This window comes from Mangifera indica, chromosome 20 (assembly GCF_011075055.1).
Source record: "Mangifera indica cultivar Alphonso chromosome 20, CATAS_Mindica_2.1, whole genome shotgun sequence".
Classification (NCBI taxonomy): Eukaryota; Viridiplantae; Streptophyta; class Magnoliopsida; order Sapindales; family Anacardiaceae; genus Mangifera; species Mangifera indica.
Window position 1 is genome coordinate 7,801,351 of NC_058156.1, and position 138,286 is coordinate 7,939,636.

At 31.5% G+C, this 138,286-nt stretch overlaps 10 protein-coding genes across 15 annotated transcripts; 3 read left to right on the plus strand and 7 right to left on the minus strand.

The window, feature by feature from the left end:
* Nucleotides 1-7,186: 7,186 nt before the first annotated feature.
* Nucleotides 7,187-10,487, plus strand: LOC123204022 (methylsterol monooxygenase 1-1-like). The gene is made up of 5 exons (XM_044620548.1): nucleotides 7,187-7,737; nucleotides 7,891-8,213; nucleotides 9,360-9,507; nucleotides 9,599-9,631; nucleotides 10,052-10,487. The coding sequence occupies exons 1-5, from the start codon at nucleotides 7,408-7,410 to the stop codon at nucleotides 10,118-10,120; spliced, it is 903 nt and encodes a 300-aa protein (XP_044476483.1). The 5' UTR covers nucleotides 7,187-7,407; the 3' UTR covers nucleotides 10,121-10,487.
* A 10,470-nt stretch (nucleotides 10,488-20,957) lies between these two features.
* LOC123203985 lies at nucleotides 20,958-25,309 on the minus strand. 2 transcript variants are annotated; one of them, XM_044620495.1, is made up of 9 exons: nucleotides 25,029-25,309; nucleotides 24,345-24,436; nucleotides 24,104-24,250; nucleotides 23,914-24,011; nucleotides 22,781-22,853; nucleotides 22,492-22,552; nucleotides 22,305-22,390; nucleotides 22,126-22,215; nucleotides 20,958-21,255 (listed from the first exon to the last, which is right to left on the minus strand). In XM_044620495.1, the coding sequence occupies exons 1-9, from the start codon at nucleotides 25,135-25,137 to the stop codon at nucleotides 21,193-21,195; spliced, it is 819 nt and encodes a 272-aa protein (XP_044476430.1). In that variant the 5' UTR covers nucleotides 25,138-25,309; the 3' UTR covers nucleotides 20,958-21,192. The 2 variants fall into 2 exon arrangements, with proteins under 2 accessions (XP_044476430.1, XP_044476431.1); XM_044620496.1 differs by lacking the exon at nucleotides 25,029-25,309 and having other exon boundaries at nucleotides 24,345-24,455.
* A 757-nt stretch (nucleotides 25,310-26,066) lies between these two features.
* On the minus strand, nucleotides 26,067-30,058 carry LOC123204530 (hsp70-Hsp90 organizing protein 3-like). Its single transcript, XM_044621243.1, has 7 exons — nucleotides 29,041-30,058; nucleotides 28,203-28,491; nucleotides 27,678-27,763; nucleotides 26,882-27,105; nucleotides 26,708-26,774; nucleotides 26,558-26,617; nucleotides 26,067-26,449 (listed from the first exon to the last, which is right to left on the minus strand). The coding sequence occupies exons 1-7, from the start codon at nucleotides 29,935-29,937 to the stop codon at nucleotides 26,336-26,338; spliced, it is 1,737 nt and encodes a 578-aa protein (XP_044477178.1). The 5' UTR covers nucleotides 29,938-30,058; the 3' UTR covers nucleotides 26,067-26,335.
* A 9,164-nt stretch (nucleotides 30,059-39,222) lies between these two features.
* On the minus strand, nucleotides 39,223-49,332 carry LOC123204441 (ubiquitin carboxyl-terminal hydrolase MINDY-1). 4 transcript variants are annotated; one of them, XM_044621094.1, is made up of 13 exons: nucleotides 49,227-49,332; nucleotides 48,893-49,133; nucleotides 46,768-46,886; nucleotides 46,584-46,696; nucleotides 46,418-46,505; nucleotides 44,597-45,659; nucleotides 44,420-44,474; nucleotides 44,225-44,306; nucleotides 44,008-44,088; nucleotides 40,768-40,872; nucleotides 40,625-40,674; nucleotides 40,035-40,152; nucleotides 39,223-39,491 (listed from the first exon to the last, which is right to left on the minus strand). In XM_044621094.1, exons 2-13 carry the CDS (start codon nucleotides 49,035-49,037, stop codon nucleotides 39,408-39,410), a joined length of 2,103 nt encoding a protein of 700 aa, XP_044477029.1. In that variant the 5' UTR covers nucleotides 49,038-49,133; nucleotides 49,227-49,332; the 3' UTR covers nucleotides 39,223-39,407. The 4 variants fall into 4 exon arrangements, with proteins under 4 accessions (XP_044477029.1, XP_044477030.1, XP_044477031.1 ...); XM_044621095.1 differs by lacking the exon at nucleotides 49,227-49,332 and having other exon boundaries at nucleotides 46,584-46,690; nucleotides 48,893-49,220; XM_044621096.1 differs by lacking the exon at nucleotides 49,227-49,332 and having other exon boundaries at nucleotides 40,043-40,152; nucleotides 48,893-49,220.
* An 8,904-nt stretch (nucleotides 49,333-58,236) lies between these two features.
* On the plus strand, nucleotides 58,237-60,262 carry LOC123204860 (bifunctional dTDP-4-dehydrorhamnose 3,5-epimerase/dTDP-4-dehydrorhamnose reductase). The gene is made up of 2 exons (XM_044621665.1): nucleotides 58,237-58,811; nucleotides 59,323-60,262. The coding sequence occupies exons 1-2, from the start codon at nucleotides 58,359-58,361 to the stop codon at nucleotides 59,767-59,769; spliced, it is 900 nt and encodes a 299-aa protein (XP_044477600.1). The 5' UTR covers nucleotides 58,237-58,358; the 3' UTR covers nucleotides 59,770-60,262.
* Nucleotides 60,263-70,153: 9,891 nt separating this feature from the next.
* LOC123204609 (cucumisin-like) lies at nucleotides 70,154-73,463 on the minus strand. The gene is made up of 8 exons (XM_044621369.1): nucleotides 73,317-73,463; nucleotides 73,075-73,215; nucleotides 72,631-72,730; nucleotides 72,018-72,531; nucleotides 71,606-71,928; nucleotides 71,380-71,491; nucleotides 71,081-71,294; nucleotides 70,154-70,996 (listed from the first exon to the last, which is right to left on the minus strand). The coding sequence occupies exons 2-8, from the start codon at nucleotides 73,211-73,213 to the stop codon at nucleotides 70,362-70,364; spliced, it is 2,037 nt and encodes a 678-aa protein (XP_044477304.1). The 5' UTR covers nucleotides 73,214-73,215; nucleotides 73,317-73,463; the 3' UTR covers nucleotides 70,154-70,361.
* Nucleotides 73,464-77,148: 3,685 nt separating this feature from the next.
* On the minus strand, nucleotides 77,149-82,177 carry LOC123204611 (hydroxymethylglutaryl-CoA synthase-like). The gene is made up of 12 exons (XM_044621371.1): nucleotides 81,795-82,177; nucleotides 80,990-81,096; nucleotides 80,680-80,812; nucleotides 79,992-80,135; nucleotides 79,623-79,781; nucleotides 79,029-79,102; nucleotides 78,849-78,924; nucleotides 78,668-78,723; nucleotides 78,458-78,545; nucleotides 77,878-78,018; nucleotides 77,649-77,798; nucleotides 77,149-77,459 (listed from the first exon to the last, which is right to left on the minus strand). Exons 1-12 carry the CDS (start codon nucleotides 81,855-81,857, stop codon nucleotides 77,253-77,255), a joined length of 1,398 nt encoding a protein of 465 aa, XP_044477306.1. The 5' UTR covers nucleotides 81,858-82,177; the 3' UTR covers nucleotides 77,149-77,252.
* A 13,691-nt stretch (nucleotides 82,178-95,868) lies between these two features.
* Nucleotides 95,869-98,647, minus strand: LOC123204212 (molybdenum cofactor sulfurase-like). 2 transcript variants are annotated; one of them, XM_044620805.1, is made up of 2 exons: nucleotides 97,445-98,647; nucleotides 95,869-97,330 (listed from the first exon to the last, which is right to left on the minus strand). In XM_044620805.1, exons 1-2 carry the CDS (start codon nucleotides 97,760-97,762, stop codon nucleotides 96,020-96,022), a joined length of 1,629 nt encoding a protein of 542 aa, XP_044476740.1. In that variant the 5' UTR covers nucleotides 97,763-98,647; the 3' UTR covers nucleotides 95,869-96,019. The 2 variants fall into 2 exon arrangements, with proteins under 2 accessions (XP_044476740.1, XP_044476739.1); XM_044620804.1 differs by having other exon boundaries at nucleotides 95,869-98,647.
* Nucleotides 98,648-114,903: 16,256 nt separating this feature from the next.
* LOC123204474 (SPX domain-containing membrane protein At4g22990-like) lies at nucleotides 114,904-122,770 on the minus strand. The gene is made up of 12 exons (XM_044621144.1): nucleotides 122,570-122,770; nucleotides 122,342-122,403; nucleotides 121,072-121,130; nucleotides 120,406-120,526; nucleotides 119,515-119,826; nucleotides 119,042-119,146; nucleotides 118,491-118,945; nucleotides 117,879-118,180; nucleotides 116,664-116,848; nucleotides 115,680-115,870; nucleotides 115,437-115,570; nucleotides 114,904-115,316 (listed from the first exon to the last, which is right to left on the minus strand). The coding sequence occupies exons 3-12, from the start codon at nucleotides 121,122-121,124 to the stop codon at nucleotides 115,078-115,080; spliced, it is 2,097 nt and encodes a 698-aa protein (XP_044477079.1). The 5' UTR covers nucleotides 121,125-121,130; nucleotides 122,342-122,403; nucleotides 122,570-122,770; the 3' UTR covers nucleotides 114,904-115,077.
* A 2,724-nt stretch (nucleotides 122,771-125,494) lies between these two features.
* Nucleotides 125,495-126,444, plus strand: LOC123204286. The gene is made up of 2 exons (XM_044620897.1): nucleotides 125,495-125,738; nucleotides 125,879-126,444. The coding sequence occupies exons 1-2, from the start codon at nucleotides 125,495-125,497 to the stop codon at nucleotides 126,442-126,444; spliced, it is 810 nt and encodes a 269-aa protein (XP_044476832.1).
* Nucleotides 126,445-138,286: the final 11,842 nt, after the last annotated feature.

Sequence of the window (138,286 nt, forward strand, 5' to 3'; positions counted from 1 at the left end):
CTCGAAAAATCATTCAGAAATCGTGAAAATACGAATCGATATATCCTAAAATGGTGAATATCGAAAAAACGGAACTGAAATTCGAATTCTAAACGTTGAAATACCTTAAAGTGACGATATTTGAAAAATCGTTCGGAGATCATGAAAATATGATTCGATATATCCTGAAATGGTGAAATTCGAAAAAACAGAGTTACAATTCGAATTCGATACATTGAAATACCTCAAAGTGACAATACTCAGAAATTCATTCGGAAATCGTGAAAATACGAATCGATATAACCTAAAATGGTGAAATCCGAAAAAACGGAAATGAAATTCGAATTCTATACGTTGAAATACTTTAAAGTGATGATACTTGGAAAATCATTCGGATATCGTGAAAATACGAATCGATATAACCTAAAATGGTGAAATCCAAAAAAACGGAACTGAAATTCGAATTCGGAAAAACGAAACTGAAATAACGTCGTTACATCGTAATTTGTGTCAAAAAACACCAAAATTTGAAAACTCGAATTTGAAATTTGAAAAAACATATAGAAAAACCTAAAACAGAAAAAACGGTTATAAAATTCGAAAACTACACGATCAGAAACCGTGGATGAGAAAAATCTCAATTTAACCCCTAATGAAAATTCTTTAATTAAAAAGGTCCAATGTTATATCAAAAATTTCCATAAAACCCCCTTTGTTGTAATAAATCTCATCCAGCTCTCCAAGATTTTAAAAAACCCAATTTACCCCCCAACTAAGTTTGAAAAGGAGTTGCCGTGGGAAATTTCGTTCTGCCGTGGTAAACTCCGTTCCCACGGCAGACTGCCGATCTAAGTTTCAGCCAATTTCGGCCAATTTTTGGTCGTTTTGACCTCCGATTTTTGCATAAATCAAATCTACACATTGTATAACATAAAAACCCTCAATCAATTCAACAAAAACAACCAAAAATCCAAACATTTTAAGCAATATTCAAAGCGTAAACCCTAGAATTTCAAACCCAAAATTCTCAATCAAATCTCAATTATATCAGCAATAAATTGATCCAAACAAAATTACGGGAGATATACTAACCTTCTTTGCCATTTGCGGTTGCCGGGAAGCTTCAAAATCGACGGAAATGACCTTCGCCGTGGGATTGACGTGGGAGGAGGAAACTTTTGCGATTTTTCGTGGAAATGCACAGTGAAATTAGAACCTGCCGTGGGAAATTTTGCTTTGTATATAAAGGGGGCAGTTTCGTAATTTCGCTTTTCCCACGACAACGTGCGAAATTTCAAAAAAACCCGACGTGGGCTAAGGATTTCCCCGACACCCCAATGTTTTAAAAAAGCCAGTTTACCCCCCCACAACCCATTGTTCATTCAACTGCCGTGGGAGAATTCGTCCTGCCGTGGGAAATTTCGTTCCCACGGCAGACTGCCGATCCATTCGGCAGCCAATTTCGGCCAATTTTTGGTCGTTTCAACCTCCGATTTTCACATAAATCAAATCTACATATTGTATAACATAAAACTCCTCAATCAATTCAACAAAAAGAACCAAAAATTGAAACATTTTAAGCATTATTCAAACCGTAAACCCTAAAATTTCAAACCCAAAATTCTCAATCAAATCGCAATAATATGAGCAATAACTTGATCCAAACAAGATTACGGGAGATGTGATAACATTATTTTCCATTTTCGGTTGTCGGAAAGCAAGAAAATCGGCGGAAATGACGTTCGCCATGGGATTGCCGTGGGATGTGGAAAAAATTCGAATTTTCTTTGAATTGCACAGTGAAAATTTGCTGTGTTTATATATGGGGGCAGTTTCGTCATTTCACAAAACCTGGGCATTTTTGCTTAAAGCTGAATTTTTTGGGTAATTTCGCTTAGACCCCTTTAATTTTGCCTAGTTTTTAAAATTTCCCAAAAAAAAAATTCTTTTAGCATTAGGCCAAAAGACTTGTTCCCCAGCATGGCAAACGTTTGATATAATTCTAATTCATACTCGTCAACTTTCAAAAACCTAAAATCTCATTAGGAGTTAAATTCTACTAAAATTATTAATTAGTATTAAAGGTAAAATTATTATTTTAATAATAATATTAAAAAATATGTAATTTTATCTCATTCCTCCCCCCAAAATTTGAAAACTAACAATTTTATATTTACCTAAACATTTCTAGCTTTGAAATGTGACTATTCCCCCCTGTCTAGGTTTTTTTGCTCCCCTCTCCGGCCACCACCCATCTTCGATGACTTCCTCCTTTTACCTCTATTCGGCCAGCCATTCCTCACTATCAAAATGGTTGATTGGCGCATGGTGCAATGAAGAGACCAAGATCTCTCGGTCACACGATGACGCAACAAAGAGACCAAGATCTCTTGATCGCACGATGATGTGACGAAGAGACTAAGATCTATTCATTCTACAATGAAGCAACAAAGAGACCCAAATCTCTTCGTCGCATGACAAAGCTTTGAAGAGATCTCGATCTCTTCATCGCAGCATGCGCCAACAACCATTTTGATGGTGAGAGACGACTGGTCAAGCTAAGGAAAAATGAGGAATTCGTCGGAGACCCATGGTGGCCTGAGAGGGGAGAAAAGAAAACCCTAGGTGTGGAGAAAATAGTCACTTTTAAAAATTAAAAATGTTTAGGGAAGAGTAAAGTTGTTAGTTTTTAATTTTTTGGAAGGGGCAAAAAGAGATAAAATTATATATTTTTTAATATTATTGTTGAAATAATGATTTTACATTTAATCCTGACTAAAAATTTTAACAAAATTTGACTCGTGAATGAGATTTTGGGTTTTTGAAAGTTGGCTTGAATGAGTTTGGAATTACTTCAAACCTTGGGTGGGAAAAAGTCTTTTGGCCTTAATGTTGCAATGAATTTAACAAAAATCTATATAAGAATTTCTATCAGATCCCCTGATATATGAGCTCAACCAATTTGCCAAAGATGGTTAACGAGAGCACTATTAAGAATAGCAGGAAACATTAATAATGATAAAATTACAATGAATTATATATTTTTCTAAAACCAACACAAGCACTCTGCATATGTCATACTTCAATGGTTGAATTCACTCATTTTCACAGCCACTGTAGAAACCTACAAACTGTTATAGTAGGGTAGAATTATTAGGCAATTTCTCCAATAAATTAAATTTATGACAAGAAAAAAAAAAAAGGATCTTAGTGTAACAAAGACAACTATCCGAAGATGACTCGCTTATGGCTATGTTTTCACGTTAGCAGGAAGAGTTATTCTGCAAAAATGTCAAATAGAAACTTATAGCTTCTTCTGACATGGAAACAGAATTGGATGCTTGTATTGAGGCGGCAAAACTAGGAATATGGTTGTGAAACTTCATCACAAAGGCCAATAAAAATTAATTGTAATAATAAAACCATTGAATTGTATTCCAAAAACAATAGGAGTCTATCAAAGTAAAAACCTATTGACATTAAATTTCTTCTTGTTAAAGAGAGAATTAATTGAACATATTAGTACAAGGGTTTAGCCACCTGATGTGTTTCATAAGCATATGCCTTGTGTCAATGGCAGACCTGCAGTATAGTGAGGGTAGGTCTGAGCCCACCTCAAAATTGAAAAACAATAAAAAAAGAAAGAAGGGTCGACCCTCATTTTTTTTTTTTTTTGAATTATTTTATGGTTCAAACATTCTCCGAAATCCTTATTCCCTCTAATACTTAATTCACTTCTCCTCTACAAATTTAAATTCTTTCTTCTTAAAACCTAGTTTCAAAACTCATGTTGTTTTATTTTTTATTTCACGAATATTATTTTCATCATAAAATTTGTGTAGCACATTCTTAAATTGATGCGTGATTTATGTATATACTGATTGTCAAATATATACAAGTTGTTTACAATTGTGTTTTATAGTTGATTATTTTATTTGTCTCTTCAAAATACACAAGTTATATTCAAAATAAAAATTAAATTTTGGATATATATTTTCATCTAAAAAAGATATATGGGTTTTTTGACAAAGTATCCGAGTTATATTCAAAATAGGAAATAAAATTTTGGATATACAAAATTACCCAAATTTTCATACAATTCATAATGAAAATATTATTGAATGTTTTCAAAATATACAAAAGTGTAAAATCATGTTATATTGAAGAACTTTAGATATACTATTGTAACTTGTTTTCTTTATTAATAATTGATATTTAGACATTGAAATCTTCAAGTATAACATTCTAACTTGATTTTCTAATCAACACGCAAAGGACATGTTAATTTTTAATCTAAATAATTGAGTTTTGATTTTTACTATTGGATTTACAGTTATACAACCTAAATTTTAATTATTTCTATGGGAATGCAACTCTAAATATATTTTAGGATTGTGACTATTGTAAATTTTTTTTATTATATTAGATTAAAGTGACTTTTCTTTTTTGCACTCTTCACATAATGAGGTTTTCCATATAAAAATTTACTTGTGTTATCATATTTTTTCTTTTCAATTTCTTGATATTGTATTTTTTTTTTTTTTAACTTAAAAGATTTCACCAATTAATAGACGAACAATAACAAAGTTGAGAGACCCCCTTCTATTATTGTATGGGTGTGATTTATCCTGATGATATGTTTGCATAGTGAGAGTTTATACAATGATGTTTTATTTGACATATTTTGTTTATCTATTTTTCGTATTATTTTTTGGAAAACTCTAAAATAAAGTTTTGCATAAGTTTTGAAAATTTTTTTAACTCATTTTGAATTATAAATATGACTTATTGGAATTAAGAATAATAAGGGATCACATTATATTAAATTTTCAACTATATTTGATTAATGTCATTGAAAGTGTTAATGTCTGTGATCATTGTTTTGATTTGTTGTGACAAATTTGGAGAATAATTTTTTTAATTCTATTTTGATATTATTGATGAATCGGATTGTTGAGAAACGTTTTCCATAAAGACAACTAAAGCTTGAGCTCATAAAGTTAGTAATGTGTACTTGTTAGTCGACACATGTGGTCCAAGTAAGAGAGTGTTAGAAATATTTGTTTTTTATATATAGACATGTCAATGAATCGAGCTAGACTGGGCCTTAGGCCCACATAGTATTGAGCCTTCAAGGGTCGGTAGCCTATGGATTTTTTAAGGCTTAAGGCTCGACCCTATATATAGGGTCGAGTCGGGCCTTAATAGGGCAGCCTATTTAAACAATTTTTTAAAATTTTTATTAAAAATTTTTAATACAAATTATTTTTCAATTATTAAAACGGAGGATAGTATCCTAAACATTTTATTTATAATCTCTTAATTGTGGCAAAAGAATATCATGGTCACATGCTTAAAAATATTATAAGTTTATAAAATAATACAAATAAATTAATTTACATACTGTATAATTACAAATATAGATAAAATATATATAGCATATCATTTATCTACTCGTCCTTAACATCCAAATTTCTGAATTCATTTGATATTGAATTCATTTGTAATCTTTTATAATGATAAAACTGAAATAAAAATAAAATTATAAATACAAAAAATTATTATTTGTAAATTCAGACAATTTCTAAAAGAGAGTTGATGAGAGAAAATGAGATTGAAAATATAATGAAAGAATTGAGATTGAGATATTTATAAATAAAATTATTGAGATTGAGAGATTTGTAAATAAAATTAGAAATAAAAAATATTTGGATTGATTATATAAAAAAATTAAAAAAATAAAACAACCCAACCAAAGGAAGGCTACTACCACAATGTCAGATCGACCTTAATATTGGACTTCAGAGGCTTAACCCAATTGACATGTCTATTTATATAATACCTTTGTATCAATAACGATATATATTGCCTATTATCAATGTTTTGAGTAATATCTTTAAAACTCATTTTTTTATGATCACATAGTATAATAAAATTATTGGGTCTTAAACACATCTCATTAATATTATTTTAGTATACATTTTATAACTCATATAAACCATATTTATTATATTTTATTATTTATAATGACAGAATATACATTATAAATAGATTGAGGAATTCAGTTTAAACCCAATTTTTATTTACATCTTTATTTATATGTCATTAATGAGGTTGTGAGAGGAAATTTATAATAATATTATTATTTCTTTTTATATGTTTGACAGTAGTGAAGAAATAATTATTAAATCATTGTTGTCAACTCATCAACTATAGAGGTACAATTAATTAGGTGACTCAATGTTCACTACGCTTTCATAAATATATTTTTTTTTTATTGATATGACGTGGAATCTTGATATAGTGAATTTAAGTCACAATAAGAAAATTCGAACCAGAGATATCTATTTTTATAAATGTAATTACAAAACTATCCCCTACTTTTGTCGTATAAATGTGAGATCACACGTAGGCAAATGGATATCATTTTCATATCGAACATAATTACTCTGCAAAATTTCTCGACGACAGTCAATAACACTAGATATAGATTTTCAAATTATAAGTGGGGCCACTTTAAAATCTCTCTCTTTATGGGAAATTTTTAACAGCAACATCCACAAATATGTGTCTCATTAAACATTGATAAAGAATATTTAGGTGAAATAATAATATTATATATATTAATTTTAAATACATAATTATATATATATTTATATGTGTTATTATATAATTACGTATTATTTTATTTTTAATTTAAAATTATTTAATCATATAATAATACACATAATTTATTGTTAGGTGAAAATATTATTTTTCACTTCAAATGATAACTTAACTGACAAAAAAATAGGTTTCATATATAAGAAACTATAGATTGAAGTCTCTTATGATGATATATCAAGATCAAACTTTTAATTTATCTAATTTAGTGTAATATGATGCTCCGACTCAGGTGGGGGTTTTTTGTTATAAAAAAAATATTATTTTTGAGTGAATTTAAATTAGAAATTAAATAACATCCAATTAAATAGTAAAATATCACTATTTATATATAAATTTGCAGTATTTTTTATATAATTTTATTAATTAAAGTTATTAAAAAATATTATAATATTTTTCACAAAAAATCCGTATATAAATGTATACAACTTTTCTAAAAATTTACTATGTATAAAAAATTGGTAAGAAGTCTGAAACTGATGAAACTTAAAATTAACCTTTATTTGAAAAAAAAAAGCCATATAAAAACCAGAGCAAGCACTAAAATATGGTATAAGAAGATGACGACGTAGGCATCACTAAACGAGCATTCAATTTGTCTGGTTTCTTATGGTTTCGAAGTTCCCTTCCCGCATATTTTAACGCACAAATATCTCTTGCCAGCGCACCACTTAACCAAGTTGAACGGCTTGTTTTGGTCCCCTGCCGTCACTCTATCTTTTCACCACGCGCCACCATTACTGTCCGATCTTCGGCACAACTGAAATGCTGCCCTACTCAACTCTCGAAGAAGCCACCACGGCTCTGGGTCGGAACCTGACGTTTGCGGAGACTTTATGGTTCAATTACTCGGCTCAAAAATCGGATTACTATCTCTACTGCCACAACATTCTGTTTCTATTTGTGATCTTTTCTGTTGTGCCTCTTCCCACGGTGCTGATTGAACTACTGGGATCTAGTAATTTTGATAAGTACAAGATTCAGCCTAAAGTTAGGCTCTCTTTTTCTGAGATGTTTCGGTGTTACAAGGATGTTATGCGCATGTTTTTTCTTGTTGTTGGCCCGCTTCAGCTCGTGTCTTATCCCGCCATCAAGGTGATTTTCCTTCTGGGTTCTGTTTTTTTTTTTTTCTTTCATTTTCACTGAAATTTTGGATAAATCATGTGAGACTTAGTGTGCAGTTATTGTGAATTTATGAATTGTATTATAAGATTTTGTTGTGTTGATAAGGTTTGTGTGTTTATGCAGATGGTTGGGATTAGAATTGGGTTGCCATTGCCATCGGGGTGGGAGATTTTCGTGCAATTGGCAGTGTACTTTGTGGTGGAGGATTATACAAATTATTGGATCCATAGATTTCTCCATGCGAAATGGGGTTATGAGAAAATCCACCGTGTTCACCATGAATACTCTGCTCCAATTTCATATGCTGCGCCATATGCGCATTGGGCTGAGGTTTTGATACTTGGGATTCCATCTTTTCTGGGTCCGGCAATTGTTCCTGGCCACATGATTACTTTCTGGTTGTGGATTGCTTTGCGGCAGATTGAGGCCATTGAGACTCATAGTGGGTATGTGTGCATGTTCTTTTTCTTTTCTTTTTTTTCTTTAGTTAAATGTGACTAAATGATGTCAACTTTAGAATTTACTTACGGCCTTGTCTTTTTAGTGGAATTCTTCGGAAAGTGACTTAAAGATGTCACTAATGTCTTTTCTTTTGTTAATGAGGGCGAGGATTAGTATGGTGCCTTCTCCTTTTCAATATTACAGTTCCTTTTTTTTTTTTTAAATTGTTTCTCTTTGTTTATAATTGCACAATTTGATTAATCTCTGAAATTTGGGCAAAAGGGACGATTCATATAAAGCCACAGTTTGTATCAATTGCTGGCTCATGTTTATAAGTTATTTTAGCATGAACTGCTTGCTTTGCTGTTTGGGTGATTATTATTATCCCGACTTTGTTGGCAAGTCCTTAAATTGGCAAAAGGTGGTTTCTTTTTTCTTTCTTTCTGTTTTTTTTTTTTTTTTTTTTTGGTTCTTTCTTGCTCATGTTTGCATGCCATTTAATGATTTTTTTAATCCACGAATGACATTTTTAAAGATTTCATTATTGGTTAGATTATATGAACTATAACATTTCAGTTGATGGATATCAAAGAACTTGAAGTTTGGCTACTTAGTGAGCTGAAGTATGCTGCTAATTTATTTCTTTTGGTCGTTATGTTCAACATTATGCACTCCAATTTTTGTTCTTCTTTAGAGCATTGTCCGCACTTCCGTTGTCATGCTGCTGCATATGCTTTCTGATCATCATTGGACTATAAAAGTAGGCTTGTTAATATTATGAAAAGATAACTAATTTCTACAAACTAATTAAAGTGGCTACTTGACGCATCTTTGAAATGGAAAAGAAACTCAAGTTTTCCTTGTATACGGAATTTCAACTAAAAGGCCTAAAGAGCTTCTTTGACCTTTTGCAGAAATCATGCTGCTAAATAAATTCCTACACATAATTATTTGATATTAATGACCTACTTATATTTAGCTGTTCATTGTTATGATGGTTTTGTACCATTCTCCAAAGATGCTTATCTGCAGAACTTTTTTTTGTATCATTTATGGGCTGAAGCTTCTGGTTTCACTTGTTGCTTTGTTCTATCATTGTTGTCTTATGCAATTGCCGGACAGGTTGTCATAATTTGTTTGTTCTTATGCAGGTATGACTTCCCCTGGACTCCTACAAAGTACATTCCATTTTATGGTGGTGCAGAGTACCATGACTATCATCATTTCGTGGGAGGACAAAGCCAGAGCAACTTTGCTTCTGTTTTCACCTATTGCGATTTCATTTATGGAACTGATAAGGTAATTACCGATTGTCTGTAATATGCTTTCGGCAAATAATTTCAACTGATAGAATGGTTCTGAAATTTATTGGTTTTTTTTTTTTTTGAAGGGCTATCGCTATCAAAAGAAGGTCCTTAGCAAGGTAACTGTTTCTTTTCATTTAATAATTTATTATCCTCCTATGGTATCTTGGTCGTGTATACTTTTGTCTTCAACATATGAATAACTGTTACTATTTGTTAATATAGGTAAATGAAAATGTGATAAAAGGTAGTAAAAGCAATTGATTTTAACATTAAGTTAAAAGAGGATAGATATGTTTAGAGAGATTGGACACTTGTTTGCACCTCTTATGAATTGGATAGATCCTAGAATCAGACATTTTTTATACATCTAGAACTTCTTGTCCATTTTGATTCATGGCCACTAATCTCCCTATTGACCACAAATGCTCCATATTGGGTTCCATTTTATCTTTAGTTATAACACACTGTTGTGTATCAGGTATATCCTTCATGTCCTGGTTCTTTTCTTGCTAATTTTTCTTCTTGATCCGATTCAGATGAAAGAGGAGTTAAGAGGAATTGGTGAACAGAATGGAGGGTATTATCAAGATCTTAAATTGGAGTAATCTTCTGATTGCTAAATCCTTGTTGGGATTCATATTTCTTGCCGGTGACTGCTCCTGGAAATCTCTGATTTCAAGTAGACATTTCTTTGCCATTCTGGTAAAATAGAAGTGTTTAACTTGGGATTGTGATTTTGTGAAGATTGAGGCGAGCTTTATTCTTGATTGTCAAGGTCTAGAATTTTGGACATTATGGTCAAGTAAGGATATATAAACTGAAACTATAGCTCGTTTTTTTAATCTTGATATAAGTATTAGCTTAGCATTGAAACATATGCCAATGTTAGTGGACAATTTGAATTTGATGTTTCCAATCAAGACTTTCGTGTTAATTGGTTGAAATATAAAAGAAAATCAAATTGACAAATAAGGACTAGCGAGTTATGTACACAAAGATAAACAAACAAAAATGGAGATAAAATTCCGTTGTATTGCATTCAACTGAATACAAATGTTTGGAATAAATAAAATAACATAAGACAAGTCTTTATCATATTTTTGAAATTTTGATTTATTTGATACAATGATTGTGGATTTAGTTATTGTGTTTCGGGTTTATTTATGTAGCAAACACAGATGGATATCTAGTTACAAAAATAAAATAACATACGTATGAGATCCAAATACATACGTATCCACTAAGATAATAAACTATAGAATTTGTCTTACTCTATTGTCTTGTAACTGGAGGAATATCCAGGAGATTTTGTAAAGATTTTTTAGGCATCAACTTTCATGTTTCTTGGTAGTTAGGATCAAGCCTCTAGGTGAAGAATTAGTCCTATATGAATTTGGATTTAGGCTGAATGCGACATTTTTGGCAACGGGTGTGAAAAAAATAGCGTAATGCATATACTAAAATATTTTATTCAAAATTCTGTGTGGGTAACAAAATAGTTTATTTTGGATTGAAATTTTTTTTTTTTTTAAATTGGTTTACGAGTTCGGTTGCAATTTGGGTTATTTTAAAATTTGACCAAACTGTAAACTTTTTTAAAATTTGTTAATAGTATCTTTCACAGGGCCCTTTCTCATATCAAAATTTGGAGTATGTTAAAGATAAAGCAAACCCAGAGAGTCACGTCCCCATCTTTCATCTTTCTTTTTTTGTCTTTTAAATTCTACAAATTTCAACTTTACCCTAAGCTCACCCTGTTTAGTTAAATAGGATAGCAAAAGCAAAGCTAAGGAAAGGATCACCTCCTCTTGATAGCCTATAAAAAGAGTTGATCAATTGCAAAATAGTATTTCAGTTCTCTGTTTGTCCTACTTTTACCGAGCTTATAGTTAGAAAATGATATTTGCGGGCTATTATTTTAGAAATTTTTTGAACAAGTAAATATTTATTTTTTTCTATATAAAAATGATTATAGTTTTATCTTATTCTAAACAAAATCAAGCATCCACACTTCTTGAGTCTTCAAGAGCTGAAATAGTGAAATCTAATACACTCATTGACATTTTTGTCCTAATTCTTGCTAGCGACTCCTCCCTCCGATGATAAAAAAACCTCCATCTTAAGTGTAAAAGATGGTGCAAATGTGTCAATTGAACAAATAAATGCAACAAAATTTTTTAAAAAAAAATTCAAATATGCAATCCCTAACCATAATTCAGTTGTATGAATTGACTTATAATATGAAATCAGAGAAGGATAAATCATATATCAGTGTTTGTGGCTTCTCCTCTTCGAGATCTCCCCACGAATGAGACTTCCGCAATCCTTCCAAAGTAGAAAGACTACCGCGTGTCCACATGGGGTGGCAAGATCATCACTATTCAAGAAATAAAGAGGGGCCAAAGGACTTACTCTCAGCGAAAGTATCATGCATTCTCAAGTTTTCACCCTTTAATTTTAAAAATCTCAAACACCTACTCATAAACAATTAAAGTTAACAGAATTTTAACCCCTTAAAATTTAATTTTTTTTTCTCTTCATACCCTAAAAACTAATAGTTTGCCCTATAGATTAAGTTTTAAAAAATAATATTTTCTCCCAGGTTTATTTTCAATCTTCGACGCCATCACCAGCAACAAAGAGTCCCCAATGCATCATTATGCTCTGACAATCTCTCTCCCCTCCTCTAGAACGTTGACCAACAAAGATCTTGTCTGAGAAGACCAAAAGCTTTGTTCTCTTCATCTTCTCAGACAATATCTTCGTCGATCGACATTCCAAATGAAGGGAGAGAGACCGTCAGAGCATGATGATACGTCGGAGACTCTTCGTCACTTGTGATGGCCTAGATTTGACTCCGGAGATTGAAAACTAAACCCTGGAAGGGAAATGTCATTTTTTAAAACTTGATCTAGAAGGCAAACTTTTAGTTTTTTGGGTTTAAGGGGAAAAGGAGATTAAATTTTATTTTATTTTTAATATTACAGATGAAATGATGATTTTACCTTTGAAACTAACAGACTTAACCTCTCATGAATGGGTGTTTGAGATTTTCATAATTAAGGGGGGATATTTGGGAAAACAGGATACTTTGGGTGGGAATAAGTCCTTTGGCCAATAAAGAAGTGATAAAGAACTCAAGGTAGTTTTAGCAACCCTATGATTAGATTGTTTGAAATTATAGAGAATTTCCAAAGAGAAAAATTATGAAACTGTAGAGTAAAATGAACAATTATGGCTAGGTGAAATATTGTTTTAATTTACATTTCTGGTAAAGTAAGCGTTCCAAATTATGGAACAACCATTTGCCAATGTAGCCCTAGTCAACCTTTTGCCCATTGCTTAGAACGGACATTCCATAATATTAGAATAGGACAACACAAACTATGGATAATCATTCTCTTATGTGAAAATAGTAGTCTCTCTCGTACATCAACTCCAATCTCATTACGCAACTTCTAAATCATGACAGTCAATCCCTATTATGTGTGACTTATAGGTCCTTCATCGTGTTGATGATAAATAAAATCATGACCAATCTACAATTTGTTAGTTTTTTAATCACAAGCCAAGAGTGGTCTCTAGTAATAGTAAGACATTATCACCATTTAAAGATGAAGAGTTTGTGGAAGATGTTAACTTGTCATAAGTATAATTATTATGCAATCAAATTCTCTTATCATCCCAACATATCATCAGAAGATTTGTCATTATCTATTGATGGAGTTATTCAATATTACGATATCCTTATTGTATTATGTATACCCTTTGTTACAATAATACTTTAGCTATAGAGATTTCTATAATAACCACCCATATGTCCATATGGGGGTCTCATTATCAAGATATACATTAATTCCTTCATTATGGTAAAGGCATTCGATTTATGCATAAGTACATATGTAAAACAAAATGAAAAAAATGTCATTTTATTAATACATAAATATGATACATCTATTACAAAAGTGTACAATATGAATACAATATCCTCAAAATGATTGACTTTAAAGCATTAACTCCGGCGATAAACTCTTTTGGAATACCGACGATGAAGCATGACGCATGCACACTCCATCAACTCTTCAATCTGTTAAAGGTATGCACTAGAATCCTTTCTAATTTTGATGGATTTCCCGTATTGAATTTCACTTATTATTCAAGGTCTTGCTTGGAGTCTTGAGAAGGTTGTTTGAAAATTTTGTTCATTTGTTTCTCTTTGGCTTCTAGGATTGCATATTCTTGATTGAAAAGGTTGCTTTTTTTAATTTGAGGTGGTGCTTTTAGATATGAGGGTTTATTGATTAATGTTTTGTTTTTCCATAGCCTTTTTTGTGACATTTTAGTTAGAATTGTGATAATAATTGAGCAGGAATTTTGTATTTTGAATAACACATTACTTTATTCACATATGTCTCCCTTTAATATGATACAATTCAGCCTCCCTTGGAAAAATTAATTTGGAGGATTAATTTATCTATGATTGATATTCACGTTGTTTGTGAAAAATGTTGTTGTGATAGAATACTTTGGAAGAAAGCTTAATAGGTTTCATTAATTGAGAAATGAGTGTGTTTGTTTGTTTTTTATTTAAATTTGTTATTAGAAAATGTTAGTAGTATATGAATTCCATTTAAGATCATGCTCCGTGGCCGTTAAAATTTTGTTATAGAATACTTGGGATGAAAGATTGGTACTTGTGGTTTCATCAAGTGGAAACTGAATTCACTTTAGTGTTTCCTTATCACTTACCTGATGGTGCTTCAATTTCAGTGGGGAAAGCTGCTTCAAAGGACATATTTAGTTGAAGTTTTAATAAAAATTATCTTATTTGATGGTGGCACAAGATATATTTCTCCCGTATCCGGAGCAATGAATCTTTTGTTAATTCATCATAGATTCACTATACTTTTTGACATAGCTAACTACTGTATTGATAACCTTCAAAAAAGACTACATTAAACTAAATCAGTTGGTATATGAAACGTTATGGTGATCTCAAATTTAAAGATCACATGTATTATTGTCCATTAAAGGATTGACATACAATCATATGGAATCCTTTTAGCAGGTTAGTCTGATGGACATGCAATCAACATACACATATATATTATACCAAGTTAACACCAATACCCTTGACACATGAGATCTGTTGCTATCTTTCAATATGACATTCAATATTATGATAGTATTTTCATGTTATATGTGTTATTGGTCAAAATAATACTAAGGTTACGAACATTTTTAGATTTGCCACCATACATGCTCAGAGGGTTCTTGCGATCAAATTATCATGAAATTACACAAATAACCTTAAATGATTGGTTCTAGAATGCATACTCCAACACAACCTACCAAGATATATAAGAAATCATCATGAAGACTACTCCCTACATCTTCTTGTTCTACATAAGCTTTAAACTTCGAACTTCCATATTCCATCAAATTCAAATAAAAATGGCTAAAGCCACCTCTTGAAGCAAAAAACTCTATGGAAAATTTGCAGTCCAAGCTTCTCATTTTATAAGAAAAAAAGCATCTATCATGAACATTTGATTTGCTCATGAACATATGCTAACTAACCTGTGATGCAACCAATGCACATCCAATCGTATTCAACAAGGAAGGTGGAGCTATAAGATGGATACACCACACAAAATGTACGAGATCATGATAGTGCCAACTTGCATAATCTAGAAAGATACGATGAGATCTCCATGTAAAGAAGATTCTTGAAGTTTTTAAAGTCTGCCTCGCATTCCAAGAACTAAAGGGAAAATTTTGTGTAATCAAACTAATCACTTTGAATCATCCCTTGAAGTATAACTAGATGTAACGCCTAACAAATGGTGACCAAGTAATCTCTAGCCCAAGCTTATAATGGGTTGAACTCTCAAACATCATGACAAGTGACAAGATGATAACAAATCTACAACATATCAAAAAGAAAGTTCTCTAGCAATTGTCAAAGGAGGGACTCAACCAGATTCTATAATACAACTTCTTCACAATGGTCTTCCAATAAGATATTAACTTCCTTTAAGCAAAGATGTTGTCAATATAGGCATAACTCTCTCCCATTTAAATTCAAATCATAGGTTAAGGCCCTAAATTAGAGGAGTTTCAAATGTACTTTTTTCTTAAAAAAGTCTTGTATATATGGAGGAAAGAAAGGGAAGAAAACTAATAGAATACTATACACAACACATATCATTTTGTTTTATTATTGTATTATACTCAATCTAATGAGAACAACATGGACATATGTTTTCTAATCCTTAGGCCAAAACCACATAAAAACTCCTTTGTCCAATCTATTTATTTTACCTATCTCAATTCATCTCCTCACACACCTATAGCAAATTTATCTTAGTCTTTTTTAAAATCTAACCTTTGCTATCATAGTATATCTTATGCAAAACTCTAAATTATATACATCAGTTTGTGTCGAGAAGTCGCATCAACACATGAAATTATCATTTGATTTAACATTAACATGCACACAAACTCATTAATTTACCAAACTTTGTAACCTTTTGTGCCCACAAGATAGCCTAAAAAGATTGCTTTTAAAACCTTAGGATTAAGTTTGCCTGAATTTACATGCACATATATCAAACAACCAAAATGTCTCAAATCATTTAGTTTAAGTGGCCTTTTAGACCACATTTCCATAGGTTTTTTAAAATTCAAAGCAGACAAGGGGGATTTATTAATCAAATGACAAGTTGTGAAGACAACTTTTGTCTAAAATCTTTAAGTCTAGCATAAGCTAACATACATCTTACCTTATTTAAAACTGTTTTATTCATTCTTTCAAGCCATTTTGTTGTAGAGTGTCAATACATATTCCATGCCTTAGAATTCCAACTTATTTACAAACAATTTATTATAAAACTCAAGTGCATTACCAGTTTTCAAAACTTTAATCCTTTTATTTATTTGATTTTCAGCCAAAGTTTTCCATTCTTTAAAAGATTCAAAAGCTTGATTTTTTTTTTAGAATATAAACTCATACTCTTTTAGAAAAATCATCAACAAAAGTTAAAAAATGATGAGCATTAGAAAGAGAATTAAATGCCTTAGAGGACCCTTATAAGTCCAAATGTATGTAGTCCAAAATTTGTTTCGATCTATGTGTGGCAGTAACAGATTTTAATCTTTGTAATTTGCTTAACACACAATTCTCACAAAAATCTAATGTACCAATTCTTTTAGAATTTATTAGATTTTGTTTACATAGGTGTTGTAATCCTATTAGACTTATATGACCTAGTCTTTTATACCATATAGGTGTTGTAATCCTATTAGACTTATATAACCTAGTCTTTTATACCATAAAAGTGTTTCATCAATTTTATCAAAATTTGTGGTCATATTATCCCCTACAACAAACCCTTCTAAAATGTACAATCCAATAACCAGTCTAGCTTTCATTACAATTAATGCACCTGTCGTTATTTTTAAAGTTCCATTTTCATACTTGTATATATACCCACTAGAGTCTCATAAACCTAGTGAAATAAGATTTCTCTTAAGTTTTAACACTAACCCAACATCTCCTAAAATCTTAACAAAATTATTAGACATTCTTAATTTTATTGAACCAATACTAGTTACATCACATGACTCATCATTATGCATTAGGACCTTTCCCCCTTTTTACCTGTTTCAAGTCTAGAAACCAATCTCTTCTAGGTGTCATGTGAAGACTACAGCCTAAGTCCATTACCTACTCATTTATAGATATTCCCTTAGTCAACACTAACACTTTTGTATCATCATAACCATTAAATAAATTCATAGTATTAGTGTTAGAATTTAATTTCCTTCTTTCAAGATAGTGTTTTTTCATATGCCCATTTTTATGACAGTGCCAACAAACCCTTTTGGTTTTAGATTTTGACCTAAATTTTCTTTTATCTTTTGGATTTGACTTCTTTGTAGTTTTGCCTCTAGCTTGTAATCCTTCACCTATGGTTTTCTTTTCAATCTTAATTTCTAAATCCTTTGATCTTAGGGCTCCTAGAACATCATCTAAAGATAATGAATCCCTACCGTACTTGATTGTAGCTCTAACATCTCTAAAGGTTTTAAGAAGTGAGTTTTATATAATTATAACCTAATTTTCATCTAAAATCTTTTTTTCGATATTAGCTAGATTAATAGCTATTTTATTAAACTCATCCAAGTTTTCTTTAAGACTCTTACTAGGATCCATTTTAAAACAAAGAACCTGTTTCTTCAAGTAAATTTTACAAGTTAAGGATTTATTCATGTAAAGAGACTCAAGTTTTAACCACAATTTAGCATTAGTATTTTTCTCATCAACTTGTCTAAGGACATTATCAGAAAAATGAAGTATTAAAAGGCTATATGCAATTTATAATACCTCAACGTTATCAACATCAAACATTTCAAAAGGCAAAGCTTTTGCACCATCGAGTGCTTTATCACATTTCTGATGAACTAACACTGCTTTCATCTTTTTCCTCTACATATTGAAATCAATCTTGCCATTAAACGGTTCTATGTCAATTCTTGTATGTCATATAGTGGTTGAATTGTTCTTTCTACAAAATAAGCAAAGAAGAACTAGCAATACCAAGAAATAGTACAAACCAATACAAAGAAGAACCAAAATAACATATTCGTGTGTCTTTAACATTCTTTATACAAATCGGTAAACCAATAGAACAAAATTGACACAAACCGAACAAGAACAATTAAGAATATTACATACTGGTACAGGTAAGTGGCTTTGATACCACTTATTGAAATTTTAGCCCAAGATTTATCAAGATAAATGCAAGAAACAAAAAATATAGTATTTATTTTGTTCGGATTTCTCAAATGAAATCTTACATCCAAGGTAGAGATATTCGTCTAGTCAATCCACTAAATCAAAGTCCAAGTACAAACAGCATACAAACATTCATCCGAGATTACAAAATTAATATGTAATTAACCTACTTGGTAAACAACTTATCAAAAGAAGTATCAAATTCTCACCAAATGAATGAGACTCAATAGACCAACAGTAACTAAAGGAGAAAAGTGAGATTTTATATACTAGGTCAAAAAAATCCTAGTCACGCAATGACTTGAATGCCCTTGACTAATTCACAGAATTACAACACTGTCACATATGCGAAAAAAGACCCATATACCACTTGACTGTTTGAGACACACTTAGCACATGTAAGCAATGGTCCCATCAATTAGTGTAGCACTAACCAAAGTTTGAACATTACCCATATGGGATAGTGAGTGACCTTGCAAGAAAACCCAGAACTTAATATTTGGTAATGGCCAAAGGACTATTTTCCACCCAAACTATGTTGAATTCTCAAAGTTCCCCCCATTAACTATGGAAATACCGTTTACCTACCCATGAACAGTTAAAATTAACGGTAGTAAGGGCAAAATCGTTATTTTATATTTAATATTAAAAATAAATTTAAATATGATTTCATTCCCCACCTAAATTTAAAAAACTAACTTTTCTCCCCTAAGCCAAGTTTGAAAAGATCACATTTTCCCCTCAAGGTTTAGTTTCCAAATCCTTTCACTTTTTCCGACACTATCGCCTGTTGTCTCTCCCTCCCAATGGTTTCTCTTCCACCGATGGCCCGCCTCAACTCCACCCCAACCCATCCGGTGCCGAGAGACGTTGTCTGGAAAGATGATCGTCTTCGTCATCTGGGAAGACGATTTCTCTTCCTAGATGATATTTCTCGACACCAGATGGGTTGGGATAGAGTTGAGGAGGGTCGTCGGTGGAAGAGAAACCGTCAGGAGAAAGAGACAGCCGGCAATAGCACCGGAGAAAGTGAACGGGTTTTGAAACTAAACCCTAGGGGGGAAATGCGATCTTTTCAAACTTAGTTTAGGGAAAAAATGTTAGTTTTTAAACTTTTAGGGGGGAAAATGAGATTAAATTTTTAGAGATTAGGGTTCCGTTAAATTTAACCGGTCATGGGTGGATAAACTGTATTTTCATAGTTAATAGGGGGAACTTTGAAAATTCAGCATAGTTTGGGTGGGAAATAGTCCTTTGGCCTTTGGTAATGGCAAATTCTGCCATTTCGGGCAAGTAAAGATGGGAGAAAAAGACCAAGTAGTTTTGCCATGTCGTTTTGCATGAGGGCTGGTAGACAAACGTGATATTAATGGTATGAACGTGAGTGATATGGGAATTGTTTGTATAATATTTAAAAGGTTGTTGCCTATCTTCAACGAGTAAAGAAAATGTTCTTTTATCTCCATTTTTCTCATAATAAAATTATACATAAAAATAAATTACGCAAATTTGTCAATACAAATTAAGGTGGTAGTTTGTGATTGGTGATATAATTATTGTTTTTTCACTATAAAATCACCCAATCAAATATTACTACCTCAATTTGTGTAGACTTACTCTATTCCCTAAGAGCTTTTTTCTTCTCTCTTTATTTATTCCTTGAAAGTGATATCAAGCTTTCACATTTTCTTACCTAATTCACTCTTTCAGCAGCAATGTGCACCCAAAGTACCTGGCTAGAATTTTAGACGGTTTGTTAAACGAGCACAATAGAAGCAAGTTAGTCAAAAATTAACTGATGGTGAATTTGACTTAATGTAATAATAGATGGCCTCATGATTTTGAAACCGGACTGGGTAATGGAAGAATTGGTTCACATCAACAATTATTATGTTATTACTGGATCTAGAGTTTGACATGCTCAATATAGTCGAAACAATCTCCAAAGGGAGATGCGGCTCGAGGAGAGTTTCTTGTTACCCAAAATAAAATCAGTTGTTCTGTTATTTTAATAGTGTTTTGCAAAATTTTGTCTTGGCAATGGCACATGCCACCCAGTCATACTCCATTTTGTTTAATTGTAATTTTGATTCTACATTAGATAGACAAATTTTGAGGCTTGAAACTAGTTTATCTTGTTTGCAAAACTCATACGTTACCAGCAGGCCATTCCAAAAGACTATTTCTGACCTAATGCTCCAAACTAGTTTTGGTTTTTCATATACTAAATTAATAATTTATAATTAAACTAACACAAAAATGCTACCATAATTAGATAATAGATGAATATTTGAATTTTTTAAATTTAATTATAAAAAATTTATCAATAGAATAAACACTGGTTGGGAATAATCTTTTGGCCATAAAAATAAGCACATATAGTGATATAATAATCGAAATCATAGGGGCATTTTCAATTCAATAGTTACCCTTGTTATTATATGTTACAGACTGAAATGAAAGTTTGTGATTGAATGATACGATGATGTGTGTGTGTGTGTTTGTGTGTGTATATATATATATAAACAAAATTTTTTCCAGTGCTTTCTACTTTCTAGGATAGATATGAATTATAGTGTTCAATCTTATCTTGTCTCTTCCCCGTTAAACTTGGATGTCAAGGGATATGATTCTATGAGAAGTTGTTCTAATATCTGCTCTGTAAGTCTCATTTAATAAAAATACAATGCCACTGCATCTACAAATGTAATTTGCTTTTTGCTACTATGTGTTTATGCAGTATTCCACCTTTCACACGCAGTGTTTTCATAATCTACCTAACGTAGCCAGAAATAGAGTTTGTGCTCAAATCTGAAACTCAGGAGGAATTCAATATAAAGAATAAAAAGTGCAGATGAATTATTTGACAATGGAATTTTAAACTGTCATGTACTTGAGAACAGCTGCTCGGACTTTTTGCATGAACGCTGCTGCTTGTTCCTGCAAGTCAGAAATCAAACATGTAAAAGCTATGAGTATTCTAAAAGTCAAAAGCAGAAGTTTATGATCTATTATTCATTTGTGATTATTGACATACTAGGCATACTTGCTGAATATTTCCTCTGCCCTTTTTTCTTTCTTTTTTTTTTTTTCTCTTTGTGACCAGAGAAACTCTACCTGATTTCACTAGGGCTGGATTCGAGCCGAGCCGAGCTCGGCTCGCAGCCAGCTCGGGCTCGGCTCGGCTTTTTGAGGGCCGGCTCGAGTTCGGCTCGAGCTCGACTCGAGCCGAATTCGGCTCGGCTCGAGTTCGGCTCGTTTTCAGTTCGGCTCGGCTCGGCTCGTTTTTTATATCAAAACGACACCGTTTTGTATATATATAAAAATCAAAACGACGCCGTTTTGTATAAAAAAATTTTTAAAAAAATATACCGAGCCAGCTCGGGCTCGGCTCGTTTCGGGCTCGAACCGAGCCGAGCCGAGCTCGAGCCCGAGCTGGCTCGGCTCGAATCCAGCCCTAGATTTCACCCGAAAAGTAAACCCCCATTGCTAGAAACCTTCTACAAGAAAAAATTACTCCAATATGAAACAACGCTAAAACTAACAATGAGAGATGTCAACTACTCCCGAAAACAGTAACCTCTCAATGTTGTCCTGAACTCAAACACCATACTTTTTTCTTTTCCTTCTCTCCTCAATCCAGTTATCCATGTTTATTCTAGCAATATCCAATCTCATTATTGCAATCAAATATTATCAAAATCAAATATATTAGAAAGCGACCTTGTCTTCAACGTGGAAAAAATGGAAAGTCATTTTTTATTTATAAAAACAGATGAAGATGAGGAAAATATTTCCGACATTACTAACCTGGTTTCCCCTCTGTGCATTTGCTATGTTTTCATCTAGAAGTGTCAATAAGGATCTATTGATCTCATTTTTTTCTATCATTTCCAGTAACTGCATAAGAATAAAGTCAAACCCACAATAAAAATTAAAGAATATCAAATATAGAGACTTGATCAGCCAAAAAAGAAGTTTAGGCATACAGTTCCTTTCACATCCTTTGAAGTCACTATTTTTGTTAGGCTTTTTCTTGCTGTTATAAGGTCAGACTGCATTTTATCATAGGCTTCTGTAGACCAAGAAAAGGAGCCAACAATTGAGCACTTTTAGTAAAAAGAAAAATTTCTGAATCCTTCAGTACCATGGATTAGATTAAAAATAAAATAAAACCTGTTCCTTCTTGCAGAGCCTTCTGTAATGCTTCCAGCTCAATCAATCTATCTTCAATATCCTACAAGATACATCAGTGGTTTTCATATCATTGTTCTATGTAATTATGCTATAACATTCATCTCAAATACAAGCAAATATTCCATACAACGGATGTATTGCACGATCAACTTATTATGGGGTCAACGCATGCCACACGTGCAGATGCAACACTCCATGATTGGTTAGTTGAATGTACAGCAACCGTAGAGAATTTTTTTTCCTCAAATATACAGTTAGAAGAACGAACCTGAGTTTTTGAAACAGCAAAGCGAAGTTGACCTATTTCAAATTGCAGGTGTGAGAAAAACTCTTGGTCCAATCTGCAAACAATTCATATGTTACCATTGCATAACTGAAGGAAATTTTTCAATTTGTGAAGTAAAACACATCCCATTCACTATGATGATAAAAACAGCAATCCCATAAAGAGGAGAGCGGACTAAATAAGGTGGATATAAAGGAAGTGAGGGAAGTCAGAATCAAGTCAATGGTTGTTTCTGAAAAGATGACATAGCCATCACTTTGTTCCAACTGCCCAAAAGGCAGAAGAGGCTCACATGTCTGCTTTCACTAACAAATTTAGCATCAAGATCAGGGTCAATGAGGCCACTTGTTTAAATGTATTGTATGACTAATCATATGACATACAAATGCAGTTACTCTAGGGGACTCATGGACTAATTTCTTCCAGTTGGGTGTTCAGAAATAAACATCAGACTAACTTTCACTCGGACTTAGGGACCCAAATGTTTTGGCAAATGTAAGTTCAGATTCTCCAATTTCAAAGGTTTAGAACGCTTATAAATAAGTAAAAGGCCGACCAAATTAGTTTTGCAAGAAGAAACTTGCTGTTGATATAAATCTTCATGAACTGAAATACAAATGATGTCACCTCATAATGTAGGAGAAGGTAACTGATTGGGACTAAAGCCATAATAAGAGAGGCAATAAAGCAGTGAAGCAAACGTCTTAATCTTCTATTCTCCATCCACTTCAAACATGTCTGATGATAAGGGATTGGGTAAACTTATATGACCCTTCCTCTTTGAAGAGAGAAACCCCATGGGCAAACAACCTCCATGGAGAAGAAAGTTCCAAAAGGTAACCCAATCCCAAGAAAGGAAGACCCAACAAAAAAATAGTGAAGAAGATGCCAATTAAGTGGGATAATATCAAACCAAATATTGAGAGGATAAAGAAACCCAGCTTATTGAAAAGGAAATAAAAATAAGCCCAAAATCTTGGTCACAGAGAATTCTCTTTACAAGTAAGCATCAATCTTCTTAATCTTGGAAGAAACCAAATAAAATCAAGTCAAGCATTTTTAAAATATAACATTCTCTTCATGTTAAAATTAAAATAAAACAAATAACAACTAACCGTGGCCTCAGCCTCGCTATTTCATACTCAATCTCCTGAGCTTCAGTGTCAAGAAAATACTCTACAAGCTCTGCCGAAGTATCCGGTATAACACGAGACTAAAACAATTCCACCAACCAGCAAAAATGACATAACAATCACAGAAAAAACAATGTTATTTAACAATAAAATATTAAGATTCAAATTTTACCTGGCGAAGAGCTCTACGACGCTCAGTTTCTTCACGAACTTGTCGCTCAACGGCTTCTCGTGCCTCAGAGTCTTTCTCAAGCTGTCTTTTAAACTCTAATCTTGCAATATGGCCTGTCTGGGGTGGCCCCAGAATGCCTTCTGGGTCCTTCAGAAACAATTTAGTGTTCAAATCCTATAAATGATGAAAATTTCCTAGAAAAACAGAAAAAATCTCTATCAATTTTTTTTGAAAACATTACCCATCCAATGCAGGAGATTCTCAGTCTCGAAGAGGATGGTCTTCGGATTTTACAGGCAGTGCTAATTATGGAGGTGCTGGCCATTGCAATGCCTATTGAGAGAGTGACCATTGGATTATAATGACACCATATATGATCAATAATAAGATTCCAGGGTTCTCCAAGCAAGAATGTCTATTACGTTAAATCTATTAAGTGACTTTTGAAACCCAATAGAAAAAATATGAATGGTTTACGCTCAAGTTATTCGATTGAATTTCACGAATGAACTTTAAGATCAAATATGAGAAAGGGAGAGGAGAGAACTAGAAGCAAAGAAGCCATCATTTATCCATAAATTTTATTGAACAAAATTGACAATGCCATATTTAATATTTCTCTAGGATAAACACAAAACAAAGTTTACTTTCCGGAGAAATCAAATTACTGCACCGTATGCAACCTGATTATTCAAAAAGTATCCATTCAATGCAATTACAATTTAAGTTAAGTTTATTCTGAATAAAAAGAGACTAAGATAATCAAATTAAATAAAGAACTTCTATATAAGCAAACTCAAGTTGAAAAAGTTAATATTTCACAATCTAGATTAAAGACAAACCTAAATTAATGGAAAGAACGGAAAGTTAGTTCACAAAAGAAATTAATGAAACAACAGTAAGGGAAAGAGAAAGATCTATATACCATTAGCTGCCATAGCAGAAACAGAGAAGTTTCTTCTGTTAGTGTGGTGTAAATTGAAGAGCTTGGAAGAAGAAGAAGAACATAAAGTCGTTACACACTCAGCTACCATTTTTTATTTTCAGCTCTTAGTAGTCTTTTCCCTCCTACACAGGTGTGGTGCGGATAAAGAGAACAAGAGGTCGTGGTTACTAGTTGTGAACTTGTCCCTTTGGTTGTTTTCTTAAGGGTGAGAGTGAAATTACCTTGTCCCACCCAAGGTTTGGCCGACTAACATTTTTCAGCATATAAATCACACTTTCTCACTAAAAAGGATCTTCCTTAACCGAAAGTCCCGTTTTAATCCAGATATACAATATGAAATTACTATATTATCCTTAATGTTTAACTTATATTTTTAATAATTTAAATATTCTAAAATTAATTCAGAAGTTAAAAGAATATTAATTCAAATCGGCGGAAAGAAACATTTGTGCATAAACATTTTTGGATAATTTTTTAATAAAATTTTTTAAAGTAAATTCAATATATATTTCAATAATTCCCTTATTCTCTATTAATTATTTTTTTCAATCATATTACATTTATTCGAATAATACATTTACTCGAATAATACCTTTACTCTCTAATAATTATTTTTTTTCAAATTGTATTTTTTTTTTTTGTAGCATTTTTCTTCAACAATATTTTCTTAACAATATATTTCAACATCATCACACTAATTATAAATTTGATAACTTATAAATCAAAATATTTATAAATTTATTCTAAAATAAACCGATTTTTAGTTTGACTATTTATATAACTAGATCAAAATAAAAAATAAAAACAGATATAAATAAAATATAAGTGCAAGTGAAAATACGAGTGAGTGTGAGAAAGAGAGTGACAACTCGAGTGCTCGTGACTAAAGTTACTAAAGTTTCATGGGCTGACATATGCTTGTACATTCTAGAAAAGGCCAGGTTAAGGACTCGAAACTGTCAGGTTTAACCCGAACCCAAATTTGCCTCGACCACCATAATTATAAGATTGTTAGAATAAGCTTAATCCAGGTAAGTGTTACATTGAAATTTCTGGACGATAAGCTGACAAATTTGCCCACGGCTTGCGGGTTTACACAGCTGTAATAAATCGAGTAATACAAACAAGAGGAGAAAGGTGTAAAATAATATATCTAAATAGATAAAATGAATATTAAATTGTAAATAAAGCAACTCCAAATCCACTCAAACAAAACAAAAAACAATTTACAAAAGTGCAGTAGTTTTTTTTTTTCCTTTTCTCATTAGTAAACTTTTTTTTCAAATTTATTTAATCTGGACAATTCCAGCATTGATCAGCTTCTGAATCTTGTTCATCACCATTGGGTTCTTCATGTGGTCCTGAGCAGCTTTGGGGTTTTCTTGGAAGTCAGCCAACACCTATCCACAAACCAAATTCCTTTTAGTCAATTTTATATGGTTAAATTTTATGTTGGTATTCCAGAATTTATTTCACTCCACATAAGAAAAAATCTTAGCCCTCCTTACCTGTCTCATTACAGGGTCAGAAAGAATATTCTGAATTTCGGGATCCTGCATTGCTTTGGCCTGCAAAATGGAACAGAATTAAAATAGCACCGCCCAAATGGTTGAACAAAATGAACCTAAATGACAAATAGGTATTCCAAAAAGGATAACCTGTCTCTCCTTCAACTCTTCAGTGCTTAATTCTCCACGGCCGGCCTTGTTAATTTGTTGCACACATCTGCACAGAATTTTAGAGAAACAATTAAGACCCCAACCACAGGAATTTTCGGAAGAAAGCATTCATTACAGCAATAAAACTGCAGAAGCTGTATTCATGTATGCTACCTTCGCATGCCATCAAGCAGCTCCTGGTTTTCAGGGTCATGCTTCAGCCCCTCCTGGTATGTTTCCAAAGCTTTATCATATTCTTTCATAAAAAACTGAGCAGCCCCTTTTCTGGTATACCCTTTAGAAAAGGTTGGATCAAGCTCAATGCACTTCTCCGCATCCTTCAAAGCCTCAGGCAATGCGCCCAATTTTGTGTAGCATGCAGCTCTGTTACTGTACGCCTGAAAGGCCAAAGACAGCTCTCATCAATCAGTAACTATGTTAAGCATCCCATCACTAAGTTATATACTTGTAAGCACACAGGTGCTAGCAGAGGAAAGTGAATAAGTGCAGGCTGCAGGATGGTGTGCAAGGGTAAAAGCAGCAGAATATGAAATGTTGATAAGGTTTACAAATTGATTACAAGGAAAGATAGAGATAGAGACCATAAGGAGAGGCTGAAGGAGTGTGGGCACAATGTGGAATTGGAAATAAGACACGAAATGTAGAAAAGGACAGAGAAGAATCGAGAAATTGGTGGCTGTAACCAGGGAGGAACTGGCTCCTCAAAATTGTTCTTTTCTCTTTCGGCTTGGTTTTGTAATTAATGTGGTGTAAAACCATGAGTCCACCATTGTATTCGTTGGATTGTTAGTAAATAGTAGCAACTTTGGTTCATTTCTCAGAAATTGGTTTGCTGTGTTTATGAATATCAAGGGATTGATTTACGCAGGTCTCTAACAAACTACCATATATGCTAGATGAGGAATATAATAAGCACTGCACTATGGATAAATTGGATAAAACTTCAAACCTTTGGGTCTTTGGGATTCCTACTCAATGATTCTGAGTAATGTTTCACAGCCTCTGGGTACTTTTGCTGCTTGAAATACTCATTCCCTGCAAATCATCATCAACAGAAGACTTAAACAAATTAGCTAACAGAGAATCATGTTCCTAATTTAGGTAGAACACAAAATTACCTATTATTAAACCACACTCAGAGAGGGGAGGACTACACCAAAACACATTAATTAGGGATAGTATCTCTTTCATAATGCAACAAATTGTGAACTTCCTAGATCACGTATAAACACCAAATGCCATAACAATAGGTCATAAAGCAACTCAGAAACGCCCAATAATAGGAAGCTTCAACTACATACACATATTTGTGTACATGTGCATATGCACATGCACATAGTCTGTATGAGATGTGAGGAAGAGAGAGTGGAAGAGAAACTCAAAGCTATTTTGCAATAGCACTAGTTTATCAAAAGAAAATGTTATATCCAAAGACAGATGCATCAATAGCCAAAAGCCAAACAGAAGAAGGTACCTTTTTCACGCTCCTCATCAGCTATCTTTGGATCAAAAATCTCTTGTTGCTCTAGTTCCTTTTTAGCTTTCTCAGCTTCATTAAGTTTCTTCAATGTGTCTGGATTACGATGCTCAGTTAGAGCTTTCTGGAAAGTCTCAATAGCAGATTCGTAGTCCTTTGAGCATTTTGCCATTTTCACCAGAGCAGTTCCCTTCCTAGTCAAGGCCCTTGCTATCATCTTAAAGTCAGATCTAAGCTCTCTTCCCCTTTCAACAGCCTTATCACAATCTTTGATGCATTCTTCATGCTAAAATGAGTTATGTTGACAATAGGATCAAAAAGATAAATTTTGAACAAAATATTTCAACCAGAAAATTCGAGATGCTAAATTTAGGGAAACTTTGAAAGATAAAATAACTTAACACAACCTCTACTTCTTTGATTAGTAAAACAAAATAAAATTTAACAGACCTAAGCGAAAGTTTTAGAACTTAAGCTGTAAAGGCTTGGAACTAAGATCTTTTAAAAGGAAACAGGCAAAACTTCCACTTCATTAAATTCTAAAATACTAGAAACTAAGTCATCTCAATAAGTTAAGCTTTTGAAATTTGAACTCTGCACAGAGAATCACAAAAGTTAGGTTTTAACATAAGATTTCACTATTGTTGGAGCATGCTAAAATTACCATTTCTTCCAAGCAGCGTAGAGCACTAACTTTTTATAATTACTACATATGAACTTTAATTATCATTTTGTACTCAAACTACAAACTTTTAGCTTGAATCATAACTAATTCTCCCAAAGAGAAAGACAGGTAAAATAAAAGGGCAGGAATTAACAAAGCGAAAATTGTTACCTGGCCCATCTCGAGATACACTGCGGCACGATTAGTTAGGTAAGAAATATCCTCGTCGTCCAACTCCAATGCCTTGGTATAATGTGCAATTGCCTTCTCAAAATCCTTCTTCTTATACGCAGCGTTTCCCTCTTCTTTTTCTTTCAATGCTTGTGTCTTTCTGTCCTTTTTTTCCTTATCCTCCTCTGAAACCTCCATAGGCTCCGGTTCCCGCTCGGGCTCTGGCTCGGGCTTCTTCATTTCCTTAGCTGGCTCTGATTTCTTAGGTGATTCTTCCTCCGGAATTTCCATGTCATCACCAGTGGGCCCCTTGAACTTCACGTTTAATAAAACTCCTAAAGCTTGCATCACACGTTGGTCCTTTAAGTAGAGGTTTAAATTGTTAGGATTCTTCTGAATTTCTTGCATCATTGTAAGAAAATCAGGCTGTTGAAGATAACTTCTCGTGGTCGGATCCGCCGTTAATTTCGCCCACATCTCGGGCCCGCCGAAGGCAGAACTAAACGGATTGTCTGCTGGCGAAGCCCGAGATCCAGACGGTTTTGCGGCCGCTGCTTCTGCGTCGTTTAAGCCGGATTTGAGTGCTTCATTGTCGGGATCAATTTCAAGGCCTTTTTTGTAAGCCGCAATAGCGTCGACATAGTTTTGTGAACCGACGTAAGCCGCGCCAAGCCGGCTGTAGCCTTTAGGCCAGCCCGGTTTGAGCTCGACAGTCTTCTTAGCATCGGCTAAAGCTTCTGCGTAGTTTTGGAGAGAGGCGTAGGCGGCGGATCGATTGGAGTAGAGAACGTGGTTGGACGGAGCCAAAGCGATGGCATCGGTGAAGTGACGGACGGCGGCTTCATAGTCTCGGGCAGAGAAGGCGGCGTTGCCTTTGGCTTTAGCCTCTTCTGCCATATCAGCACGAGGATGTTTGCCAATCAAAATAAGAAAATAATAACAACTAGGAAAATTAGGTTTTGTTGCGTGCTATGGATGAATATAACAAACCATACAAGGGGGGTTCTGGAAGGTTCGATCAAGTGACTCGTTTCACTGGAAAAGCAGGTCGTTTTGGTGAGGCATTGCTGGTGAGCACTGCAGTAAATACAATTTTTATACGTAAATTTATATACAAATAATAATATATAATTATATAATTAAATAATTAAAAATTAAATATAAAATAATATTTAATTATATAATAATAAATTATTATTTATACATATAATCTTATCCGTTAATACTAAGTCTCATTATTAATTTGATCCATCCCTCTAATAATATTTGAGTAAGTGATTTAATAATATTTAATTAGAGTATTTTTAAAGTGAGATAAAAATACTATTCATATAACTTACTTATCAGTTGCGACTCCAATTTGTACTATTTTTTATATTTATAGTTTTATTTAAGATATAAGTAGAGATGTTTATAATTATTGGGTAACCAAATCATATTAACTTTTTAATTAAAAATAAGTTATTTAAAAAATTGTTTTAGATAACAATTCAAAATTATAGAAAAATATGTTTTTAGTTGAATTTATCTATTTTTAAAATTAATTAATCGAATCAAAGTGGTTTTAAATAAATTAAATAAGAAGATAATAAAAAATTGAATCTATTTTTGAAAAAAAATTAAAAAATAATAATAAAATAAGATAAGTCTTTGAGATCGATTAATTAATTAGTATTTTCAATTTAATTAAAAATTAATTCGATTTTAGTTTATGATTTTTTTCAAACAAAAACTTTGGTTCATGTAAAAAATATCATCTGATTCGATTAGTTAAATTTAAACACCCCTAAATATAAGACATGTAACGGATTTTTCAAAATTTTCTTTAAAATAAATAGATAAATAGATTAAGCACTTATTTGATGTAATGACACATTAAGTAAGGTTAGAAAATAAGAAAGTACTATTGTTAAATTACTTTATGATTAGTGGTGGCAAACGACCCTTAATGATGTTTATCCTATGACTTTGAACTTTGATTTAAATCAAAGAACTATTTTTTATCTAAGTTTTAATACATTGATAGATATATATTTACGAAATTTTTAAAACTTAAATATTCATTTATAACAAAATTTTTATTAAAAATCTTAATTAGAGTTAAGAATGAAACCGTTATTTATTGAAAAAATTAAAATTTTATCATATTTTACTCCTTAAGTTTAAAAATCTCACAATTTCTCTTATTCAAAATTTTTAAATTTTGAAAAGTAACCATTTCATCCCCAAATCACTAAGTTTTCTTTCTATCCTCACCGACAACTATTTCCAATGATGACGACCTCTAGAAACGTGACAAGAGATCGAAACCATCTTCGACAGAGTTCCTTTGTTAACAGAGACGAAGGAACTCTGTTAGGGATGGTTCCGACTCTCTCATAGCGTTTATAAAAGTCATCATTGTCGAAGGTGGTCGCTGATGAGAGGAGAAAGAAAACCTAGGGATTTACAGGTAAAGTGGCCACTTTTCAAAACTTGAAAACTTTGGGGGGAGGGGAATTGTGAGATTTTTACATCTAGAAGAATAAAATGTACCAAAACTTTAATTTTTTTAGTAAATAATGATTTTATCTCTAACCTTAATTGAGAGTTTTAACAGAAATTTTGTCATAGATTGGTATAATTCTAAATCACTCAATTATTTAATAATAAATATCAAATGTATACATATTTATGTACATAAAATAAGTACGCATAATTTTACTGAAACTTTATTCTCATTTCACAACATCTTCCATAATATTCTTTATTTGGAATTAATGATAATTGGTGATTCCACGGGAGAGAGCATAATTGTATACCTAGAACAAGTTGTGATACTGAATTAGAAACTTCTACTGCTAAAAACTACAATCTTAAGATAAGATAAAAGGCTTCCTCGGTTATCAATTATTATCTTATTTTATAGACGTTATATTAAATAAAATATTTGGAGTTGTTTTTCATTTACTAAAGTTGAATAATTTGTGTTTCTTTTTTTTTTTTTTTTTTGGGCCGGGGGGTGGGTATGTGTTGAATTGTAAAGGGAAGTCACCTGAAATATGAAATATAACTCTAATCTTTAGAGAAGGAGAATCACTCTTTTCCACTCAAAAGATCTCAAAATGACAAGTTTCTATTCTTAAAGTAAAAAACTGACATTTTCGCACTTTTCATCAACATTGTTAGTGAAGTTAGTTAATCTTTATGATACACACTCTAGAAAGATAAAAATATCCTTCATTGTTAAAGTAAGTACTCTAAAGCCAATCATCAAGGCTAAACTTGTAATTTCACTTGAACGTTGTACCATGTTTCAATAATAAATAAATGACAATTCTTCATGTATTCATACATGTGTAAAATATATGAATGAAATAAATGTCTTAAATTGGTAAAACTTTTCATATATTCATACATGTGTAAAATATATGAATGAAATAAATGTCTTAAATTGGTAAAACTATAACGAGAAAATCAATGTGTAGCTTGATCTTGAGGATCATATAAACACGTATGGTGTCATGCTAGAAACATTCATACCCCCAAGTAATTCTAACAAAGGGCGCATATAATACAATAAGATTATCATCGTGTTAAACGATCCTACAAAAAGATAATGATAGATTTTACATGTCAAGGTTATTTGTATTAACTTGGTGTAACACGAATGCAAATTGATTGCACATTCACCAGACTAACCAACTAGAGGATTCCACATAGATAATAACTTAGTGTATATGGAACTAATCGTCTAATAGGTAGTGCATGTAATCCTTAAACTTAAGATCATCGGAGGATCTTGTGCACTAACCTACCTAATTTGACACTAGCTTAATGTAGTATTATTTGTTAAGGCTATCAATATGGTAGTTGTTAGATAGGTCAAGAAGTATATCACGGTTATGGTGAAATTGTTATACAATTCATCTCTATTAGGTATGAGTAAAGATTTCTCATGGTGTTGTTTGATAGATGACTATAACCAATTAAATTTATAGTCAAAGTAGGATTAAATTAGTTCTCAAGTCTAATAATATTTTATTATTACTTCGAAAATCAAATCATGAAGTTAAGAGTATCTTAAGTAGATATTAATATAATAAAAGGATTCAATTACACAGTAATTATGCCAGTGAAAAATGAAATCAACTAAACATTGAGTCTCTACTAATTGAGTAGTCATGATGTCTTACTAGAGGTTGCTCATGGTCTATGAATAAAATGATGATTAATTGTAGATTAATTATCATTTTATTCACTATTAACTTAATAGGTAACTTATAGATCACACACAACGAGGTATTGTCCAGTAAAACTAAAAAGATTCAGATTCATTACATGTAGAGTGAATCACCTCGGATTTACTCAAACATGATGAATTTAGATCTCTTTTAATATGACTTGTAATTTCGGAATAAACACAATTCATATTGTTGAGCCTAAGTCAAAGAAACCAAAAGTTTAAGGGTCAAAGTAATAAGCTAAAAGTTTGGGGTGTGGAGTGAAAATTTCTAAGGTTATATATGTGCCTCAATGACATATATTCTCATAATTCTCGTACCCTAATCGCATATCATAGAGAGTGAAGAAATTTCTCTTTCAAATTTCTTGGTGTAATCTATTCAATCACTTACCCTAATTTATGGTCTAACACCTATGATACATCCCTAACTCCTTCTCCATCCTATTGGTGTCTTGGCGTCTCCATGTAGATAAGTAGATGTTTTGTAATAAATTTCTTATAGGTGGAGTCTTCAAATACAAATATACACAATTATTGTTTCGAATTCGTAAATAATTATATGTATAATAAAATCTCTTGATCTTAAACTATAAATTTTTACTCAAAATCCAACTTCAATTATGGGAAAAGGGCACTAAGATAATATCATATTGTCATTAACTCGGTCATAAGCAATTTGGTCAAATAGAAGATGAAAATTCCATTGATAAAGTATAATTTTCTTAAATCGCAATAGCCAAAGTATAATAATCTTATGGGGTTCGACCAGATCACATTAGAAGCAATGTGAGTCGATGGCCAAAATTGTAGGTTCCAACTACCAGAATAATGGGGTGTTATTTCAATGAAAGTCAGACCATGTATGGCATGAATCTCAAATTTCTTCGTGAAATTTGAAAACGCTATTGGTTTTTTAAATTAATTTTTTGGAAAGAAAAGATGACATTAAAAGACTCATTAAAATAAGAACTTTAGATGGCAAAAAATAAAAATAAAAACAATATTGCTTTTTGGTCAGTAAATGAAAGCAATATTGGTCCTCAATAAAACTCATTATGGAAATAAGTCTACATCTACTAAGGGAAAGTTTATCTATTTGTATTTTCAAAAATGAAAAATCAATTATGTTTTATTAGGGACTATTTTTTTATAAAAATTGATGAAAAAAACAAAAAAGTCTTCCAACTAGATAATATTTTGTTTCCAAAATAATTAAATATATTTTTATCCCGAATTTAGATATGTAAAATTAACTGTAGTCAAGTGTGATTCCAGTAAAAGTTGTATCAATTGGTACGATTCTTGATTTTGCTAGTGATGATTAATTTTTAATTTTATTTAGAGTAAAATGAAATTAGGGATAAAAAGAAAAATATAATGTTTATGGTTAAAGTGTAATTTACTTGTGTAGTCAATGTTTTGCTAAGTGTTGAATCTTTAGTGTTGACTTTGTTGAAAGATTGGTTGTCGCACTCTGATTCTGTTGGGCGTGTTGTATGTCTTTATAATTAAAATGGCATGTTCCCAGTGGTTAACTTAAGTAGTAACGGAGAGGATCTCATTTGTAAAGCATAGATTCAAATTTCTTCTAACAATATTTTATAATTAAACTTTTATGATTATAAAGTTGATAGACTTAGGGTTTTATCTAGATAGTTTTGACCTTGAAGAACTGCAAACCACAAATCTATCATTTAACAAAATTAGAAGACAAAATGGACCCTTCGGAGGCAAAGAAAGTCCTAACAAACCGCAAAAGCTTACACTAAGGTACTCTCCAAATATTGTTGGAGATATCGAGACACATAGGTGCCCGGGCTCAAACTGGTTTTAAGCAAAGATGATGTTCAAGCTGCTGATATTAGATGATTGTGTTAAATGGGCTCATAACAATAAAGACCCTAATCCATATTGAGGATGACATAGGTGAGAATTGTGTCGTGTGGTCAACATGAAACCTGTAGGTCATAGAAATCTTATCCTAGCCTTACACATTTGGACAAAAGATTAGCGATAGGGCGAATCCAACCCTATAGCTCGTGAAGCGGAAGATCTGCTTCAAGGAAAAATCACATAGAGACCCATTATAATTCTACAACACAATCCTTTCATAACGATTCATCCAACAAGAGGTTAACTAATATTATAAACATGTGATTGTTCTTATTTAAATTTAAATTATGAATTAAGGCCATAAATGAGGGAAGTTTTAAATGTGATTTTCTTTAAAAAAATTGTGTATATAAAAGGAGGTGAGAAGAGACAAAGATAGGGAGGTGACCATTGTCAACATTACTACTATGTATACCATGTTATATTATTATTCTTGTATTACTCTCATAATAATGACACTATCATTAATGTAAAAATTTCGATCATCACGTCAAACCACAAAAAAATTATGTCTCTTATCTTTCAAATAGTTATCTTAATTTATGTTTTCACACACATATAGTAGATTAATCAAAGTTTTTTCACATTCTAATCGTTGTTATTATAACTTATTTGTAGGGTTTTATGGTCTTAATAGTAGTGGAATCGCCGTTTTAAAATTTTTTATTAATATAAACAAACATTACTGTAAAACCCTACTTAGATCTTACTTGTAAGATATCAAATCACAACATATATCACATCAATAAGGTGTTTTAAGACTTATACCTATGTTGGTAGCTCTTTTATCTTCCACAGTGGCTTAAAAGATGTTAAAGTCGCTCACAAACCAAGAATAAAACTATACCCAAATATTCACATGAAGCACAAATCACAAGGATGTTAGAATAGTGTAGGGACATTTGCTACAACGTGATGCATGGGGATACTATTTAGTGTACAAGTGTGACTGTATGTGAATAGTAAAATCATCAAAGTCAAAATTATGAAAAAATTGTGTCTGTATATGTAGGCACCATGTATGACCGTACATCATAGATGTACAAGCATACATCTCCTTGATTCTTATCCTGCACAATCTGTGATATATCCAAATTCTTGAGCGGAGATAAGGATAACAGATCATCCTTATCCACCTATCATATACACCTGCATTAAAAGTCAAAATTGAGTTTATCTTTATCTAATTAGATAAACTCAATCCATGACAATTTTATACACATCAAAACATCCCAAGATTATTAAACTTTGGTCCCTAGGTGTTATAAAATGCACTTCAAGCCCAAAGACCTTTTTGAGACTCGAAATTCTCCATTCGAGTTTTAGACTAGATTCAACTCGGATAATTCAATGCCTTTAGAGTCCGATCAACTCTATTTTGTGCGTAATCCATAAACTCTTCTCTAGGTTAGTAGTGATCGAATTCATATCAAGCTCTTGACCCAATATATATTTAAACACAAACCAATATTAGTCTCTAGCAAGATATCGTGACCATTTGATTAATAGAATGTCAACGTTTGACTTCTTAACCTATTAATGATACAATTGCACGTACAATTTAGTTATTTTATCATACAATATCTCTTTCAAAGTTAAGATATAAATTAAGTGTCTTCCTCAAGAACCCTTAATACAGATAGACTAACTTCTATCAACAATTGAATGATATCAGATCAAACACCAACTCAATCCTACAATAACCATAGATTTACTTAGTTGTTATCTATCAATGGATCTATCTAAGATATCAACTCCTGTGCTCGAGAGTGGCATATCCTTTTGTTGGTCCACTAAAATTTTCATACATATCTTGATATAGTTAATCATTTTTGAAAATCCTTAAACCAAACTATGTTAGATTGGTGTCAAACTATAACGATACTTGTACAAAATATTTTTATATAGAATCTTCTCGATAGGTATGTCTTGTAAACAAGTTTATAACTTGCTTAAATGTGTTACATCAAATTGTCAAAAAATAATTTTGACACATGACATCTATCACCATCTTTTGATAGAGTCGTTCAATCCTATGATAGTTTTATTACTATTACCTATGCCCTAAGTCATGGAAATATTAGATTTATAAACGTTTTAAAAATAAACATTTAATGTGCATATAAGATTCTCACAATTAGTTGTTATACATTGAGCTCCTCATTAAGGTTTGACCATTCTAACGACAATGATCTAAATTGCAAGTACAATATATAATAATGAAATGTCTTATTTATTAATTAAAACAATACTGATTACATAAAATTACAACGGTGACGATTGGTTTTAAGACACTATCCTAACACTATCTTGTGCAAAACTTTGAACAACATACATCATTTAATGACAAAAAATTGCATTAACAGTTTGGCACTAGACAAAGAGCATACACACATCTCATTTCAACAATCTCTCACAAATCTTGACAATGACTCATGAAATATGGCACCTAAAGGCCTTAGAGAATTGATCTTCAAAAAATTCAAAAAGTAGTCCAAAACTCTCCGTTCTACAAAATATAGTCACTTCATCTTTAAGACTAGCACGTCACAATGTTAGCGAAGTACCATTCGTAAACCTCAATATGATCTTCCTAGCATTGCTCAACGAATGAACAAGTATGTTCATTTGTTATGCACCACATCAAAAGAGCCTAGTTTCAAGAGGAAAATGATCACAAAAACGTTTGCACCATATGAAAAAGTTTCTCACACTCAACAACTACAAAGGTGATGAACCAACCATCAGATGAACCTAAATCTTCCTTAGGTATTAGTTAAAAGCATTTTAAAGTACTAGACAACATGTCAAGCTCTAGGACAACATCTATTCCCAAGATTTATAAACCTAGCAATGCTTCAGTCTCGCTAATAATAGGATAAACGACCAAGTTTACCCACCCTAAGATCATTGATGGACAACCACTCGAAGGCCTATCGAAGCTCTCTAAAAAAGGTGGTTAATTATGTCTCAATGCTTATTCCTCAATTAGCAAGACAAACTCACCTCCTTTCTAATCTCATTTATTAATCAATGTCTAAAGCTACCTTATTATAAGCGAGGTATATTATATATTTCATAACTATTTTACTTTTATAAAATGTAGATTTAAATTGTACTAACCAAGGTATAATCTTATTAATCAAAGTGTGATATTGTCAAACCTTGTGGTTAAAATCACACCTCTCTCGTCAACAACACTGCCAAAACTTGATATCCTTATCAGCACAATCACTTCAACACATTGATGAATAGCCAAGGAAATAGATAAAAAAATTGCACCAAAAAAGATACACACATTGACAAACAATCAAGGAAAATAGATTTAAAAAAAATTACACCAAAAAAGATGAATGGAAGAAGATAAAAAAGGGAGAATGAAAACGCGATGGAAAAAGAAGGGAAGAAAATTTGGCCCACCGGCCAACCAATTATTTTAAAAAATTTAAAGATAATTTTTATTCTTTGAAAATTTGGGATTTTCCCAAATGTTAGGGCATGAAATAACAATTTACTTCATGTGTTAAATGGATGGAAAAACTAATGAGCAATTGCATCCAAAATTATCCAATAATTAAACCGATCTCATTTTTTAACTAAAAATAAAATAAAAAATCAATTATTAAAAAAATCAGTTTAAATACCAATTCAATAATATAGAAAAACCGATTTTTTGATTCTATTGTTAATTTATTTAATTTTCAAAACCGATTAATTGAATCAAACTAATTTTTGAAAAATTAAATAATAAATTAATAAGATATTAAACATTTTAAAAATTAAAAAAATAATAAAATAAGATAATTATTTAAAATTCATTCCAAAATTAGTTAACTAAAAATTTGATTCGATTAATTGATATTTTCAGCTATGTTTAAAATCAATTTGGTTTCAATTCATGATTTTTTTTAAAATTAAAAATTCGATTCGATTCAAAAAATTAACAAACTGATTCAATTACCTGGATTTAAAGACCTCTACTAATGGGGCCCGTACATGGGATCTATACAATTTCTCATAATACGTCTCTTAAATCCGCCTATTTAATCAAATCAAAACAGCTATAGATGCAAAGAGAAGCATTAGATTAAAGGGCCTAGAAATCAGGTACTAAGTAATTTTTTATACACTGAAAAACCTGACCTAAAGTCACATTAACAGTAAATGGGAGTTTATTCGGCAATCAGCACATACAACAGGAAAACAAATCATTTACACTAAAAGCATCCAACCTGCCTGAATCACAAATTCACATTATGCAACACCTGTCTTTCGATTTTGCCTCAGCCCTTGAAGATGAAGGCAAGGAATTTCTGCCACCGGTTCTCGGAACCTGCAATATGAAATTTTCTTATTCCTTGGAACATCATGTTTTGCTACAATACAATGGAAATACATGCAAGCAACTGTCTTTGTCAGACTGTAGAACTGAAATTCCTACCCAAAGGCCCTATAAGAATTAAATGTTTGATTTATCATCCGCGATATTCCAAACAAACAAGCAGAAAATCCAAAAGCATACACTCAAAATAATGAGTGGGATGCCAGAAATCAATCATAACGATTAAAATTTAAATTTCTTCAAAAGGAATTACTCCAATGCAGTTGTCAAGCAAGCACAACCCACCAGAAAGAGTAAGGCAATTTGATGCTGCCTTGTAGTTACTACCGCCAAAGTACCCTAATAAATACTAATGTTTAGGAATAGTCACTACATTTCTAAATGCTTTTACTAATTATCACATCTAGGCAAAAGATCTGTCTAAGTCAGCCAGCTAAACCCATATATAGACACTCAATATCTGCTCAGCCATGCAAATAATTCACATTTAATACAGAGTTATTCTAGAACATCAAAGCAGGATGAAGTAGATACCTGGGGACCTGTTATCAGTCTTGAACTGCCACTAGTAGGTTGTGGTCGTGAATTAGATCGTTGTGGCTGTTGCTCAAACTCCTGCTGTTGCAGAGCTATTGCCAGTTGTAGATCCGAACTGCCACAATGGTACATGTCATTTCAATACAAATCTAAAGTCCAAAGGGACCATGTCAAGGCACAGGATTACTCACTTATGAAAACATAAATGATAGATATATGTACTAAATTGTGAAAGATATTCTTTTGTAAACTTTTGGGGGTACATTTTTATTTCCTCAACCATATTTTCAAATAATCATAATTTAAATTTAATTGAATACCAAGAATTAGTGTACACAAGTGGAGGTCCTAAAGGATTAGATAATTGAAAGCAAGATTAAAGTTATTTTTGAATAAAAAGCTTAACCCAAAACAAAGTTCAAGCCACCCAAGAGAATGAAAAATGAAGTCAAAACTCTTAAAAGTTAGTAAAGTCTAAAAGTAAAAAATGAAGAGGTTACAAATCCCATGGAAGCCCTTCTATACTATTCGTAACACTAATTAGGATCTACTTCTTATAGGAATCTGAAAAAGGTTAGGATAATTACTTCATATCCAATCCTGCTTGTGCTGCAGTATCAATGCTGGCAAGATAGTCCTGAGACATGAAAAATAAAATAGTTTAATAAATTCATTGATGAATTAATGACAAGTCATTATTGCATAATTTACGTCAAAAAGAGATACATACAGTGGTACTAGCCACAGCACCATGCTCATCCCATGGATCATTTGCCTGACTTTCCACTTTAAATTCCTTGAAATTACTGGTCATAAACAGTGTATCTCCATTGACCTGAAAGTATATGGAGTTTAATAATTACAAATAGATGCACAGAGTTCCACTTCTAGTGTGTGTGTGTGTATATATATATATATATATATTTATTTATTTATATTTGTGATGTCGTAACATTTAAAAGGATCCTCCAAACAAGAGCACAGCAGAATACATCTAATGGCTATCGTGTTACCCTTTTTTTTCTTTTTAATAAAATAAAAAAAAAGTGAAAAGGCTGCTCACCAACTGATAGCTAGCAATAAGACCAGTTCCTATGCCAATAATCACTAATTTAAATCTATTTATCTGATTGAAATTATAAAAGATGTCAAATCTATTCAAAATGTACAAATTAGCCCAGAGCTCCAACCTCAGCTCTCTCTGTATTTTATTTCTCTTCCTTCGCTTTTCCTTTTTATCCCTATTGTGAGAGTTTAGCAAGAATGCAAATGGAACACATATTATTGCTGCTATTCTTTCCAATCAAATATGCTTAGATTTGCAACCCGTACCACAAGACTGTAATCCAGCTTGAGGGTCAATTAATGTGGTTGAGAACAAAAAAAGCACTTATGCTGAATATGACAAGTACTAGAGTGAGAACAACCAACACAGTTTTGTTGGAATGAAAATAAAAATTCAAGAGGTGCAAGATAGCTATCTTCTCAATTTTGAAACCCATAAGACTATATTGGCCCTTCAATAAATTTTTCATCTTTGGCACTCTTCTTCTTCACATCTCATCTATCAAAGTAATCAACTTATTTCAAACTTTTGTATTCAAATTATCAACATTGCATGAATCATACAGAATAGAAAATATGACTCTACCATATTGGATGAAAGACCTTTTTAAATTTAAAAGTATTTGATTTATTCAGAAAACTCCAAACAGTTATATAATAACAATAAAAAGAAAGAGCATACTTTCAAAGCAGTGAAAAATAAGAAAAGAAGGGAGACAAATTAGAATGGAGGGAGGGAGAAAACTTTCCTAGAAGTGTAAATGACGAGAGAAAAGAACAGTTATTTGATTTAATATCTGATGTGTGAAATTCAATTTTGGCAGTGTTCAAGGTTGACAAGAACTTGGAAACTGCTTTCAGTTTGCCACCAGCTTTTCAAACATTATATTTAAAACAAATTTAAAAAATTATATATCTTATACCCAAGAAATAAGAAGTAAAGTAAGAACCTAAATATATCAAACATGTCTCGTGTCTGGTCAAGAATTTTCAGAATGTTAAGATGTCTTAAGGAAAGAACACGTTATATATACACACAAACAAACATATTATATATGTACACAAGTAACACAGCTTCCCTTTCAACATCATTGAATTGAAATTACTAAATGGATAATGATATCATAAATTAAACCAAAAAATAGAAGTCTCACCCACACATACAACAATGCTCAAACCAGATTCCCAAAATTTACACAAAATACTGACTTCTCTTTCAGGCCTTAAGAAAATCCAATTTTCCAGAATCACATTCACACTTTCTTCATACAAGGACAAGCAGTAGCTTCTTTTTCAAAGCTGCCCGCAAAAATTCAATGCAGGGAGTATCAAACGCTTTATGCACTGTATATTACTTTAATACTGGGAAAACATATTTAAAGGAAATGATGAGTAAAGATTCCATGTAAAAAATTATCTGTAGTCAAATGATTTATGTTTACTTCTTCATGAAAATCTCCATTTATGGAGATTCAGATTTCATAAGGATTTCGATTAAAAAAATTCATTTTGATTTTTACATTGTTTAGGCATATTGTTTTTAATCTTTTTGGTGAAGACAGATGATTTCATTCAAAAATTTGATAAATGTATCAGAAAATAAGTTCGATAGTGAATGTATTTTCTAAATTAGTGTTATCTCAAACTGTATTTTTTTTAAATAGGAAACACTGAGTATATTGAAAACAAAAACAAAATTTTACAATAGAGGACGATGTGTCCACTGCAAGAGTGATACATCTTTACAAAAGTAATCTGTAATCTGTGCAATATGTACAACCAAAGAGAGAAAGATAGAAACAATAGTCCACAAACAAGTAGAACACATCATCTCAAACTGTCACATTAGAGTTGCTGTAAGGAAACATTACAAATTCATTTTTCAAAATGGAAACTCTAATAAATAAATAATAAAAATTAAAATTTGTAATGTCTAATTTTCATAAAAAGCCTATGCATAGCATGTAAGTGTAAAATTTAAAGAGGCAATCCCTTTCTTTATGTTTCACTATGACAGAAAACTTTCACAATAATTAAAATGAAAAGATGTACAACACATCATCTCAAACTGTCATATAAGAGTTGCTGTAAGGAAACATTATGAATTCATTTTTCAAAATGGAAACTTTCATAAATAAACACTAAAGATAGAAATTTGTAATATCTAACTTTCATAAAAGGAATATGTATAGGTAGCATGTAAGCTTAAAATTTAAAGAGGCAATCCCTTTCCTGATTATTCATGATGACAGAAAACTGTCACAATAATCAAAATGAAAAGATGTGCAACATTTAAAATGAATCTTGACTTGACAAATAACAACCAATAGAAAGAATTAAGCTAATTATTATAATTTTCTTTTTTGCAGTGAAATTTAACTTGATTAAAATATAAGTCAACATACATTTGCACTTCAATCATGATTGCTAATACAACTGAAAATTAACAATAAATAAGAATAACGAAATACATATCATTTACTAAAATAAAATTAAAATTCCATAAATTTGTACTAAATTATTACCAAAACATATCATATAAAATTACATAACAAATGTTATACATATAAAAAACAATGTTTTTGCTTTATAATGGTTGGCCAATTTTGTGAGAAGAATGATAAGTGTTTATAATGAAAGTATTACATAACCTGTTTACGTAAACCATAAATATCATGGAAGTATCACATAATGTGTTTATGTAAAATATAATTTTTTTTCTAAAAGTTATATACTGTGCAGGAACTATAAATGAAATTTGAATATATCAAAGTGTAAGAAAAAGAAGTATTTACTTTGTATAAATTCCAATAATCCGAACTTTGATAAGAATCAGTATCAAACCATAACTTGGGATCTTATTCAATGAAAAGACTCTGAAGAAGATTGTTGAATAGAGGTTTACCTCATTTAGTTTCTCCCACACCAAATCAGGCTGATTGATGTAACCCTGGTCTGTTGCTAAAAGATATAGCTCACGATCATACTACAAACAGAATGAGATTTGGTAAATCCTTTAGATCGAACAAGTTTACTAAATGATGTGTATGTGTATGCGCATATTTGATCAAACAAGATCACACAGTGAATTCAGAAGAAACCATATTCCAGCTCCTAACTACCTTAAACATGGTGCTGAAGTGATTGTTACGGAAGAAAACACAAAGTTCTCTTTCTTTAAGACCATCTTGTAAGCAAAAGAGGCTGCAAAAAATAAATAACCACAATTACACAAAGGACCTCCTCCTACAGCAGAATAAATTATTAGACTTGACAGTATATTAAGTATTCTATAACCAAATAGTGAATGGGCATACCCATAAATGGTCAATTGACTGGCACTGTTCTTCAAAAAGTTCTTGATAAGTTCCCCTGAGCGAATTATGATCAGAGAAAAGGAGTTAAAGAGCAATTTCAAGAAGCAAAATATGAACACAAAGAAAATATACATAAACTACACTGTTTTGGCAAAAGCGAATCAACCCATAACCTACCTTGTTGCGGAGTAATTACATCCTTAGACCTTCCAGCATCTAATGCGCTTTTGTCTGCTTCCTCTGCAAGAATCACCTCGCCTTCATACACAGGCTCCCGGTTTCCATATGAGGCAGTTCCTGAATCTAATATGCATTCCTCTCCTTCATATATGGGTTCACTATCAGCAACACTTGAAGTAAACGTTTCAGGAAAATCCACATGCTGTATTCTGCCACTAGATGAATCTGAGTCAGCATTAGGAACAGACTGGCATGATACTTCTGCCATGCTACACCCACTAAGATTATCAGCGGGTTCATGGACATCAGTTGTAGGAGCGGATAGACTATCAACTTTTGCATTCCGGTGAGAAACATCTCCATGTGTCTGCCCCATAGATGCAGCATCTTTTCCACCCGAATGCAAATCTGCTTCTTCAACATAGAATAATGTTTCAACAATACTCTTCTCAACCAAATCATTACAGAGGATATGATCTACGGACTTTATTTCAGATGACTGCTCAAGTTTAACACCCCCATCATTCTTGAAGGCTGAAAATACTTCACCACCTAAAATACTCCCAGAAGATGAAAGGTTATTATTACCGTCATTGCTCAAGGCAGTGATATTATCTGATATGGAAGCTTCCGGCTGATGTAAACTTTGATTTTTCACACCAATGTGCCCCTCTAATGTATGTACAATATCTGATGTACTTTCCCCTGAATTAACAGACATAGTCACTCCACTAACAATTGGTGCATGAGAATCACCCAATGAACTTGGCTTTTCAGTTTCTGACAACTTCAAGACTCTCCATAGCTCTTCTTGTTCTTCAAGATCCCCTTTTCTTACTGTCGGCTGATCAAGGGCAGAACGTGGAGAATCATCGAAAGATTTGGTTTTTGAAAGGCATGGAGAAGGAACACCCAGAGTTGCAGTTGTTGCAGCAGCAAAATCAATACAATCTTCTTCAAAATTATTTTTACTTTCACCCACCATGGTTTCCAGTGCTACAAGCTCCCCCATCAGAGAATTGTAGGACTTGGACCCGATTGCATTAGTTGTATCATAATCCTGGTAAATGTGCAGAAGATAAACCAGTTAGCCACACCAAGGGTATGCATGGTATAGTTATTAATATTAAAATAGGACATACCAACCACAATATAACAAAAGATTCAGTTCCAATAAAGAAACAAAACCCCACCAGCATACAAATAAATCAATCAAGCACCACTGGAGAAAAAAGCTAATTGTTATAGCCTACACTGTTACACTTGATTGAAACTGAGCAAAAAATGGTAGAACTCAACTCATATTTGATAAATTGGCATGCCAGACACTTTAAGCCACCTGTCTCATGATTTTCCACCTCTAGCATCCATATTTTGAGTCAAAAAAGAATAACCTTCCTTTCCTCAAAACCATGTTAATTATGCAGGTGCTAAAGACTTTTATAAAGAACTTATCTTGATATCACTTTCATTAATTCTTCTACATGTAAAAAGACATATGATAGCAGTAAGAATGTACAATTAATTATGCCAGAATTCAAAGAGGCATACCAATTATTGAATTTTGAGAGTTGTTACATCCACCAGCCTATGCCCATATCAATGTAATAGAGCATATACATTATGAAAAACTGGTGAAACCATGTAAAGAAACAACACAAGGACTGTCCCAAAGTAAGCTGAGGAGCCTTCTCAATGCTAATCAGGGTTACACATTTGAAATAGTATTAGGTGCTCAAACCTCCAAGAAGACGAACAGATCATACTGATACTACAGAAATTATTGGGATAAATATATGTGGCCTATAAATAGCATACCTGGGGATCAACTATCCAACCATGATATAGGGGAATGTCAAGTAGATCAAATATGGCACACTCCCGTGTGAATTCAAAATCATCTATCCTGTAAAATATGATGCTGTTTCAATAAAAATTAAGAGGAATAGAAATGATAACTAAAAATGAGAGACGGAGGTCTAACCTCCTAAACTTTATATTTACATCAATCCCAGTTGCAAGGCGTGGAAGTAAATCAATAGCATCTGAAATATTCTGCTGTTGATTTTCAACATACCCTGCATCTTTAGTCTGCATCTGAAAGAGGTGTCAATACTAAGTAAAACCAGCAAAGACTTCTAAAAGTAACTAATATATCAAATTATTACATTGACATTACTGTTAGATTCAAGCAGCCGGTTAGCCACCAGCGCAAGCAATTTCTCCTGTGATACTTCGCCTGTATCTGGACTTAGTTTCAGATCATTCTTTAAAAGAAGAACGTTACCTATTGCAAGCCAGAAGGTTGACAACTCAACGTTATGGATACAAACAGAACAAAATTCCCACAAGATAATACATATAACCGTTATTTAACTTAAATGCAATATTCTTTCACTTTCTTATAACAGCAGCACCAACAAGAGCAACAAGTTAGTAATCATATTTTAATATCACCCAAATGTCTCATTATTAAATCAGTAACTAGAAAAACTAATAATCAAGTTAAAATAAAACTGCAGAAATGAACAATGAAGAAATTTGAAACCCCTAGAAAAACGTCAGACTGATGAGACAACCACCTAAAGGATTAACAAAAAAGGAAGACACTCTATCCTAAAAATAAATATAGAAATACAGTTAAACAAAAGCAAAATTAAGTAAACTTTCTTGAGAATCTAAACAACAATAACAACTAGAAACAAAGAAACAAGAGAATAGTTAAAATGGAGAATATCAGGTTGCTAAAATGTGAATTCCAACCGTCTCTGAAATTGAATGGAAAGTAGAATTATAAAACCTTCCAAATTTATCATGCACTGAAAAGAACATACTTGACATTCTTGGCAACCAAGTACAATTTTTCAACATCAAATTAAGTAAAATACTTCAGATTCAATTCCTCAATTCTCTCAAAAGCTAAATTTGGGAATAATAAACGTTCAATTAAAAATAGAGCATGTATAAATAGAGTGTCGGAAAACCTGAAACTCAAAAAAAAATTCAAACTCAATTTCTTAGCCAAAAAAAAAAAAACCCCTAGATGAGAGAAAAAATAATAATAAAGACAAAACCACTATAAAATCCAAATCTCATTTTCATTACAAGATTTAGACTCCATTATGCATAATAAACTTTTTGCTTCACAACAATAAAGTCTTCCCTTTCTAGGTCCCAACCAACATTAACCCTGGATCTCAAAAGCTCAAGCAATTTTGCAGTCCTAAAAGTTTTTTTTTTTTTTTTTGCAATAACCATATAGGCAGCATAAAATCAAATACTACATAATCATGAGTGGTGGGGACATAAAAAATAAAATAAACAAAATGTAAAACAATAACAAGACCCTGCACAGAAAAAGTGATAGAGAATAGAATCTTCATCTACATATAAAATCAAATATACATTAAGGAATCAAGAAGCAACCAATTATCACCTCTCAGCAGAACAATTCCTAATAACAATAGAATAATGAACAATCTAATGAATTATAAAAGGCAAGAAATGAAAAAATCTTCACTCAATCTGTGCCTACAGATTTGACTTATTTGTATGAAATTTTAACATTCTCAATAAGGAAAAAAACATCTTTTGCAGTTTTGCTTCAGAGAAACTTCAATTTTTTCTCCTAGACAGCTTGCACATCAAACAATATTTTAGAGTTAATCACAAGAAAAAGTGGGATGCTATCACCTCTAGTTTCCGGACCCTATCACACCAATTTCCAACTGGAAACAAAATAGAAAAAACCTTTACTACTTGCTTGGAACCTTAAGTAAACACTGAAGACTACAAATTATACAAAATGAAACAACCATCTCCAACCGATAACAATGTTTTCCATCATAGTTTCAGAAAAAGTGGATGATAATATTTAAGAAAATTAACAGGCGACGGAGAGGAGTTAAAAAACTCCAGCAACATAAAAAATTAACCAAACAGCATCGTTCAATTTGAAAAATTAATAAAAAAAACAACTCTACACTCATTTGCCTCAACGTTACACTGAAAACCAATATCCAGCACTTCCGAAAATGAGAAACCTATAAGTTTTATTCAATTAACAAAAAATCATCCACACAGAACATCATGACACGTTGCTAATAATTATAGCTCGATTAAACGAATATAATAAACTAATCAGTCAAATCGAAATCATTCACAAATAGAAAACAAAGGTTCTTTCTCTGGATTCTCAAACAAATTAAGCACTTGAACTAAAACTTCCTATTTCATTTTAAGAAATTAAGTTGAATAAAAAGTGAAACCCTAGCAAGAAACAAGAGAAATTACAGATGGCGAGGAGAGGGCAAGGTCCATTATCGTTTTGGAGAATAATCGGCGTGGTTCGACCAAAGAACTGTATAGTCTTGGTTTTGTGCATGCACTCTTTCACCACTGTCTGTTGTTGCTGCGGTTCTTCGCTCGATTCAGCCATTACTTGTTTCTTCGGATTAAAAAAAAGGAAAAATTGAGAAAGAAAATGATGTTGCGATTTGATCACACCCAAAAGCTTCAAAACGACACCGGTTTTCTGAAGAGAGAGGGAGAACGAACAACTTTTTGAAGAAATTTAACCTCGATAAAGATAACAAACAAGAGACACTAGAGAGAGAAGTTAGTTTACGTTTAAGATTTAGGCAAAGAGAAGTTTGGAGACGTGGGCCGGCAAACGCTGTAGCATTTCCATTTATTTACTTGGAATTATATTTGATATTTTGATAAACGTAATATCAAATTAGGTGAATTATGGTAATTGAAGTATTATATTATATGATAATTTATTAATTTAAAAAATATCATAAATATTTTTAAAATTTTAAAATTTTTTTTATATATTTTTATTATATTATCAATTTTTTAAAAAAGTATATCAATTTATATCAATAATATATATTATATCATATGATATATTTATTTTATCGTATTAATTTTATATATTTTATAATATATATCATTTTATATAAATCATATTGTACCATAGGATATTGATAATAATAGAGTAATTCACATTTTAGGTTAAAGGTAGGTTGTAAAACAATTTTTTAACATTAATTGATATAAATAATATTTTTTAATTCAAAATTAAATATAAATAATTTTGTTAAATTATTGTATAATTCAAAATTGACAAAAATAAAAATAAATCTTTTGGATACTTAAATTATATAAAATCTTCTTATTTTCATTTTACTTCACTTTTAGTTCATCTTTTCTTTCCAAAGATAGAGATTTTTTTGTCATATAATCATATTATTATGAGTAAACAAATTTTTTAAAATATTAAGGATATATTTTTTAAGGGGTTATTGAAATTTTAAAAAAGGTTTGGAGGCTTTCAAACATTGTTTAAATATCAATCTATCACCTAATAGTTTAAAAATTGATATTTATATTTTAAAATAGAATGTAACAAATTATAAATATAATTATTATATTATAATTATTAAGATTATATAGTAATTTCAAAAATATTTCAAAGATTATTTTATTAGTTTTTAAACTTTTTTAAAGTTAAATTGTTATATTCAAAATGTTTAAGATATAGAGAAAGTTGACGTTTTTGTTTTTCTTTTAAATTAATGAATAGTAAAATAATTATTTTAACTTTATCCCGATAGTTTTTTTAAATAAAGTTTTATTTTTTTGTGAGAAAACATTAATTGTATCAATTAAGAGACGGAAATGTGTCTCTCGACCAAACTTTAGATGGAAAAATATTATTTACTTTTTATTTTTTATCGATGAATTGAATACATCTTCTAGTTGAATAAATGTATACAAGATTGATTGATATGATATAATTTTAAGTTAAATATAATATATTGTTAATGAAAGAAATATATTTATATTATAATATTTGAAAATGATAAATAAGAAAAATTAAAAGAAAAACCAAAATACAAACATATAAATTTAAAGTTGTAAGTGTAAACTTTAATTCGAAATAATAATTTAATATGAACATACATAAAATATAGAATATCGAATCCCTATATCAAATTGAATATAGAATTAATAATTATTTAAGTCATATCTCTGAAACCAAAGATCTTTAGAAATTGCCTAAAACTTGAAAATATGTTATGATAGATCTTTCACTCTATAAACCTCCTTGTGAAGGCTTTAAATAAATAAACGCATCAAAAAATTAGGTTTTAGAGTGGGGACCTAGCTTATTTAAAAGAAATTATCTAGACTTTTCCATTGAAGGTCTAATAACTGAAGACTCATACTAAACTGTCCACCCAAACTGATAATTTTTAGGTGTATTGGACATATCTTTATTGATTACTCAAGTCTATCTGTAAACTGACATTAGACTATCTAATTATCCAATTTTATAAAAAACAAAATATAATTAATGTTAGCCCATATAAGAAATTTCTGGCATTCTCTCACTTGGCAATATTAATTATTTTTGTCTTACTTTAAAAAAAAAAGAGGAAAACAATTTTGAATCTCGAGTAATCAACAATTTTAACTTTAAGTGGTCATTATTTTATAAAATGAAATAGTTCAAAGATAAATTACATTATAATAAATAATCTAGTTGATATGATCATCAATAATAAACCAAGACATTACTTATATATTATATTGACACAAGATCATGGTCGATTACAATTATTAATAATTAAATCAATGCGGATCAAGTCTAGAAGTGTGGCAAAATAGCACCCAACAAGGTGATCATAAGCAGTGTTATATCTATGTCAGTCCTCTTTATGATTTTTCTCTAATTTTAATGTTTCAGATCTCTTTGCTTTCAATAAAATATGTATGCTTCAATTTTACTCAAGACTAATGAAATATACTCATACAACTGTCATTTTCAAGGGAAACTTTATCTTGAGACACATGTTATACCTTAATCGTATACATACACATATATCCATACACAGATAAATATATATAATCAAACATCCATATAATAAGTTTTGCAAAACTCATAATTATAATAAACATTCAATGAAATAATGTCATAAAGCCAAACAGAAAATAACCAGAAATTACTTTAAGACTCCCACTAACCTAAGACATTAAAAGATTCTAACACACTCATATTCATCACATGACCTTTAAAAACAATGGGTTTGAGTCTTTTGGTTAGGGGATCAGCCAACATTGCATCAGTATTAATATGCTCCGCCATGATGTCTCATTTCTTTACAAGGTCTTGACTGTAAGATATTTTAGCTCTATACGCTTTGACTTGCTATTGACTTTATCGTTTTTGCAAAAGAACATAGTTGCATAATTATCATAGTAGATCATAAGCAGTTTAGAAATGGAGTCAACCACTCGAAGTTCAAAAATATAATTCTTCAACCATATGGCATAGTTAGATGCCCCATATCAAGCAATAAACTCTACATACATGGTTGAAGATGCTACTAATATTTGTTTGACACTTTTCTAGAATATGGCCCAACCTGCAAGCATGAAGATGTATTCTGAAGTGGATTTGAAGTCATCAAGACATCCACTGAAGTTTGAAATCTTTAGGTCTTTGCAAATATCTCATAATTTTCTTTGTTGTTACCTAATGATCAAAACTAAGATCAGCAACATATCAACCAAAAACATTCACAACAAAAGCTATGTTAGGGCTCGTGCACACTTAGGCATACATCAAAATCTCAATCACATTAGCATGTGGTTTATCTTTCGTTTTCAATATCATTTTGAAGACACTGCTTGTTACTATACCTATATCTTTTTATATAAGTACATCGCCAACTTTACAATTTTGCATATAAAATCTTTTAAGAACATGCTCAATATATGTCTTTTAAGATAAGTTGAGCAAACCACAATTTCTATCTTGATGGATTTTAATGCCAAGAACAAAAGAAACTTCCTCAAGATCTTTCATGTCAAAGGCTTTAGACAAAAATTGCTTAGTCTCATAAAACATACTACCATCATTGCTCGCAAGCAAAATGTCATCAACATAGAGTACCAAAAAAATAAACATGCTCCCACTGATCTTCATATACATACACTGATCAAATTTATTTTTAGTGAAGTCATGTGAGGTCATAACCTTATCAAACTTAAGATACCATTGTCAAAAGGCTTGTTTTAAACCATAGATAGACTTTTTAAGTCTATATACCATATGTTGTTTCCTACCAACCACAAAACCATCTGGTTGTTTCATATACACCTCTTCATCAAAATTCCCATTTAGAAAAGTTGTCTTTACATCTATCTGATGAACCTCCAAATTATAATATATTACTAAAGCCATTATGATTTTCAATGAAATCTTTGAAGATATAGGTGAAAATGTCTCATTGAAGTCAATCCCTTCTTTCTGAGTAAACCCTTTTGTAACTAATCTTGCGTTGAATTTGTCTATCTTTCCTTTAGGATCTCTTTTAGTTTTAAAGATCCATTTACAACCAATAGACTTGAAACCTTCAGGTAGCTCTACAAGATCCCAAATTTTATTTTCTTTCATGGATTGCATCTCATCTTCCATAACCTTCATCCATATGTCTACACTTGAGTTTTTAATTACTTTAGGGAATGAAACTGGATCAGTCATATCTCTAATATCATAATCATTTTCAACCAAATAAACATAGATGTCTGAAATAACAGCCCTATTTTGTCTTATTAATCTCCTAAAGGATACCTTAGCTACAAGATTTTGAGTTATATTTTTAAGAATTTCAGTTTATGGTATAGGGTTTCTTAAGCTTTAGTTATTTGTCTTCACACAAAATAATTTATTCCAAAAGGAAAAGGCAGAGGGAATGTTACAACTTTTTCATGATCCTTGATAAGGCAACCAACAATGGCAGGAATTTCAGTGGATACTGAAGCATCATAAGCGTCAAGTTCAAGGAACTTAGTAGTTTGAGACTCGATTATCCTTATGCCACGAGAAGGACAGTAAAACCTATATTCCTGAAGAAGCAAGAATCAAGCTTTTTCTTAGTATATAAAAACTAACCTAAGTAGGGTAGCCCCAAACTCGAAAATGGTTAAGGCTAGGCTTTTTACCAGTTCATAACTCAAAAGGTGTTTTGGGAACTGACTTACTGGGAACTTTATTCAGAATATATAAGGTTGTTTTGATTGACTCTCCCCAAAGGTATTTAGGCAAATTAGTCCTAATCATCATGCTCCTTACCATATCTATAAGTTTGCAGTTATGCCTTTCTGCCATACCATTTTGATCAAGACTCTCAAGCATAGTTTATTAAGCAACAATACCACATTCTTGTAAGTTCTTAGTGAACTGACCTATATGTTGACCTGAATCTCCATGTCTTCCATAGTATTCACCCCCTTGATCAAATCTTACAACCTTAATAACTTTCTCCAATTGTTTTCAATTCTGAAGACTTTAAATTTCTCCAAAGCACCTGATTTTTCTTTAATCACATAGAGAAAACCATAACGAAAAAAGTCATCAATAAAAGTGATAAAATATTGACAACCACAAATTATAGTAGACTAAAGCCCACTAATATCAGTGTGAATTACTTCTAATAAATCCAAATTACGAGTTGCCCAATTTTTTTTAGTCTTAGTTAATTTTCCCCTAATGCAATCAACACAAGCTTCTAGATTCTCAGAATTTAATGAAAGAATAATATTGTCTTTTATCAATCTTTCAATCCCCTCTTTAGAGATATGCTCAAGCCTTTTATGCCACAATAAAAAGGATTTTTCATCAAGCAAAGATCTTTTTCCCATATTATTTTCAACATTAATAGAGACAAGAGTATTGATTGGGGCTAGACACACACAATATAATCTATTATCTATAACACATTTACTAATAACTTTAGAATTTGAAGATAATGCAATTGAAGATTTTTCAAATTTAAAACAAACCACACTTATCTAAAGTTGAAACTGAAATCAAATTTCTTCTAAATAAAGGTACATAGAATGTATTATTTAAAACTAGCTCAAAACCACTTTTCAACCTAAGACAAATAACTCATATATATTCAACTTCAACTTCTACATGGTTTCCAACTCTAAGTGTCTTCTCAATCTCACTTGGTCTCTTTTTTCTTTTGAACCCTTCTCTTTTCTAACCAAGACATATATTTTATGCAATTCTTCTTCATATGGCCTTTTTTTCTTGCAAAAGAAGCACTTACTAGGATTTTTCTCCTCTGTCACATTTGTATTTTTCTGACTTTGACCATGTCTTTTATTTCAATCATTTTTAAGAGCAATAGGATTAAACTTGTCTTTCTTATACCTTTTCTTATCATGATCATCTTTAGAATGAGAGACAAAAAGAACCACATCAGTCTTTTCCTTCTAGATTTTACACTCCTTAGCAACACATTTAGTAATCACGCTATCCAAGCTCCAAGTTCCTTTTATAGTATTATAAACTGTCTTGAGTTGGGAAAAGGTTTGAGGTAAGATAGCTAGAGCATGATGAATAATAAACTCATCAGATAAGGAGATTTTATGATTCTTGAGTTTGTCCTGGATGTGAACAAACTTCAATAGATAGTCCCTAAGACTCCCAGATTTTGTGTATCTCATACTAACCAACTCAGTAACAAGAGATGAAGTTTCAACATTGTTGGAGATTTGAAATTGTTTTCCTACAACAATGAAGAACTCTTTGGGAGTCTCATCAACTGGCAACCCATTGAGAAGATATTCAACTATAGTCTTTTTCATAGCCATCAAGCATAAATGATTTGACCTCTCCTACTTAGCAAATAAATCTTTTTCTTCAATGGTACTCATATCAATAATATCAGTTGGTTTATCTTGAACAAGTGTCATATCCCAATCACCCATAGTCATAGCAAACTCAATATCTTGCTTCCATTGCTTGTAATTGCTTTCAGTCAAGACCTCAACAGTAGCATTGTTATTGTTCACATAAATGAAGACTAAAAAAAGATAATGCAACAAATTAAAACATAAGCAACAATTAATTAAAGTAGCTTTAAAAAATAAACAATGAAACTTGATAAGCTACACCTTATAAAGATTCCTCAAGCATCATCATCAACTCACCTTTAGGCAGAAAAAATGGCATGCAATAAAGGTCCCAAACACAAGGTTATATATATACACTTTATGAGGACCTTTAGAACATATGATGTTCAAAAATAATATTATCTTTAGGCAGATATATTTTCTAAATCACAATTCATCCTTTTCTTGATAGAGTAACAACTTTATAAGGATATTTAGAATATATGATATTCGAAAATAATATCACCTTTGGGTAGATATATTTCTAGATCATAGTTCATCCTCCAATTTATGAGATTGATTTATTTCTATAATTAACCTTATGTTTCCTTTATATTTATTACAGACAATAACCACCTTTGGGCAGGAAATTATATACATTAAAATTACTAAATATATCATTCCTAAAGGGAATATTTTGTAAGCCTTAAAATGTGTCGCTTTGGCGATCGATATTCTGAGAACTAACAAATTATTCCTTGATACAAAATTATGTTGCTCTAATTTAAGATTTCATGAGAACTAATACCTTATGATCTCTGACAATCTTTTTTTGAGTTTGTTACATCAAATTTTGTAAACAATAATTGAAAATTTTTATCCAAAATATTTGAATTTTAATAATTTTAAGCCTTAATAGAATAAAACACGCCAACATAGTAAGCAAATAATATTTCACGCGCCACCACAATCTAGGTAAAATTTTCACATGCCTCCACACACCACCAGAATGACAGACGTGTTGTCACATGCCTAAACACACTGCCACGTGCTTTTACATGCTTGGACACCCTCTCATGCATGTTCATGTGCTTGGACGCACCCTCACACACATTCACGCGCTTAGTACACCGTCATGGCACATAGAGTCACGCGTTAAACACCCGATTGGCTTGGTCTAGGTTTGGCCTAATAGTTGTTTGGGTCAAATGACTCGATTTGACCAAATTTGGTCAAACGGGTTATTTGACCCTGTAGCTTGGGTAATCGAGTTAGGAAAACTTGATTCTAACTAGTAACTTGGAGAAAACCCTAGTCGTCAATTTTTATGGTCCTATCGCCTGATTTCGCCACGATCGATCACTAAAAGCTCCCCAAAGATATCATATCACTTTTCCGGTGTCATGGACAACATCGACGACATTGTTTGGCTATGATTGCACCATAGTAATCAAGATCAAAACTAGAAAATTTGACATGGGTAATGGTCGTCGGCAACGCTCTAGTCACAGAGAAAGATCACCGTGGTTGTCATGGCTCACACTGACAGCAAATTCGATGGCGTCACCGCCGACATGTACTATTACAAATTTTAGTGTTTGTTTATACATGCATATTTTAATCAAAATAATAATAATAATTAAACAAAATGATAATAATCATAATAAACCCTAAATTGAATTTAAAAACAACCCTAATTTCAATTCTTATAAAATCCAAATTCTATATCTGTGTTGATTGGCTCTGATACCACATGTAAACTTTAATTCAAAATAATAATTTAATATGAACATGTATAGAATATGGAATATTGAATCCCTATATCAAATTGAATATGGAATTAATAATTAGAGATATAGAAAAACTTGTTTAAGTCATATCTTTGAAACCAAAGATCTTGAGAAACCTCTTGAAACTTGAAAATATGTTATAACAGGTCTTCCACTCTAGAAATCTCTCTATGACTGTTTTGAATGGGTAAGCGTATCAATAAATTAGGTTTTAGAGTGGGGACCTATCCTATTTATAAGAAATTTTCTAGATCTTACCATTAAAAGTCTAATAACCGAAGGCTTGTACTAAACTGTCCACCCAGACCAATAACTTTTAAGTGTATTGAATATATTTTTATTGATCACTCAAACCTATCTGTAAACTGGTATTGAACTATCTAATTATCTGGTTTTATAAAAAACAAATTATAATTAATATTAGCCCATATAGGAAATTTCTAACCGTAAGTGTTTGGGACAAAATAAATAAAAGGCTAAATGACTTTTTCCCATCCAACGTTTATTACAATCCTAAAGTGGTATCATCTAATTATTGAAGACTCAAACACTCATTTGTGAATAAATAAAATTAATGGTATCAGTTAAGTTTCAGGAATAAAATCATCATTTGATATTAAAAATAATAAAATATTATCTATTTCTCTCTTAAGTTAAGAAAACTAATAATTTTCTTCAAGATTAAAACTTTGAAATATTACAATTTCCCTTTATTTGATGACAAAGATGAGAAGAAGACATTAGAAATTGAAATGAAAGGGGAGGAAGAGAGAATTGACCGGTGACAGTGCCAGAAAAATGGGAGAGAGAAAATAAAAAATACAACATTTTAAAGTTTAATTTTAGAAAAAAATTATTAATTTTTTAAATTTAAAAAAATAAATAATATTAACTGATAATATTAATTTAAAAATATTTACTTTCTTAATAATTAAGAGATACTATTGTGAGGATGCAATAACTTTGGTGGAAGAAGCCCTTTTGGGCCTAAATAAAAGTCTTGATTTATTAACCTGATAGAAGAACTCGCCCAAACCCCGCCCGTCCCGGTCCAAACTCCGGATCCCGACCTTAATTAAACAACTATTTTTCTTTCCTTTCAAAATAATAATAATAATAAAGAAAAAAAAATTATCACCACATTTATATTTTTATTACAGGATCGGTCGAACAAGCATAATTTATAAATAAAGAGAAGCCTCTGCTTCCAGGCTTCCAGTAGATCCAATCTTTGAGCTCAAATCTCCACACTCGCAATCCTCTCCACCATGGGCTACCCAGCTAACGGCTCTGATAGCGCCAAGTCACTCAAGTTCTTGATCTATGGCCGCACTGGCTGGATCGGTGGTCTTCTCGGCAAGCTCTGTCAAGCTCAAGGCATCGACTTTGAATACGGCGCCGGTCGTCTCGAGAATCGCTCTTCACTCGAAGCCGACATAGCTGCCGTCAAGCCTACTCACGTCTTCAACGCCGCTGGCGTCACCGGTAGGCCTAATGTGGATTGGTGCGAATCGCATAAGGTCGAGACTATCCGAACTAATGTGGTCGGCACTCTTACGCTTGCTGACGTTTGCAGAGAGAGAGGTTTGGTTTTGTTTAATTATGCTACTGGTTGTATCTTCGAATACGATGCGGGTCACCCTCTGGGATCCGGAATCGGATTCAAGGAGGAAGATACTCCGAATTTTATCGGATCGTTTTACTCCAAGACCAAGGCCATGGTGAGCTCTAAATCTCAGATTATTAGTTTATAATTTTATCATATAATTGTAAATGCGTATTTATTATTAAGTGCCCATAGGATGTGTTAGATCTGATGATTTATTTTATGGGATCTACAATCTGGTTCATTGGGGAACTTGCATTACACTCCCGTTTTAGCTTTCCTGAATGATTTAATAACACGGTCCGCTTGCCATATTGAGCTTCATGGTATGGCATGTTTAACAGCTGAGGCTAGTGTCAAAATGTCTCTTCCTTTTACTTCTTGTTCAATCGGTATGACAATACTGGCTATCTCACTAATGCTTGCTATTCAATATTTTGCTCATTCAAATGAAATAGATATACAAGTTTACTTTTTGTTATTGTGAAGATCTTAGCTTTAGTATTTCAAAGTAAGATAGGCTTATCTTATTAAGGTAAAATTATGCTAAAGGTTTCAATTTGTACAGTGTAACTATCAATTCAAATTAGGTTTGTTCTGATTAGTTGTTTCCTGATATATGAAAGGTGGAGGATCTGCTGAAGAATTATGAGAATGTGTGTACGTTGCGAGTGAGGATGCCTATTTCATCTGATTTATTAAATCCCCGCAACTTTATCACAAAGATCACTCGATATGATAAGGTAGTCAACATTCCAAACTCAATGACTATTTTGGATGAACTCCTCCCGATTTCCATTGAGATGGCAAAGAGAAACCTCACTGGGATTTGGAATTTTACAAATCCTGGAGTGGTTAGCCACAATGAGATCTTAGAGATGTATCGGGACTACATTGACCCTAAGTTCACTTGGAAAAATTTTACTCTAGAAGAGCAAGCAAAGGTGATTGTTGCCCCAAGGAGCAACAATGAGCTTGATGCCAACAAATTGAAGAAAGAATTTCCGGAACTCTTGCCCATTAAGGAGTCCCTCATCAAATATGTGTTCCAGCAAAATAAGAAGACTGCCTGAGCTTGAAAAATTTTTAGGTATGAATTTTTAAGTTTTTTTATTTATTGAATTTAGTGCCAGCAGGTTGATGTGATCTCAATGCTATATGGGCTCTTCTTCCCACATAACATACATGATTGCTCCCCTATTTGTATCTGAATGCTTTATTTACAAATAAAATTGTAGAAGTAATTTGTCAAGTCATAAATAAGCATCTGTAAGTTGATTGGTATTGGACTGCTCGAACTGCTGAGGATTCCACAATTCTGATCTTCACCTTTACCTAGCTGGTTCGCTTGATGTATTTTTACAAATTTGTGCTATTGCCTTCTGTTTGGACAGCCAAACTGGTAAAGAGAGATAGCAGGATACTCAGAGATTTGAAATTAAGAGATGTATAAGCTTTTGTGTTGATGTAATAGAATACTTGGTGTATTTTATATTCCCTGACAAGTTTACAATGTCTTTTCCTTTTCCATTTAATTCCATTTAATTGCAATCATTTTCATTACCATTTTAGTTGTTGCGGAATCTTTCTTCAAATGCTATGGCTTTACAAATAAGAAAGTAAGTTGCCCCTTAATCCATGCTCTCAGCAGTCGAATAGCTCTGGGTGGCATATTCTCACTATCCTGGTAATTGTTTTGTCATTGTCCATAGCTAGCAATTAGATACGTTAATGGGATTGATGATTCCATTGTTCTGTCATGTTTGTTACAAAAATTTCTTCTGATTGAAACTCAAAACTCAAAAGTCAAGACCAGAAAGAGATAAAACAACTAGAAAGTATATTTTTCAACAAGAGTTTAAAAAAAAAAACTAGAACGTAATTTTATTTTCCTATAGTAGAATTAGATCCTAATTTAGTAGTGATTATCGAGACATGCATAGTTATTTGACTGATAATGCATTTTTTCGTCTTTTCTTTACTTCATTCCAAAAGATAGTTTGAAGTTGAAATTATTCTAATTTATGATGCTTCAATTTACAGACTCTCTGTACTAATATATATATAAGATGCTTCAATCTAGATTGGACATGGCGGGAGGTGGCCTAGCCTATGCCCCCGTTTTTTACACAGCTTACAAGGACACAATTTGCAAAATTGTGCACCCTGCTAAAGCCTTGAGGCACGGTCTACAGCCAACCTGTTTAAAAATAATATAAAAATTAAGAAAAATATAATTTTGTGGGTTAACCTGTTAACGGCCTAGGACGACATGACCCAAGGTGTTCTAGGTTATGTTGCGGTCCTTGCCTTGTTAGCAGACTAATCCGATCCACTAGATTGGTGAACCTAGGCATGATTCGACCCTTGGTAAGAGGGGTAATGCCAAGGTCAGTCTAACATGGCCCACCGTTGTGCTTAATCTAGATACATTATAAGGTCTTATGTAACTAATTGAGGCTAGAATGCATGGCATCCTAGTGTACAAGGCCATAAAGTTTACTCTCCTCTTGGAATATGTTGGTGTGAAAGTTCACATGAAAAGTACATTGACCATGAAAATTTCTGAGCAGAAAAATATGAAAAGACTCGATAGAGTAAATGAAAGATGGTCAATTTTTATATGGGTCAACCAAAAAACTCAATAGCTTACATCCATGGTATTATTATTATATTAGTATTACAATATTATAGAGTAAGCAAGAGGCACTACAAATATTGTTTGTTGAACCTAATAATTGGATGTGTTATATGTAGTGTATTCTTCTATAAGCATGTATCATATCTTGTCCCTTTTCTCACCGTTTTAAATTTATTGCAGTGAAAGTTAGAGTTATTTAAATATAGGATAATGCAGTAATTAATAACTTGATATTTGTTGTAAATGTTTGGCAAATCATAAGCATATGTGATTACATATCTTTGTTTGTATTCCCACAATGTTGTGTGCACATATGTTGTTTATGTGATCGTATTTCTAAAATATGAATCTTATCCTCTAGATTTATGATAGTGTATGTTAGAGTAGGTGTTCTAGAGTCAATTGTCGGAGTTAGATTTATAATTTCATTCAAACAATGCATCATATTTTAATAATAATAATAATAATGGGCATTTCTTCATCGATCACTACATGTGCACATATGTAACTTTGATTAATGCCCATAAATTGTTTTGACAAATGGATCAATGTGTAGCTTAAATGTGATAACCCTATGAGCACATATGATAGCTAAACTAAAAATTTTTATAGTCTTAACATTATTTTGATCAATGACACATATAATGCAATAAAGATATCATCATGTCAAACGATCCAACTGAACGGTAACAATATATCTCACGTGTCAAGGTTATTTGTGTTAAACTAATGCAGCATATTGGTGCATATTGATTACAAGTTTATTAAACTGATTTATTAGAGGATTTTACATAGATGGTAACCTTAGTGTCTATAGAATAAATCATCTAATGGATGATGGTGAATGTGATGTTTTCTTGAGATCATCAAAGTATCTCATACACTAGTTGATCTAATTTGACACTAGTCTAACATAATCTTCTTGTTAGGGTCATTAATACGATAGTTGTTGGCTATATTGAAAAATGTATCAAAGCTATGATGGATCGACATAGAATTCATCACTCTAGGGTATGAGAGAAGATATCTTGTGATGTTGTTTAATGGGTAACTGCAATTAATTAATTAAATTTGTGGTTACTATAGGATTGGGTCAGTGCTCTATAAAGATGGCAATTTAAACCTGATTTTAGGAGCCCTAACCCTCCTCAACCCTAACGAAGATGAGATTCTCTAATAGAAATGGGAAAGGGGACTAGAATGGGGATAAAAAAAAATCCCCCTAATTAGGGACAGAGATATGTGTCTCATCTCTGCCTTACCCCTGTTCTTGTCCCTGTCCCTTTACATTAATATATTTACTTAAAGTACTAACATATTTTTATAGTTTTAGATTATTTATATTTTACAAATTTATTTAGATTTTTGTTATGTATATTAAAATGGTTAATATATTATATTTGTGGCATCTGAAATAGTGGGTTGATTTTAATTTTACTTAAATTTGTTATTTAATATATTTATATTGTGTTTAGAGGGTATAAAAAGGAGATTTTTTCTTGCGGGTACAAGGAGATGATTTTTCCCTACGGGGACAGGGAAGGGATAGGGAATGGATTTTTCTTCGTGAGGAGAGGACGAAGAATCATTTTCATTTCTGTAACGAGGACGAGCCAGCGACGAGGATTGATATCCCCTACGAGGATGGAGCTTAAGTTCCCTCCTTGGCCTCCTTTCGTTGTTATCCTTAGTGCTCCAGTTTAATAATATCCAGTTTAATAATAACCAGTCATTACTTGGGAAGTTGAATCATGAAGTTAAGGGTATATGAGCTAGACACTATTTTTTTACTTTAGCCTTAATGAAATATCGATATAATGAAAGTATTTGATTGCACAATAATTGTGTCATTGAAAGTTATAATTGAGTAAAGTTGATCATCCATTAATTGGTTGGTCATGATATTTTGTTAAAGAACACTCATGATACATAATTAAAGGGATGATTAATTGTAAATTAATCACAATATTATTCACTGTCAAATTAATAGAAAACTTATGAATTATATATTATAGGGGCTTTTCTGTTAAAACTAAGAAGGTTTGAGTGCATTACATATAAAGTGAATTTGTAAAACCCATAAGCGCATAACAAAGGTATTTTTGTCAGTTTATATTGAGTTGGGGTTATTGATAGTATGTACTTAAGAAAAAAATTTAAGTAAAAATATATCAAAATGAACTTATGAGTGGTCATGTATGAAGGTAAACACTTGGTCATAACATATTAGGTGGATGAATTAGATAACACCCCATGTTAGTTGAGTTTTAAATGGCAAATGATCATTCAATAAAGCAAACACCCATTCTAACAAGTATCTGATTCAAAATTCTATATAAACTAGCACGTATCACACAATCTAAATGGTATATGCATGATATTATACTCACATAAACATTACTCTTCACAATTCTAGCTTATAGAGGTGATTTTTAATGAAAAAAGAAGATGAATCTGGCATCAAACTTGATGGCAATACATCCAACTAAGTAGGAGGTTTAATTTTTATGGTGTTTAAGACTTATATGATGATATTTATTGATGTTCATACTCTATAATTGGAATATGTAGTCTATGATTGATTTATATTGGCCAAAACATGAGTATTATGAAGTATATATGGATTTTAGGAGTGATAAATGGCATGTATAATGGATTTGTATTGGATTTATAATAATATATTTATGATGAATGACTATGTTTTTGTTGAGGTTATGATATGTGATTTAGATTTCAATGTACATAGATTGTTAAATGATTGGAATATTGGATTGAAATGGTTTGGTGTGAAATTCACGTTACTGCTTCAAATGTGATGCAATGATCGTTCCAAGGATAAAAACGATCATACATTGATGAAATTAGGATTTCAATATGCAAATGAACAACCCTTCAAAGGACATATATAGTTGTTCCTGCCACATAGAAAAGGTTGCAAGTAAATTCCCATATTGAATAATAGTGTAATCGTTTCAAGTAGGAAATGACAAATTTTCCTTTAGGTCAACATACGATCATAAACATGAGGTTTAATGGACATTCATGACATAAGATGAATGTCTATTCAAGGACATGAATAGTCGTACATGATGACTTAGATATGAACGATCGTGAAGGATGAAACAGTTGATGTTCATTATAAAGAAGAAATGAATAACCATTCCCTTATGATGAGCAATTGTACATATGAAAGAAAGTCAATGAATGTCCTTAACAAATAAACAACCATTTGTAAGGCTATTCTAAGGGGGCGTTTGGTTTGGGTAATGTTTGATTACTAAAATAGAAAGATTACCTTGAAGATAGATTACTTAGAAGATTACTGGGTATAAATGATTACTATGTTTGATAAAATTTTATAGGTATAAATAATTATTGTGTTTGGTTAAAGGTAATAAAAGATTACTAATAAATTATTTTACTTAAATGTCCTTGAATATAATTATTTTTAAATATTTTTTATATTATTTGTCATATTAATTAAAAATAAATTTATTTTTATCTTAAAAAATTAATAAATAATAATTTTTCTATAATAAACTAAAGGTTACCTTAATAATCTTTAAATACCTAAGGTAAAGGTGATAATCAGATTACCACCTATATTACCTGTCACGTCAGCATTGGTAATAAAAGATTACTGTAATCTTTTATTACTGACAAACCAAACAAAGGAATAAAAGATAGATTACCAAGGTAATCTTACATACCCATAACCAAACGCACCCTAAAAGTTCTAAAAGGACATTAAGGATATGTAGGAGTATCATGTGATATGTAAAATGAATCTATGAGTTATGGTATGATCATGACATGAATTAGAAAAAGAATGAAAGCAATATGTGAACCAAAGTGAAATGTATAAGGGGTTTGAGTGCATGCACAATGATTTTTTTTTTTTTATGATAACATATCACGAGTTTTATGCATGAGACCATATTTTTGTGATGTGCATGTTTTCTTAGTTCCTAGAGTGTAGAGTCATGTTTGAAACCTGAGCTCATAATACACATGTAGGTTTAGAGTTTTTGTAGTATATATGTGTGACTCGATCCTGTAATACACATATGGGCCTAGGATACTCATATTACATATATGGGACATGTTCATATGTTTTACAAATTTCATGACCCCATATAAATATGATTTTTCTCAAGCAATATATTTATTGATGTGTTTTCATATTGCAAGAGAGACATGTATGAGATTCTTCCTACACATGCCCATAATAGGGCACAAATATGAATAGTTACAACCCAATAAAGTGTGTAAGGGAAAAGGGTTGCATTGCTATGTTACTCAAGTGATAAGAGTACCAAATCTCCACCTCAACTTAAACTGATCAACATAGAATTATGTTTTAAGGAAAATGATGTTTTAATAAGAAAAGTTTTCACCAATATTTTGCATGTTTCACATACGTTGCACCCTAGATGGATAAGTAAATCTTCTTATAGTATTCAAACTTCATCAAAGTTCTAGAACCAAAGGTTTTCCCTAAATGATAAAGTAAAAGTTAAAGCATTTCACATCATCAAAGTTAAGGATCCAAAGGTGTACCCCAAATGACTAAATTTAAATGAAATGAAAGGTTATAGTATGTAAAGGAGTTAAAAAAATAATGTGTAGGATGTAACATCTCTTACTTATTGAGCGATAATTACTTCCTCATTTATTTTAATTGTTTTATAGGTAGCATGTAAATATGGTGGTTGCAAGACAACACGTCAATTAGGGTGACACAAGGGGGCAACTCTGTTAAGATGTTTGTTTAAGATGTCTGATGTTATGTATATTTAATACACACTCATATTTGAGTATTTTATGTAAGACATTTTTCGATGCATTCTATGTTGAATGGTTTTTTTATATAGGGCACTATTGTAATATATGAAATGCTTTATTTAGGTAGAAATTTATTTTTCAAAAAAGAAATATTATCATAAAGATAGATTACCTGGAATATTAATGGATATAAATTATTATTATATTTATGAAAAATTGGTAAGTATAAATAAGTATTGTAATTGGTTGGAGGTAAAAAAAGAATACTAAATATTATTTTACTAAAATGTCTTTATATATAATTATTTTAAAATATTTTTCATGTTACTTATTGTATTAAAATTGACAATGAGATTATTTTTGTCATAAAAATTAACAAGTAAAAATAGAATTATAGAATTGCAATAAAATCAAGATTACTTTGATACATAAGGTAAAAATTGTAATTACATTATCTCTTATATTATTTACTATATCACTGCTAATAGGGAGAAGGACTATTTCCCCCCCATCTTTTGATGCTTTCTCTAAATGCCACCCACAGTAGATGAAAATCCAGTTTTTCCACCCATGAGCTGTTAAAATGGATGATTTTTGTTTGCATAAGGGTAAAATATCTATTTTACCCTTGTTAGATGAAATGACAAAAATACCCCTCAATTTAATTTCTCAAAATTGATGTGAGGGTTTTACCATTCACCCCCCTTAGGTTTTAGAAACTAACATTTTCACCTTACCTAAAGTTTTTAAACTTTAAAAACTAACATTTTCACCCCCAAACCTAGGGTTTACATATTTTTCAAATTACAGCCGCCCCCCATAACTTTCAAAACTAGCATTTCACCCCCATTCTTCAACTTCATCTCCCGACGTCTTCTCCGGCGTCATCACCGGCCTTCTCCTTTTCCTGGTGTGACAGCGGTGGTGCGACGAAGAGATATTCATCTCCTTGTCGCACGGTGTGATGAAGAGACAGAGATCTCTTCATCGCACGATGCGACGAAGAGACCTCTCTTCATCGCTCGTCGTCCAGATCTGGGAGATCGATTTCAAACTTCGCTCATTGTCCAGATCTGGGAGATCACTCGACGAAGGTCTCTCTTCTTCTCTCTTCGTGGCTCGTCGCATCTGGAAGACGCGACGACGAAGGACGACGAAGCATCGTCCTTCATTTGTTCTTCCAGATTTGGATGACGCTTTTGTCGTCCAAATCTAGGTAACGAAGGGTCTTCCTTCGTCATCCTTTGTAGTCGAAGATGGGAGATCGATCGAATACCTTGACCGTCGATGGTGGCCGGAGAAGAAGCAAACCCTAGGGGTGAAATCTAAACTTTTCAAACTTTGAGGATGGGTTAGTTATTAGTTTTTAAAACCTGGAGGGGGAAAATGATAAAATTTAAAAGTTTTAAGGTTTCAAATAGCAAATGACGATTTTACCCCTGTCCTTAACTGAAAAATTAGACGACAGTTTGGTCACGGGTGGGAAAACTGGATTTTCATCTGCCGTGGGTGGCAATGTGAGAACGCATCAAAAGTTGGGTGGGAAATAGTCCTTCTCCCCTACTAATAATATAATATCATTAAAATATTTTATTATCTGACAAAATAAGTAAAATAATATCAATAATAAAAAATAAATTATTAGAGTAATCTTTATATACTCCAACCAAATGTCTCCTTATAGTCAAATGGCATAACACCTTTTTTCAGAAGGTAACACTTCGAGAGGAAGGAATTATAGAATCACATTGGGTAAAGACGGTTGTGAGCCATGCCGAGCTAGCTTTGTTGCAGACCACCGAGCCTGCGAGCCATGTCAAGCCCCTTTTTTTTATTATTACAAAAATAATTATTTAAATTTATTGATATAAATTTCCTTTCAAATTAATATAACCAATGATCATAAATTACAAATCGATCCTTCAAATCACATTTTGTTTATATTGTCAAATTATGTAAAATCATTTTCTATTACTAATTGTCATATCTAATTAAAAAAAAATTATTTTATTGATAGCACCATAATGTAGTTGTTTTCTCTAATTATGTCTTCTTAGGTTGTTTGACACTTAAGTCAGAACAATTATTTTTTATATGCTTAACCACAAAGAAGAACCAAATAACTCGCGATGGTGGTCATCTAACAATGTCTTTTACATTTTTTCTATACCTGTTACTGTTACTATTCCGTTAATGTCTGTTAACAACTTAGTTTCCATTTTACTTTTATAATTTTCTTAATTATTTTTTTTAAGAATATTTTGATAGTGAAAATACTAAATATGTTCTAAATGAAAAATGTGTTCAAATGATTGAGACAAGTTCACTTTTGTAGAATTAATTGATCAATAATATTTGCAATGTAAACATTATAACAAAAATCTTACAGGGTCTTTATTACAGTGTTTATACTGCACCCATTTTTGATTAATTGACTCTATAAAAGTAAAATTGTATCAACTATTTGAATACATTTTCTCTTTAGAGCAAATTAACTTTTTTTCATTATGAAAATATTTTAAAGAAAAAAATAACAAAATTGAAAAAACAAAAAAGAATTTATGTTGTTAATAGAATTTAGGGAATGGTACCAATAACATGTAAAACTAAAATTACGAGTGACATTACCTGAAAGCCATGTGTGCAAGTTACTCAATTTTTCTTGTTGACAAAACATAAATATAGTTGTTTCAACTTAAGTGTAGAGTAAGCTAAGAAAATGTAGTTAGAGAAAATAAGTCTATTGCAGTGGTATCGATAAAATAAAGAGTTTTATTTAATTAGGTATGACAATTAATAATAGAAATGATTTTATATCATTTGAAAATATAAACAAAATATGAGTTGGAAGATCAACTTACAATTTACGATATTTGGTTGTATTAATTTGGAAGGAAATTTATATTAGTAAATTTAAATAATTATTTTTTAAAATTTATTTTTTATTACAAAAGCAAACACAAAAAAATTAATACAAAAATTGAATGAATAAAATGTAGAGAGAAATTGAAATATTAAAATTGAATAAAGAAAATGTTGAATTTAAAAGGGATTGAAAAAAGAAAATGTTGAGATACGAGAGATTGAGAGTTTAGGTTGGATGTGTATAGTTTACAGAGTGGAGGAGGGTGGGTTTCTATAAATAAAAATAAAAATAAAAAAATTTTAAAACCCAATGGCTACTGGCCTGGCTAGTGGCCACCGGTCTGCTGGGTTACAGGTTGCAAGCTGCAGCCTACTTAACTATTTCATTTTTTTTTTTTTTTAGTTTTTTTAATAAATGGAATGAATAATATCGAGCCCAAGTCGAGTCAGCACGCGACAAAACTTAAAAGGCCTGTGGGTCATGCCTTTCCAGGGTAGGCTTTTTAGGCATGTCTCGAGCCAGTTTGGCCAATTTGACATGTCCAACATTGAGTTTTTTCACACACAATAAATTTAAATTATTGTTAATATGACTTGCTATTTAGAAATAAATACAAGACACATTTTTGTGATGGTCAGGCTTAGAAGGCCCACAGGTTAGACACGACCTGCTACAGTAATGAATTATGTCTTTTTAAACTAGACTTTTTAAATATTTTTCAGATTAGTTTGACCCATTTGACATGTCTAAAATTGAGTTTTCTCATACACAGTGAATTTAGATCATTGTTAAAGTGACTTGCTATTTAGGAATAAATACAAGACATAGCTTTTTCCTAATAGTGAGAAACTAAAAGTTTAGGGGTCCGATAAACAATCCAAATTTTAGGGGTTCTTAATTGATCTATGTTATATAGGGTTACGAGAACCTTGTATAAATTTGAGTCATATTCTCCTTATCTCATACCCTAGCCAGCCAACTCATATAGAGTGAAGAATTCTCTCAATTCCTTCAGTCAAATTTGATTTAATACACTCAGCCAAACCACAAGCTAGCACCTGTATGACATTGCTAATGCCTTTCTATATATTTTGGTGTCTTATATATTTAAACGACTGGATTGTATGTCTTATTGAATATGATAAGCTGACTAAATTATAAAAAGTGTAAAGAAGTTATGCTTGAAGCATTAAAGTTCATGGATTATCAAAGGTACAAAATCCAATCAAAAAGCATTTGCAGTAACCGCTAGACATTTGAAAGCAGAAACTGCATACAAAATAACTGTTTTATTGTAAGTCCTCCTTCAATCTTGTAGAAGAAGTTTTATTTTAGATGCCATCTAAGAACTGAAACTGAAATACTGATATGATTTAGTTACGTCCAAGGATTCCATTTTTGGTGTACATTGAAGGACCCTTGAATTTCAGGCTCACACTTTGCTGAGACGCATAGAAGGCTGAAATGGGAGAAAGGGAGAAGATATTATATATCACAATTGGGCTTCTCACTTGATAATCTCCATCTTCCCAGATGATTGCACCTGACATAATTGGCTGCTGTGTAATCGGTGGACCATTGACTGTCAATGTAAAAGATTGTGTCTCCCCAACGCTGGAGAATGACAGTGTTGATGGCTTAACCTCAACATTAATATTAGGAGGCATGTATACTCTAGCAGTATATGTTGAGTTTGGTGAGCCAACATTGGTAACCGTCCTGGTAAAGTCAGCTAAAATCTCTTGGCCATCTAGCAAAGCTAGAGAGAATGATGGGTAATTCAGATCCCAAGCTCTTCCAGGCTCTGTGCTGTAGCAAACACTGCTGTTGTCGCCGGTGATCAGTCTTAGATTGGTATCATTATACCCTTGTTTGCAAAGGAAGTTGATGTAATCGGTCTCATTGGCATCGTAAACAAGCCCAGGGTTTATTGCATCAGTAGGGTTGAGGTGACCTGAGCCATATGCAAATTCAAGATCTGGGTGCTTTTTTGGGTCCATCACATGAGCTATTCACAAGCAATAAGAGTATTAGTGGTGTATATCATTTTGTTTGTCCAAGTAAATGGTAACAAGGAAATAAATCCACTCACCTGTGGTCATGAGGGCTGATTTAATCGCGGAAGGAGACCAGTCGGGATGGGCAGCCTTCACATATGCGGCGGCACCACTAGCGTGAGGACAAGACATGGATGTGCCGGAGATTATGTTGTAATTGACAGCCCTGGTGTCATCATAGTAGATGGAAGGCGGTGCTACAGGAGACCAAGCGGCAAGGATGTCCACACCAGGTGCACTGATATCAGGCTGTGGATAATCATCCATTCAAAGTTTTCAATATATGCAATAACACCGAGCAACTGGTGTAAATTGAAGTCTTTATCATAAATACCTTGAGAATGTCAGGGCTGACAGGGTTTGGCCCTCTAGAAGAAAATGATGCAACATAAGGAGCCATAACATCCTTGTAAAGTTCACCAACAAGAATAGTTGCAATTGGGTTTCTGAAAATTTACCCTTATTCTAGTTAAAATCATAATCAAAATGACTTGTGAAAGTAGCTATGATATCAGTTAAAAGCTGAGGAGAAAGATGTAATAGGAATGATGTTTTTTTACTCTGTTGTTCTGATGTAGTCCAAAATTGCCTGGCCGTCCTCTGTGCTGATTTGAGTTGCCGGCAATGGGTAATTGAAGGCGACGTCAGTAATCGAAGAATCGGCCATTATGGTACCGACACCATCAGCTATCAAAATGCCAGAGCCATCCCAGAGAGTTTCACAGAGAACAATTTTTCCTGCTACCTTGTATGAATTCATGGCACCAGTGATGCAATATTTTGAAAGTCCTGGGTCAGCCCCAGCAGTGTAGTTGGCTGCATCTCCTCCCCAGATCAGCGGATATGTAGTCCCATTGAGATCAAAGCTATTGATGGAAAGCCCCTTTATAAAAAGATTAAGCAAAAATGACATTAAAACACAAACTTGTGGAAAGTTACATGTTGTCTACAAGGGGCTGTAGTTTTACTCACAGTGTAAACTTGTCCATTGCCGAGCACCACTTGGGCAATAAATTTTCTGTCAATTGTACTTGCAGCAACAGTCAAGGTCCAGGGAGCATAATTGGAAACAGTTAATGGCCAAGGCCCTGAATTACCAGCAGAATTAGAGGTCAATATACCATGTTTCATAGCATGGTAAGAACCAATAGCAATGGGGTCTTCGAAGTATTCCATTGGGAAGTCAGCACCAAGAGACACTGATATGATATCAACTCCATCTGCAATGGCGTCATCGAATGCCGCCAGGATATCAGCAAGAGCGCATCCGAATGACCAGCAAACCTTGTACATGGCGATCCTTGAATTGGGAACTCCACCTCTGGCTGTTCCACTGGCTAGCCCATAGTAACTTGCATTAGGCACTTCATTACCTGCCGCAGTCGAGGAAGTGTGCGAGCCATGTCCCTCAGAGTCTCTTGGAGAAGGGAAATCAGTTGTGTCATAGAATTTTTCACTGTTGTAGTAGCGAGCTCCAATGATCTTACTGTAATTACAAATACATTAACTCCATTAGCTTCTGATAGAAATGAAGCAAAAATGATCATTGTCATAGACTCTGGGAAGAAGAAGAAGAGAGCTTTACTTGTTGCAAGTGAAGTTGACACCTTGACAGGTTCCTTTCCATTTAGCAGGTGGAGCAGACAGTCCACTGTCACTGAAACTCTCAGATTCCGGCCAGATTCCTACAACAGATAGAAGTCAAAAGTTTCAGTATATCTAGAGCATCATGTAGAGAATTGTTAAGCAATATGAAGCTGTAATTTGGGATGGCAAGTAAAGGTCAAATAACCTAATCCCCATCTTCACAAGAGAAACCTTTCCCTGTTCCCGTTGAAAAATCTCTCTCCTTTCCCTTAGGAAAATTCCCCACACTTTTTCCTCTCTATTTATAGAATATTTTATAAAATAGATAAGAAAAGAAAAGAACGATAAAAAGGACAGGGTTCAGACATAGATGGCTGAATATCTGATTTTATAGGTTGAATTATCATCTCTACTTGTAATACTAAGTTTTTAAAATGATGACCTGTGTCAAGTAGTCCAACAACTACATGGCCTTCTTGAGCAGGTGCAACATCGCTATGGGAGAAGCCCATGAAATCCCATGACCTTGTGGTGTGAAGCTTAAGTATATGGTTTGGAATGACCGATAAGACGCCTTCCATTGCTGCATACAACCCAATTTCATTTGTGTTAAGTATCAACTCAAATGATTTTATATATATACATATATCCCAAAATTAGTTGCTTGTTTACAATCGATCTCACCGGAAAACCTTGCAACTTCTTCATCAGTTAATTTAGCTGCAAATCCGTTGAAGGTCCTCCCATAGCTATAGATTAGAGACTGTTTGGCTGATTTTTCGCTGCAAGATTAATCAAAAAGTAAGGCTTATTTCCAGAGGCTACTATTGCCTGCTTGGTTGCTTCAAACATTTTAAAATAATAATTGGCAAAGGACTTTAAATTCATGTAATATCCATTAACTATTAAAAATTTAAACATCCATCTATGAATTATTAAAATTAATAAAACCAATTAAATTTTAAAGTTAAAATTATTATTATACTTTTAATAAGTTAAAAATAACAAAATATTATCCATTCCTTTATTAGGTTTAAAAAACTTAAAATTTAGTTTAAAAAACTTAAAACAATAATATGAAAATATTAATCTAGTTTAAATCCAAACAAACGGCTAATAAATTAAATTATGAAGATCATCAGTCAGTCTTATTAACATGAGTAATATATATATATATATATATATATATATATATATATATATATATATATATATATATATATATATATATATATATATATATATATATATAATAGATAAACAAATAATATATCATTATATGATTGAATGATTTTGAATTAATAATAAAGTAATAACCAATCATATCATGACATAACATCTGTGTAGATATATTATATACTCAAAATATATAGACATAGTTTTATTGTTTTGACATTAATAATAAAACTATGCACGCACTCTTGAGTACATAATGAGGTACACAAATAATATATCATTATGTGATTTGATGATTTTGAATTATAGATAAAGTAATACTTAATCACATGATGACATATTATCTGAGTATTTAATTATGTATTCAAAACATGTGTGCGCATATAAAGCCAACATTCCTAATTCAAACTTTTTTGGGTTACAATATCAACTTCTAAATAGTTATAAAAATTAATTAGTGGTAACCAGCAACCTTCCAATAACACTTTGTAGCATTGCATGGTGCGTCGCTGCTAGAGGAGCATCTCCTGGAGGAAGCTCTCCCAGATACACAACATGAACCTACAAAAATAATTTTTTTAAATAAACAAACAATTATAAATGAGTATAATAACGAATTGCGTATCAAAAATAGATACAGATAACATTGCTCATAAATAATATATACCTTCCTTTCCTGATCACTGCCATGACAGTTTAGCACAAATGCTGCAAACAACAGTGAAAATAAAAGAGAAGGGAGGCCCGAGTTAGCCATGGAAACAAAACTGTATTGTAACTTGATGATTTAGCTTTACAATTCAAGGTATTTATAGGAAAAAAAGGTTTAAACTAAATTGTGATCTCCGCATGCATGCAATATTTCTTTGCATTGAATCTTTTAATGAAGCCGTCTTTTGTTTGTTCTGGAGGATATTGTTCTTGTCACTGTTAGGTTGTCATGGGCAAGTACAGAATATGCGATTAGTCTCTCTTGCTATTTACTACACTTTCAATTTTAAAGTACAGCAGGCCATTGTTGTTTTAGTCACCCATTTGTCAGCTACCAATTGTTTCTTCTCAGATAAATGGGTTGAAAGAATAAAATTAGAGGTACAAATAAATTATATAAAATTATTTATAAAAATTGATATGTGATTGTTTATTTTTTTATTTTAAAATTATTTAATTAGATGTTATTATATTAAATTATATGAATAAATTTGTATAATTTAATTATAAATATAATAATTAAATCATATATTATATCATATATCAAAAAACTAATTTTTTATCGTATATAGAGTATTATATTGTATCATATAGTATGACTTTTAAAAAATAAAATAATGAAAAAAATCAAATTGACACATATCATTTTAGAAAATAACAAAAATATTTCTAAAATTTTGAAATTTTTCATATACACTTCTATCATATTATTATTTTCTTTAAAAAGTGTATCGATCTATAATAATAATATATATCGTATCGTATAATATATTTATTATATCGTATTAATTTGATATATCTTATAATATGTATCATTTTATATTTATATTATATTATATCATAAGATATATAATATGTATCATAAAATATTGATAATTATTTTTATAGATGCAATTTTACCCAGAGTAAAAAGTATGACCCTATGTTTGACAAATATGAAAGTCAAACGATCTACATTGTAGCCGGTCATCACTCATCACAATGTTTCTTATGCTTTTTCCTTGTTTGGAAGTGTTCAAGGTGGAAAGCTTGTCTCTGTTGGCTTCGTTGGCATCAAGGAAAAGCTCTTGCTTAATTTGTCCAAGATGGCTATAAAGAAAATTTATGACAGAAAAAATGAACGATAAATGTCTTTCTTTTATATCTGAGAAAGTCCAAAATCTAAATCTCTACAATAATATTTATGTTGGTTTTTTCAAAACACAACATTCTGGTGACGGCTCTTTAGAAAATGAAAGGTCTTTCAGGGTTTCGTTTCACAGAAAAATTACGGAAAATGCACTGTATACGCCGTGCACAGGGGCATTTTCATGACTCAGAGGTCATGACTCTCCTCCCATAACATCATGCGTGATCGTGCATTTCACTCATTTTAGAATGCACAAAAGGATTGATGTTTTCTTACATATTAGAATCCTCTTATAAATTATTTTAATATGATCATAAAAGATTTTAAAAAACATTAATGTATCCAAATAATAATCTCAATTTGCAAACACCTACCCAAGACGCCAACTGGTATACCAAGCTTGGGATTGTAGTTGTAGATGGATTTTGAAACTCTTAGAAGAGGGTTTTGAACATAATTATTAATATCTTATAATACACGATACGTATCTTATGATACAATATAGATGAAAAATGATATGTATCATAAAATATATCAAATGAATACAATATATTTGACGTATCATATGATACAATACATATTACAATATGAATCGATATACCTTTTTAAAATTTTTCAAAATGATGATGTGTGATGTAAAATTTTGTATCATTATATTATTTTTTAAAAGATATATCATACGATACAATATAAAAAATTAATTTTTGATATATAATATGATACACAATATAATTATCATAGATTTGAATGAACTTATAGGCTTCTTCTACGCATTTTTCCTCTCACCACCACTTTTAGAATCCGCTGCTTTTGCTTCAGTTGTTTCACAATCTTTATCCCATCTTCCTTTTCATGTTTCACATTTTCAAAAACTTGGCTCATCTTAATTGTATGAAAGTCGGAAAATGCGCTAATAAAATTTCCCCTAGTAAAAAACCATGGGAGCATAAATTATTAATTCTTTTGTTGTCAGATTTCGTTTTTCAATGGACTAACGCAAAGACTTTGATAATAATTTCTGTGGTTCTGGGTTGGATTATCATCCCGATAATACTTTTTAAGCCCATTGAAATGGACCAACCATGCCCAAGAATCCATTCAATCAACGGTAGAAAATATAGTATTCAATGATACACACTACAAATTTTACAATATGACACAATATAATCATATAATTAAAAATCAATACGTGTCATAAAATATATTAAATTAATACGATATAATAAATGTATTATTAATGCAGATCAATATACTTTTAAAAAAAATGATAATATAATAAAAATATATATAAAAATTCTTAAATTTTTTAGTAATATTATATACACATGCTTTGAATATACAAAATAGATACATAAATAACATATCATTATATAATTAAATATTATTTTATTTTTAATTTAAAATCCCATAATCACATGTTAACACATCGTTTGGATACACATTTTGTGTATTTAAAATGAGTTACACAGTTTTTATTGATATTAAAATCCGGTGGACTACTTTAGTAGTAGAAGAGATTTTATTAAAACGAAAGCTGATGAACAAACTACAGTTGCTTTAACATCACAAACTTAATAATGCCAACGTTCAACAATACCTCACTACTATTGACCATTTGTAAGTGAGCCATTATCGCACCTGCTTTTTTCAGCAACCTTCTGGGCATAGAACCTCCGGTACATTGAATCAACTTCAGTTAGATAATATGTTCCCGAAGCCAAAAGGCTAATGTCTTTGCTCGTCACAAAGTCCTTGGCTCCATACCTATGCTCGTTTACCTTCAATACTTTGACAAATTTCTCCGGTGGAAACTGCATCAAAACCACAGATCCATCAGAAAAGTTTTCAAGGATAATTTATATAAGATACTCAGTTATAAATTCTTATCAGGATTCCCCTGTATGACGAGATTAGATGCATCGACTATATGCACTTGACGGCAGTACCAGCAACTTGATGTGTGCCAGTGTATGTGTATATGTATATGTTCTGTGAATTACCTCAGTCCTTGACTTTAACTTTGCAGCAACATTCATCACAGTTGCTATGTTTGACAAGCTGAAGGGATTTTGGCCTTCATTGAGTTTTAAGGAGAACATTGTAGCAGTTAAACCACTACCATATGAGAACAATACCACCCGTTTTCCAGCCTGCAAGTTATCAGATGGAATTAGGATCTGTAAGCACAAACAGACTGAGAATGTGAAATTAGGAACATAAAACAATTACCAGTTTAGTGTGTTTGCTGTGAATAAGGGAAGCCAATGCTGAATATAGAGATGCTGTGTATGTGTTACCAATTTGTTTTGGTATCAAAGTGGTTGGCTGAACCTTTGCATCATAAAGGGGCTTTGCAACTTGTTGGGATACCTGTAGAACCATGATATCAGCAGGAACTACAATATAACATTTAAGCATTTTATGATTTATAATCAAGAAACATTGGAAATTGTTTGCAATTTGTAATATGGCAATCAATAGGGAGACGAGTAAGCTAGAAAACAAGACATGTCTTTTCATTGCAGAGCCATTAACATATATGGAATAGGGAAAATTAAAGGCAAGACATGCAATTCAAAAACCAAGAACTGCCTTGCCATTGCAGAGCTATTAGCATATATGGAAGCATACAGGGTGGATAAAAAAGGTGAAAATCTTTTGGGACTTGAAGAAGATATTAGATTATCGGTCACCTTGTAGTCAAAAGTAAAGAATTCAAAACCAGCAACCACACTGTCCCCCAGAATATATAAACAAAAAGAAAAAGAAACAATTCCTCAGAACAATAACAGCCAGGTTGAAAGCAGACCTTTTCCAGATCCCGGCTTTGGTAGCTTTCATCACTAGATAAAGTTGAAAACGGTCCTAGCTTTTCTTTAGCAACCTCATCGACAGAACTGAAGATAAAAGAAAATATAATCAATCACCAGGTCCATGTACATCAAATAAAAAAAACAAGAAAGAATTCAAGATTCTAAAAGCTATAATAGTAAAAAGGGATCAAGGCAAAAGAAGGAACCTGGCATTCCTCAAGAAGTCATTATATAACAAACGAGCAAAGCTTTTTTGTACAAGCTGCAGCGGTTCAAAAGATTAGAAACAATGTGTACAAGACAAGCAATTGCTTTAATTATATAATATTGCATTCATGAATCAAAATAAATAACTCTTGAGGAATCATAACAAAAAACATAATGCACCTTGTTATATGGAGAATGAAACACAAAATAGTCAGCATCAGACATTGAAAATTGTTTGCCTTCAATTCTCTCATACCTAAACAAAGCAAGGCCATTAGGTGTTTAAATAGCACAATCAATCAACAACCATCTATATGGATTAGCACTAAATTGCTTTCAGGACTTTGAATGCAGACTTACTTGCTGCATAAATACTTATAACAAGAATCAAGAGCCATGAGGTAGCAAGTCTGAGAAAGTTTCCCATCAACAACCTAAAAACATAGTTGTCAACAGATGAAATCTATGAAGTATCAGAGGGGGGGAAAAAAAGGCCAGTTGCATTTTATGTATGATGGTAAATGGTTCATGTCAAAGATGCAGAAATTCAAACATTTCAAGTAATTGTTCAGGCAAACACAATTATATACCAGTTTAAAGGTGATTTCATTTATCCATAAAATAAATATACCGCCTAAAAGTGATTTCATTCATCCAAAAAATAAATATACCAGCGCGCCAGGCATCCCTACCAACAAGGAGTTTCAGAGGCTTCTAAAAATGTTTCTCAGTATATTACTAGTCCAGCCAACAACTTAGTCAGCCAATAAATTACATAGACTTCAAAGAATTTAAACATTGCAATCAAAATCCATCTGGCATTTTTGCATAATCAGCTAAGGTGAAAATATCAGGTGAACATTCTGTGAACCAAAAAACTTCAACAAAAGATGGCCCTGATTGATATCAACAAGCAACTTTCATATATATATATATATATGCACAAAAGATTACCGGATATTCACTGGCAAGATTTGGTTTGTAGAAATCATAGGCATGAGACATATGACTTCCCCTATATTTGCTTTCAAAAGTAATAGGAGCATCAGGTCCTACTAGCAGGGCAATAGCAGCTGCTCCTCCAGTGGGCCTGGCAGGTCCTTCTGCATAGACCTGTTATAAACACGGGCCATGAAAACATAGAACAAATGAAAATTGCACAGCCCAATGAATAGAAATTCCCCATTTTTGTGATATATTCATTTTTTTTATGTCCCACCCAGTAAAATGGAAAATAGTAATTTAAATGCAACTCGTGCCCATATGTTTCACAGCTCACTAAGAAATTTTACACATGTAATGTTTAAAGGAACTTTCTCATACCGCACTGTCAGTACACACGACAAGACCATAGCGTCCATCCCATGAACTACTCTCAACCCAGTTTACACAGTTAAATAAGGCAGCAGTTCCTCCATAGCATGCATTAGTTGAGTCAACACCTTCAATGTCAGTATTTCCACATTTCTGTTTGTTTTACATAATGAAAAAAAATAGTTAATAAGGTACAGACATTTTAAAAGCACCAAATCATACCTATGAAAAGAGGAAAATATGCCACACAGCCACACCCAGATCTAATTTGAATTAAGTTACTGAAATTTACTACATAAAAAGTGGTAAATATGCTAGGGGATACAAAGCCAAATACAATCAAAAGCCAGATTCAGCCTTGGGCTACCTGCTTGTTTACTATCTGTCTAGATGTAAATTATTAGGTGCAGACCTAGAGTGCATAGGAATAAAAAAGAGCTAGTTAAGGTTTCCCAGCTTTGACTTTGAATTTTGTTTAGCTGAAAAACATAAATCAGCTAGCATCTTTCAAAAGGATGTCTGCACTTGAGATTAACCATGGGTGACACATACCTCCACTTCAACTAAAACAGGTTGTAGCTCTCCAAAATATTTACCCCAATTGTTGAAGCTTCCAATTACATTTCAGACTCACAGGTCCAGTCACACCTCATCCACCCAAGGAAATAAATGCAATATGTCAGATCGGGAAATATACCTCAAAAATTTGCATCAGAAAGGTCTTGATGGATTTGCTCTTGTCTATCACAGTTTCACTTCCAACTTCAAGACGACCAATTTGTTTTGGATCAATTTGATACTTCTCCAGGAGGGAAGTAACAACTGTCAAACTGGAGATCCAAGAGTTGCACTAAAATGGTTAATGATGACATAATCAACACTATTAACTTGATATAATTAAAGTGTTTGTTATCAATAATACTTGAAATTAATCATTAATGAAAAAGAGGTTCATTTGCAGCTAGCATCCTACAAAAAGGGTAAGAGATCGAATGTAGAATTCAAACCTCATTGAGATAACATCTTCCACCTCTGTGCAAAATGCCATGCAATCTTGTCCAAGTCCAATGGTGTACTTTCCTTTGCTTGCTCCATCATGAGCCTCCAAAGCTTCCTGTTTAGCAAAAAAAAATAAAATACAATTTAAGAGATTATGCAATGTTAACTAGTTAAGTTTAAAAAATGAAAAAGATAAAGAAGTACGTGAACCAAATTCATGACTCAAAACGCAACATATTTTTTTTATTCTTACAAATTAAAATGTCAAAAAAATAACAACCCCAAATATAGTTCTTTCCACAAAGATGAATAAAAATAAAAATCTAGCTTCTCAATTCAACCAAATTAAAATAATGTGACCTATCACTTTTGGCTCCATTCTAGAGGAAGAAGATCATGGTTGTGTCACCATCATTAAAAATTTCCACCACAAAATCAATCAATACAGCCATCCCGGAGTTAATATATTAATATAAATTAACTTTTAGACTTCCATGACGAACAAAAAACATATAATAGCTTGAGCTAGAAGATGAAGCTCTAGAGCATTGGAGCAGCTTTAATGACAGATAATTAGAAGGATATTAGATTTTATAACTACCAACATTAAAGAGGCTAAAATTCAATCCACCAACTTCGAATCAAGAAATAAACATGCATGACAACACCTTGAACCAGCTACCTCCATGATTTTTTTTTTTAAAAAAAGCCCTAAAAATTAAGACTTGAAAACACAGACAGAATAATAATTAAAGCTAAAACAGGAAAAATGAAAAATCAAACAACAAGAGAGAGCGTGAGAGAGAACGTCACCTGCTGAACAAAAGTAGGAGGGAAGTAGATGTCGATAGCGAGGATTCCAACATCCTTTGCCATTTCTAGTAATCTTTGATTCTGAAAACAACTACAACAACGAAAACAAAAGAATCAAAGAAAACAAGAGCAACAACAAACAATAATTTGTGTTGCTATGCTTTCTTCCTTCTTGGTGTGATGGTCTGGTTTGGTAGTTGTTCCGACAGAAAGGCAGAGCTGGAAAGTCGAAGACGGGAGATAGAAATGGTGTGACTCACTCACTCAGATGAAGCGGTTTCTCGGTATTTATAGAAAAAAATTTAATGGAAAATAAAGGCTAATTGAAAATAAAGGCGGAGCGGTCTTTCTTTTACTCTAGCTCTATTCCAAGTTTCCAACGCAGACATGGAGGGCTTCTGTTATGTTTACTCTTGGTTGCTTTATTTTTTATTACCCCTTTTGTTCCATGTATTTACGTAATTATACCATATCTATCTTGTATGTTAATTAACCTGCGAAGCGCACCCTGGATAATATTCTAAAAAACTATTTTAAATATATATATATATTTATATTATTATATATTTAAATATTATTTTATTTTTAATTAAAATTTTTTTAATTATATAATAACATAGTATTCATCTATTTAAAATGATTATATATAATTTTATTAATATTTAAAATTTGAAAGCAAAGGATTTGGACTTCAACTCCCTGATTATTAATACAAGGGGCAAATTAAATCAAAATGCTAAGTATTTTATTGAAAAATGACTTTTTTGTTGATATTATTAAAGAAAATAATCATTTTTTAAATTAGACACATTGAAAAGACAAAAAAACTTTTTATAACTTTTTAGATGTTTTTGGTTCAACAATATTATATTATCAAATATGAAATATTATCATAAAGATAAATTTGATAAAAAATTATAAGGTACATAAATTAATGTCATATATAATAAAAATTGGTTGAATATAATATGACAATATTAAGACATAAATTATTTTAACTATAATTATTCTAAAATATTTTTTAAATTATTTATTATATTAATTAAAATTGAAAGTATTTTAGTTTTAAAAAATTAATAAATAATAATAGAATTATAACAAAATCAAGATTGTATTTGTAATCTTTTCACGATAAAACTATATGTACATACTTTTAAATATACTATTGGATATACAGATAATATGTTATCATATGATTAAGTATTTTTTAATTAAGAATAAAATAATATCTAATTACATGATAACACATCATCTATATATACAGTTGTGACGTAAAAATGTATATATATAATATTACTTATTTTTTTAATACTTAAGATACAGATGATAATCAAATTAATCTATACCATCATTCACATTAACATTGTTAATCTTTTATTATCTAATAAACTAAACAAAAAAATGTCAATAGTTACTAAGGTGATATTTTTTTACCACAGCCAAACCAAACAACTCATTAATATATATTTAAGATAAATAAATTATATTCCAACTTTTATTAAATATATTTTTATCCTTATATTATAAAATTTTCAATTTTAAAATTTAAAATAGTCGTTAAAGACAATTAAAATCATATTAGAATTATGTATTCAATTTGAATCATATCAATATGAGGCAATTTCGATAAAATCACACTAAAATAATGTAATTTTGACAAAATCATACCAGAGTTGTGGGATTTTGATAAAATCACACCAAATTGATGTAATTTTTAAAAAATTACACAAGATTGGTGTGACTTAGATGCAATTTTAATCGTAATTTTGATTATAATTTATGCGAGTAAAAATTTTGGACTAATTAAAGTTTTGATTTTTCAATTTAAGATATGACTCTAAATGATAAATTAAAAAAAAAGTAATTTATTTATACTTTAAGGTGTAAATTTATTAACTTTATAATATTTATATATTTTATAAACTACCAGAAATATCCTTTTAATTGTTATCGGTAATGTTTGGATTTTTATGGAAAGTGGATAAATGTTATTTTTCTAAATTCAATAAAACTCTTTCTAAATTTTTAAAATTCAAATGTCATTGGAGTTAATATTAAATTATTGTTTATAATTATTTTAAAATAAAATTATGTGAATATATATTTTTATATAATTTGTATATATAAATAATATATTATTATATAATTAAATATTATTTTATTTTTAATTTAAAATTATATAATAATATATTATTTACATACTTAAATAATGTAATATAGTCAACATATGGCATTATTTGATTTCATGAACTTTGATGATAAATCACAGCAAATAAAAAAGAGGTAGCTAGCGCTGCTAGAGCCCAGCGCCTAGTCGGTTCATATATTTGTCTGATGTCTGTTTTTCACCTAAACCATGACGAAATGACAATTTTCTACTGTTTAAATTTAAAAAGATATATTTTTTATTAAAATTATTAATAAAATATATTGAATTTTCAAAATTTTGATGAAAAGAAAAAATATCATTTATTTTTACTAAAGTTAAATAACAGTCTATTAAAAAAATTTATAAAATTTTAATCTACCTAAAATATTTTAGCTATTGTGTTCTTGCAACTTGTTTATCGGGGTGAGTCATTTGGAGATCAAAAGAGGATGGTGGATTGCGATAGAATAGTAAGAAAATTTCATGGTGATTAAACCTGGTACGACAAGAGGCTTACGATGAGGGGAGGAGGAGGGATGATCGATTGTGATAGAATAGATTTGTCAGAGATTTATCGGGTTTGGAAGAGAGGGTGGAGTACAATAGTCTCTTTACTCGAGGGACTAAATGGGATGGGGAGAAAGGGTGGGTAATGACAAAATGGATTTTTTGGATAGAAGCAATGGAATGGGGAGAGAGGGTGGTTTACCCATTAGGTCACCCATGAAGAAAAGGGTTGAGGGTATAAAGGCAAAATGAAAAGGAAAGAAAGGATTTTAATGCAAATTAGATTTAGTAATTTCAGGTGATATAATAATTTTAAAAAGTAAAACAATGAGAGATAATGTAATAATTTAATTTTTTTAGTATTATATTATGATTTTTTTCGTTAATAGATTTGATTTTTGAATGAGGAAATGTAATTTTTGGCCAAAAATTTGTTGAGAAAATGTAATTCTCTCGTATACAATATTATGTGTATTTATTTTAAGTATATAAATATACATACACTTATATATATCATCACATAATTAAGTATTATTTTATCTTTAATTCAAAATTTTTTAATCGTATAATGACACATATAAGTGTATATCCAAAATGGATATACGTAGTTTTATTGTTCTCTTAAAAAAAAAAAAAAAAGCCACAAACACACATTGTAATAGCAAATAATAATGTAAGGTTTGATTACAAACCATACATGTGGAAACCTTAATTCAAATGATTCATAAGAATATTAATTCCCAACAAGAAAAATCTAGTTGAAGTTGGTTGGGAAGTGACTTAATTATGCCCTAACCTTTAAAGGATTCAACATTTTAATTTCATAATTAAATTAAAATGCTGACTTTGATGCAAAACCAAGGAGACTGAGTTGCTAAGTCTAACATTTCATTTCAACCACACAAAATTTTTTAGTTACTTATTTTCTTACTTATAAAGTCGATCCCTATAAAAAAAAAAATTAATAAAATTACATGTAATAATTCTGGCCATATAAATAAATAAATATTATTAAATAATTATATAATTTTGAATTAAAAATAAAAATAATATTTAATTATATAATGATATATACTAATATATATATATATATATATATATATATATATATATATTATATTTAAAATATATATATATAATATTGTTGATAAAACATGTGCTTGAAAAGTGGGCTTTTGATTTTTCGGCATTTGTGTGAACTTGACTTAGAATTTGTGTGATCAATTGCTTCAAGACTAAAACATGGAGGCTTGTGATTGTACTTCACGATAGATAATATGGCATGGGGTTTATATGCTTTAAAAATTTTAATTGAAGTTTAAAGTAAAAAAAAAGGGGCTGCTTAAATGATTCTTTGCTGCCTATCATAGTTAATGAAAATACTACAATATATTAAAAACTGATATTAACCCAAAAAAATAAAAAACGGATAAATATTTATTTATTATAAATATTATTTTTATAATTTTAACGATAAATTATTTATATTCTTATTAAAAATAAATAAATCTATAACTTAAATGAAAAAAGTAATAGTTAAAAGTTTATTTTTATTATTAAAATATTTTAACAACGAATAAAATTTCATTATTATCTATTATTATAACTTTTCTGTTAAAAATATATCCCACATTAATATTTTTAACCAAAAAAGCTATAACAACAAATAATAATAAATTTTTTTCTGTTGTTAAAACTTTTTAAATACAAGAAATTATATTTTTAATAATTATTTTTCTTTTTTACTAAATCATAATTAAACAAAGAAAAAATAATATTTAAATAATAAAAAATATATTTTTAATAATCATTTTCTCCTCATTAAATCATAAATTTAATAAAAAAATAATATTTAAAATTGTCAGATATTTTTTATTATTCTCGGACAAATGTCAGTTTTATTTTGTAGTGCAACAAACGTTATTATTAAACAAAAGAAAAACTTTGAAATTCAGATTCAAATAATTTCAAATAAAAAATGATAAATACTTATTTAGGATTTGACAGGGTGTTCTGTGCTGCTCTAATCTGGCACAAATACGAGGAAAGAAAGTGATTAGAAGCTGCTACCGATAACCAGCCAACTGCCAACGTTGTGATTAATAAATTTATATAATATATAATTATGATATTAATTAAAATAGTTATTTTTTATTATATAAATAAAATCATTTTTTTAATTTGATATTATCTTTGAAAGAAAGGAGATTTTAAGATTTAAAATTGATTGAATGAGTTGCCCAAATGGGTTGATCAGGACTTGTCAAACATACAACCAATCAATTTTTAAAAATAAATTAGTTGATTAAGTGTTTGATCGGTTGCCCAACCATTTAATCAATTAATTTTTTAAAAATAAATTGGTTAATTAGATGTTTAGTCAGCTGACCAACCTTTCCATCATCAAAGTCATCAGAAAATTTTATATTTTCATCTCATATCTCAGTCTTGATTAAATAAGTGAATTTCATATATTGACAGGATAAATTCAAAGTCTAAAAATATTTTAGATATTTTATATTTTAAATTTTATATATATATATATATAATAAAAAAATATCTCTCTCTTTATATAAGTAATATGAGTTACATCTCTCAACTATAGATAAATTTATTATCACACAAACTTGAAAATAAATTACTTAAACCCATAACTTTCATTAAATATTGATACCCTAAGCTACACTATTTCAGATGGTTCAAATAGTTCTTTCACATGTCATCTTGGTAGGACTATACTCGAAATAATGTGATTTAGACCATATCTCACTATGGTAGGTTAAAATTGCAGCATGTTAGGTGCTGACTAGTTGAATCTCATTATCTTAAGTAAAGTTGACAATTTTCAATATAATCTGTAAATCTAATACGACATGATAAAAAAAAATCAAGTTAAAGTTCATTTTTTTAATAGGAAATTTATTTGAGCCAACTTAATGCAGTTCAAACTAAACTGGGTTATATTAAATTGATATAAAAGTAATTTAAATAAACTCAAACTGATACAAATATTTAGATAAATATTATTTAATTTAAAATTATTTAATTATTTGATAATACAAATCAAATATGTATCCATTTGTCTACTCATAGTGGGTATGCATAATTTCAATTTATTTGTTTTGAAGGCCAAATTATTATTCAAATTTAGTAAACATTACAAAGTTAATAAAAGGTATTTTTATACATTTAATAATTGTAACATATTAATTATCATATTTGACTAACATAATTAATCAAAGGTATTTTTATGCATTTAATAAAAGGTCAAAAAATGGTTCTAAACCTAAAAATTGAGAAAATATTGATAAGCAAAACTTAATGAGAAAATGTTTTGTCAGACCTTATTTTTATAAAATTTGTGTTTTGTTTGAGTGTTAGAGGAGGAAAGCATAACATGATTAATCATGTTGAAAATAATTTTTAAAATGCCAAATGATTTATTCTTACTCAAATATTACTCTTTTTTCATTTTATTTTTTAAAAACTTTAATATTTATCAATCTGTTAAATTTTGTTATTAGAGTTAAGGGCAAAAATATCATTTAGTTAAAAATATTAAAAAATAAAAAATTATCTCATTTTCCCCCGTTAGTTTAAAAATATAACATTTTCTCTCAAACATAAGGTTTAAAAAGTGATAAATCCCCCTTTAAGGTTTGAAATTGTCATCAAAGACAACGAAATTTACCTTCTCCAGCCACATTCTCTTTCCCTCTTGGCTTCTCATTCCCTTCATCATCGATCATCTTCGTCAGAGATAAAAAAAATTTGTCGTCTTCGTTTTCGACAAAGACAATTGATGATAGGAGAGAGATTGGAAGGAGAGAGAAGTCAAGAGAGAGAGAGAGAGAATGTGACTGAAGACAACGAACTTCATCGTTTTTTGTGACATTTTCAAACCCTAAGGGAAAATTTGTCATTTTACAAATCTTGGGTTAGGGGAAAAATATTAAAATTTTAAATTAAGGAAGAGAAATACCATAAATTTTTGTTTTTTTAAATATTTCTAACTAAATAATATTTTTACCTTTAATGCTAACAAAAAAAGTTGAAAAATGAAAAGATATTTGAGTTTTTGAAAAATAAAAGATAAAAACTTGAAAAAAATAGTATTTTTTAAATAAGAATAAATCCTATAGCCTTTCTAAATTTACAAATTTTTTTTTTTTATCGATTGGACATTACTTCACAGAAGATAGATCCTTATATAATTTAAATTACTCTACTGCTAATATTATTATTAATTTCTAAAAGAGAAATGTTTTAATCGTTTTTTAGGTTGATGATCTTTAAATATGAAAAAAAAAAAAAGAAAACTTTTCCACCGAACCAACCAATATAGGTAATAAACTAATTTTAGTTTATTTTTAATGAAAATCAAATATATTTTGATAATATTATTTGTAAATACAAAAAATATAAACGCACTCAATATATTTGTCTGAAAATACAAAAAAAAAAAATTTTAAATATAAATGTATCATCCCTATAATTGACAAATTCTTTTCAAATAATCACTTATTTTGTTTATGGATAAATTAATTGTTTATTTTCGTTTTTAATTCTATGTTAAAAATAAAGGTACTTATTTGAGAGAGAAAAAAAAAAATCTAAAGAATAAATGTATATAGTATTTTATTAAATAATAAAATTATATATACCCACGGTACATAAATAAATGTTTATACACTTATATATATCATCGTATAATTGAATGATTTTGAATTAAAGATAAAACAATATTAAATCATATGATGACATATATAAGTATGTGTATATTTATGTATCCAAAATATATATACATAGTATTGCTCTTTATTAAAATATTTTATGTATGAAACATAAACTTATGCCAAAATGGAGATAACCCAACAAAATAAGTATTTAAGTCATTTTACTTTAAAAAAGGCATTTAAGTCATTTTTATAGGAAAAACAAAAATAGTAAGGAGAATACGAAATCAAATGCAAAACTAGAGGAATATTAAAACTTTTAAAGAGAATATCTGAGTTCGAGTTTCTGTCATATTTGTGAAACCTCGATTTAAATTACTTTAAAAAAAAGGAATTAAACATCATTTATTGAATTTTATCTTGAAAGTTTTTCTATAATAGTTACAGTTGAATTTTATCCAAATTAAGTTTGAATAAAACTTAGTTTAAGATCAATTCGAATCCAAAAAAGTGAACCTAAACTGAATTTAAAAATAATTTTATTTTGAATTTGATCTAGATTGATTTAAATTCAAATATTAGATTAACTCGAACTCTACTCATTTTATGAAAACAAATTCAATCTTTAACTTAAACTCAACTTATTCGTTCTAAGTTCGAATTTGAACTTCATAGCTTGATCAAATTTAGCCCTAACAATACTAAATCATAGGCTTTACTAGCCAGCTTGTTTAAGTATCTTTTCTTTATAAATTAGCTTCAACAAATTGAAACTTTAGGTCCTTTTTGACAAGGTAATTGATTAAAAATTGTAAATATCATCTTAAAGTTTGAGCTTCTATCACGTTTCTTTGTAAAAACTTTAACTTATTAGTGTAATGATTATAGATCTAATCACTATACTCTGAATTTACTTGTTTATTAAATATGGGCGAGAATCTTAGTTACAAGAAAAAAAAATCATAATTATACAAGATAATAGTAGAGAACTTCTTTCATTTTTCTTCTGGGTTTATTACCAAAGCGCTTATTTATGTTAAGAGTGAATTTTATTTTTCAAGCCAATTAGCAATGACGAAGCCACATGTTTTCACCCACTGAATTGATAAACTATAAATTCTAACTTATAATCTATTTTGGTTAACCAAAATAAATCTTGACAGAATGTTTAAAAAAAATCATATTATTTTTTAATTATGTAACATTAAAATTTTTTTTTTTAATATTAACGCTGACCATAAACATCAACAATTTGGCCGGATCACACCAATCAAGATGCGTTCTTGCGAAGTTCCACCAAATGCCACCTAAAAAGGGCAATCCAACAACCGAAGTCATAGCCACAGGTTTGACCTTTTGTGGTTGCAATTGCTAGAATTGCACATGCTTGGAGCAATTCTCACTTGGGTGTGATTCCAGCAAAATCGTATATTATAAACTTGAATCTCATCAAATTGTACCTATCTAGTGTGATTCCGACTAGATTGCACCTTTCTTGTTATGGTTGAGTGATTTTAGTAAGGGTTGAATTTGAGTCGAACTTGCTTGAGTTTAAAACAAATTCAACTCAAATAAGTTCAACTTAAACAAATTTAAGTATAAAAATTTAATATTTTCAAACTTAAATTCATACTCAATCTTTTGGGAAATTAATTAAAATAGGCACCGAATTTGCCGCCTAAACTTTTTTCTACAAGATTTCTCAACTTTTACCTTTTTAAGCAAATGTATTTTTCATTCCAAAAATACCCATTATCATATTTCTTTTCATTTACAACAGTTTTCACAGATTAATTTTCTCTTATATTTCAAAATATACAAATTAAACTTAATTTTTCTGTAATGAATAAGATTTAAAGATGAAAAATAGATTAATTTTTGATATAATAATTGATATTTATATACTTTTATACATTTACAAAATGATGAACATAACTAACACAGGATGTGTGGGTTGTGTCGGGTGAGAAAGGGTGCGTGTCTCTTCGAAACGGTGGGAAAATGAATGAATGGGTGGGTATTTTCTCAAAACGATGCATTTTTCCGAGCAGGTGCAAAAATGTGCGAAATGTAAAGGGGTGTATGAAAGGATGCGACACTTTTGAAAAGATGCGGGTGTGTGAAAGGGTGCAACAACACTGAAGGGATGCGTGAAAGGGTACAAGAGGGTGGAAGGGTGCGACACTTTTGACAGGGTGCATGAAAGGGTGTGGCAACACTGAAGGGGTGCGGGTGCGTGAAAGGGTGTGCCAACACTGAAGAGGTGCGTGAAAGGGTGCAGATGCGTGAAGGGGTGCGACAATGTTGAAGGGGTGGGTAAAGGGGTCCGTGAAAAGGTGCGTCATAAGCAAAAAGGGTGCATAAAAGGGTGTGACAACGCTGAAGGGGTACGTGAAAGTATAAAGGGGTGCGTGAAACTATGAAGGAGTGCCTGAAATTGTAAAAAAGTGCATAAAATTGTGAAGAGGTGCGTGAAAATGTGAAGGGGTGCGTAAAAGTGTAAAAGGGTGTATAAAAGTGCAAAGAGATGCTTGAAATTGTAAAAGGGTGCATGAAATTATAAAGGGATGCGTTAAAGTGTAAAGAGGTGCATGAAAATGTGAAGGGATGTGTGAAAATGTAAAATGGTGCATGAAAATAGAAACAAGTGCGTAATAATAATATATTATATATATATATATATATATATATATATATATATATATATATATATATATATATATATATATATATATATATATATATATATATTTATATATATAATATATATTATATATATATATTATATATATATTATATATATATATATATAAATATAATATATATTTTTTATGTTCTCACGCACCCTTTTTATAATTTATGCACATTTTTTATATTTTATGCACTTGTTTATATTTTTGTGCATCAGTTTGTATTTTTACGCATCTGTTTATATTTTCACACAACCATTTGTATTTTCACGCACCTTTTTCTATTTTCATGCACCATTTTGTATTTTTATGCACCCGCTTATATTTTTACACACCATTTGTATTTTCACGCACCCGTTTGTATTTTCACGCATCCGTTTGTATTTTTATGTACTTGTTTGTATTTTTACGCACCCGTTTGTATTTTTACACACCCGTTTGTATTTTCATGCACCCGTTTGTATTTTCAAACACTTGTTTTGTATTTTCATGCATCTGTTTTGTATTTTTATGCAACCGTTTGTATTTTTATGCCCCTTTGTTTGTATTTTTATGCACCTGTTTGTATTTTCACGCACCTGTTTGTATTTTTACGTACCAATTTGTATTCTCATGCACCGCTTCAGCGTTGCCGTATCCTTTCACTCACCCCTTCAGCGTTGCTGCACCCTTTCATGTACCCCTTCAAACGTTGATGCACCCCTTTCAGAAGCTGACGCACCCTTTTAAGATTTCATGTACCCCTTTATGCATGCATGCACCCGTTAAGAGAATGACACACCCTTTTATGATTTCACGCACTCCTTCAGAGTTGATGCACCGTTTTACGATTTCACGTAGCCTTTTATGATTTGATGCACTCCTCCGGAGTTGACGCACCCTTTTACGATTTCATACACCCCTTCGCAGTTGACGCACGCCCTTCATATTTTCATGCACCCTTTCAGACTTTCACGCACACCTTAGCATTTTCATGCACCTCTTTACACTTTCGCACATTTTTGCACCCGCTCAAAAAAAATGCACCGTTTTATGTTCATCATTTTGTAAATGTATAAAAGTATATAAATATCAATTATTACATTTTAAATTACTCTGTTTTTCATCTATAAATCTTATTCATTACAGAAACATTAAGATGCATCCGTATGCTCTGAATTATAAAAGCTTAATTTGTGAAAACTGTTGTAAATGAAAAGAAATAGGATGAAGGATATTTTTGGAATGAAAAATATCATTTGCTTAAAAAAGTAAAAGTTGAGAAATCTTGCCGAAAAAGGTTTAGGAGGCAAATTCGGTGCCTATTTTAATTAATTTCCCGTTTTGGAGTGTTTGACTTGTCAAGTTTGCAAAACTTGAAAAATTTCTATATGAATCGACTAAATCAACATTGTTTTGAATCTTTGAATCGTTATGCATTAAAATGATATCGATTTAATTACTTTTTGCTTGATTATAATATCAAGCTCGGTTTGAGCTTTGTTCCCCTTAAGCAAGCTAAGCTCGAACAACTTTAAGACAAGTTTGAACTTGAGTTTGGATCTACTCAAGTTAAATCAAATTCAAGCTTAGACGAGCTCGTGTGTTGGTTCGATTTGAATCTAACCATAATTTTAGTCACTAATTTCTTTTTTTTTAATAAAATTTTGAGAGAAAAAAAATAATGTTTATACTTTTCGCCTGTTTAGTGTTTTCTAATAAAGTTAGATTTTAGGTTAAAATTAATAATTTAGGAATTTAACTGGTGGAACGTAGTTTTGCTAAACAGTGGATAGAAAACAGTGATATATCTTTTAGGGGGTGTTTGGTTTTAGTTTTTGAAGATTACCTTAATAATATATCTTTTATTCTTTTGTTTGGTTTGTCAGTAATAAAAGATTACAATAATTTTCTATTACCAATACTGATGTGACAGGTAATATAGGTGATAATCTGGTTACCACAATTACCTTAGATATTTAAAGATTACCAAAGTACTCTTGATTTTATTATAATTATATTATTATTTGTTAATTTTTTGAGACAAAAATAAATTTATTTTTAATTAATATGACAAATAATATAAAAAATATTTAAAAATAATTATATTTAAGGGCATTTAAGTAAAATAATTTACTAGTAATCTTTTATTACCTTTAACCAAATACAATAATTATTTATACCTATAAAATTTTATCAAATATAGTAATCATTTATACCTAGTAATCTTTTAAGTAATCTATCTTTAAGGTAATATTTCTATTTTAGTAATAAAACATTATCAAAACCAAACGCCCCCTTATGTTTTAGTTTATTAAATTACATCAATAAAACTATATGTACCCATTTTTGGTACATAATTTGTATACACAGATGAGGTGTTATTATGTGATTGGATGTTTTTTTATCATATGATGACATATGTTTTAAAATCACTTAATTACATTATGACACATCATTGTGTATAAAAAATGGATACACATAGCATTGCTCAAATTACATTTGATTAGTGCGTGATGAATCATGGGCGCCAATGTTGTTTTGCTGGTAAGTGGGAAATAGTAGGCATAAAATGGTTCAACAAGTAGAACTTTTTTGAATCCTTTGAAATTTGTGGTTTGATTTGGTTAGCGTAAAAAAATGGTTTGAGTAGTTCTGAACCGTAAAACTATTTTTTTAATATGTATATATATATTTTATAATTTATTTATATAAAAAAATTTATAATAAAAAGGTATAAACTATATTGAAAAACATAAGGATACAAAATATTTAAAAGTATTATACCTTATAATACAAAATTTATAATCATACTCTAACCATCATAACTAGACATGTCAATGGGTTGGATCGGCTCCGACATGACCTATCAGGTTGATGGGCTGGGTCAGACCTTAAGCCCATATAGTAATGGGCCTTTGAGTCAGGCCAACCTATAGATTTTTGAAGGCCCAAAACTCGACCCTATATATATAGGATCGGATTAGATCGAGCCTTAATTAGACCGGCTCATTTAAACAATTTTTTTAAATTTTTAATTAAAACTTTTAAACATAAATTATTTTTCAATAATTAAAATTGAGTACAGTATCCTAAATATTTTATTTATAATCTCTCATTTGTGACAGAAGAATACTGTGGTTATATGATCAAAAATATTATAAGTTTATAACATAGTACAAATAAATTAATTTACATATTGTATAGTTATAAACATAAATAAAATATATATACTATATCATTTATACTTGTCCTCAATATCTGAATTTCTGAATTCATTTGCTATTAGATTCATTTGACATTAAATCTATTTGTAATATTTTGTAATGGTAAAATTGAAATGAAAAAAAATTTATAAACACAAAGAATTATTACTTATAAATTTAAATAGTTTTTAAAAGAGAATTATGAGAAAAAATAATATTGAAAATATAATAAAAGAATTGAGAATAAGAAATTTGTAAATAAAATTTAAAATAAAAAAGATTTGAATTAATCTATATAAGAAAATTAAAAAAATTAAAAACATATAAAGCCGTGCTTCTGCCCTCTCGCTTGTGGCGGAAGCAATAGCAGAAGCCTTGCTTTTGTCCTTTCTTTTTTTAAAATTTGTAAACGGTATTGGGCTGGGCTGACCATAGGCCTAATATTAAAGTTCATAGTCTGGTTCAGAAAACCTATGAACCAACCAAGCTTATACTGTTACGGTACAGACCAGACCTCTGACATGTCTAATCATAATCTATATCAAATGAGTAATATATATATATATATATATATATATATATATATATATATATATATAGAAAGAGATAATTAAATATAATAACAAAATATAAGATAAAATATTTGCTATCAAGGAAAAAGGAAGAAATTTGCTCTTTCTTAATTCAGAACATAATATTGATCATGAAAACTGTCATTCCTAATCCAGATTTATATTTTTTCTGTCAAGTCTATTGATAATTTTGAACAAACATAATAAAAGTTTGAATTTAGATATTTTTCTCTCGAAGTTTTAATGTTTCACCTTACCTATTTTAACTTTGCTGCTCTTTCTATCAAGCCCAATGTGAGAGACCAAGGCTGGTACATTGTGGCATTCAATAAAATAGCATAGCTAGATTTTTAAGATGAAATCGAAGCAAAATTATTCCCTGCCCTGATAATTACATACCCATATAAACTTATAAATTTAAAGAATGAAGTAATGATTTTACTAGTTTAGATTTCAATAGTCTTTTGATTAAGAGCTAAGTATCTCCACCTCTCTTTCTCCACAAAATCTGCATCCAAGAACCTTGAAACGAATGCCCAAAGCCTGTATATGTCTTCGAAATTCGTCAAGAATCCCAGTGCAGCTGTTACCACTGATATCCCTGAATCATTTCTGTCTCCTTCTCCACTTCTCCTCTCTAATACCCTCTCCCGTTCTTCTTCAGACTTGCCTGAGAAACTTATATTCGCCAGAAATCCACAGCTTAATGAAATGTTATATCTATCAGCTAGCTTTTGCACCAGTGCAGGCTCAACCTTTTCGCCATTCCAACCAAATATATTGAATGCCACAGCTGGGCCTCGGTCGAACATCACATCTGCTCCATATATTCTGACCAGGAGGAACCCATCTTCTGAATATGGGTATCGAAGGCTGGTTAATGCTTTCATTAGCCAGTTTATCAGACACCTTGCTCTATGAGTGATCAGTATTAGACCTAATGAATCTGCATCATCCAACCCTTTACATTGCAGTTTTGTTTTCCCATCATCAATCATGCTTATTTCTCTGGTTTTAGATTTGGTGAGTTCATTAGTTGTCTCTAGTTCCATTTCTACACCAGTAAAAGTTGAACCTTCTGGCACTTGAGATGGTCTCATAGCAGGGACAAGGCTCACAATTCCTACACTTGCAGGACCATTCGAACTCTCTAAGACTGAAGCGCTAGATTTCTTGATAAACAAGCAGCCGAACCCTGAAGGATTTTCTCCAAAAATCTTGTAAAAAGAGCAGATGAGGAAGTCAGGCTTAAAAAGGGAGAGGCCTAATGTATCCATGTCCTTAAGCCCCAATGCAGTTGCATCTAGTAACACATGCCAGCCATTTTCTTGAGCCAAACTCATCCACAGATATGAATACCTTACTCCACTCACTCTTGATTGAAGAGGAAATGCAAAAAGTCCCTTTTTTCTCTTCTTGCTCTTGCTCACTAACTTTTTCATCAGTTTTGCCGAATGAATTGTCAGATCAGGCCATGAGAACTCAGCGGTCTTCACTCGCGCTCCTTTCTTCTTGGAGCTTTCCACCATGGCTTCCACTGCCTCGTTTTCATGGTCATAAACAGTGAGTAGATTTTTGTTAGAATAAAAGGGATAAGATTCTGCAAGAAGCTTAAAAGCAGAAGACTGATTTGCTGTGAACACCATGGTATAATCATCTTCAGAAATGTTCATAAAATCCATTATTCTTCTCCGGAATCTGAATTCCAAATCCGATTCTTCACTGCCATATTGCATTCTAGAATTCAATCTCACAGACTTGTAACAAATGTCAAAAAAGGTCAGTTCAAACTCAACTGATGAAGACGAAGAAAGTGCATCTTGTAGCTGAGTATAAGAGAAGAGCCCAGGGCCAATGTAATCAAAACAAACCTGATTCAACGACGAGAGATGAAAATAATGCTGGGATCGGATTTGATCAGCCTCATCAGTCTTTGAGTACTCTGTAAATACCTTGGTGAAGTTAGAATATGACTCTTCTAATGAAGGAATTGATTCATGATTGGTGAAATGAACATTGGTTGGGAAAAGAGCACAAGTTGTGACAACATCAAACTCTTTTCGAGCTGATAAAGCGGTTGTTGGAGACTTCTGAGCTAGAAGATGAAACTCCGTAAGCCCACCAAAAGGATTTGGGCAACAGCCATTGCAGCAGCCTCCTGAGGACTCTGTCCCGCAAGGTGAAGCCATTTTTATTAATTTCACCCAATTTTCCTCTTCTATTTCTGCAGAATTCACCTAATAATACTAGTTTCTCCTTTGATTTACAGATCCTCATTGACTTTGTCTACCATTGATTACATGGTACACCAATTTCTTCCATTTCCTTCTTTACCACGTTGGCTGCTGACTTTCAAGAACTCTATGGTAGAAATATCAGTTAATTTTTTAACGGCAGAAACGACCACTTTCCTCTAACTTTGCAAACAAGAGCAGTTCCAATCTCTCTCGGCTTCTTAATTACATTTTAGCTGTTTCAAATGAAATGGTGGTTGTGGTTGTAATGGAAAGAGGACAATATATTGACATTCTGGTTGGAAAAAGAACAAGAAGAAAAGGGCAATTGAAGCTTTATTGGCCGGCATTGTTTGGAATGGTTCCCATTTGCTAAATTGTCATTAGGAGTCTTCATTTTCCGCGTTATTAGACTTTAGAAGAGACTAGTAAGCTTTCATCAATTGAGCCCACCACTCAACAGGTCAATTCTTCCAAGTCATACTTTTTGGGAGCAAATGGGAAATCTCCTAGACATGCCCAAGTTCAAAATATATTTTTAGACTTAAACCAAGGTCAACATTACACTTTCTTTTCTCTTTTTGTAGGAGAAATTGAAATGGAAATTGATATTTGCATTCCAGGTCTGTCTGATCTCTTAGAGTTTACACCGCACAAGAGACTATTCAAATTAACAACTTTGGTAGTGGGAGAAACTAATACACGATAAAGGGTAGAAAGATGAAGTTGTTAGAATAAATTAAAGATGGTGTTGCGTGGAGAAAAGGGTAGAATCAGAGTTTCCTGATGAGCTACGCAACTACGGCTTGCATAATAAATTTCGCACATCAAGTCATTTTATAATATAAATGCAACTGAGAGACTTTATTATTCAAACTTACCTTGTTGCTATTAGAAAAAAATCATTTCTTATGATCTACCAACATATTAATGACTATATACTATGCATATTATTATTAATAATATTATGTGAATATGTTTTGGTGCATAATTTGGGTAATGTGTATAAAGATTGTATCATCATATAATTAAATATTACTTTATCTTTAATTCAAAATCATTTAATTATATGATATCACATTATTTATGTATATAAATTTTGTATAAAAAATATATATATATAATTTTATTGTATTATTAATACTTACAAGTAATGCCTATAGAGCCTGTGATATTGTGATAAAATATAATATTAAAATTACTGGGTTTAAAAATATCTTAATAAAGTTATTTGATAAAAGTTTTGTATTGAGTAGAGACCATATTGTTACAATAAGTGCTCTAAAGAGAATTGCCAATTAATTTTGTAGTTTTATTCTAATAATAAAATTGACATTTACTCATCAATGTGTAAGTGTGTTTACGTATGGTTGATGTATGTATTTGGATTGATAGATTCGTGACTAGGGGATCAATATTTGATTTCACTGTAAAAATTCTATAAACATATATGATGATTAATTTGGAAAGGCCTGTAATAGATTTGTGACTAGGGGATCAATATGTGATTTCACTATGAAAATTCTATAAGCATAAATTATGATCAATTTAAAAATGTTTGCAACCTTAGTATCTACGGTAAGACTATTATCAAGTTGAATAACCTTATCAAAATGTCGTGATAGATTTCACGTGTCTACATTGTTTATGTCAATTTAATGTAACACATGAATGTATGTTAATTATATATTCATTAGATTGACTCGTTAGAGGATTTTACATAAATAGTAATCCCGATGTTTGTGGAAGAAATCCCCTAATGGACAATGATGCATATTATTCTCAAACTTAAGATTATTGGAATGTTTCATACATCAATTGACTTAGTTTGACAATAGTCAAACATAGCCTTTCGCTTAAAGTTATCGATATGATAGTTATTTGTCATGTTGAGAAGTGTAACAAGACTATCAAGGATTGGCGAAAGATTCATCATCCCTGAAATATATGAGAAGATGTTTCTTGATATTATTTGATAATTAACTACAATCAATCAAATCTGTAGTTCCAGTCTCATAAGGTTGGCGTCTAAATCTAATAATACTCGATCGTTGCTTTGAGAATCAAATCATAAGCTCAAAGGAATCTAAGATAGACACTATTTTTATACCTCAACCTTTGATGAGACATCCATATGATGAAAAGATTAATTGCACATCAATTGTACTACTAAAATGTGTAATTAGTTTAACATTAATTCTCTATTAATTCAATGCGCATATTGTTTTGCTACAAACTCGTTCATGGTTTGTAAATAAAGTGATGATTAGGTTTAGATTAATCATAATATTAACTATCAACTTACTAAAAAAACCTATAGGTTGTACATAATAAATGGTTGTTTGTTATGACTTAGAAGGTTTGAGTTAAATACATAAAGATTAAATCACATCGAGTCTTCCCGAATTTAGTGAATTAGATCTTTGTAAATATGTCCAAATATTTGGAAATAAATACAAAATACATTACTAAGCCTAACTGATAGAAATTAAAAATTTAGGGGCTAAAAAAACAACTTGAAAGTTAGGGATGCAAAATGATATTGTGTGAATTAGGATTATGTAATGTCTGGTATAAATGGAGACTTTTCTCATGATCCACTAACCTAGCCACTTCTCATAAAGAGAGGGAGTTTTCTCACAAAATTTCCACACAATTTCAATCAATTGAATTCATAGGCTAACACCTGTGAAACATCTTAAACACCTTCATGCTAGTTGTGGTGTCTTAGCCTCTTATGTGGATGAACAATAAAATTATATATACATATTTTTGATATATAATTTATATATAATTTGTATACATAAATAATGTATTATTATCTGATTGAATAATTTGAACTAAAGATAAAATAACATCTAATTACATAATTACACATTATCAATGTACATAATTGTGTACAAAAAATGAACATATATATATATAAAACATTACTCATGGACGAATAAAGATTCATTGGTGTGACAAAAAAAGAGAAAACAAATTCAAGATAAAATTCTATATGGTGAAACCTCCAAACATTCAAACTCATTTTAATTGCATGTTTATCAATCCCTTGATCGTTAAAGTCGTTTTTGGTGATTTTTTTATTGTAATTTGGAATGATTTTGCTAATTTTTATGTTTTACATAAGATCACCATCCATCACATATGTATTATATTTTACAATTTATGAAACTTTAAATTAAATAAACGATTTTGCAATTGTACTAAATAAATTAAGAGTTTACTCTTAATATATTGTTTAAAAAATTAAACCCATGCCAAGTGAAGCGACCTCTGCATGTATATAACTTATTTACTCTTAATCATACCTGACAATAACTATGACTTCTGATCAAGTACTTTGACCAGGAAAACTTTGTTCACTCCCATACATACCTTAGTATCCCTAGTTTCCCTAGTTTAACCCTGGAACTCTGTTCAATTCCATAAATTGGTATCAAAGCCATGTTCCCACTCTAAGGGAAAGATCTTTATTTCAAAGTATTTTGACTGAGTTTGCTCTGCTTGAACTCAATAGTATTCAAACATGTCCTGTTTTACTCCTTAACCACAAGTAGAAACACATATTGTCCTAACTGCACCTATTGCATCCCTTACTTGTCATTTCTCTTATAAAATAGATAGCTTGTATGAGATAAAATATACGGATAATGAATCTAGACTTTGTACCACCAATCTCACTTTTCTCAGCCTATACCATAATTACCTTAAACCCTTGAGTTCCTTCAAACAAACCATAAACACACTTATCCATCCATCAACCTTAAAAATTAAGGAGTACATCCAAAATACTTCTTTTAGCAATTACTAGCTCCCAGCTGCCACTGTTGAGCAGTATGTTACTTTAGCATATCCAACCCATTTTACCCAAGAATAGATCGATAAAAGGTATACTCATCTTCATTTTGGGGCTATTCCTTTTGCACTCACCTTTCATGAAATAAAAGGTTTACCGACTACATCAAAGATCACTCTCCTTGATACTCAATTTTCCAATTTTGAACATACTAATCTTGGCATAATACAAACCACACTCAATGTAGAAACCGTGATGGTGACATTATTTCCAAATTTTTGTATGTCATAACAAGATCTATAATTTTGTAGTGCCCTAAGATTCCAGGTCCATGCCATTGGTGTTGTTCCTTAGGGTCAAACACTTATGGCCACTATTTATTACCAGATAGTGTACAGAGTTCAAAATAATTCTCTAGACATTGCCATACCTGAAAGAACCCAGAATGCAATCTTTTTAAATGTGGAATCAGATCGAAAACCATACTATACACTTATTTCAAAGTACATGTCAAAGGAAAGAGTTGAAGAGCTTATTCTAAAAAAAATGGTATACTACTTACAAACATATACAACAGGTAGAAGCACCAAACCAACCCATCAAATCGACAGATCCATAATACAGTAGATCTTTTAGTGGAAGGTTATCCATATCCTTCTAAATTTCTAGGAATACTACTTCAGTATTATTATCTTGTTTTCCCACACAATTTGCATGTAAGGAAATCTTTGAAGAATCGCAAGAGGAAATTAATGGCTTTACCCCAAAAAGAGAAACCATCTATATGCTCCAACTTCATGATTATAAATGTGTGTCCTATGTTGAAAGGTCATATCCTTTCCATCCTCTCAATAAGCAAAGAATGGAAAGATCCAAACATATCTCAATTCAGAAAAAGCCAAAAGTCAACCAACATAATGTCTTCTATTAGCGTTATAAGACAAACATACTTGGATATGATCTTCTTAGAGATATGTCCAAAAAAATTGATTTTGTTGTTTATTATGGAAAAGGAACTCTATTTGCAGATCAACCAACTCTACCATCAAGATGGTCAGACAATTGTTCTAAATCAGATCCAAAACCAGATCATCCTCCTCATCCAAAAAGACAAATACCTATCATTAAGGTATTTAGATAAAAACCGAAAAACTGTTCGTTTCAATGGAGTCATAAACAACATATTGCACCCATTCCTTGTGTTGTTATATTTCAACCATTTGAATTTCCACCTCTTGAACAAACAATAGATCCAATTAATAGAACAACACAAGTATGAAAGGTAAAAAATCCATAGGCGATCAAAGTAGATGAAACTTAAAAATAGATCAACCTAATAGAATCTGTTCTGAATTAGGAATCTGAAAATGTTGTTGTGTAAAATCAAGTGTTGTTTGATATCAACTAGACCACAAAACATATAGAGAAAAAACTTAATTCTCAAACTCAAGTACTTATGTAGCCCATAAATGCATTATGACTGAGAATCCAACAAGTCCACAAAGACATCATGTCTTGCATTGCTCTTCAACTTCCTTTTCAAGCATAACAAGAAAAGATGAAGTCCTTAAAAGCCCAACTGGTCCATATGGAAGCTATGATCCCAAGAGCTCCTATGAGGGCTACACCACTTATATTCCCCTTTGGCCCAAATTATTCTTCTCCTCCATCAGTATTGCCAAAAGAACCACAATTGCTCTCAACAAGTAATTTTGAGAATTTCCAATAATTAATTGGTAGTTCGTCTCTCTTCACACTAAAACCCATAATTCCTCCATAAACGCCGAATCCACCAAAAGACAAAGGAAAAATGCTCATAACCACAAGACCTTTATCCTCCTCAGCAAGCTATTTTGATACCCTAATCAATGATTATCTTATGACTCAAACAAGCCAACTAAACATAACCTTAAAAAGCTCCCATGGTTCTACATCTTCCTCCGAAGATCTTGTCACCTCGTCGGATAATGATTCTCATAAATCTGACCTTGAATTACCACAATTTTTTTTTTCGGAACTTATGAACAATGTCAGACTTCATAGTAACACACCAACTTTCTTGAAAGCAACAATGAGCTAACTATGGAACAAGATCCTCCTAATGATAAAACAACAAGACAACAACCTTTTGTGGGTAGTTCTAATTCAAAATTACAATATTTCACTTTCAATGATGTTCTTATCTCTCAAAATAGGAATTGCATCCATGAAATGACTAGGTGGCTAAATGCCAAACTATTAAAACCTAGTGCTACAATACAATAAGTTTTGTGTAATTTTGTAGCTCACTTCACTAGAGATTTAAAAGAATGGTGGATCGCTCTTGACCAGTATAGACAGTTGCAAAAACTATAACTCCTCGATATTGACCAGTTTATGTATTATATTTATATTGAATTTTTAGGAAACCTAATGCATATTACTAATCAATCCAAGAAGAGTATTTTAAATTGAAATGCTATTTAAATCTAAAAGATTTGGAAAAGTGTTTTAAGAAGGCTTATGCTCGATTCTATCTTCTCAAAGGTGTAGATGATCTAAACCAACTCCTAGAACCTCTAGGTAATAAAACTCTTTAATACCTATAATACCAAGGAAGGATGCTTGCTCAAACATCGTTGGGAAATTTACACCAAACTGTTTTACGCTAACTTCAATTATTGTGCAACAAATCAAAGCTCTTGTTTAACGTCGACAGAGTAAGAAAAACATTAGAAAAACTTGTGACAAACCAGATTTAAGGAGTAAATGCTCATAAGGATAACCATTGCGACTATAAAACTACCAAAAAAAAGTATCACAGAAGATATAACCCCAAGTTCATAAGGAGATCTGATTTCAAATGAATTAAATCTCATTGAAGGTTCTTTCACAGAAAAAAGACTTCCAGAAAACATGATCGATGTTTTATTTGCAATAAAAAAATGTATTTTTCAAAGAATTATCCTTAAAGAAAGAGCAAAAAGGTAATTAGTTAAATTTCCCAAGTGATAAGCTTGAAGAGTCATGATGTCGAATCTTTATTTTTAGAAACTAATTCAGAACACTCTGATCTGAATTTTATACTCTAATATTTTGATTCAGATGTTGAAACAAAGATTTACAATTCTTATAAAGCCTCTGTTTTTCCATTTCAAGATCATTCCCAATCACAACCTCTTGCATAAGTAAAATTACTTCTGCACAAATATGACAAACCAATCAAGGTGATTGCACTCATTGACACAGGAGTAGCTTTTTCAATCCTCAAACCTGGTGTAATTCTATCATTATATTGGAAGTCTCATAGAAAGTTTTTTAGAGCTGCCAATAACAGAGTATTTGCTACGAAGCTATTACCAAAACAGTAACAATTCAACTATTTCCTTCAGTATATGTCAACCATAAATTCTTGGCCTCTAATCTTTCAGGAAAAAGATGCAATAATTGCATTTGATCTAATTCAGAAATTCCTTGAAAAAAGGATATTTTTGAAATTTGATGGGTTGTAGTTTTCCTAGCAATTCTTGTCATGGAGTCATATTCCAAACTATTTCACAATCTCACCAATCTAGGCATTACAATAGTAAATTATTAAAGAATCAAGTGCACAAAGTCATTTAAAATCTTTACAAAAATGTCAACATTCTTTGTGGAAACGACCATAATTATATGTCACGTTGCCTTTCAAGAAAAATGAAGATATCAATTTGACCAAGACAAGTAATAAAGACATTAATCTCGACCTTCTTCACCAAATTGAAGAAGAACTTTAACAACTCTGGCAAAAGGGACTAATTGAACCAACTCAGTCATAATGGGTGTATGCTACGTTCTACATCAAAAAGAGAACAAAACAAATTAGGGAAAAAATGCGCTTGGTAATCAATTACAAACCATTAAACTTGTTTCTGCAAGATGATAAGTTTTTCATCCCAAACAAGTAGTTTTTTTTTGCCAATCAAGCAACTGTAAAAATATTGTCTAAATTTGAACTCAAAGTAGGATTTTGTTAACTTGGTGTTCACTTAGATGACAAGCACAAGACCGCATTTAATCTTCCTGGATATCACTTCTAGTGGACTGTTTTGCCTTTTGGTCTTAAAACATCTTCTTTATTATTTCATAAGACAATGACAAAAATCTTTACTCTTCTTCAGAAAAATGCTCTCATCTATATTGATAACATTTTATTATTTTCTGAAACAAAGAAGTAGCACGTTGAAAACCTTATGACTTTTCTTAACATAGTCAAAGATCGTGAAATCATGCTTTTAGAGAAAAAGATTATACAGAGAGTCAATTTTATCGAGTTCCTTAGAATGAAAATTTCTAATGGAACTTATGTTCTTCAACTTTACATTACAGTACATCTTTCTAAATTTCTAGACTCCAACCTTACAAAAAAATAAATTAAGTAATTTTTAGGAATTGTTAATTATGTATCTGAGTTTGTTCCAAAGCTTAGTAAAGTTACTAAACCTCTTTACTGGATGTTGAAAAAAGCTCCTCCAATTTGGTCCATAATCTAGACCCGAACCATTCACAAGCTTAAATAGATAATTCCCAAACTACCGCCGTTAAACATTTTATCCTCTGGAACTAGATTTCTTTAGATAGATATTAGCCAAAAATTTTAGTCAGTCGTGCTTATTGAAGAACTTGCAGGAAAAAGAAAGATTTGTGGTTATAAGAGTGGACAATTCAAAGACTCAATAAAAGATTATCACTCTACCTTCAAAGAGATTTTTGCAATCAAAAGAGGAATATAAAAGTTTGAATTCCACCTGAGCGGATATCACTTTATCATCAAGATGGACATATCAACATTTCTAAAAATATTTGAACCCAAGGCAAAAAGACTTCCTAACCCTTAACTGGTTAGATGAAGTCAATGGTTTTCTCAATACTCTTTTGAAGTCAAACATATAAAAGACAAGAATAATATCATCTCGAATTTTTTTACCAAACCACCTCACAAACACCCTCTATCATTTAGCTCGCGCCTCTCATTATCAAAACTTTCTCTCTCATATTTACCATAGAAGAAATAAATTTTACTTTTTCTTCTTATCAACCTCTAGATCCAGGAATTCTTGATCTTCCTCCTAAATTCTCAGAAATATACAAAATTTTACCTTATGACAAAACATACACCTTTCATCTACTGATGATTGACTACCAGATCAACTCTATCCAAGACATAGGTCCTTATACCTTTGGAGAACTAGGAGTACCTCATAGCTTCTCTTACTTAATCTTGTTTCTATCTCAAACCCCTCCAAAGATTTAACTTGGAATACTGTATGATTTTTTTGGTACCTCATTTCTAAATATACCATCATCATAGAGTTTTCTATTTCCCTCATGTTATCATGGTTAAAAATCATTGAAGAAGGACCATACAATCCAGAATCTACCCCTTTTTAGGTATTTTTATAATGGTTCTATCAATTACCATGGTGGACATGTTTTTTTTACTAGTGTCATCTCGAACATTAATCTTTTAAGAGGAATCGGGAATCACAATTCCCTATCATAGTTTTGTCAGAAAAGTCCAGGTTCTTAGATTTCACAAGAAGGTTTTGTTCGACATAAATATTAAAAAATATGCTCACTTATCTTACAGTCTCTAAAAGCTCAGAACAATTTATTTTTAGGAATACAAGAATTTTGAAAGAAGAATATCTTAAGCAAACACAATTATTCCTACGCAGATTTGGCCAACTCCAGCTAACAATGCTCCATGGAAACAATATCTAAGTCCTTACACTTAACAAATCATTCAAACTAAAAACACATTTTTTTAAAGATTAATGCTTAATAATGTCACTCATGACCTAAAGTATGCCACGCTAATGAAGACATGGATGTAACCCCAAACTTATCTATAAATACGTGACAACATCATAGTCAAGAAACTTAGACAACACAAGATCAAACACAAACCTCTCATCATATTGATTAGACAAGATCATATCCCTTTTAATACACCCAAGATAACATTTTATCTAAGGACCCCACTTTATGATTTCTTTTCTCAAGATCCTAATTGTGAAGAACTTTTCGACATATAAAAGACGTTCTAACTCATAAATGAGGCAAAGATAGACACCATCAACGTATAATTAGAATCAATGCATAATAGAGACTCCAACACATCATCTCCAATATCTCTTTAGATAATGAAGAATCTTTGCTTGCTTTCCAGTATTTCCTTTATGAATTATTATAAATTATGTTTGGTTTATTTAGTATGCCAACTTATGTGTGTTTGTACAAACTATCAGCTCAAAATATTTGTAATAGTAACTTTTATATATAAGATGTCTCCATTTCCAAGAGAACGCATTGAATCCTTATTAATAAAATTTGTTTTTTCTGCTCATATTTTCTGAATATTCTCTTTTGTTGAGTTTATGACAAAACCTATTCATTCTTATACTACTACTTCATAATTCTCTTAAAATAGGAATATACTCTATACATGCCTCTGATGAGGATTTGTATATCAAAAACTATTCAAGAGGGTTATCTAGTTCCATATTCGTAAAATGTCAGGTTGAGTTTGAAACCCTTGTTTTCCATCAAATGCCCTTCATTGCCTAAACCCTCTATTGAGAAAAGACGTTCTCGATCATACCTTGGAAAAATCATTTTGTTTCACTCTGAGACATGCTTTGGTATGCCTAATTTTCCTAGTTTAACCCTGGAACTTTGTTTAGTTCCATACATTGGTATCAGAGCCATATTCCCACTCTAAGAGAAAGATCTTTATTTCAAAGTATTTTGAATGAGTTTGTTCCATATGAACTCAATAGTATTCAAACATATCTTGTTCTACTCTTTAACCATAAGTAGAAACACATATTGCCTAACTGCACCTATTGCATCCTTTACTCGTCGTTTCTTTTATAAAATGGATAACTTGTATGAGATAAAATATCTAGATAATAAATAGAAACTTCGTACCACCAATCCCACTTTTCTCAATCCATACCATAATTACCTTAAACCTTTGACCTCCTTCAAACAAACCATAAATATATTTATCCATCCATCAGCCTTAGAAATTAAGAAGTACGTCCAAAGTACTTTTAGCAATCCCCAGCTCCTAACTATCATTGTTGAATAGTAAGTTGCTTTAGCATATCCAACCCATTTTACCCAATAATAGATCGATAAAAGGTATGCTCATCTTCATTTTGGGATTATTCTTTTTGCACTCACTTTCATGAAAGAAAAGACGTTCTTTGTCACACCTTGGTAAAATCCTTCCGTTTCACTCCCAGACATACTTTGGTATCCTTAGGTATATTTGGAAGTGAAACGAAAAGATTTTTTCAAAGTATGACTAAGAACGCCTTTTCTCAATAGGGGTTTTAGGCAATAGAGGTCCTTTGATGAAAAACAAGGGTCTCAAACTCAACCTGACCTTTTATGGATATGAAACTAAATAACCCTTTTGAATAGTTTCTAATGTATAGGATCCTCATCACAAACAAATATAAAACATATTCCTATTTTAAGAGAATTATAAAGTAGTAGCATAAGAATGAGTAAGTTTTGCCATGAACTCAACAAGAGAGATTACTCAAAAAACATAAGGAGAAAAACAAATTTTATTGACAAGGATGCGATACCTTCTTATGGAAGGGAAGCATTTTATCGTTACAAAAGTTATTATTAAAAACATTCCGAGTTGACAGCTCGTACAAATACACATAAGCTGACATACTAAATAAAGTAGACATAATTTACTATAATTCATAAGGAAAAAAGTGGTAAACAAACATAAAAGATTCTCTATTATCTAAAGAGTTATTGGAGATGATGTATTGGAGCCCCCATCATGCGTTGATTCTAATTCTATGACATTTACATTTGCCTTATCTATGAGTTGGAGGGTCTTTTCTATGTCAAACGATGCTTAGGAATTGAGATCTTGAGAAAAGAAATCATAAAGAGTAAAGTGCTAGGATAAAGTGTTATCTTAGATACAATAAATAGGAGAAGATCCTATCTGATTAACATGATGAGAGGTCTGTGTTTGATCTTACGTTATCTGAGTTTTTTTACTGTGATGCTATCACATATTTAGAGATAAGCTTAGGGCTACATCCATGTCTTCATTAGTGTGGAATACCCTGGGCCATGAGTGAGATTGTTGAGCATTACTCTTATTAAAAAACGTGTTTTGGCCTGAATGATTTGTTGAGTATAGGAACCTAGATACTATTCCCATAGAACATCGTCAATTGGAGTAGGTTAAATCTGAGCAAGAATTATTGCATTTGCTTCAGATATTCTTCTTTCAAAATTTCTGCATTTTTAAGAATAAATTGTTCTAAGCTTTTGGAGACTATAGGATAGGTGAACATATTTGTGAACACTTGTGTCAAACAAAACCTTCTTGTTGAATTTGAGATCATGGGTTTTTCTGGTGAAAAACATGATAGAGAATTATGATTTCAATTTTTTTTTGAAAGATTGGTGTTCGAGATGACACTGGTAAAAAGTGCATGTTCACCACGGTAAATGATAAAACCATTGCCAAAATACCTGAAAAAAGGTAAATTCTGGATTGTATGATCCTTCTTCAATGATCTTTAATCATGATAACATAGGGAAAACATGAAATTCTACGATGATTGTATATTTAGAAATGAGGTACCAAAAAAATCATAGGGTATTCCAAGTTAAATTTTTGGAAAGGTTTGAGATAGAAAACAAGGTTGAGTAAAGGAAGCTAGAATGTACTTCTAGTTCTCCAAATGTATAAAGACATGTGTCTTATATAGTTTTGATCTGGTAGTTGATCATGAGCTAGTGGAAGGTGTTTGTTTCGTCATGGGATCATTTTTTGTATATTTATGAGAATTTGAGAGAAAGATAAAGAATTCCTAGAGGAAGAGGTTAATAAGAAAAGAGATAAAATCAATATCTTTTATGGTAAATATGGGAGAGAAAGTTTTGATAGTGAGAGGTGCGAGATGAATGATATAGAGTGCTTGTGAAGTGCTCTAATAAAGAAATCTAAGATGACATTATCCTTGCCTTTTAAATGTTTGACTTCAAAAGAGTATTGGGAAAATCATTGACTCTATCTACCAATTGGGGGTTAAGAAGTTTTTTCGTCTTAGGTTCAAACATCTTTGAAAATGTTGACATGTCTATCGTGATGATAAAGTGATTCCCACTGAGGTGGAATTCAAACTTTTCTATTCTTCTTTTAACTGGAAGAATCTTTTTGAAGGTAGAGTGGTAATCTTTTTCTGAGGCTTTGAATTGTCTATTCTTATACTCACAAATTTTTCTTTTTCCTACAAGTTCTTCAATAAACACGATTGACCAAAATTCTTTACTAACATCCATCTAAAAAATTATGATTGCAGAGGATGAAATACTTGCCAAAGATAGTTTGTGAATTATCAATCTAAGCTTGTGAATGGGTAGGGTCTGGATTGTAGACCAATCCGAAAGAGTTTTTTTTCAATATCTAGTAAAAAGGCTTAGTAATTTTACTAAGCATGAAAACAAACTCATATATATGATTAACAATCCCTAAAAATTGTTGAATTAGTTTTGTTATAAGGTTGAAGTTTAAGAATTCAAAAAGATGTATCGCAATGTAAGGTTGGGGAACATAAATTCCATTAGAAATTTTCATTACAAGGGACTCAATAGAATTGACTCTAAATATTATCTTTTTCTTTGAAAGCATGATATAATGTTCTTCGACTATTTTATGAAAAGTTATAAAGATTTCAATGTGCTACTTCTCTGTTTCAGAAAATAGTAAAATGTTATTAATATAGATGAGAACATTTTTTTGAAGAGGAGCAAAGATTTGTGTCATCATCTTCTAAAATAATGAGGAAATTGTTTTAGGACCAAAAGACATAATAGTCCACTGAAAGTGATATCTAGGAAGATTAAACGCACTATTGTGCCTATCATCTGGGTGAACACCAAATTGCCAAAATCCTACTTTGAGATTAAATTTGGACAATATCTTTGCAGTTGCTAGAATGAGAAAAAATAACTACTTGTTTGAGATAAAAAACTTATCATCTTGCATAAACGAGTTTAATGGCTTATAATTGATTACCAAACACATTTTTTCCTCAATTTGTTATGCTTTTTTGTTGATATATAATGCAACACATGTCCATTGAGACTAAGTTGCTTCAATTAGTCCATCTTGCTGAAGTTTTTGAAGTTCTTCTTTAGTTTGGTGGAGAAAGTCGAGATTAATGTCTTTATGACTTGCGTTGGTCAGATTAATATCTTCATTTTTTTGAAAGGCAACATGATATAGAATTTTGGTCATTTTCACAAAGAATGTTGACATTTTTGTAGAAATTCTGAATGACTTTGTCCACATGATTCTTCAATACTTTGCTGTTACAATACTTTAATTGGTGAGATTGTAAAGTAGTTCGGAGTATGACTCCATGACAAGAATTGTTGGAAAACTATAATCCATCGAATTTCAAAAATATCCTCTTGTCAAAGAATTTTTGAATCAGATCAAATTCAATTATTGAATCTTTTCGTTGAAGATCAGAGGCCAAGAATTTGTGGTTGACATATACTAAAGGAAATAGCTGAATTATTATTATTTTGCTAATAGTTTCGATAACAAATACTTCGTTATTGACAACCCTAAAAAGCTTTCTATGAGACTTCCAATATGAGGGGGCAATTACACCAAGTTTGAGGATTGAAGACGCTGCTTTTGTGTTAATGAGTGCAATCACCTTGATTGTTTTGTTATATTTGTGCCGAAGTAATTTCACTTCTATAAGAGATTGTGGTTCGGAATGACCCTGAAGTAGAAAACTAGAGCCCTATAAGAGTCGTAAATCTCTGTTTCAGGATTAAAATCGAAATCTTGGAGTTTGAGAATCAAGTTTTTGCTCTATGCGTTTTGTGGTTTGACTTATATCAAGCAACACTTGACTTTAGGCAACAACATTTTGAGATTGCCAATTCAGAACAAATTCTGCTAGGTTGCTCTGTTATTAAGTTCCATCTACATTGATCGTTTATGGATTTTTGACCTTCCATACTTGTGTTGTTTTATTAATTGGATCTATTATTTGTTTAAGAGATAGAAATTCAAATGGTTAAAACATAGCAACACAGGGAAGGTGGGCACTTTGTTGTTTAGGTTTTCATTGAAATGAATACTTCTTTGGTTTCTGTTTAGACACCTTAATGACAAATATCTGTCTTTTTGGAGAAAGATGATTTGGTTTTGGATCTGATTCAAAATAATTGTCTGACTATCCTAATGGTGGAGGAGTTGGTTGATCTTCCATAATAAACAACAAAATCAATTTTTTCGGACAAATCTCTAAAGAGATCATATCAAAGTATGTTTGCCTTATAACGCTGGTAGAAGAGATCATGTTGGTTGACTTTTGACTTTTTTTGAACTAAGGTCTGTCTGAATTTCTCAATTTTTTGCCTATTGAAAGGATGAAAAAGATATGAGTTTTCAACACAGGAAACATATTTACAATTATGATTGTCTGAATCATGAGGTTTGAGTAGATAGATAGTTTGTCCTTCTGGGGTAAAGCCACAAATTTTCTCTTTTGATTCTTCAAAGATTTCCTCACATGCAAATTGCAATGGAAAACAAAAGGATAATGTTGAAGTAGTATTCCTGAAAGTTTGGAAGGATATAAGTAACCTTCCACTAGAAGATCTACTGTATTGTGGATCTGTAGATTGGATGGGTTGGCATGGTGTTGTAACCTGTTGTATCTATTTGTAGGCAGTATACCATTTTTTTGGAATAAACTCTTCAAGTTTTTCCTTTGGCATCTACTTTGGAACGAGTGTACAGTATAATTTTTGATCTATTTCTACATTCAAAAAGATTACATCTTAGGCTTCAAGTGTGTAATGTCCAGAGAATGATTTTGAACTCTGTATGCCATCTAGTAATGAATAGTGATCACAAGTGTCTGACCTTGGGGAACAACACCAATGACTTAGATATGAAATTTTAGGGCACTACAAAGTTGTGGATCTTGTAGTGACATATACAAATTTAGAAATAATATCGCCATCACGATTCCTGCATTAAATGTGATTTGGACTGTGCCAAGATTCTCATGTTCAAAATTGGGAAATCGAGTATCAAAAAGAGTGATCTTTGATGTAATTGGTCACCCTTTTCTTCCGTTAAAGGTGAGTGCAAAACAAATACTGCAATATGAAGATGAGTATACTCTTTATCATTCCATTCTTAAGTAAAATATTTAGATAATGAGTCCAGAGTCCAGAGTCCCTATCACCAATCTCACTTTTTTCAACCCATAGCATAATTACCTTAAACCCTTGACCTCTTTCAAACGAACCATAAATACACTTATCCATCCGTTAGTTTTAAAAATTAAGCAATACGTCCAAAGTATTTCTTTAAACCAAATCAAATTGAAAAAAAAATACAATTTACTCTAGTTTAGATTATGGTTTAAATTATAGTTATCGATATTTTATTATATATAATACATATTCTGATATAATACAATACATGTAAAAAACAACACATATAATAAAATGTATCAAATTAATACGATAAAATAATCATATTGTACGATATAATACATATTCTATGATACGATACATATTATCAATACTAATTGATACATTTTTTAAAGAAAAAGATAGTGTATAGTAGAATTGTGTATGAAAAATTTTAAAATGTTGAAATTATTTATAATATTTTTCAAAATGATAATGTATCAATAAAATATTTTATTAGTATTTTATTATTTTAATTTTTAAAAAATGTATTATACGATATAATATAAGATATGATAAATTAAATTTTCGATATATGATACAATATGCAATTTAACTACCATAGTTTCAACATTTTAAAATTATTCATTTCTAAATATATATCATTTAATAAAATTGATTGAATTATAATTTTTTAAAACATAATATATGTGTTAAATAAATATAAAATATACATGTAAAGAAAATAATAAAATAAATATGAAAAAACAAATTATACACTTAATCATTTATTGAAAAATTCCATTAAACATAGTTATACATATACATTTTTAAAAAATACGATTTACAATTTGGTTCAATTTGAAAATCGCTTAAACCATAATCCAAACTAAAAAAAAAACAGTTTGAAAAATTTTAACCTAAATCAAACAATTTTACAAATCAAACTAATTAAGATAGTAATTTTTAAACGATTAGGTTTAATTGTACAATTTAAACCGAATTATACATATTCTTAAGAAGTACATAGACATACCTTTGGATAAAAAAATTAAAGCTAACTGTGTTTAACTTATCTTTCCAAACTGAATCAAATTTAAATCCATTTGAAGATAATCAATGAACTAGCTCTACTTCTTACAAAAATAAAATCGAAGGCAAATATTATAGCTAACAAATTCAAGTAATAGGAGAAGAAGGCGGGGATTTGTTGCCACATCCCGAATCAATATAGAGAGTTGTAGGTAATGAAGGTAGCAATAATGGAAGATATGCAAATAAGGAGTGAAGGAATTAGAGTGATATTTAAGAGACTGCTCTCACCCAAGTACCCAGCTAGGGTTATTGTTCCATCTGCAATAACTCTGGCTATTGTCCCGGCTTCTGTTGAAAGTAACCCACCATTGTAGGTTCCTCGAGAAAGCCTGGATGACATCACTCGAGAGAGAAGCGCCAAGTTCACGCCTGGACCAATTATAGTGAAAAATCATGAGATAACTTGTTCGAGAAGATTTTCGTTAGCTTTTGTCTTTCTGAATTCCATTTGTAGCTTAATAATAATTGAAAAAAAAATATGTATCTCACCTTCAAGTACTTCAGCAAAAACAAACAAGATAAGTCCTGAGCAGACATATTGTGGCACAGAGTACGGAATTATAACATTGAAGCTGAAGATAATGCCTACCAAAACTAGGATTTCGGATGCCAGCAAAATTTTCCTGGAACCACATCAAAGAGAGTAAGACGTTAGTAGATTATGATAAAAGAACATTCCAAATTTAATATCAGCTAGATGATATAAAAAAGATGCCTATTCTGACACATTACCTGTCTTCAAACATGTTGCTTATGTAGCTTCCAACAATAATATTTACGGGAAGAACAGTAAGGCCAAGACATGCAAGGAAAATTGCCACGGTGCTTGTAGACCAATTAAAATAGTATGAGGTAATAACACTAGATTCAGAGAGTAAAATCTCCATCACGTATTTGAGCATAAAATATATCAACAATTGAACCTGGAAGATACATGAGGTTAAGTCAGAGATTGTGAATTGTTATATCTTGAATTTGAAGCTAAATAATCTGCAATTAGAAGCACGTAAAATTTGAGGCTAGTAAGCTCAATTAATGAAACCAAGCATACCCGTGATAACAAACAGAAGATCACTAGGCTTGAACTTCCTTAAGCTCTATGTGAGGCTCTATAAATTAAGAGGAAAACAGATTTCATCCAAAGACATCAATCATCTTTAGCTCAGTTCAAGTTTCAAGAAGTTATAGTTCCATAGTTATTTTGCCCTATATTACAATAAAACTATCTAATCTCCTAGTTAGATTTTCATTAATGCAAGATCTCAGTTCCCTCTCAACTCACTTCCAGGCTCTGTGAGTATCTTATGCCAATAAATTTTTACATCACAATAAATTAGCTTATAAATAATATAAAAAAATTGTGCTATTATGTCTGGTAATAATTGAACTGATGAATTTTCATACTCCATAATATTGAAACTAAATTACAATATCCAGCTGATTATAAGTCAATGAAGATAGAAACAAAGTTGATATAAAAGCGGTCAAGTCAAATCTCAACAATGGCAGGTCAAATTTGGGCAAGATAGCTTATCTTTATATGGATAGAATGACAATTCTATATAGTGAAGACATTTTGTGGTTTAATGAGCAGATTTATTTAATTATCCAAGTAAACCCCCATACTTTCCACGCAATAATGTCATCTTTGAAAATCAGTGAGCTGAATTTCAATGTTTTGGAAAGTTCAATGACTTTTAGAGTAAATCAACATACCTTAACAGAGGGTGTAAGTAGTCTATATGCTGATCTAATCGAATTGGCTGGTCCATGATATTCCTCAGGACCTTCTTCACTTCCATCACATTCTGGGTCACCATCTTCATCTTGTTGATTGTCTTCAGAGGTTATGAGCAATGGTTGCTTGAGACCTTTCTCAAGTTCATTATTTCCCACTGATTCTGTCGTTTATCAGGTTAAAATTAAAAATTAAAATTTCTATGCATTGAAAAAATTTAAATTCTATAAAATGAATTAAAGCGAAGATATAGGTGGTTTTAGATAAAATACTTTCAAGTGATTAACTAAAACTTGCTGAATGGCACAGCTCAAACTATGCCTGCAGTAGAACCATGTTTCTCCTAAGTATAACACCATAAGACTACCTTTAGGCCACATTTTAATTAGTACCACGATCCAACTATTTTAATAGTTCCATTATCTCACTGGTAATGACCCTTCAGCCTAATGTTAAAATTCCATGAAGGGTCCCATTCAGCGTAGCAGCTTTAGGGAACACAATCTCTAGACAGCTTAAAGCAGAATCATTGCTAATCAGCCTGGACAAGAATGTTATCAGAATTCATATAACAGTGTCTTAAAACTGATTTTGCACATTCATTAACATAGATCTGGTTTTGAAATCACAAAGCTTGAAACTCATAGGGGGCCAGTATTCTGCAATCAGGGATCCATCCTAGACTTTCTGAAGCAACTATAATTCTTGAATTAAACTATAGATGACAATGCCAGTTTGCAGTTTGTTTAATAGAGAAGAGATTATAATATGAAATACCCCTATGGACCAACTGAATTACATTAGCTGCACTTGTAACCAGTCTCAAAAATAAAAAATGAACTACCATCAGAATGACTTCAACATTTTGTGTAATACACTTTTAGTTTTGGTGGAAGAAGATTATATCATTCCCTTCAAAACTTTAGTACCTTCAATCAAAACCCATCAAATTTTCTTATATCAAGAATACAAATGAAATTAATAAACAAATACAAATGCTATAGTAAAAAGGACGGCAGTTTTGATGAACTCTAATAATGTTTTTCAGCATATAAAAACTATTTCATTAATCACAAAAAAATATTTCAAGAGAACAAGAATCCAAGGTAAATGATTTTATAAACATCCTATGAAATAATGCATCTATTCAGAATATATCAAAGCCAAAAAGACAGGTAATGGAGTTCACACACCTCCATTTGATTCATGTGGTCTATCATTCTCTGCGATATCATGAGAAGGTTCTTTAAATGAGATCCACAACCATATTAAATATATAAACCAGGCGACAGCCATAACCCAACCGGGTAACGTGTTTTGATTGAATGTAAGCTTGTAAATCTTAAAATTAGTTTGAAGTAAGCCAGCTAGAGCAGGACCACAAGCCATTCCAAGTGCACTGGCACTAACAAAACCTGCTGATGCCTGCATGCGGATTTTTAATGGTACACAGTCACTGATATAACGCCGGTTAACAGCTCTTGCAGATCCCAACCTGAAAATTGAAGTACAATATCAGCAGAAAGTGGGGAGCTAAACTTAGATATATTCCTCTATCTTACTGTTTGGATAAAAACTTTTATTATGATGCAAATGAGTTAAGTTAATGTTAAATCTATAAAAATGTCACATCAGTGACATAATTGTGCTGATAGATAAGTAATTAAGAAAGGATAGAATTGTGTTGATGGATTAGAAATTAAAAAAGGATAGAATTTGTCTTGATGAAATGCACTAAAACACAATCTTGGTGCTGTCTATCAGAGAATAAAACAAAGCAAAAAAAAAAAAAAAAGAGCACATACCCACAGAAAAGACGACCGATTATGAGAACTGCTATTGACTCAAGATCATAGGCCATTGCATACAAAATATTTCCAATGAACAGAGCAATACTGCTAAATACAAGAGGTCTGAAGTACGATTTGTTTGACCATGCACTAAAATACACAGAGGAAAACACCTGCGCAACAGCCATGGCCCCAATAACAACACCACAAACCGTTGCAGCAGCTCCAAGGCTCAGAGCATAGTCATCTGCTGTAGGGACAACAATATATGTGTTGACCATATAAAGAAATGTGTTTGCTAAGTTCAAGAGAAGTGACATGAAATGATATCTCTGATCATCAACATGTTCCTCAACTGGAGTAGGTAGCTCGTCTTGCATAATAAGTGCATGTTGAGCCAAAAAGTTGAGGAAATTTGTTGAGTGAGTTAACCTGTCTACAGCTGCTTTTATTGAATCAACAACAGGATCCTGCAAGGTAAATTGCATGGTTTTGAGTGCTATAGGTGCAAGAGAACAGTCAGAAAGAAACCTGACATCTATACAAGTTGAATTACTAGTATCAACCTGGAGTGGAAGAAGAGGCTGATCATAAATGGATAAGTAGCTTCCCTGGCGATTCTGAAGTTCATGAAGATTTCGAGATATGGCTCCCACAACAGCGCCAAATCCCTACAAAATTCCAGTTTTTATCTTAAACATTCAGGAGAAGAATAACTTTTGAGGCTGATTCAGACCCTACATTACTTATCATGCCCCAAAACTTACAAACTCAAATGAAATCATGAATTGAAGTTTCATGGAAAAACCTAATCAATTGCATGTGTATAAACACGCAAATCCTCAATTGCTGATGTCTGCATTTCAGTGAAGTCTGGACTTTTAAATATTGCTTCCAATAAATACTAAAAGTCCAAAATTTGCAATTTTCAAAGAATGTACTCTTTTTTTCTAATATTTTAGCAGTACTAATTAATGAGATCCAACTTTTAATATTTAAAACAATAACTTTCATGGAAGAGATAGACTGTATGTATTACCACATGCTTGAACACTTGCTGCAGCTGGGAGTAAGGATGATTAGCACGAGTTTTGACATAGTAATTAGTGAATCTATACCCAAAGCGTTTATCAAACTTTTTCAGTATCTTGCGCAAACCAACCGCATTTATCTCAACAAAAAAGAGAAGCTTCAAAAGATCATGTCCCACTGCTTGATAAGCCTCACGTAGTTCACTTATTTGGGATATATCTGGCTGCTTTTGAAGAGCATCATGTTGTTCCCCAAGCCTGGCTAACCTGCTAGCAAGGAGACCTTGTTGTTCCAACAGAAAAAGGACAATCTTCTCAATCTGAATTGTAAGAACAAGAAAGTACATGAAAATATTGTTCATATACCGCCTTTACAAAGGTTGACCATGATATCTGTTAGAGCAAACCCAAAGGTCAGCCTCCTACCTACTAATTTATGATCTCCATATCCATATCAGTGATAGTATGTCAAAAAATATTCCATGCCAAGTGTGGCCAGCTCCAATCTATTATTAGAATTCTAGTTTAAGATATAATATATTAATTGATAACAACAAATTTTTTACATAACTATCTATTGACCTTAACAGACAACTCAATGAAGTAATTCCAAGGAAGTACATAAGACTTTAAAGTAAAACTTAAACAAGTTGAGTGTCTAATTTAAAAACCAACCCACAAGAGAACATTTAATGTTGAGAATAACAAGGGGATATTAATTATAAGTCTTAGTAGGATAACTTCAACATACAGTAGACTTGATACAAAGAAAGAACATTTAAATGTACCAATGCTAATGACACAATTCAATCTTATCACATAAATTTTTGAAACAGCCTCAGAGAACACCTGCGTGTGTATGCTAATATAGCACTTCTGGTTCCTAACTTCCAACATACCTGATTATCTAGCATTCTTGAGAAATCCTTGAGAACATGGCGGCGATCTTGAGCTCCAACTTGTATCTGCTGACCATATTGTTTTACTTTCTTCTTCATTAATTTGTAGTTTATGTAGTATCTGAAAGAAATAAAATTATGAGCATGGTACAATAATATTATAATATAATATAATATTATCCACAGATAGGCTAGCAAAAGTTCACAATTTCACATAAGTGAAATAATAACAAAGCAGCCCCAGTTCTTTCTGTGTGTATGTCCGAATGGATGTAATTGTCTGTGTCATGATTCTAAAAGTGAAACATCAAACACAAACAAAAGAAAGACATAGAAACCAATAAATGCATCATGCTCAGGCAGACTAATAACAGCTTCTTTTATTCTTTCTTCTTTCAGAAGAATAAGAACTTAATCTGATACTCTGATTAGACTATACAATGTGACTCATAATCACAATCAAATCTATCTATACTAAAGCAGTAATATGGTGAACAAATATATGCAGTCACATCATTCCTTCCTATTGGAAAGGGGGTAAATATTAGAAGACAAAGTATTAATCTCCAAACAAAGAAAAATTTTATCATGCATCTTTCTCCTTTATTGAAAGAAGCATTTTATGCTACCTGGAATGAATTATGAATATCAACATATGAAACATACCTTTGCCATTCTTGAATCTGTCTTTCCTTCAACTTTTTCCCAAAGGCAACCATTTTTCACTACATTTATAGTACATGGAATTTAGTCAGAAAAAATAAGAAACTTCCAGCAACATTACTGGAAAAGAAAAAATTTTCTGGCTTAAAAGACAATAAGGAAAGAATTAATATTCATTGTAATTGTGTATTTTGTACCATAAAACTCGTCTCAATACCAAATGTATCACCCAAGATTAATGAGTCTTACCAGAAAAAAAGGTGTACAAGGAACAACCACAATCACGGAAAAGTAATATTTTGATCCTTTTGACGGTGCAATATTTTGAATCCTAAAAATCTTTTTATGCAAAGTCAAAAGAGTATAGTTTGTAACACTAAAACACTGCAAAATTCACATACATCTTCCTATCATACACCTTTTTTTTAAAACCAATTCATTATTTTCCAAATGACATGAATCATATTAGTCCAATCAACAGTAAAAGAGACAACAGGAATCTGTTTATTCAGGCACTAAGCCAGATGCTCCATTTTACATTGACATGAGTAATGCTTCCCATCCCTTAACATTTCAGGATGATTTCAAAGCAATAAAAACTATCTTAATACCATAATAAAATTTAAAAATGGTGTCACTGACATCAGTTGATACAGAGAAATTGTTTTCTAAGACAAAACAGATTTTGACTAATGCACAATTTCATATTATAACATATATAACCCAACTTTTTCAGACTACAATATTCTCCAAGAGCATATCATACAAACAGTCAACTTATGCCTTCCACAGTGTTCAGCCGACGTCACTGATACAAAATTTAGAGCATGTGTGTCTAATCATGGTCACCGCTGGCAATGTTTAATATACTGTACGCAAAACGCCAAGTTTGACAAGTCAGCGCAATCGTTGCGAGTCCAGTTCAGTAACCTCAACTAATAACCCCGATTTAAAACAATATTAAATAATAAGTATATCACTAAAATTAATTTTTAATGACAACAAAAGAAGAGGTATGCTACTTTCCAATAATATACTCAAATAAATATTCGCAACTGCAGAGTTTAAAAATAGAAAAAAAAATCTGGCAACAGCTGAGGTTCTCAGTAATCCTATGTTTGTTTTCCAAGAAAATCTCAAGAAAATAGAACATGAAAACTAATCCCTCCTCAATTCCTACAAGTATAGAGAACGAAAAAAAAAATCATACAATTCAAATATTCAATTCATTTTCCCCACGCAGCAACCAAACAGAAGATGAATCACGCATTACCTTGAAGCGAAAGTCGAAGCTCTCTTAAGCGAGACAAAGGTTAGATGACCATCAACGAACAGCTGAACCAAAAAGCAAAATAAAGAGAAATCACAACAAATTCTCAAAAACATAAACAAGAAGCACGTGAATGATTCATAAAACAGAAAAACGGATTTAAACGGTGTTTTTTCATAAATCACGTAAAACATGGATTCGAATCTAAAAAGCGAAAAAAAGAAGATATACCTCAAACAAAACCAGCGGCGTTGGAATTTATCTCTTTCAGAGAAAGGGGATCTTCTTTTGAGAGGAACTTTACAGAATGATTTCACAACCAGTTCGCTTGATTGGTGCTCTAAGTCTAATAGTATGTCAATGGATTAATGATTGAGACTCAATAATGGAATAAAGAAGTGAAAAGAAGGCGGAAGGCATACGCCTGTTCTTTTTGTAGTGATGGCAGGGATTTATACTAGGGAAATTTAAATAAATGCGCTTTTTAGTGGGGTAATAAATAATTTACCCCAAATTTTGGGGTTAAAGATACATACCCTTAAATTAAAGTATTTAAACGAAAATACCCCAAATATCTCCTTAAATACCAAAACTACCATTCTAATTTAATTACTATTTTATTTAAGGGTAATAAACAAATTTACCATAAATTTTGGGGTCAAAGCATAAATACCCTTAAGTTAAAGTATTTAAACCAAAATGCCCCAAAATAATACCGAAACTGCCCTTCCTCTATTTCTATATAAATCACATATCTTCCTTCATTTTTAACATATCTGAGAGAGATTTCTGAAGAGAGGAATTAAGTTCGTGTTCAAGATTTCGGGCGTGAAGAGAAAAGTTCGTCATTACGAGGTATTTATCCCTGTCATTACTTTAATCGTTATTATTTTATTGATAATGCAATTATATGTGATATTTTATATAATAAATTATAGTTGTATGTAATATGTAAAATAATAAAAATTAGATAGGTTATGTTTTAAATATTATAGTAGTATAGGATAACATGATATTACTTCAATCGTTATTATTTTATCAATAATGTAATTATATGTGATATTTTATATAATAAATTATTAGGATATGTTTAATAATATTATTTTGTCAAATTGAAGTATGAAATAGGTATAATTGTGTAATAGACATCTGTAAATACTATTTTTAGTCGTATTATTTATGTTAATTATATATTTGATTTGGGCAATATACAATTTACCCCCAAATTTTAGGAGTTAACAAAAATACCCTTATATTAAAAATTTTTAACGAAAATGCCCCAAATATCCTCTTAAATACCAAAACTATCCTTTTAAATTAAATTATTATTTGTTAAAGATTAATAACAAAATATGATATATTTAAGTAGTCACAATATATAATTGAATTATGGAATAGGAATAATTATGTAATAGACATATGTAAATATTATTTTCAGTCGTATTATTTATGTTGATTATATATTTTATTGTAGGATTAATCTAAATGGCTGGATATGCTTCAATTAGATATGGGGGAAATTGGATAGAAAAGGGTGATAATGTTATAAAATATGTTGGAGGTAATAGGAAATTGATTAAAATTCCAGAACACACATCATTCGAAGAATTAATCGAAATAGTGAGCGACAAGTGTAATATAGATCGACGGATATTTAACATTCAGTTAAGCATGAAACCGAGGCATCTCGACGACGGTGTTCCAATAGAAATTTCGAATGATGAAGATGTTGAGGTTCTTAACGGTCTATCTAACCTCTTCAAAGAATGTGTTCCAGTATTTGTTATAACTACATTTACTGATGATAGTTACGAGACTTAACAAGCGAATGAAGATTTTCAAGGTGGTGAGTCGAGCAGTTATCCAGAAAATCAAACTATTGGTGTAGAAGAGATGCAAAATATCTAGATCAATTCGAAACAAGAATTCTTAGAGGAAGATTTTGCACATATAAATGAAGTTAACGTTGATGCATTGTATCACGCAGAAGAATTCCTTAATGGGGGCGAAGCAACTTTTCCAGACTGGAGTGAATTTAATGGAAAGGTTGAACATAATATTCCAATCGAAGAACCAGAGATTGAAGAGAAGACCTATGGTAATAACGATATTGGAGGTACGAGTTATTTTCCAGAAATAAATCTTGTTGATGGGAATGTTCTTACTGATGCATTTCATTGGTTACCACCTTTTCCTAATCAACCATCTACATCTAGAAACTCTAAAGCATCGACGGATACTGATTCTCCAAAAGTTGGTACATTATTTCCTAGTAAACAACATGTGATTGATGCGATAACTCAAGACGCACTTCGTAGGGGATATCAATTTAGAGTGAAAAAATCAGACACGCTTAGATGGGTTCTTGAATGTCGTAACAAAGAATGTAAATGGCGTGCACGGGCAGTTAGGGTGGGAGAAACTGATAGCTTTGAATTACGTCGTTTGGATAACTATCACACATGTTGCAGAAATCAGATATTACCTCATCATAGGCAAGCAGGTGCTCGAGCTTTGGGGCAGATTTTGAGGACCAAATTCATTTTAGTTGATCGTATTTATCGACCGAAGGAGATCATTGCTGATATCGCCGACCGATATAAAATTGATATATCATACGCACAAGCATGGCGGGCAAGAAATTGGGCGCTTCAATCATTGAGGGGGACACCGGAAAAGTCATTTATGTTGCTGCCAGAGTATTGCCTTAATTTGGAACGTTGTAATTCGAGGACGGTGACACATATACTAACGGATGAGGAGGATCGATTCAAATACTTTTACATGGCGTTCGGTTGTAGTATTCGTGCATTTCAACATCATATTCGACCGGTTATTTGTATTGATGCTGCTTTCTTAAAGGGTCGATATCTGGGTCAACTATTTATTGCTGTCGCATTAGATGGGAATAATCAAATATATCCGCTTGCTTTTGGGATTGGTCCCAGGGAAGATCATGACACATGGTGCTGGTTTTTAACGAAGTTGCGGGATTGTATTGGTGAGGTACCTCAGTTGGCCATCATTTCAGATCGACATGTCAGCATATTTTCTGCATTGGCTGAAGTTTTCCCTGGTGTGCATCACGGTTATTGTTGTCACCATCTCCATTGTAACATGCGGTTCAAGTACAAAAAGAATGCTAAAGTCGCATGGATGTATTGGAAAACAGCCAAGGCGTACACTGAATTTGAATTCCAACAGGTCATGAAGTCACTGTCCCGTTTGCACCCTGAGGCAACTGCATACTTGTATGAAGTGGGTTTTGATCGATGGGCACGAGCATATTTTCCAGGGCATAGGTACAATGTAATGACTACCAATATTGCTGAGTCATTTAACACCTTAGTCAAACATGCTCGAGGTTTACCTATTACTATGCTGATCGAGTTCATTAGAGGTACATTACAGCAATGGTTTTATGAAAGAAGAAATCATGCCAGTAAGTTCATATTCACTATTATACTATGTTATAAATATGTGTTACTAAACTTATCCTTGATTACTAACCAGATTAATTTATATTTATATGATTTACAGATACTTGTACCAGTCCAGTCACACCTTGGGTTGAAGATAAGATCGTAAAACGTGTACGGAAGTCATCAAACTTAGAAGTGCGTCCTATAACAACTGAACGATACCAGGTTCTTGGTAGTGGCCAATGCCAATATGATGCCCTGGTAGACCTGACGGAGCATACATGTACTTGTAGAAAATTTCAATTATCAAAGATTCCCTGCATGCACGTTATTGCTGTAGCCAGATATATGAAGCTTACAACCTGCCTTCAATGGGTGCATTCATACTACAGCACAACTTTTTATCGAACAGTTTATGCAGACGCAGTCAATCCATTGGGAGATCAGTCAGAGTGGGTTTATCCGGAGGAGGCAGCTGTTATCCACCCACCATATGTGCATCGTCGTCGTGCAGGACGTCCAGCAAATAAAAACAGACTGCCTTCTCAAGGAGAGGTTGTTGAACAACTTATCTGTAGCCGATGTCATCAACCTGGACATACAAGACAAAACTGTAGAAGCCCTATTCTAGTACCTAGTTCTGTACCATCAAGTTCAGGAAGAAAGAAGAAAGATGGGAAATAAATGCACTTGTTATTTGTACTTGTTAATTTTAATATAAATGTTATTTTTCTACTTGTTTTTGTAACTCTGATGTTCATGAATGTTAATTTTAATATAAATGTTGTACTTGTACCTGTTTCTGTAAACCTAATGTTTCTGATTGTTACTGCGAATATTATCTTTTTATATTGATTTTTTTATTTTGAGTCTACAAAGATCCTTCGATTACGCTTCACAATTCCTTATATCGAATCACATGCATATTCAATCCTAATAAAGGCTATATATTGAAAGTTGAAAACAATTTATATATATATATGTCTTGCAAATATTCTCAATATTTAATAAACTTTGATATTATTTTTCGTTGATAAATTTTGAGAATTTTTTCTTTTTAAATATTAACATTAACATTTTCTGTAACAAGTTTATTATGATATTTTAAATTAAAAAAATAAATTAAACAATTAAGACGAATTTATTTGTGCAAAAGTAAATAAAAAATAAAATGACTTGTTGTAATAATGAAATAAATGCCCTTTTTGTTATACATCTTGTTCTCATATTCGATTAAAAAATATATAGATAATATATCATTATATTATTTTATTTTTTTTATTATATGAATTTCTTAACTATCAAATTATCTTTTTCAACTCTTCTCAAGTATTTAATTTTAATTACAGTCTTTTCATATTTCTTAATTTTTTGATGAAGTATTTTTAACTATATATTTGTTATGAACATATAAATGAATCAATATATAGATAAATAAATATATATAGAAATGAATAAAGAAATATATATACAAATACAAATAACATATACAATAACCGTCAATCAATATCCTGAAAATATAGCTGCGTGCCTAAACGAGTGCGCAGGTGTAACGAGTCCTCCCCCTTAAAGCATAACGAGCGGTGAAGTGCTAAACACTCGATGTATCGTAACATGAACACCCCACAGTCACCTGATAGGGGCGCCTGCTGCGATATATCCACCACCCTATGCAATGCAAATGGATCGTCCCGTGGACTCCGACGCGAATCGGCCCAACATGATGTCACAGCTAATAAATGCGGTATCATCGACATATATCCCAACATCTTTTCCCTAAATAGCTCCGGGTCAGCTGTGAAACTCTGTAAGGAGTCGTAAACCGTAATCTTCCACTCCTTCAAATCCAACACCCCTGCTACCCAATGAACATTCTCAAAGTTTATTGGGATAAAAACCTACACACGTTGATATAATGTAATTAGATATTAATCGATTATTCTTGAAAATGTACTCGATCTTCGATTACTAACCTCATCGATCATACCCCAAGGTTGCAAATGCAACTCAGGTGGGTAATCTGCATCCACCATACGTGTAAAGAGCGAAGGGAACTGGTAGCTATTTGGATCTCTCGTCTAGGCCGCATACTTATGAGGGATGTATCCAACAAAACAACTCAAAACCGTCGTCCAATTCTGCCGAACATTCGTAGTATCGTCATGCTGGCGTCGATGTAGTAACCCTAAAAACGAATCAACATGCTGAAAAAACAGAAGATATCACGTCATCAGCTCATAAAAGGATTATATAACCAAAATACGAAATTCATTTGTTAAAGTGAACTCACCTCGTCAGACAACCATCCAGAGGTGTTCATGAGTGTACCCCAAAATGCAATTTTGGTCCGCACACCTATGTCATACACATGACGTTTCTCGAACATGTTCGGCTTTGCATACCACTTCTTGAAAACCTCCTCACGTTCGGTTTTCGATAACTGCACAGCGGGTCTCGTTCGTTGGCCACGTGGTTTCAGAGGATTCGTGTATGGACTACGAATCAGGGGTCCCTTCTTGACAATCCTACCACGAACTGTGCGAAAATACTACTCCAAAACAAATGAAATATTAGGTAAAATGAATAATAAATTATTACAAGCGAATTTAATAAATTTATTAAAAAATTAAACTTTTTAATACCTTCTGCATCGCTGGAGTCATAGCTGGAGAATCCGCAAGTGAAGCTATATCGAATATATTTTCTTTCGAGACCGACTGTATTCAAATAAATGAATTGACTAAATAGAATGATAAATTATTTCAATGAAAATAAGTTATTAAACCTCTTGAAAATTCAATTACTTGCTCCTGGTCCTCGTGTGCAGTGATCTCAACAACATCATCAGTGACCTCATCATCCTGGGAAACAATATCGATCACTTGTTTTCCTTTGCTTGGAGTGTTGAGATAGATCAAACGAAGATCCTATTGTAACATGATAGAAAGGTTAAACAACTGTTGAAATTAAAAAATGTAACATATGATAGAAGAAATTTCTGGCACTTCACCTCAACCTCCTCCCAATCCGTAATCGGAGCATCCGCATGTGGTGATCGATCGACATCGGTAATATCCTATGACAATATTAACATTTAATATTAGTAAATCAAACTATTGAGCAAAAAAATAACAAAGTATTCATTATATAATGTACGTACCTCTAATATCGAAACAGACGTCACAATGGGATCCGTAATCGGAGCATCTGCATGTGGTGATCGATCGACATCGGTAATACCCTATGACAAAATTAACATTTAATATTAGTAAATCAAACTATTGAACAAAAAATATCAAACTATTCATTATACAATGTACGTACCTCTAATGTCGAAACAGACGTTATAATGTGATCCGTAATCGGTGCATCCGCAGAAACGTCAGACCGCTGTCACAAAGGACGATAGTAACAAGTTTAGAATAAATCAAATTATAAATGTGTAAATGAGATATAATATTGTATAAGTTATGTTTGACGAACCGGAATAATCACAGAAGGCGTCGACGGAGAAGATCGCATGTGAAGTGATCCATCGCCGACATCCTGTATCAGTATTAGCAATTAATATTAATTAATCAAAAAGTTATATTTAACGGGATTAATAGATATATAATCAAATAATTCAGATATAACATTTATTTCAAAATGACGTTCTAATTATCTGAACCATCGTATGAGGTGCCATCGAGAAAACCTCATGCGATGATATATAATCGCTAATATCAACAGTCAATATCATATCTTCTTGGGATGGTCTCTCATCAAATAACCGACGCTGTAATAATTTTAACATATTAAAATTTATTTCAAAAGTAACATTTTTAAAATACTATAAGCAATTAACACTCACATCGACAACAGGTGGAGACGGGAACGTGAAAGCCCCTGTCGATACTCTGTCACCATCGTCCCGAGATGGTTGTAATATAATTTACAATTATTATAAGATTACATATGATTGTGTATATAAATAGATGAAATATCTTATAAAATATTAACTTTTTTACCTGTGCGACAGTGTCTGTGTGGTGATGAGAGTGTCCGACCTTCGTACGAGCCGTCGTATCCACTATACGACTCAATCTATCCTCTATAAGAGTCATCCTAGCCTTGATGCAAATAAACCTATCCTCCATCCTAGCCTCTAATCCAGTAAGTCGATCTAAGATAAGATTTCCCCATCGAGCCAATGCAACATCAAAGTGATGAATGAAGAAATCTGATGGAGTGGTAGGAGGATCATCTGATATCTGCTCAGTGGTAGGGGGCCTAGGCCCGGGACCGGGTGATATAAGCTCCTCGATAGGGTCGCTGATCGGGCACGTGGAAAGGGGGCTGAACAGAAGCATCAACAGGAGGAGGAGCAACGATCGGAGAACTAACGTCACGAGGACTCGATGGTGCACCTCCTAACGTCGAAGAAGATCGACTATCCGACATCCCTGTATATCGGACGATATCCTCATACCACTCCGTATCTCTCTCAACCGGAGATAAATCTAATGAAAAATTAACATCATCCTACAAGATATTTATTTTAAGTATTTATTATTGTCATATCCAGAGTATATGTTAATACTGAATAAATTAGTACTTACTGGATCTCCAGTGAAGATAGCGGAGATAGAATCCCATCCCGGAATGTCCTTCGTGTGCCATCTCAACATTCGGGCGGCCCCCACATACGGCGACTCCTCTACCCATCGAAATAACGAGTCCAGCGTCTCGTAAATCCAAAACTGCAATATCAATATAAATCGACTATTTTATATATTTACAATCATATTAAACTAATTTTATTTTAAACATTCATTTTTTGTTTGAATTAATAAATATAATAATTACCTGAAATGCTAATGGAAATCCCATAATGCCATACTGCTTAAGCTGATTTTCCTTTTTCTTTTTCGGACCGGAATCTATAGAAATTCGGGAGATGTTATCGCATATAGAGCGATATGTCATCTGCCACACTCGTACTCCCCATGGGTATGCATTAAACCCATCCAGATGATCAACTAATTGTAATATCTTCTGGGGAATTGTTTTCCTCAAGTCACCCCTAATAACCCCATGTGAAGATAAAACAACAATGCTAACTTAACTGCATCAGTGTCATCCTCCCCCCACGGTCTCTGCTGGAACACACGACTCAAATCAGCATATGTAACTGATTTACAGCCGTGAAAATATGTCTGGAGGATCCGATCTGTAGCCTTCGATGGAATGTAGAGATCGATATCTACCAAATGACTAAATCGAAGGCCTGTCATAATAGCAAACTCATACGCACTGAATCTGACATCCACGTCGTTAACCCGAAACCATAACTCCTCTCCCGAAGTCACCTTATTTACCGCTCGAAGGATGAAGGAATGTATTAGGACCCCACTAAATCGACTATCCTTAAACTCTAGGAAGTGTCCGAAGCATGTACGTCGAAACATTTGTAATTGTCTCTCTGTTAATAATTTTTTGATCACGGCTGCAATATCTCTATATCCACGTGTAGTAACTTGAGCCTTAAAGTGTTTTTCGAGAGGAAATCGCAGTTCATCTTTGCTTTCGTCTCTTTTTCTCTTTTGTGCAGCTACCTGTATGAAAATTAAATTACAATTATATTAAATTTAGGCCAAACGACTATTTCCCACCCAAGGTATGCTGTAATGACAAGTTTCCCCCCTTTAACTATGGAAATACCAAACACCCACCCATGGCCAGTTAAATTTAACAGAACCCTAACGCCTGAAAATTTTATCTCCTTTTGCCCCCCTAAAGTTTGAAAACAAAAATTTCCCCCCAGCCTAAGTTTAAGAAAATGGCAGTTTCACCCTAGGGTTTGGTTTTGAAATCTCCGGCGACCTCTCCGGCTCCGTTGCCGACGGCTTCTCCCTCCCGAAGAATCCTCTCCTTCCGGTGATCGGTTTCCTCCCATTTGGAGGCCCGATCGTCTTCCCCGACGAAGTTCTTCGTCTCCCACCGCTTTTCCGGCGACGATCGGGCCTCCAAATGGGAGGAAACCGATCACCGGAAGGAGAGGATTCTTCGGGAGGGAGAAGCCGTCGGCAACGGAGCCGGAGAGGTCGCCGGAGATTTCAAAACCAAACCCTAGGGTGAAACTGCCATTTTCTTAAACTTAGGCTGGGGGGAAATTTTTGTTTTCAAACTTTAGGGGGGCAAAAGGAAATTATATTTTCAGGCGTTAGGGTTCTGTTAAATTTAACTGGCCATGGGTGGGTGTTTGGTATTTCCATAGTTAAAGGGGGGAAACTTGTCATTACAGCATACCTTGGGTGGGAAATAGTCGTTTGGCCTTAAATTTATATAAATTTTATGGAAGAAATTATTCAATTCTATACATAGAGGCCTTATTTGAAAAAATAGATATCAAATTCGAATTCTACACGTAAAAAAACCTTAAGATGGTTAAATTTTAATTTAATCTCATATGAAAAATATCAAAAAAGCCCTAAAATTTAATAGAATTGTATTCTGCCCCCCTGATTCTAACCAGAGGAAACGCATGCTGGATAACTCTGAAAAACAGCAATTTGGCCCACCACGCGAATTCGCGTGTCCACCACGCGAATTCGCGCGTCAACCTCGCGAATTCGTGAGTCCACCGCACGAATTCGGGGGGTTGACCGTAAGTTTGCCAGCCCACCAAGTTTTCTAATTTCTAATATTGCCCACCACACGATGAAATACGCAGTTTCACCCCCAACCACACGATTCCGTGTAGTCATTCGTGTGGCCACGTTTCACCCTCCAAACTTCGTTTTTCAAACTCCATTTCAACAACAATAAACTCTACACCTAATCTAACATAAAAGCCCTAACATAATTCATCACAATTAGCAAACAATCAAGCATTTTACACCCAAATTTCAAACCGAACCCTAACGCAATTTACACCCAAATTTCACATCAAATCGCTCAAATTGTGAAATGAAATGCATAAAGAGATGACAAGGGTTGTTTTACTAACCTTTTTGTCCATCGTCGTTGCTGGAAAAGTCGGAAAAATTGCCGGATAAAGTCGGAGTTGCCGAGTGCGCGAAACGTGAGTTCAAAACGGACTGTTTTCGTGTGTTTGGCTTTTGTGCGCGTGGTTATGGAGGATTTTGAGTGGAGGGGCATTTTCGTCTCTTCGCAATTTTGGGGCATTTTCATTTAATGTTAAAAGTTTGGGGTAATTTCGTTTTTCCCCTTAATCTTTGGGGTAATTATTTTAATTTCCCTTTATACTACTCTTTTTGTAAATATTAAAAATTGAGGAGATACTAAAATAGAAAATGAATTTCTATCCTTTGAATGAGAAAAATTTTCATTTGCGCTAGATAATATTGTGCTTTTATTTATATATATATATATAATTAATTAATTTAAAATTATTTAACTATATAATTACATATATAAATATAATTTTATTATTTTCATTTATAAAATATAAAATAAATAATATTATACATATATATTTTAGATATATAAATAATATTTCATAATATAAATAAGTATTATTTTATTATTAATTCAAAAATATCAAATAACATAATAATATATTATTTCTGTATTTAAATTATATAATAAAAATATATACATATGGTTTTATTAATATAAAATATGTGGATAAAAAATATTATACATACATATTTTGTCGTGCATATATAATTTGCTAATATAGAATTGAATATTATATTTATTATTAATTTAAAAATTTTTAATTACTCAATGAAATATTTTATATATATATATATATATATATATATATATATATATATATATATATATAATGTCTACACTGTGGGCACAAATCTGTACATTTCACACCCTGATTTCATGAATAATCCATAGATTAATTAATTTCTTTCAAATAATATGATATAATTAATAATAAAATTATGCATATATATTTTGATATATAATTTAATACATAAATAATATATTTTTATGAGATCGAATAATTTTAAATTAAAGATAAAATAACATTTTAATATACATAATATTTCAATACTTCTCTTAATAGTTTAAAAAATGATAGTTATATTTCAAAAAAAAAATAACCAAAATGAAATATTTTAAAGTTAGTTAGAATTTTGATATTTTTTGTACAAACAATAGATATAATTTTATATACAAATAATTATATGTTATTATTTGATTGAGTATTGTTTTATCTTTAATTTTAAACTTCTCGATCATATACTTACATATCATTACTTTTTCACAAAATTATGTATATTATTTGTGTATATAACCTTATTCTTTTTAAGAAGTTTAAGTGATAAATTTATTAACTGATAAAGATATATTGATAATTTAATATTTATATTATATGTTATTAACAATTTTTTAATTTTAATAAAATATCAAAACAATTATTTCTTAAAAAATTAATAATTCATTTTCAGAACTAGAGTTAGTTTAAATTGAGTTTGTTCAATCTCAAACTCTAATGAGTCTAAAATAAGCTCAAACTTAAGATCACTTGAGTTAGAGTTTAAAAGTTCAATATTTTCGAGTTTGAATACTAACTTGAGGGTATTTAGTTTGTCAAGTTTACACATTTAAAAAATATGATACAAAATAATATTGTTTTAATCAATATGTATTAAAATGACGTCGTTTTAATAACAAATTAAACTAAAAACTTGATTCGAACTTGAGTTTGAGTCGAACTTGAGCTCGGCTCTTTTAAAATGAGTTGAGTTTGAGTTCTGTTATATATAAATCAAATTGAATTTAAGTTCAGACGAGTTTAAATTCAGTTTGGTTTGAATGTAACCTAAATAGGAGTGGATGACGGGTGAAAGTTTTGCTTGTTGAAACTTGAAGGATGGCAGCGTCGTTTTAACAAACTCTAGCTGGATTAATAATAATCAATCTCGGCTGCTAAGTATATTTGATTTTTGTTTTTCAAAGATGATAAATTTGCAATTTTATCACTTACACGTAAAAGTAACGTAAAACAAAAATTATAATCCTATCAAATAATTTGAAATACCAAAAGTAGCCCCATCAGAATGGAAAATGACATTTAAAAAACAGAAAGGATTCATGTGCTCTTATCATCGCACAAACTTTAATTGTATTAAAATTCTAGACGCATGTGCGGCATGTGCACTTCATAGTCAACTAAATATGGAGTATAGTTATTAGTCTCATATGATATATGATATATATTTTATAATATATTATATATATAATAAAAATAAAAAATAATATATATTATGAAGTGTATCATAATTAATATGATATGGTAAACATATCATACGATATAATACATATTCTACGATATGATATATATTATTGATACTGATCAATATATTTTTTTAAAAAAATGATAATGTGATAAAGATATATGTGAAAAATTTTAAATTTTTAATGATACTTGTGATTTTTTTCAAAATTATGACATGTTAATTATATTTTTTATTATTTTATTTTTTAAAAATTATATTATACGATAAAATATTATATTCAATACATGATATGTAAACTAAGTTTTTAATATATTATACGACATATGATTCAACTATTAGTATCGAGTAACATATTGAAAAAATAGAAAAAATATTGTGGAGTGATAAAACTGACTCTATCTTTAGAGGTGGTAATTTATTAGATTGGATTGATTTTGGTACCGTTTAAATATCAGGTCATGTTAAGACTTATTATTTAGTGGGCTTTTATATTGAGTTAATTCGATAAAAACTTACAATTCAAAGTGCGACTTAAAAGGTCTTGAGATATGCCCTTACGGACCTTAACAAACTAATGGACCTTTTGTGTGTTGATTCAGAAAATAAATTTTTTATTTTTTAATTATGTAAAATTAATTTTTTTAATTTTTTTTTAACTACAACGACAGATTGTATTAGATGGGCTACTCATAAAAAAATTAATAAAAATTAAAAAATTAATTCAAGTGTATCAGATCTTGCTTAGTCAGCCCACACGCAAGCTTTATCTCACGGTTTGCTAAACTCGTGAACTTTTTCCCCGTACCAGACAGAAGCGGGCCATGTCAAAATGCCCGGCCATTTTGATATTCCTAAATATGTCACATGTGGCTGCAAAGATCTACAGTGATAGACACAGACAAGATTCTCCCATCTACGCCAAAGACAGAGTTGGACCCATCATGGTCCCTTCATTCTTATCGGAGTTTTAAACTGGTAAACTTTTAACAGTGAAGAAAATTTGTGATTTACGTAATATTTTATTATAAAATAAAAAATTATTTTAAAAACAATTTATTTAAAAAATTATTAGATATAAATAATTATTATATTTAATAAAATTTGATAAGTATAAATAATTATTATATTTTATTAAAAGTAATAAAAAATATTAATAAATTATTTAACTTAAATGTTTTGAATATAATTATTTTTAAATAGTTTTTATATTAATTAAAAATAAATTTATTTTTATTTCAAAAAATTAATAAATAATAATATAATTATAATAAAATCAATATTACTTTAATAATCTTTTAATAACTAAGATAAAAGTGATAATTATATTACCATCAATTTTATTTATTATGTCAATATTAGTAATAGAGGATTATTATAATATTTTATTATTAATAAATAAAATAAAATAAAATAAGTAATAAAATATAGATTAATAAGATAATCTTTAAATTTTTAAATCCAAATGACCTATGGGAGAAAAACAAAATGATTGCTCCACTCAGGATTTGGCTCACATAAGAGAAAGGAGAAAAAAGTTCAAACTTAGAAAGAGGATTTGTATAACATGGTTGTAATTGCATTTTCCCGCCTCTTCTTCATTTCTGCTTTCTTGGACCTCCAGTTTGTATCAAATACTCCCCTCCCTAGTTTCCTTGTTCTCGAGGGAAAAGATTGGAAACTAAGCAACGCTGTAAGTCATCTATGAATTCCAGTGTTGTTGTCTCCTGTGACCCACCTTGCCATTGCACCAAAAGTTTGACTGCAGGAGCCTGTGGAATGAGTGGAGAGCCCTTGTGTTGTGGTGGCAGTACATATATGAGAGGCTTGTATGTTGGCATGAGCATGGAAGATGTCATGAATTCTTGCATCTGTTGGGAACCGAACTTTGTAAGCCGCCTTCCCTGTGATCTCCTGGATTTGGAATGGTCAAAAGCACTCATTCTCACCTGCCAATATCTTGATCTCAATTCAATTTTAGAGAAAACGATTGCTTCCCAAGTTTATTTAACAACTCTTCGATCCTTAAATGGTCAATTGATTGAATGCCTATAGTTTATATGCATACTCCGAGTCCTATCTAACTTCTTGACTAACATCATAGGACTGGAATAAGGGCTAATGTCGCTCATAATCACTCCAACATCTAGCATTTCTTTCACCGTTTTTGCATCCTTCTGCAGATTACCATGTCTATAAGGCCTGAAGTTTACAGGTTGAAACTTCCTTAAAGGTTAATTTATGGTCATGCCATCTCCTAGGAGGAAGACCTTTTGGCTCCTCAAAGACTTCTCCAAACTGCCCTAATAGAGCTTCAAGTAATTCAGGCCCTGCTTCCTGACCACTGTCCATCGGAGCATGTAATTCATATAGCTGTACCCCCCATAAAATTGTCCTCCTGTCATAACAATTGGATGAATGCTAATTGATGTGGCTTACTCAATGGTTTTTTTTTTTTTTTTAATAACGAGAAACTATATCTAATTCGGATTAAACCAATTATATTGAACAAATAAAATTTTAGTCAATAGCTTGTTGAGTTGTTCTCCTTCAATTATAGTCCCTTCATGCCCCTTTTGTCCTTGCAATGTATACTATTGATCATTAAAACTAAGACTTTTTCACTGTTTTTCAAAATTCTATACATCGTCCTTTAGAGGGCGTTTGGTTTGAGTAATATTTTATTACCAAAATAGAAAAATTAGCTTAAAGATAAATTACTGGGTATAAATAATTACTATATTTGATAAAATTTAGTACGTATAAATAATTATTGTGTTTAGTTAAAGGTAATAAAAAAGTACTAGTAAATTATTTTACTTAAATGCCTTTGAATATAATTATTTTTAAATATTTTTTATATTATTTGTCATATTAATTAAAAATAAATTTATTTTTGTCTCAAAAAATTAATATATAATAATATAATTATAATAAAATTAAGATTACTTTGATAATATTTAAATAACTAAGGTGAAAGTGGTAATCAGATTACCACTTATATTACCTGTCATGTCAACATTGGTAATAGAAGATTACTGTAATATTTTATTACTGACAAACCAAACAAGGGAATAAACGATAAATTACCAAGGTAATTTTTAAAAACTAGAACCAAATGACCCCTTAGAGTCACCAACAATTGAGCTCCTAGTAGAGGTTGCAATGTGCTACACCGGTTTCGATGCGGTCCACCATGCATGCAGGTCATATTGGGCTAAGGCCTACACAATAATGAATCTTGCGGGCCTAACTAACTTGTAAAATACTAAATCTCGTGACATGACTAGGGTTAGATTCGAGTCGAGCCAAGCTAGAGCTCA

What these genes read in the sequence shown, in the direction of transcription:
- LOC123204022 (XM_044620548.1), top strand. Translation starts at nt 7,408, where the DNA reads ATGCTGCCCTACTCAACTCTCGAAGAAGCCACCACGGCTCTGGGTCGG. An exon ending in GCCATTGAGACTCATAGTGG is followed by an intron (nt 8,214 to 9,359) that starts GTATGTGTGCAT and finishes GTTCTTATGCAG; the next exon opens with GTATGACTTCCCCTGGACTC. An exon ending in AAAAGAAGGTCCTTAGCAAG is followed by an intron (nt 9,632 to 10,051) that starts GTAACTGTTTCT and finishes GATCCGATTCAG; the next exon opens with ATGAAAGAGGAGTTAAGAGG.
- LOC123203985 (XM_044620495.1), bottom strand. Translation starts at nt 25,137, where the DNA reads ATGGTAGCTGAGTGTGTAACGACTTTATGTTCTTCTTCTTCTTCCAAG. An exon ending in GAATCTCCTGCATTGGATGG is followed by an intron (nt 24,251 to 24,344) that starts GTAATGTTTTCA and finishes TTGTTTCTGAAG; the next exon opens with GACCCAGAAGGCATTCTGGG. An exon ending in CAAAGGATGTGAAAGGAACT is followed by an intron (nt 22,216 to 22,304) that starts GTATGCCTAAAC and finishes ATTCTTATGCAG; the next exon opens with TTACTGGAAATGATAGAAAA.
- LOC123204530 (XM_044621243.1), bottom strand. Translation starts at nt 29,937, where the DNA reads ATGGCAGAAGAGGCTAAAGCCAAAGGCAACGCCGCCTTCTCTGCCCGA. An exon ending in TGATGAGGAGCGTGAAAAAG is followed by an intron (nt 27,764 to 28,202) that starts GTACCTTCTTCT and finishes GATGATTTGCAG; the next exon opens with GGAATGAGTATTTCAAGCAG. An exon ending in CTGACCCTGTAATGAGACAG is followed by an intron (nt 26,450 to 26,557) that starts GTAAGGAGGGCT and finishes GTTTGTGGATAG; the next exon opens with GTGTTGGCTGACTTCCAAGA.
- LOC123204441 (XM_044621094.1), bottom strand. Translation starts at nt 49,037, where the DNA reads ATGGCTGAATCGAGCGAAGAACCGCAGCAACAACAGACAGTGGTGAAA. An exon ending in AATCTAACAGTAATGTCAAT is followed by an intron (nt 46,697 to 46,767) that starts GTAATAATTTGA and finishes CACCTCTTTCAG; the next exon opens with ATGCAGACTAAAGATGCAGG. An exon ending in TGTGGGAGAAACTAAATGAG is followed by an intron (nt 40,873 to 44,007) that starts GTAAACCTCTAT and finishes ATATACTTTCAG; the next exon opens with GTCAATGGAGATACACTGTT.
- LOC123204860 (XM_044621665.1), top strand. Translation starts at nt 58,359, where the DNA reads ATGGGCTACCCAGCTAACGGCTCTGATAGCGCCAAGTCACTCAAGTTC. An exon ending in ACTCCAAGACCAAGGCCATG is followed by an intron (nt 58,812 to 59,322) that starts GTGAGCTCTAAA and finishes GATATATGAAAG; the next exon opens with GTGGAGGATCTGCTGAAGAA.
- LOC123204609 (XM_044621369.1), bottom strand. Translation starts at nt 73,213, where the DNA reads ATGGAAGGCGTCTTATCGGTCATTCCAAACCATATACTTAAGCTTCAC. An exon ending in TGTTGGACTACTTGACACAG is followed by an intron (nt 72,731 to 73,074) that starts GTCATCATTTTA and finishes TATCTGTTGTAG; the next exon opens with GAATCTGGCCGGAATCTGAG. An exon ending in GACTACATCAGAACAACAGA is followed by an intron (nt 71,492 to 71,605) that starts GTAAAAAAACAT and finishes GTAAATTTTCAG; the next exon opens with AAACCCAATTGCAACTATTC.
- LOC123204611 (XM_044621371.1), bottom strand. Translation starts at nt 81,857, where the DNA reads ATGGCAAAGGATGTTGGAATCCTCGCTATCGACATCTACTTCCCTCCT. An exon ending in CTCCTACTTTTGTTCAGCAG is followed by an intron (nt 81,097 to 81,794) that starts GTGACGTTCTCT and finishes TTTGCTAAACAG; the next exon opens with GAAGCTTTGGAGGCTCATGA. An exon ending in TATAAGTATTTATGCAGCAA is followed by an intron (nt 78,925 to 79,028) that starts GTAAGTCTGCAT and finishes TGCTTTGTTTAG; the next exon opens with GTATGAGAGAATTGAAGGCA.
- LOC123204212 (XM_044620804.1), bottom strand. Translation starts at nt 97,762, where the DNA reads ATGGCTTCACCTTGCGGGACAGAGTCCTCAGGAGGCTGCTGCAATGGC.
- LOC123204474 (XM_044621144.1), bottom strand. Translation starts at nt 121,124, where the DNA reads ATGGTTGCCTTTGGGAAAAAGTTGAAGGAAAGACAGATTCAAGAATGG. An exon ending in ACCACATGAATCAAATGGAG is followed by an intron (nt 116,849 to 117,878) that starts GTGTGTGAACTC and finishes GATAAACGACAG; the next exon opens with AATCAGTGGGAAATAATGAA. An exon ending in TTTTGCTGAAGTACTTGAAG is followed by an intron (nt 115,317 to 115,436) that starts GTGAGATACATA and finishes TAATTGGTCCAG; the next exon opens with GCGTGAACTTGGCGCTTCTC.
- LOC123204286 (XM_044620897.1), top strand. Translation starts at nt 125,495, where the DNA reads ATGTATTGGAAAACAGCCAAGGCGTACACTGAATTTGAATTCCAACAG. An exon ending in GCTGATCGAGTTCATTAGAG is followed by an intron (nt 125,739 to 125,878) that starts GTACATTACAGC and finishes TATGATTTACAG; the next exon opens with ATACTTGTACCAGTCCAGTC.